General features: G+C 41.7%; 1 protein-coding gene, 1 long non-coding RNA gene and 1 other non-coding gene across 5 annotated transcripts; 2 read left to right on the forward strand and 1 right to left on the reverse strand.

The window, feature by feature from the left end:
- The first annotated feature begins 16,833 nt into the window (after window positions 1-16,833).
- WAPL (WAPL cohesin release factor) lies at window positions 16,834-103,322 on the forward strand. Of its 3 annotated transcripts, none has more exons than XM_002820733.6 (19): window positions 16,834-17,260; window positions 20,547-21,067; window positions 41,364-42,389; window positions 44,791-44,909; window positions 68,164-68,259; window positions 69,354-69,506; window positions 69,775-69,911; window positions 70,996-71,107; window positions 74,614-74,841; window positions 81,099-81,210; window positions 81,897-81,994; window positions 83,332-83,408; window positions 86,496-86,671; window positions 86,995-87,110; window positions 88,196-88,360; window positions 93,894-94,101; window positions 96,967-97,055; window positions 102,318-102,413; window positions 102,725-103,322. In XM_002820733.6, exons 2-19 carry the CDS (start codon window positions 20,569-20,571, stop codon window positions 102,788-102,790), a joined length of 3,573 nt encoding a protein of 1,190 aa, XP_002820779.3. In that variant the 5' UTR covers window positions 16,834-17,260; window positions 20,547-20,568; the 3' UTR covers window positions 102,791-103,322. The 3 variants fall into 3 exon arrangements, with proteins under 3 accessions (XP_002820779.3, XP_009243676.3, XP_002820780.3); XM_009245401.4 differs by having other exon boundaries at window positions 17,092-17,260; window positions 44,773-44,909; XM_002820734.6 differs by having other exon boundaries at window positions 17,092-17,260; window positions 44,809-44,909.
- LOC112135279 (U6 spliceosomal RNA) lies at window positions 53,544-53,648 on the reverse strand. Its single transcript, XR_002916582.1, has one exon. It is a non-coding gene; the product is annotated as a U6 spliceosomal RNA (small nuclear RNA).
- Window positions 97,062-102,084, forward strand: LOC134762045 (uncharacterized). The gene is made up of 2 exons (XR_010141529.1): window positions 97,062-99,098; window positions 99,648-102,084. It is a non-coding gene; the product is annotated as an uncharacterized LOC134762045 (long non-coding RNA).
- Window positions 103,323-144,179: the final 40,857 nt, after the last annotated feature.

The raw sequence follows: 144,179 nt of genomic DNA on the forward strand, positions 1-144,179 counted from the left end.
GGAGAGTGGGGACAATAAGGGAGTAAAAGCTGGCCACCCGTCAGCCAGCAGTGGCAACCCCCTTGGGTCTCCTTTCACACTGTGGCAGCTTTGTCCTTTTGCTCTTCACAAGAAACCTTGCTACTACTCACTCTTTGGGTCCATGCCATCTTCAGGAGCGGTAACACTCACCTACCAAGGTCCCCGGCTGCATTCTTGAAGTCAGCGAGACCACGAACCAACTCTGGACACACCAGCACCTTAGGAGGCTGAGGCAGGTGGATCATCTGAGGTCAGGAGTTCAAGACCAGCCTGGTCAAAGTGGTGAAACCCCATGGCTACTAAAAATACAAAAATTAGCTGGGCGCGGTGGTGCAGGCGTGTATTCCCAGCTACTTGGGAGGCTGAGGCAGGGGAATCGCTTGAACCTGGGAGGTGGTGGTTGCAGTGAGTGGAGGTCGCACCACTGCACTGCAGCTTGGTGATAAAGACTCTCACACAAAAAATAATAAAAATAAAATACAAAGTTTTAGAGCAGGAACAAAATTAAAAGTACACTTGGAAGAGGGCCAAGTGGGCGACTTGAGAGATTCAAGTGCACGGTTTGGCCTTCGACTTGGAATCTTCTAAGTTGGCATGCTTGGCGGGTGTGTGGGGTGGTTGCATCCCTTCTCCCGATTCTTCCCTTGGGGTGGCCTGCCTGTGTTTACTGAAGTGGTGTGCATGCTCACGAGGTGTTTTTCTCTTACCAGTTGAGTGTTCCCAGAGAGAACTCATATACCAGTTAAACTCCACCATTTTGTCTCTTAGTTCACATGCTTGAGCCTACTTGCCCAACTCCTGAGATCTAATTGGGAAGCTGATCACCAGTTTTGGGTTTTTCTATCTATTGGGGAGACTGCCTTTCTCTGGCGCTGGGTGAGATCAATTACTATTTTAGACAGCTTAACAGCCTCCTGACGATCACCTGATGGTCTTCTGATATTCCTAGGGTTGGAGGTGGGGCTCTCCTGCCCTGCTTATGTCTGCCGCTACCCACTGTAACAACACTGCCTCGCAGTCTCTGCATCAGGAGACCCACTGCGGCTTCTGGACAACACGAGATGAAACCCAGGTTGCCCAGGACCTTCTGCTTGTCAACCGGCCAGGAGTCGTGTGGCTGTCTCACTTGTGCCTCCTAAATCCCTTTCTGGGAAGGGGAGGTGGAGGGGTACTGGTATTGTCCTCATTTTACCAAACCTCACGCCTAGTTCCCTTTCCACCATCCCTGGGGCCTTCCAGAAGAATCTCTGTGCTTGGAGAAAGGAGTACACAGACTGAGGTTGGGTACGGGATGCAAACATCCATTCATTCAACTATTTCTTGGGAAGTGGGGCTGCGCGGGACAGGGAGACCTGGGACACTGTCCTAACGGAAGCCAAGACCTGGGGAAGCCCAAGTTGGACTCAGTTAATTGTACTGCAATTATAACTTCGTACTCCAGTGCTTTCAAGGGTTGCCGAGGAGGCAAGGAGGGAAGGAAGGGGCCACAGGTCTGTGGCTGTCGGGTTTGCTGTGCCAGTTTCCGCCGGATGGAGGCCGCGAGCATGGGAGAAAGGGCGCAGCGAGGATGGCAGGAACCGTGTAGCCGGCGGGCCTTGCTCCCCACCTCGGGTTTGCGCCCACCCCCTCTTCCTGGGGCTGCGCAGGCCTCACCTCGAAGGTACTTCTCAGGGGGAGGCTCGGAGGTGCGGCTGTTCACGTCGTTGGGCCTGCCATGGCTGCGGTTGCTAAGCCCTTTCGGACTCACAAGTCTCAGACAAGGAGATCAAAGCCCAGGTTGGGGCCGGCGGCCTAATCCGCCGCGGCTCCCGGGTCCCGGGAGGCCCCGGCACCGCGCGGACGACGACTGACAGCCGAGCCGATGCGTTCTCGAGCTGGCCCTGGCTCAGCGCCCCCGCGCCCGCTTTCGGAGCCAGGACTGTCCCGCAGAGCAGCCGGGCCACTGGCCCTGCCGGGAAGGTCACCTGTGCAACAAAGGCGGCCCAGGCAGCCCCAGGGTAATGCCCGGGGTGACCCCAGTGCAAAGGGGAGTCCTGGGGGAGAAGCAGCCTGAGGCACCCCGCCCCCAAATCCGGGGGCATTTATTTGAAATGTTAATGTTTTGGCCGGGCGCGGTGGCTCACGCCTGTAATCCCAGCACTTTGGGAGGCCGAGGCGGGCGGATCAAGAGGTCAGGAGATCGAGACCATCCTAACACAGTGAAACCCCGCCTCTACGAAAAATACAAAAAATTAGCCGGGCGTGGTGGCGGGTGCCGGTAGTCCCAGCTACTCGGGGGGCTGAGGCAGGAGAATGGCGTGAACCCAGGAGGCGGAGCTTGCAGTGAGCCGAGATCGCGCCACTGCACTCCAGCCTGGGCGACAGAGTGAGACTCCGTTTCAAAAAAAAAAAAAAAAAGTTAACGTTTTGAGGCCTCCCCTCGGCCCAGATCCGTCTCCTAGAAAACGGGCAGAAGCCTCTGTGGGATTACTAAACAAATCGCCTCTGGCTCGGAGGCGAACCCAGTAAACATGTGTTGGTATAAGCTAGAAAGGCCAGTGTACACGGACGAACCGGGTAAATGATTACACAGCCCCGACCCCTCGCCTTAAAGTATCCTTGGTGCACCGATTCCAGGAGTTGAGGTTTTCCCGGGCCACAGACCCTTATTTGCGCGTGTCCTTTACACCCTCCACCCACGCGCAGGAACCGCGAAATCCAGGTCACAGGTCGGGGCGGGGAGGCCCGGGCGGGGCGGCTGCGGCGCAGCTCAGGCAGAGCCCAACCCTGGCCCCGCCCAGGCCGCAGGCCTCGCCCAGGTCCTGCTGGGCGGCAGCGCGGCCTGCACTCAGCCGCCGAAGTCTCCGCCACGCCTCGGGACGTCCTTGGATAGCCCGGACCACGCGGGGTCGGGTGTCCCTGGCCGGGAGGCTGCCGCGCCCGGGAAGGACACAGAGGGTGTCACAGCGGGAGCTTTTTAGAAACCTTGGCATGCGTTTCCCTGTTCACATTCGATAGTTGTCGAGTTATTGCCAAAATTATCTAGTCAGATCCTTTTCCCAACTGAGTTGCTGGCAATAGTAATCATACCCGCACACACTTTGGGTGCGCTGAGACTCTGCTGGGCGCTGTTCCAAGCTCTTCTCATGGATTAACCTGTGATAAGGCGACCAAAGTCAGTCACCTGGCTTCTTTCGAGAACTGGCAGGTCACCTGTCCTCCACTCATCTGGTGGGGTGAGAGTAAATTGGGGCGTGCTCCCCTTTTGGATATGGGGTCCAAGCTGCACAGACATGATTGCCAAGGGCCCGGGGCTCCTGTGTGCTGGAGAGGGGCTAGGTAGGGCATCAGGCACCGTCTTGATTCTGGAACATTTTTTAGGCCCCGCTACAGTTCTCCAACTTCAACATTCTCTAATCCACGAAATCCTCCAAGCTGCCTGAGCTTCCAAAAGCTTTCGCCTCAAGCTGGGAGAACCCAATAGAGTGATCATTTTTCAACCAAGGGAGCCAACATTCATACATAATGAAGCCAGTTACACAAAGGCCAGAATTCTTTCCCACTCTCCAGGGAGAGGCCCCTCAGCTCAGGGAATCTGCAGGGCTGCCCAAACAACCCAAACTATGGGCCAGGCTAGGGGCGCATCAGAGGAATGGGGGCAAGCCGGAGAGCTCCTTTGCCCACTCAGATGCTGGAGTTCCTCACACGAAGAAACCCCCACCAGGTTATTCCTGAGCACTTCTCAGAAAGCACAGTTCCTCCCTTTTCTTTGCCCCAAGGGCCAGTTGCAGAGCCCATGGCCCAGCCGTGGGACGCTGTGAAGGAAGGAAGAGCCGCTTATGGTGGAGGAGCTCCCTCCAGGCCCCAGCAATACATCTGGATGCTGTGAAGAACCAAGTGGGCAGGGCAAGAAGAGACATGGCCTGGTTAAGACAAGGCACGGTGACCTTGACTTCAACAACCTGGCCTGGTAGATGTCTGTCTGCCACCCTACCTTTGCTGCTCAGAAATACCTGATCTCTCCCCAGGCCAAAGCATCTCCACATACGGTTCCTCACTCCTCCTTGAACTTGGCTTCTTCCTCTAAACAGCTTTGAGTTCTCGATCTTGATCCTCACTCCTCCAGGCTTGAGCCTCTAGCTTGAAATGACAAGAGAAGGATGGGGTTCCTCCACCTGGCTTGATATTCAGGATCCAGGACAGCACATGCTTCATGCCCGGAACCTTTGGAGATAGTTTTGGTTTAAAACCCTGGCTCTGTCACATTAATCAGCTGGGTAACTTTAGGCAAGTCATTTACCATTGTACAGTATTCCTTAAGATTCCTATCAGAGAAGTGGTAGGATAATGCAGCTCTGTTAAGGAGATGAGACATCAATGACAATGTAAATAACAATGTAAATTACAATGCAGGGAAATCTGCACTGTGGCTGGCAAAGAATAGGGCTCTGTAAATGGTAGCCTTCTCCCTAGGTAAGAATAGAGCAACTCAGCACCTAGGAGGCTGCTTGCCTTTGTTCTTTTATTAAAATTTTTTTTTAGAGACAGGGCCTTGCTCTGTAACTCAGGTGGGAGTGCAGTGGCATGATCATAGCTCACTGTAACCTTGAACTCGTGGGCTCACGAGATCCTCCTGCCTCAGCCTCCTGAGTAGCTGGAGCTTGCCTTTGTTCTCACACTCTCTCCTGAGGCTCCACAGTATGGAGGTAGAGACCGTGACATCGGTAATGTTGCTGCCACCTCCACCTCCACTCAGCATGCCCTGGAAGTTAAATACTTGAAACTGTATGGCCATGGCATCCTCGCTTGGGCAAGCAGCATTCAGAGGCAGATTGGCTTTCAAAGCACGTGACACCCCAGAGGCTTCTCTCCTGACATCATTGTGGGCAAGCAGTCAGCAGTCAGTGAGCAGGGCCTCACTGCTGGGATCTTGTTCCTAACTGGGTGTCCTGCTGCCTCTCACCTAGGAGGTGAGCGCCAAGCAGATTTTCCCTGACATTTAATAGCCTTGTTCTGCTTCCACTGTTTACATCTCAAGGTTATTAATTATTCGCCCACTCATGGCTATCAGAATCCTTTTTCAACATTTCCAAGATTAATATATAGAATATATAGACCCCCCCTTTTTTTTTCTTTTTGAGATAGAATTTCACTCTTGTTGCCCAGGCTGGAGTACAGTGAAGCCATCTCTGCTCACTGCAACCTCTGTCTCCCAGGTTCAAGTGATTCTCCTGCCTCAGCCTCCCGAGTATCTGGAATTACAGGCGCCCGCCACCACACCCAGCTAATTTTTGTATTTTTAGTAGAGACAAGGTTTCGCCATGTTGGCCAGGATGGTCTCAAACTCCTGACCTCAGGTGATCTGCCCACCTTGGCCTCCCAAAGTGTTGGGATTACAGGTGTGAGCCACTGTGCCTGGCCCATATCCATCTTCTAAATTCTTACTAGAAAGAAGCACAAAAATGACCAAAACATATGTCTGCTTTGCTGTATCTTTTTATTTTTTTAAACCTTTTTTGAGATAGATAGGGTCTAGCTCTGTTGCCCAGGCTGGAGTGCAGTGGCACAATCATAGCTCACTGTAACCTTGAACTCCTGTGCTCAAGTGATCTCCCACTTCAGCGTCCCAAGTAGCCGGTGTTAACAGAAATATGTTAACGGTGGAGGTTGTCCATGTTCTTGGTGTCTTGAACAAAGAATTAGACAAAACGCACAAACAAAGCAAGGAAGGAATGAAGGGATTTATTGAAAATCAAAGTACACTCCACGGTGTGGGAGTCGGCCAGAGCATGAGGCTCAAAGACCCCATTACAGAATTTCTGGGCGTTTAAATACCCCCTAGAGGATTCCATTGGTTACTTCGGGTACACCCTATGTAAATGGAGAGGATGAAGTAAAGTTACAAAGTCATTTATGGCGTATGCCTTATGGAGAGGATATTTCCTGTTATAGCTTAAGTGTGAATTGGCCTTCTGTTCCCTGCCTCCAGACCCTATTTTCCTGCCTCACTGGGACTACAGGAACATGCCACCACACCTGGCTAATTTTTTTGTTTTGTTTTTTTTTGAGATGGAGTCTCACTCTGTTGCCCAGGCTGAAGTGCAGTGCCACGATCTCAGCTCACTGCAAGCTCTGTCTCCCAGGTTCAAGCGATTCTCCTGCCTCAGCCCTCTAAGTAGCTAAGACTATAGGCGTGCACTACCGTACCCAGCTAATTTTTTTGCATTTTTGTAGAGATGGGGTTTTACCATGTTGGTCAGTCTGGTCTTGAACTCCTGACCTCAAATGATCCACCTACTTCAGCCTCCCAAAGTGTGGGATTACAGGCATGAGCCACCGCACCTGGCCTAATTTTTTTGGAAACACAGCCTCACTCTGTTGCCCAGGCTGGAGTGCAGTAGCGTGATCTCGGCTCACTGAAAGCTATGCCTCCCGGGTTCATGCAATTCTGCCTCAGCCTCCCGAGTAGCTGGGACTACAGGCGCCCACCAACACACCCAGCTAATTTTGTTTTTGTATTTTTAGTAGAGATGGGGTTTCACCGTGTTAGCCAGGATGGTCTCGATCTCCTGACCTCGTGATCCGTCCTCCTCGGCTTCCCAAAGTGCTGGGATTACAGGTGTAAGCCACCAGGCCTGGCTCTAATTTTTATATTTTTAGTAGAGACAGGGTCTCACTATGTTGACCAGGCTGGTCTGGAACTCCTGGCCTTAAGTGATCCTCCCAACTTGGCCTCCCAAAGTGCTGGGTTATAGGCATGAGCCATGGCACCTGGCCCGTTATCTTCTTTTAACATAGAACTGGTGGAACCAAGGACTAGAGGATGACTGATTCATTTACGGGAGAGTGTATGACTCCATAAGTATGAGGCTCCACAAGTGCAGAGGGAGAAGGAAGTTCTAGACAGAGGGGACTGCATGAGCTGGGCATGGAGTCAAGTAGTCTGGCCCAGCTAGTCAGGAAAGGAGGCAAAGAGAGGTATGGCAGGGTGGAACATGACCATAAATGCCAGTGCAAATTACTTATGCCTATGGGATATGAACTTATTTCCCACAGATGGTGGGGAGCAAAATTTTTTTTTTTTTTTAGGAGAGGGAAGTGATTTCTCAAATGTATGTTTTAGAAATATCATTCTGGGGGCTGTGCAAGAAGAGTACATTCATTTTTAAAAAATAGACTTTTTTAGAACAATTTTACGTTCATAGAAAAACTGTGCACATAGTACAGAGTTCTCATATACCTCCCTCCCCAACCCCCTTCCCCAGTTTCCTCTATTATTTATTGTTTTTGAGACGGAGTCTTGCACTGTCGCCCAGGTTGGAGTGCAGTGGCACTATCTTAGTTCACTGCAACCTCCGCCTCCCAGGTTCAAGTGATTCTCCCACCTCAACCTCCCAAGTAGCTGGGACTAGAGCCACATGCTACCATGCCCAGCTAATTTTTTGCATTTTTAGTAGAGATGGGATTTCGCCATGTTGGCCAGGCTGGTCTCAAACTCCTGACCTCAAGTGATCCACCTGCCTTAGCCTCCCAAAGTGCTGGGATTACAGGTGTGAGCCACCATGCCTGGCCAGTTTCCTCTGTTATTAAAGTCTTGCATTAGTGTGGTATATCTGTTAAAATATTGATACATCATTAACTTAATTTACATCAGAATTCATTCTTTGTGTTGTATAGTTCTATGGGTTTTGACAAATTTATAATGCCATATATCCACTGATATAGTATTACAGCTTTTTTTTTTTTTTTTTTTTTTGAGATAGAGTCTCACTCTGTTGCCTAGGCTGGAACACAGTAGTGTGATCTCAGCTAACTGCAACCTCCAACTCCCAGATTCAAGCAATTCTCCTGCCTCAGCCTCCCAAGTAGCTGGGATTACAGGTATGCACCACCATACCTAATTTTTGTATTTTTAGTAGAGACGGAGTTTCACTATGTTGGCCAGGCTGGTCTCGAACTCCTGACCTCAGGTGATCCGCCCACTTCGGCTTCCCAAAGTGCTGGGATTACAGGAATGAGCCAGTGTGCCTGGAGTATTACAGAATTCTTTCACCACTCCACAAGTCCCCTGTGCTTCAGGTATCCATCTCTCTTCTCCCCTCCTGAACCCCTAGCAACCACTGATCTTTTCACTCTCTCCATCGTTTTGCCTTTTCCAGACATCATATACAGTAGTTAGAATCATATAGTATGTAGTCTTTTTAGATTGGCTTTTTTCATTCAGCAATATACATTTAAGCCTTCATATCTTTTCATAGCCTGATAGCTCATTTCTTTTGGTAAATTCATTTTTAATATTTTTCTTTAACAAATATTTACTCAGCTTTTTTTTTTTTTTTTTTTTTGAGACAGGGACTGTCACCTGGGCTAGAATGCAGTGGCACAATCACGGCTCATTGCAGCCTCAATCTCCCAGGCTCAAGCGACCTTCCCACCTCAGCCTCCTGAGTAGCTGAGACTACAGGCATGTGCCAACACACCTGGCTAATTTTTGTAGTTTTTGTAGAGACAGGGTCTCACCATGTTGCCCAGGCTGGTCTTGAACTCATGGGCTCAAGCCACCCACCTTGCCTCAGACTCCCAAGGTGCTGGGATTACAGGCATAAGCTACTGTGCCCAGCTACTGAGCTTTGATATCAGTGCTGGCAATATAAATATAATGCAAGTCACAAAGGTAACTTAATGTTTTCTAGTACCCACATTAAATAAAGGTAAAAAGAAACAGGTGATATTAACTTTAATAACATATTCTATTTAACTTGATATAAAAAAATCATTTCAACATTTAATCAGTGTAAAAAGTATCAGCCGGGTGCGGTGGCTCACGCCTGTAATCCCAGCACTTTGGGAGGCCGAGGCGGGTGGATCACGAGATCAGGAGATCGAGACCATCCTGGTGAACACAGTGAAACCCCGTCTCTACTAAAAATACAAAAAAATTAGCCGGGCATGGTGGCAGGTGCCTGTAGTCCCAGCTACTCAGGAGGCTGAGGCAGGAGAATGGCGTGAACCCGGGAGGCGGAGCTTGCAGTGAGCCGAGATCACGCCACAGCACTCCAGCCTGGGCAACAGAGCGAGACTCCGTCTCAAAAAAAAAAAAAAAAGTATCGAGATATTTTATTTTCTTTTTTTGTAGGAAGCCTTTGAAATCCAGTGTGTGTTCTACATTGTCAGCACTTCTTAACTTGGACTAGCTATATTTCAAGTGCTCAGTGAACACACAGCTCGTGGCTACCACACTGGACTGTGCAGCCTGTTCTGGGTGCTGAGCATACAGCAGAGAGCAGGACAAGGTCTCTGCCTTTACACAGTTGACATTCTAACATGGAAGACAGATAATAAAGAACTAGGCCGGGCGCGGTGGCTCACGCCTGTAATCCCAGCACTTTGGGGGACCGAGATGGCGGATCGTTTGAAGTCAGGAGTTCAAGAGGAGCCTGGCCAACATGGTGAAATCGTCTCTACTAAAAATAGAAAAATTAGCCGGGTGGTAGTGGCACATGCCTGTAATCCCAGCTACTCAGGAGACTGAGGCAGGAGAATCACTTGAGCCTGGGAAGCAGAGGTTGCGGTGAGCTGAGATTGTGCCACTGCACTCCGGTCTGGGCGACAGAGTGAGACCCTGTCTCAAAAACAAACAACAAACAGACAAACAAACAAAAGTAAGCAGGCTGGGTGTGGTGGCTCACAACTGCAATTCCAGCACTTTGGGAGGCCCAGGTGAGAGGATTGCTTGAGGCCTGGAGTTCAAGACCAGCCTGGGCAATGTAGTGAGACCCCATCTCTAAAAAAAAATAAACACTCATTTTTTGAATGTTTCCCTGGGCGTCACCCTTGCCTGTAGTCCCAGTTACTCAGGAGGTTGAGCCTGGGAAGGCAAGGCTGCAGTGAGCCGTGTGTATGTGTACCACTGCACTCCAGCCTAGGTGACAGAGGGAGACCTTACCTGAAAAAAAAAAAAAAAAAATTTTGGGAGATTGGTGTTAATAATACACCAGTGTTATGATAGAGACTGGGAAGCTGCTTCAGATTGCCTAGGTAGTCAGGAAAGGCTTTTGGAGGCTGAGACCCCAAAAAAGGAGGCATTATCACTGGGAAAATCACTAGTTGTTATCAATTATCTATTGTCACAATGCTGTATAACAAACCACTCTAAAATTCAGAAGCTTAACATAATAAGTAGCTATTATTACTCACAGGCCTACAGGTCATCAGGACAGTTCTAGTCCCAGGTGAGCTCACATCTACATCTTTGGGTGGCTGCAGGTCAGGTGGGTGGCCATGCTGCTCCTGGCTGGGCTTACATGTTTGGGGTCTGCTGGCTATTCACAGGTCAGGGAAGACTTCAGCTCTTTTCCATGTGGCTTCTCATCTTCCATCAAACTAGCCCAGACCTGTTCTCATGGCAGAAGCAGGGATCCCAAAGAGAATGTGGAAGTGTTTAAGGTTTCTTAAGGCTCAGGCTCAGAACTTTATCACTCTGTCATTTTCTTTAGGCCAAGGTGAGTTAAAATCCAGCTGAGATTCTGGGAGGAGCTGCCAAGTCACATTGCAAAAGGTGTGGCCACAGGGAGGAGTGAGTGGAAAATTCAGGCAATTTTTGTAATTTATCTCCCATATTACTTTAAAAGCTTTCAGTTCTACCAGGAAGAGATAGCAATTCTAACTTGTACAGTATGTGCCCAATAAAATAGCCTCAAAATGCAGAAAGAAAAATAGAACTACCGGGAGAAATGAAAAAGATTACTCTTATAGTGGGAGTTTTTCATGCATGTTTTGCCATTATAGTTCAAGCAGACAAAAGAAATTATTAAAGATATAGAAGAGTTGAACACAACTTATTTATTATTATTTTTGAGAAAAAGTTTTGCTCTTGTTGCCCAGGCTGGAGTGCAATGGTGTGATCTTGGCTCACTGCAACCTCCACCTCCTGGGTTCAAGTGATCCTCCTGCCTCAGCCTCCCAAGTAGCTGGGATTACAGGTGCCTGCCACCTGCCTGGCTAATTTTTGTATTTTTAGTAGAGATGGGGTTTCATTATGTTGGCCAGGCTGGTCTTGAACTCCTGACCTCAGATGATCCGCCTGCTTTGGCCTCCCAAAGTGCTGAGATTACAGGTGTAAGCTGAACATAATTTTTCTTTTTTTTTTTTTGAGACGGAGTCTCGCTGTGTTGCCCAGGCTGGAGTCCAGTGGCGTGATCTCGGCTCACTGCAAGCTCCGCCTCCTGGGTTCATGCCATACTCTTGCCTCAGCCTCCTGAGTAGCTGGGACTACAGGTGCCCGCCACCATGCCCAGATAATTTTTTTGTATTTTTAGTAGAGATGGGGTTTCACCGTGTTAGCCAGGATGGTCTCGATCTCCTGACCTCGTGATCCGCCGGCCTCGGCCTCCCAAAGTGCTGGGATTACAGGCGTGAGCCACCGTGCCTGGCCGCTCAACACAATTTAAAGCTTCAATTAATCCAGGTATTCAGTCAACAAATATTTATAGCACACTTTGTGTGTGAGGCACTATTCTAGGTGTGCTTGGCATATAAAATGAACAAAAGTCAGCCATCCTCGTCTTCATGGAGTTTATATTCTCGTGAAACGAAATAGATAATAAACAAGTTCATACACAAAGCAAACGTAATGACTATGTTATGGAGAAAAGCAGAAGGGAAAAGGAGATACAGGGTGCTGGATGACCTTAAATAGCATGGCCAAGGAAAACACTACTGAGAAAGAGACACTTGAGCAAAGACCTGAAAGCATGTAGGGAATGAGTCGTGTGTGTCTCTTGAGGACTAACAGAGGGAACAAGTACGAAGAGGGCCCGCAGGCAGGAGCTGGTTTGGCATGTTCTAGTAGTAGACAGAGGCAGGCCCGGCAAGGTGGGAAGGGTTAGGAGTACTCAGGGGCCAGATCATCTGGGGCCTTTTCACCGTTAAGAACTTTGGATTTTAGTATTACAGGAGGACCCTTCAGGGTGTTTGACTAGGGGGATATCATACAGTATTAGGGGTGAGGATCCTGAATAAAAAAGGGCTGTTTCCAGGACAAGGGTCAGGAAGCCAGACTTCTTTGAGGTTGCTCGTACCGGTCCTTGTCAGGCAATGTGCTCCTAATTTCCTTTGCTTTGTGTTTCATCTACCTAGACAGCAGTGTATTCCCCAGAGGATGTCAGTATCTCCAGAGAACATATTCCAATTATCCTGGGAAATATGATAATTGGGATTATAAGAGTACTAATTTTCTCAATTCGCAGAATGAAAACCTATCCAAAGCAAGAACAAAAGGTCTCCAGAAAGCACTCCCCTCCCCATTGTGAAAACCCAGTTAACATTTTATTAGAGCTACCAGGTTATGTGAAACTGTTGATAGTTTTATCACTTTCCTTTCAAGATACAGGCAGGGGCAGTGGCTCATGCCTATAATTCCAGCACTTTGGGAGGCCAAGGTAGGTGGATGGCTTGAGCCCAGAAGTTCAAGACCAGCCTGGGCAACAAGGTGAAACCCTATCTCTACCAAAAATACAAAAATTAGTGAGGCATGGTAGCATGGACATGTAGTCCCAGCTACTTGGGAGGCTGAGGTGGGAGGATGGCTTGAACTCTGGAGGTGGAGGTTGCAGTGATTGGAGATCACGCCACTACACTCCAGCCTGGGCGACAGAGCGAGACTCTGTCACCAAAAAAAAAAAAAAAAAAAAATGTGGCCAGGCATGGTAGCTCACACCTGTAATCCCAGCATTTTGGGAGGCTGAGCCGGGCGGATCACAAGGTCAGGAGATGGAAACCATCCTGGCCAACATGTGAAACACCGTCTCTACCAAAATACAAAAAATGAGCTGGGTGTGGTGGTGCGCACCTGTAGTCCCAGCTACTGGGTAGGCTGAGGCAGAGGAATTGCTTGAACCCGGGAGGCAGAGTTGCAGTGAGCCGAGATCGCGCCATTGCACTCCAGCCTGGTGACAGAGCGAGACTCCATCTAAAAAAAAAAAAATATATATATATATATGTATATAATTTTACATGAAAGAAGGAAATAAATGGGTGCTTCTATTCAACAAATATTTATTGAGCACCTACTCTTGTGCCAGGCAGTCTTCTAGGTGCTAGGGTTGTAGCAGAAAACAAGACAGGCAGAGATCCCTGCCTTCAGAGGGAGCATATTTAAGATAAACATGCAAAACGCCTGATATGTTAGATGGGAAGATAAATGCCCTTAAGGAAAGTAAAGCAGGGACAGTGACATTTACGAGTGAGGATATTGCAACAATTTAAAATAGGTTGGTCAGGGGAGATTCATTGAAAAGTCCCATCTGAGTGAAAACCTAGAGGAGAGAATTGAAGCAGGCTGGTATCTGGGGGAGTTGTGGGCAGAGGGAATAGCAAATACAAAGGCCCTAAGGTGGGGAAACAGCAAGGAGTCAGGTGTGGGCAGAGCAGAAAGTTGGGGCTGCATGAGCAAAGGGCAGGGCCTGGCCCACATCTCGTAGAGCTTTGTAATATAACCACCACATGCAAGTGTACAATTTAACATTTTATTCCACATCCGATGGCAAAGAAAAATTGACTGCTACCAATATGGTAGTTTCTGACCTGTAGTTCCCTAAATAGAATTCTATAAGTTGTAATACACTTTACTACACATTATCAGAAAAAGACTAAAAGTTCTATTTAGTAACTCCAATTCTGACAGTTCTCATGTCTGGGCTAGAACAAGGGCATGGCAATGGCAGAACAGATGTCTTCTATTTTCTTTGTAGGATTTTCTTTTTTCAGAGGAAAGTACAGGTATGGGCCCACTCAAGTGGAGCTCCAGGTTAGGGGGTTCTGTCCTCACCCAGGCAGCACACAGGAGGGCAGAGGCCCCTCCTAAGGGTACTACAAACTTGGCTCCGATCCATGATTTCAGTTTCTGACAAACAACATTCAGTGGGGGAAAGAAAATCAGGTATCTGAGAGCTTGCACACAGGCATTCTAGCAAAACCAAAAGCACCTACTGGCTACTTGATGTTAGTGTGAAGATTCTCATGAAATGGAGACAACCGCTCTAGGGGTTGAGGGTGGCCAGGGGGATGGGCAGAGGGTGGAGCCTGAGCTGAGAGAACTAAGAAAACAAAAACAATACAACAAAAAGCTGTTCAGCCATGCGTTACCCACACTGGAGTCCTGTTTGCTCATTCTGGTGTGGAACCCATGGCCCTGGTAAGGGAATGAGGGAACTTCAGGGCATTTGCCTGCCTCAGTGGAAGCAGGGAGGTAAGGGGTTAAGGTGGTGGTACAGCCTGCAGGGCCAGGAGTCTGAACTCCCTCCAGGAGGGGCCGGAGGGGTGTCTTTAGTGTGAGCCACACAAGGGTACAGAGCCCAGAAGAGCTCTGCTTAATATTCATATACTAAGCTTCCACAGACTAAATACACACACACACACACACACACACACACACACACACACACGTTTACTTCTCAAATCATGTACCACTTTCTACCAGATTCAAGAACACCAACAAGTACTAACGGGTATCCAACCGTTAAGAAAAAGTTTGACTCCCTCATTAGTTGCAACATACAAGTCTTCCCATTTCCTTACTTGTAAGATAGAGTAACAGACCGGGCAGCAGACAAGGCTCCTGAACAGCCTATGCATCTTACCTGATGTATAGGAGGTTCTTAATCATCTCCCTTCCTCTCCCTCATCCTAACGAAAAATACTAGATTGCTGTCAAATGCTATGGGTATACTTTAAATCAGTGCTTGTCAAACTTTAATGTGCGGCCCAATCAGCTGGGGGATTCCTGTTAAAATGCAGGTTCTGATTCAGTGGAGGTGGGGTGAGGATAGGAATTACGCGTTCCTTACAGGCTTCCAGGTGATGCTACACTGCTGATGGGGGATCATTCTTTGAGTGGCAAGAATTTGACACTACTAAGTTTCATTACTTAACACAACCATCACACAAAAGCCCTCAAAAGGCACCAGTCTAAACAAAAAGCCCTTCCACTTCAGCTTCATGCAGGCACTGACCCTGCCAAATGTCCAGCACTAGAGAGGCCAGGCATAATAGACATATCCTTTGGTCTTGGGAGGATCACAACACCCTCCTACGGGAAGGTCTTGCAATTGTCTCCTCACCTCTTCTGGCTTTTTGATCTTACCTTTTGCCTCTGATGATAATTACCCTTTAATTACCACCCACCACCTTGTCATCTAAATAATTATAGTAAGTGCAGCCTGCACCTCTGCCAGAAGATCTTTAAACAAAATGATAAAAACAAGTTCCTACAACTGCCAATTAAAAAAAAGAGACAAAACTGACCCAAATAAAACAGTCATGTGCATCCCACCCACATTGGAAGACATGGACTTGTTATTCATATAAACTATAGAAGAAGTTGATTTATTTTGAAACAAGAAAAAATACTGATTCAGTATTTAGGAAATTGTAAATGTCAGAATATAAATTCTGCAGTCAGGTAGGCAAAACAATCCAACCACACTAAAATCCACCTTAAATTCCTCTTGGGAAGAGCTGCAGGGTCTCTGAACTATTTTTCCTTTATTTGGAGTTTCCCCGATTATACCGGAGGGAGCTGGATAACTTCTGTGTGCATTAAAAGCAAATTATCCATTTGTGGGAGAAGGGCGGGCTTCTCACTGAAAGCAATTAGTTGTTTTCTAATTTCCCAGGTGGGTCTCCATTAACCGCCTAACAAACACCAAGGCTGTTCGAGTCCGACGAATCATGCACCTCTCTTACGGGGAACTGGTTGCGCTACTCTTTAGAACGCGGTTTTCCCATGGTAGCCTTAAAAAAAACTTACCAATTTTCTGAATTAGGTAACACATTGAATGGGAAAAACCTAAGAGCACAGAAAGGCGTACAGCGAAAAATTAAGACTCCTTCCTCCTGTCATCCGCCACCTCACTGTCCTCCCTAGAGGCAATCATTGGTTCACTTCTTTAAACTTTTTATTATGGAAAATTTCAGATACACAAGAGACTGTATGATGAGCGCATATGCTCGCATCACGCAGCTTCAACGATGAAAAACGTTCTGCCAGCTTGTTTTATTCCTCTCCCCCAGTTTTCATAGGCGTATTTTACAGTCCTGACACCAGATCACTCTACCTGTCAACACATCAGTAGGTCTTAAAAAAAAAACAAAACAAAACCATAACCACATTACCGTTACCACACCCAACAAAGTTAATGATAATTGCTCAATACCATCCAATATTCTCGGGGCCACTTTCAATCGGTGAGGGGCAGACGGAGTTAGAGGAAGGACTGCAGAGCTGGAGGGGCGCGAAAAAGCGAGGGGCGACGCTGCTCGCGGCCTCGGGTGTCCGGCGCCTCGCGGTCCCCGCCATCGTCACCTATGCCGGGCCAGGACCGACCAGGCCAGGTCGAGAGCGGCTCTGGACCACGCGCTCCCTGCCTCCCAGCTCCCAGGCGGCGGCCTCCGCAGGCCCGGCACAGCTGCACAGCCCGCGGTCCCCAGGCACCGGCGGGTCCCTGGAGGGGAAGCGATTGATACAGCTGCCTGCACTGCGCCACCCGCCCGGCTGCCCATCTCCGTGGCACCTGCGTCTCCTGGCTGGGCCGGGAGCTAGAACTGGCTGTCGAGACCGGGAGGGCCAGGCCAGTCGCCCGCTCCCGCTCCCGCGCCTGGTCCTCGGCCAGCGACCTCGCGGACCTGGACTACAACTCCCGTCGGGCTCCGCGGCCGGGCCAATGGCGGGCGCCGGCGCATGCGGGGCGTAGCGCCTGCGCGGCGGTTTGAGTAAGCGGCTGCGCGATTGGCTGCGGGGTCGGGCGGCCGCGCGGGGACTGTGGGAAGCGGAGTGACGGAGCGAGCGGCTGTTGGAGGAAGGAGGTGGGGGCCGGGAGCGCAAATGGCGTTGAGATGGTTCAGGGCCCTGTTCAAACTCCAGCGCTGACCATTCACCGGCGGAAGCGGCGGCGCAGGAGGCGGCGGCGGCCCAGCAGGGGCACGCAGCGGGCTCTGTTACCAGCTCCGGCAGTGGCGGCCAGCGAGAGCTAGGCCCGGGCCCGGCCGGCGGCGCTCGAGGCGGGGAGGGAAGTTGCGGGGCCGCCGCTCCTTCCCCCCCACACCGGGCTTCCTATTTACCGAAAGCAGAGCCCCTCGCCTCTCTCGGCTCTCACCTGCCGGCCCTGCTCTCCCGCGCGAGGGTTCCGCGCCCGCCCGCGGGCCGTAGGGAGCGGGAGAGGCGGAGGCGGCCCGTGGCCAAAGCACCCGCCAGGCTCCGAGGGTAAGTGAAGTGTCGGGCGGCCGCCTAGGCCGGGAGGGAGCCGGGAGGGTGGGGGAGGCAGTGGCTGGGAGCGGGCGGTGGAAGTCTCACTGCCTCGCCCACCGGGCCGCTGAGGAAGTTGGGCAGGGGAATGACCTGAAGAACTCTCTTTTTCCCCTTTTATTTTCCTTTTTCGGAGTTCTTTTTCGGGCGACTGCTGATTGACTTAGCTCCCCAAACCGAGTCAAGGGTGTTGATTTCAGCCCCGAGTCCTTTCCCGTGGTTTCATCCGCCCCTGGCCGCCACTGGGGCCTTGCACTGCCTTAAGGATTCGGTGGCAGAGGCTTCCGGGGCGTCGAAAGTGACCTCCCTTTCCTGGGCGGCGCGGGTTGGGAGGAGAAAAGTTGCATTGAGTGTCCAGTCCGAGGGGTCCATCGCGCGCACTTCCCGTGGCGCCCCGGCTGTCCCCAGCTGAGGATTTCTGGGTAGTCAGGTTTGTCCCGTCCGCTTTCCATCTTTAATGGAAGCCCTTAAAGCCTTTGGGGACCGGGAAGGCGCTAGATTAGGGTGGGAGTGAAGTATAAAGGCTTTTTTTTTTTTTTTTTTTTTTTAAATCACAGCGCACTTGTCTCAAAATTCGACCTGATTTTGGGCTAGGGCAAAAGCCCAACGACCGAAAAGACTTAGTCCTCAATCATTCTTTCCTTTTTAGTTAGGACAGTCTTTGGAGTTTAAAGGTTGAGCAAGATTGTGTACTTGAAACACTTAAAATTTAACTTCAAAGACGTCTGCACACTTATTTTGGAATCTATAGTGCTTTACGCTTAGATAATGCCATTGCAACAGTCTGCAGACTTAAAGACATTTTATTGTGGGAAACGATAAAGGCAATCAGGAGGAGATATTATATAATGAACTCCTCTGTACCCATCGCTTGGATTCAGCAGTGACTATTAAACAAATTTATTTCATCTATACACTTCTCATTCCTTAATGTTGGAAAATCGCTGACGTTATTTCATCAGTATTTCACTATGTATTTGTAAAAGACGTGGTCTTTTGGCACAAAATTATTATTATCATTATTATTATTGTTATTTTGAGACGGAGTTTCGCCGTTGTTGCCCAGGCTGGAGTGCAGTGGCGCGATCTCAGCTCACCGCAACCTCCGCCTGGGGTTCAATTGATTCTCCTGCCCCAGCCTCCCGAGTAGCTGGGATTACAGGCATGCGCCACCACGCCCGGCTAATTTTCTATTTTTAGTAGAAACGCGGTTTCTCCATGTTGGTTAGGCTGGTCTCGAACTCCTGGCCTCAGGTGATCTGCCCGTCTCGGCTTCCCAGAGTGCTGGAATTACAGGCGTGAGCTGCCGCGCCCAGCCAGCACAAAATTATTTTTTATCACATAAAATAATTAAGTCCTTAGTGTCAGGTATTCATCTGAAGACTTTAAACTTTCAACAGTGAATGCTTTGTGGTTATAGAACCATTTTAACAGTTTTTCTGATGTTGGCATAAAGGAACTCCAGTCTAGATTTTTGGTTTGGCCTTTGGTCAGTATTTTTAGATGATTAGCACATAAGTGAATCCAAAACATTCCATCTTTGTTGGTGTATATGTGTACGTACACTTACAGACCTGCAGGATCTCAGCTTTACATTCTCGAAGGAACAGAGAATCGATATTTATTTTGTTGTCCGTGGTAGTTGCCCAGTATCCTGTTTTGTTTAGGCTGTACTTAACAAGAAAGACAGTAAGACTTGTTAGTGTTAGAGCTGCAGTAGAAGATGAAATACATCTCCTTCAGGAACACTGTTTTCTCTTAACACAGATATGTATGATAACTAAATTATTACTTTGTCAAATTAAAATTGGGTTCTCACCAAACGTGGGGGTATCTACTACCGAATTTATATAACACTCAGTTAGACAGTGACTCATTATAAATTGTAAGAATTTAAGTTAATCAAGGGAAAACACAAGTGTAGATCAAAACATATTCAAAAGTATAGGTCAAATATAATTTCAATTCTTGTAGCTTTCAAAGTAATGAAGATTTTTCGTTCCTTACGCCCTTGTTCACTTTTTAAAGTTATATTCGATGTATTCATGTTTGAACTGTAGAAAGATCAAAGTGTTAGACAAACGGATACTGATTGATCATGTTTAAAAAGTACTGTAACTTTTTTAAATAGGCACAGAACCAATGCAAGTAAGTTGTTTTAAAAAACGTTTGACTCTTGACTTACTGCCCTAAAGACTTTTTTTTGGTCCTGTGAAGTAGATAAATCAGGTGAATCGATTTGCCATTTATAAATTGAAGAGGAAAATAAAAGTTATATGTTTCTATGTCTGTATTAATCCATGAAAGTGTAATATGCCGGAGCTCACTATCCCCAGAAAATGTAACTCAGCAAATGAGCACAGCACTATCGGGACAAGGCAGGTAGGATAAGGATAGTTTCTTTCCCTAGGGAGATGACCATCTAAGGAACATTTTTAAAGTCACAGCGCAAGTTACATTACACCAAGAAGCAGAATCTTCAAGATTGGGTTAAAAGCTGCAGATTGTGAAACATGAGAAAAAGCACCATTTTGGGGACCTTTTTTCTCATGTGAATTAGTGCCATGAAATTTCAAAGAACTAAATTTAATCAAGTATTGGATAGTTATAAGGCCCTGAAAAAAATTAACATTCTGTGCTTAAGATTTTATATAAGTAATTACCCTATACAGATTATCATTATATCACTGCAACCTCCATCTCCTGAGTTCAAGCGGTTCTCCTGCCCCAGCTTCTCAAGTAGCTGGGATTACAGGTGCGTGCCACCACTCCCAGCTAATTTTTGTATTTTTAGTAGAGACGGTTTCACCGTGTTGGCCAGGCTGGTCTCAAACTCCTGGCCTCAAGTGAGCTGCCTGCCTCGGCCTCCCAGCCTCTATACAGATAATTTTTTAAGGTAAAAATGATGTTTATAAGAATAGTAAATTAATTCATTTGCAACTTAATATGCTTCATTTTAAGTTAGCTTTATGGATATCGTATTATAAGTTGGTTAATCATTAAGTTTTTTTATTTTGTAAATAGCGTAGGAATAGGTACTCATTGTGGAGGAAAATTGACATGGAAGCATGTAGGGTAATAAATCAGCCTTTCTTTATACCCCTTCCTCATATTTGTTTATTTAAAAGTCTGTGTGGTGAGTATCAAAAGTCATGAGGGAAGAATCCCTAGGTTTTTATTTTTATACACGCTGTTTAACACTTGTATTTGATGATTATATGTTTTCTTAAATTTTTTTTCACAGAGAATATGAAACTGGTGTCAAAATGACATCCAGATTTGGGAAAACATACAGTAGGAAAGGTGGAAATGGCAGTTCAAAATTTGATGAAGTCTTTTCCAACAAACGGACCACCCTTAGCACAAAATGGGGAGAGACCACATTTATGGCTAAATTAGGGCAAAAGAGGCCCAATTTCAAACCAGATATCCAAGAAATTCCGAAGAAACCTAAAGTGGAAGAAGAAAGTACTGGAGATCCTTTTGGATTTGATAGTGATGATGAGTCTCTACCAGTTTCTTCAAAGAATTTAGCCCAGGGTAAGGGTTCCTCTTATTCAGAATCTAGTGAAGCTGCTCAGTTGGAAGAGGTCACTTCAGTACTTGAAGCTAATAGCAAAATTAGTCATGTGGCCGTTGAAGACACTGTCGTATCTGATAAATGCTTCCCTTTGGAGGACACTTTGCTTGGGAAAGAAAAGAGCACAAACCGAATTGTAGAAGATGATGCAAGCATAAGTAGCTGTAATAAATTAATAACTTCAGGTAAGTTTTGATTTTCTTTATTCTCAGCCAAAGAGCTTTGTGCAAGCAATTTATTTAAATGATTTAAATTCTAAAATATATATTGTGTTTTCTTTCTGCACTTACGATACATGGGGACTATTGATAGTTTTGTAAAAGACATTTAAGAACTTTAAAGAAACCAGTTGGAGGTTGAAATAATAAAACAACTTGGATATTTACGTTTATAGACTGTTGCTCAGGGTACATTTTGGGAACAGTCATAAGTTTCTAACCCCAATTCCAATAAGAAATATCTCTTTTTGTTGTGTTAGGATCACAAAATATCTCATTTCTATTACTGTGGAGGATTTGGATGGTTATTGATAATGAAAATGAGATGAGTATTTAAAATGAGGATTAGTTACCAATGGTAGACTCTTTGCCAAAACTAGTTTAGAAAGATTAAGGGGGTATTGAGTGGAGACATTTAAAGAATTGAACTTGATTCCAAATTGAGATTAGTTTGGGGCCAGTAGCAACTTGTATTGATAGATTTTTTTTTTTGAGACGGAGTCTCGCTGTCGCCCACGCTGGCTCCACCTCTCAGGTTCATGCCATTCTTCTGCCTCAGCCTCCCGAGTAGCTGGGACTACAGGTGCCCGCCACCACGCCCGGCTAATTTTTGTATTTTTAGTAGAGACAGGGTTTCACTGTGTTAGCCAGGATGGTCTCCATCTCCTGACCTCGTGATCTGCCAGCCTCACCTCCCAAAGTGCTGGGATTACAGGCATGAGCCACCGCGCCCGGCTGTATTGGTAGATTTTAAACCACAAAACTGGTTGTATTTTAAGAATGTTAATTTGTAAATATAGCATCTAGTATTCTCTCCTAAAACGATACATTTTGTTCTGTCTTCTGTAAGGGATTTGAGATTTATAATAAGTGAAAAAGGTGCAATTAACTAAAAGACTGAAGAGCTAATATTGAGGGTGGCAGGGAAGAGGTGGGGTAGAGAAGTGGGAGCACTCTATCAGCATTAGGATAAGGATGGCACTGTACTGTAATTGAAAAGAAACCTTAGTTCTTGACGTCTTGGCAAAGTTTAGCAATAATGAAAGGTTATAAAAATCTCGTATTTTGAAAGGAAGTAAACAGACAAAACTTTGCTGTACTGAATTCTTAAGGCGAATTTGTCCTTTGAAGGTTAAGGTACGTGAAACAGTACAATGTACTGGGCCTTGCATAGTTTTACTAAAAATGTTGAGCATTTTTTCACTCTTTTTCTAACTCTTGGATGAGACGATGAGCCAGCTGTTATTGTCATTCCTTTGATCCTCAGGGTTAATTCTAATTTGGCTGTCCTTCCTGCTTTGCCCACATTTCTCCTCGGGCGTTGTTAACAAGTCAAGTTTAGGTTAAATTTCCATTAAAAAACAGCATAAAGGACCTGTGCAGTGGCTCACGCCTGTAATCCCAGCACTTTGGGAGGCAAAGGCGGTTGGATCACCTGAGGTCAGGAGTTCAAGACCAGCCTGGCCAACATGGTGAAACCCCATCTCTATTAAAAATAAAAAAATTAGCTGGGCATGGTGGCGGGCGCCTCTAAATCCCACCTACTACGGAGGTTGAGGCAGGAGAATCACTTGAACCCAGGAGACGGAGGTTGCAGTGAGCTGAGATCACACCACTGCACTCCAGCCTGGGCAACAAAGCAAGATGCCATCTCAAAAAAAAATAAATAAATAGTATAAACAGCATAAAAACTGTTTCCAGGTCAGCTCCTAAAAATGTATAAAGTATATTAAAATCATCAAAAATTTTTTTTTGAGACACAGTCTCGCTGTGTTGCTCAGGCTGCAGTACAGTGGTGCAGTCTTGCCTCACTGCAACCTCCACCTCCCAGGTTCAAGTGATTCTCCCACCTCAGCCTCCCCAGTAGCTGGGATTATAGGCACCTGCCATCATGCCCAGGTAATTTTTGTATTTTTGTAGAGACGGGTTTTCACCGTGTTGGCCAGGCTAGTCTCAAACTCCTGACCTCAAGTGATCTGCTTACCTAGGCCTCCCAAAGTGCTGGGATTGCAAGCGTGAGCCATCGCGCCTGGCCCATCAAACTTTTTTTGAACTAAAATGAATTTTAACTCAGCTCTCATTTTATATAAGAAGCTCAAAGAGGTTAAGTGACTGTCCAAGGTCAGCTAGTGGCAGAACTGGAATGAGATTCATTTGTTATCAACATATTGAGCACCTACTGTCCGTCAAACCACTGTACAAGGCTCTGCGAATACTATTCTGCTTGTGTTTATTGTTCCAACTGACATTTCTTTCTTTTTTTTTTTTTTTTGAGATGAAGTCTCACTCTTGTCCCCTCCAGGCTGGAGTGCGATGGCGCTATCTTGGCTCACTGCAACCTCCACCTCTCGGGTTCAAGCAATTCTCCTGCCCCAGTCCCCCCGAGTAGCTGGGATTATAGGCACCTGCCACCATGCCCTGCTAATTTTTGTATTTTTAGTAGAGATGGCGTTTCACCATGTTGGCCAGGCTGTTCTAGAACTCCTAATCTCATGTGATCCACCCGCCTCGGCCTCCCCAAGTGCTGGGAATATAGGCGTGAGCCACCGTGCCCACCTGACATTTCTTGATGTTTTCAGATAATCTACAGTGTGGGGTGGGTGGGCTGGAGGAAGTAAGATGAAACTGTGCAAGTGGTGAAAGTGCTCAGGGCTGACTCCAGCTTCCTTAAGTGTATGGTCTTTTGAGGAATGGGGCATCATTGGCAGGCAGGGGCCCTGATGGCAGAGTGTATTAATAAAGATGAACGTTTAGGTAAGGGGGAAAAGGAATGTGGAAGTTATTCATAAGTAATTGTTTCTGTAGCTTTGTGGACAATGTATCTTTATGTTAAATCTGTTGTTGGAAGTTGGTTGGTGAGACCAACCAGCTAAGTGGGATAATTGCTTCCCAGTCTATGTAGCTAAAATGTAGTTCTAATGCTGATACTATGGACTGACTCTGAGTCCAAACTCCATTTTAATTGGTTTGTGAGGGGAAATTACATACTAAAATACAGGTAAATAGATGTTCAGGAACATCTTGTCCATCTTCCTTCCTCCTTCACATAGGGTCTCTTAGTGGTCAGGGAATGGTGTAGCACTATGAATATTTCTTTTTTTCTCCTCTCCCTTGGTCATCCAGAGTTGCAACAACCTTGGCAGCTCCCTGTAGGATAAGAAGTGAATTTGAGGGAGTGCATTTAATTTTCATGGTAGTCTTATCCTGTCTCTAATGTGTGCAAGTTAGTTGTTCTTATAAACCATTTATAAGTTTGTAAGTTTGTTATAGTTGTGGGGATGCTTTTGTACGTTGTGACTTTTCCTTTGTCTCTCCCCTCTAAACTGGTCATTTCTCTTGTGCCTAGACTGTTTTCTTGCATTATGTCTGTCAATTTTCATTGCCTTTACTCTCACTCAGAAAACCTTGTAATTTTAATTGAAATTTAGAAACGCAAACCTAAATTTTTGATAAAAGAGGCCTCTCTAAATCTCAAGTGGTTCCTAACCTTTTTTGTTTTAGAGACCCTTGTGAGAATGATAAAGTTTTGAACTCTTTTCTCCAGATGCAAGTACTCATGTACCTACTTGGGTCTCAGAAATCTTAGCAGTCTTTTGCAGGTCATGGTTAGGCATTTTATTTAAAAACCTGTTGCAAATTTTAACAACTTGTTCAAAGTGCACAGGTGAAGTTCCGTCATATCTTTCCAGTGGAGTGTTGAGTGTCCCTGCTCGTTCATACTATATTTTTGCTGTAGAATTATATCACCTCAGTGAAAAGGGCTTATCCAGGCTCAGAATTATTATGTCATTTGTCCTGGCATTACATTTTTAAGTGCATCTCTTTTTCTATAGGGGAGTATGTGGTTGATTTTTTTGACACTGTTAAAATTCTTTAAGTACTTTTATAACGGATAGTACTTTTAAAAATTTTGTTGCGGGTGCGGCGGCTCATGCCTGTAATCCCAGCACTTTGAGGGAGGTCAGGAGTTCGAGACCAGCCTGACCAACATGGTGAAACGCCGTCTTTACTAAAAAAAAAAATAAAAATTAACCAGGTGTGGTGGCGCATGTCTGTAATCCCAGCTACTCAGGACACTGAGGCAGGAGAACTGCTTGAACCCGGGAGGCGGAGGTTGCAGTGAGCTGAGATTATGCCACTGCACTCCAGCCTGGGTGACAGAGCAAGACTCCAACTCAAAAAAAAAAATAAATAAATAAATAAATTGTGTTTCACTTGAAGAGGAAACTTAGGATGAGGTCACTATAAAACATACAGTGGCTGTAATCCAGCACTTTGGGAGGCCGAGGCGGGTGAATCGCTTGAGGTCAGGAGTTCGAGACCAGCCTGGCCAACATGGTGAAACCCCATCTCTACTAAAAATACAAAAAAATTAGCCGGAAATTGCTTGAACCGGGGAGGTAGAGGTTGCAGTGAGCCGAGATGGTGCCACTGCACTCCAGCTTGGGCAAAGAGTGAGACTCCATCTCAAAAAACAAAAACAAAAAAACCCCACAAAACCTACAATGGTTCCCATTTTCCAGACAGATGCTTGGTGGGTAAGGGAACCAGAAACAAGATTACAAACTGAATAGGTACTGCGGGGAAGGGTTGTGTTGCTAAAATGTCCTGTTCCTTAAACAAGAAGAAAACGTTTATTATGAAACTTTTCAGGCACACAAAAATAGAATGGTAAAAAAAAAAACCTCATGTACTTGATTGTCCACCTCCAATAGTTGTTAGTATCTGGCAGATCTTGTTGCATCTGTTTTGCACGCTACTCTCTCCACTTCCCCTCCTTTACTCCCTGGATTTTAAAGCTAATTTAAGATTTCTGTTTCTATCTGCAAGTACTTCTGTATCTAATCTTTAATTTTGAAAACAGAAATTTCTGATTGCAGTTGCTATTAAAGCCAGTCAGTTCTCAGCCAGGTGTGCCAATTAAAAATGACTGTTAGCAGGAGCTAAAGGTCCACCCTTCTAAGAGATCTCCAGGTATTCCTTAATGGTTTGAATCAGTGCCGTCTGTAGTAGAGGCAAAAATAAGGCTTCTCCTGCCTTTTATGCAAGGCTACTTCCATTTCTCGTCGTTGTTCTGTTTGCTACAGGTTTTTAATCTGGACTCTAGAATAAAGTGTGCAAAGACTTACATTTCGGCTTGGCACACTTTTCTTGCCAGCCAGCTGGGATTCAGTCTACATATCCTGCCAAATATTGAGATAACTACAGCATAGGCTCTTAATTTGCCTGACTGGTTTTGTAGCCAATAAATTTTTTTAATTTGCTTAAAGCTGTAATGAGTATTTGTGTAAGTTAGAGGGATGGTATTGTCAGGAGATTTTGAACTTAGATTTAGAACTGAAGGTGATTTTTTAGAAAGGGAAATGATTTATTACTGAAAGTTTAAAGTAGGACAGGAACTTGTGACCTGAGATGAGATTGTCATTGGATAAAGTACAGATGAATAATGAGGATTATTATTATTTTTTAAGTCCTGAAAGGATAGTATCAGCGAGTTACCTGCCTTTATTTATTGAATGTATTTGTTGTGTAGAATATATTTAAATCATACCTAAAATCAGCTTCTTTTTAAGAGAAGTGGATAAGACCTATTATTTCTTTTTTTATTTTTATTTTTTGGAGACAGGGTCTTACTCTGTCATCCAGGCTGGAGTGCATGGCTCATCACAGCTTCTACCTCCTGGGCTGAAGCCATCTTCCCTCCTTGGCCTTCCCAGTAGTTGGGAATACAATGGTGCACCATCACACTGGGCTAATTTCTAAATTCTTTGTAGAGACCGTGTCTCAGTATGTTGCCCAGCCTGGTCCTGAACTCCCGGGCTTGAGTGGTCCTTCCGCCTCCACCTCCCAAAGTGTTAGGATTACAGGCATGAGCCACTGTGCCCGGCCCTGTTATTTCTTAAATTCCTACTTTTACATATCAGTTGATCCTTAATCACAACTGTATAAGGGAGGCTTTATTTCCATTATATTGAGGGTAAGGCACACTTCAGAGGTTGAATAACTTGAACTGTTAAGTGGAAGATCTGGGAAACATCCAAAGTGTTCTTTTCATACAGTGCTGTTGTATTCTGATGTGAATGAGATAAATTTTGTCATCTTCAAAGCTGTATATTTAGAAGAGACTGTCACTGTAAGAGCAGTTTTATCTTGATGTTGGAAATAAAGTTATTTTGCGAGGGGCAAATTATGGATTCCCTCTTGTCTCTGTTCAAGTAATTGTCTGCTTTTTTTAATTTTAAAGATTTGATTTTTGTAAAGAGGTGGGATCTGGCTGTCTTGCCCCGGCTGGCCTGAAACTCCTGGGCTCACGCAATGCTCCCACCTCAGCCTCCTGCCTCAGCCTTCTGAGAGGCTGGGATTACAGGCATGCCACTTGGCTTAAGTAATTTTCTTTTTTAATAAGAATGATGGGCCAGGCATGGTGGCTCACACCTGTTAATACCAGCACTTGGGTAGGCCAAAGTGGGAGGATGGTGTGAGCCCAGGAGTTCAAAACCAGCCTGGTCAACATAGTGACATCCGATTTCTTAAAAAAAAAAAAAAAAAAAAAATTAGCCTGATGTGTTGGGGTACACCCGTAGTTCCAGCTACTTGGGAGACTGAGTTGAGGATCACTTGAGCTCAGCAGTTCAGGGCAGCAGCGAGCCATGATTGGGTCACAGCCTGGGCAACACAGCAAGATACCATCTCAAAAACAAAACGAGAATGTTGACCAAACTATTTTTAATACTTACCGAATAAAGTTTTTGACTTGATTTTTATAGATGTTTTCTACTACTTATTTTCATATGTGTGTATACAAATGGAAATTCAACATTATGTAAATTATGAAAGAGGCATTATAATTTGAAGTAAATTCATTTTGTTCTAAAACAGAACTTTTGTTTCTTACTCAGATTTTCTGAGTAAAAGGAGTATTATTCTCAAGGTTTGTATATTAACAAAAGCATGGGAGACCACTAACAAGTTTCTTCTCAGATCCAGATTGATACCAGCTATGGGGTAAAATATGAAATTTATAAACATAGCCTCTGTACTTTAGAGTTATTGACTTCTGCTGGTCATGATAAAGAACTAGCTTCTAACGTGATGACAACACTTTTATATAATACATTATGCTTTTCAGAGCATTTTCCCTAAGCTTTTTATGCTTTTAGAACTTGAAGCCAGACAGCCGGGTGCAGTGGCTCACGCCTGTAATCCCAACACTTTGAGAGGCAAGGCGGGTGGATTACGAGGTCAGGAGTGCGAAACCAGCCTGACCAAGATGGTGAAATCCCGTCTCTACTAAAAATACAAAAATTAGCCAGGCGTTAATCCCAGGTACTCAGGAGGCTGAGGCAGGAGAATTGCTTAAACCCAGTAGGCAGAGGTTGCAGTGAGTCAGGATCACGCCACTGCACTCCAGCCTGGGCAACAGAACGAGACTGTCTCAAAAAAAAAGAAAAGCCCGAGTGGAGTGGCTCATACCTGTAATCCCAGCACTTTGGTTTGGAAGGCTGAAGCGGGCGGATCATGAGGTCAGCAGTTCGAGACCAGCCTGGCCAACATGGTGAAACCCGGTCTCTACTAAAAATAACAAAAATTAGCCAGGCACGGTGGCGGGTGCCTGTAGTCCCAGCTACTCCGGAGCCTGAGGCAGGAGAATCACTTGAACCCAGGAGGTGGAGGTTGCAGTGAGCTGAGACCATGCCATTGCACTCCAGCCTGGGTGACCGAGCGAGACTCTGTCTCAAAAAAAAAAAAAAAAAAAAAAACCAAAGAACTTCGAGCCAGGTGATACCTCATGAATTTTTCTTTTCCAGCACTGTGCCTTTAGGAAGTAGTCCTCAACTTTCCTAGACCCCTGATGGTAGAGGGGGATGAGTTTGTTCATAGGAAGGTCTAGGGGGATGCCTCCTTCAGCTATTTTAGTGTCCATGAACAAGATGGACTCACTTGCATTTCTCACATTGTACTGGGGAAGATAGAATAAAGAATCACAAGTGTGCTGAAAAGGAAAAAATATATAGCGTGGTGCGGGAGTGTAGCACTCTGGGCTTGCTTGTTCTAGGGGTGCAGGTACGTAGGCAAGGCTGACATTTAACCTGGGACCTGTTGGTGCACTGAGAAAGTATAGAAGTGGCAGAGTTTGGTGACATGAGCGATGAGGAAGGAGGCATCAAGAATTATTCCCAGCTATGTAATGTGAGCAGCTGAGCAGATGGTAGTGTCATTTACTGAGATAGGGAACATTTTGACAGAAAGTTTGAGTTCAGTTTTGGGCACATTGGGTTTGAGATGTTTGTAAGATATGTTTCAATGGCACATTTGCTGGAATGGAGCTGAGATAAGAAGCCTTGATTAGAGACAATTAATTCGAAATTGAGTATATAAATATTATCTGGAAAGAAAGGATTAGTTGAAGTCATTAAAGAGAGTGTAAGAGGAAAGAGTATTAGGACTGTGCTGTGAAGAACTTCCAATACTGGCTGGGCGCGGTGGTTCACGCCTGTAATCCCAGCACTTTGGGAGGCCGAGGCGGGCGGATCACGAGGTCAGGAGATCGAGACCATGGTGAAACCCTGTCTCTACTAAAAATACAAAAAATTAGCTGGGTGTGGTGGCGGGCGCCTGTAGTCCCAGTTACTCGGAGAGGCTGAGGCAGGAGAATGGAGTGAACCCGGGAGGTGGAGCTTGCAGTGAGCAGAGATTGCGCCACTGCACTCCAGCCTGGGTGACAGAGACTCTGTCTCAAAAAAAAAAAAAAAAAAAAAGAACTTCCAATACTAATGGAGGGAGAGAAGAGGAAGAAACTAGAAAAGGAAATTCAGTAGGAGCAGCTAGAGCAGCTTAAGGGAAACCAGGGAAGTGATATAGAAGCCAACATAAAAGTATTTCAGAAAGTATTGACTGATGCGGAATGCTGCTGCCATCAACTAAAGTGAGGACTGCAAGGCAGACCTTGGATTTGCAGCTTGGACTGGAGTGATCCAAGGGGTGAGGAAATGGGGGGTAACAAGTGTTTACAACTTGTTAAAGATGTTCGAAGGGGAGGAGAAGAAAAAGGGCAGCTAGAGGGATGTGAGGGATTCTGGATGGTTTAATGCGTGGGATCCAAAGTGCAAGAGAACCGTTTTGGAAGAAGGGGTGCTATGTTTGGCTGGAAGGAGGAAAGATGAGTAAAAAGATGAGCTTAGTGGGAGGACATAAGAGAAGGTGGTTTATAGCTAAAAGTGTGTTTTCCCTTACCCCATAAAATGACCAAAGAGGTGATTACTGAAAGGGACAAAGAAAGGCAGGGTAACTTGGGGGGTTTAGGGGAGCAGGAAAGAGTTCAGATAGATGTTACCTAAAGTGGGAGAGTGAGCTGTCTAGAGACAAAGTAGAATTTCTGGACATTATTGAGGCCTTAGTTGAAGTTGGTGTCACTAAAAACACGTGGTCACTAATCTACCTAGTGTGTATGTTTTTTTCCGCCTCTTTAGTAGGCCCCATTATCTGGAACCTGGACAGAATACAGAATATTGGATAAGATTATTAGAATTGTCCACAATAGACATTTTGTCAGTCAGCATGTGGAATGAAGAGATAGAGAAGCAAGGGAATTTAGGGTATTATTGCCCAGAGAATGATTGAGAAGATAGACTATGGAATTTAAAATGCTGAGTGCCTGGACAGGGCTGATGAATAGGAGAAAGGGGAGAAAAGGGGTAGTATACTGAGAATCTTCTTAAATAAAAATGAAGAATGGGAGTACTGGCACAAGCAAGTTGGATGGTTGGTAGCTTGTGATAAAAAAAAAAAGTGGGCTATCTGATTTTAATGTTTAAGAAGTGAAGCATTTTAGGATATACAGCAAGCTTCTGGATGCAGCTGAGAACTGGTGGCTGAGATGGAATGCGGGAGATTGTTGATGCTGAGATAAGGTTAAAGAACTGGGAAATCAGAGGGTTGGAATTTGGTGGAATTCAGTGTGATAGCAAAATTGGGTTGGAGGAGTAGATTACAAATATGGTGTAAAATCCTTAAATACATGAACAGTGAATAAGAGGTTGAATAAGAGGTTGTTGGATTACAGGTATTAGGAAGATTAGAGGGTAACTAGCACAAGCCTCAAAAGAAGGGGCTTTAATTTTTTTTTTTTTTTGAGACAGAGTCTCGCTGATGCCCAGGCTGGAGTGCAGTGGCACAGTCTTGGCTGACTGCAACCTCTGCCTCCCGGGTTCAAGCGATTCTCCTGCCTCATCCTCCCGAGTAGCTGGGATTACAGGCGCCTGTCACCACACCTGGTATTTTTGTATTTTTGGTAGAGACGGGGTTTCACTATATTGGCCAGGGTGGTCTTGAACTCCTGACCTCGGGTGATCCGCCCGCCTCGGCCTCCCAAAGTGCTGGGGTTACAGGTGTGAGCCACCGTGCCCGGCCACTACTTTTTTTTTTTTTTTTTTTTTTTTTAATCTTTCCTTATTTATTTTTGTTGTCTTTTTATTATTATTATTATTTGTTTAGTCTTACACAAGAAAATCAAAGAACCCAAGAAGGGGCTCTTATATAACGGTGGAGGAGTAATCATTTTATAAAGAGGCTCTGGAGAGTCAGCATATCAGTGTCCCCAAACTGTCCTGCTCTGAAATAGTAGGGAGGGCTGCAGGAGAAGAGGCACCCTTAGTCCAGTGTAGGGCAAAGAAGTGGTAGAAAGAATGAACCCCAGGTATCCTTTTAATTTTTTTTAGAAACAAGATCTTTCTCTGTTGCCCAGGCTGGAGTGCAGTGGTGCGATCATTGCTGACTGCCACCTTAAACTCCTGGGCTTAAGTGATCCTCCAGCCCCCACTTCCTAAGTAGCTAGAACTATAGGAACGTGCCACCATGCCTGGCTGATTTTCAAAATTTCTTTTGTAGAGAGAGTCTTGCTTTGTTGACTAGGCTTGTCTTTGACTCCTGGATGCAAGTGATCCCCCTGCTTTGGCCCGCCGCCCCCGCCCCCCCCCAAGTGCTGGGATTACAGGCGTGAGCCACCGCACATGGCCAATATTGACATTTAAAAATATAACATGCAATTTAGGTGTCATAGTGATTTCTTTTAACTTTTTTAAATTGTAAAATAAAACACAGAAAACCACACAAAAGGGGTCTAGTTTAATTGATTATTAGAAGAGGAACACTCCTATAACCATTACCTAGGTTAGGAAATAGAATTGTGCCAGCCAGTCTAGAAGTTCTTTCATGCATCACTTCCTCCTTCCTCACCCTCAAAGTATTTTGTTTGTTTGTTTGTTTGTTTTTGTTTTTGGAGATGGTCTCGCTCTGTCGCCCAGGCTGGAGTACAGTAATGCAGTCATGTTTCACTGCAGCCTCAATCTTCTGGGCACCGGTAATCCTCCTGCCTCAGCCTCCTGAGAAGTTGGGACCACGCGTGTGTACCATCACAGTCAGCTAATTTTTTTGATTTTAGTAGAGACGAGGTCTTGAACTCCTGAGCTCAAGTAGTCCTCACACCTTGGCCTCCCAAAGTGTTGGGATTACTGTCATGAACCAGTGCTTCTGGCCCATAATTATTTTCTTGCTTGCAAATGCCATAATTACTTGCTGTTCATTCTCTTTTTAAAATTTTTCCTTTAATAATTTTTCTTTCTTACAAGTCCCCATTATGCCCCAGAAACTGTTCACTTTCATATGTTTAAAAAAATGCAAGAACATGCTCTTCAGTAGCCAGAATATAGTGTTCCTTGTTCTTTTTGAAATTGTATTTCTATCCTACTTCCCCTTCAGAATTTTATCCTAATGATTATAGTATTGATGTTTAGTCTTTTAGTGGTCATCCTTTTCATAATTCTTGGTATAAAAATATGTATATGCATTTAAATTCAAATTTTTAAGAGCCGAGGCTGGTACAAAAATATGTATATGCATTTAAATTCAAATTTTTAGGGGCTGTGGCCGGGCGCGGTGGCTCATGCCTGTAATCCTAGCACTTTGGGAGGCTGAGGTAGGCAGATCACGTGAGGTCAGGAGTTTGAGGCCAGCCTGGTCAACATGGTGAAACCCTGTCTCTGCTAAAAATAAAAAAATTAGCTGGGAATGGTGACTCGCACCTGTAGTCCCAGCTACTCAGGAGATTGAGACAGGAGAATATCACTTGAACGTGGGAGGTGGAGACTGCGCCACTGCCTCATTGACAGAGCAAGACTCTGTCTCCAAAAGAAAAAAAAAAAAAGAGTTGGGCGCTGTGGCTGAAGCCTGTAATCCCAGTACTTTGGGAGGCTGAGATGGGAGGATCGCCTGAGTCTAGGAGTTTGATACCAGCCTGGGCAACATAGGGAGATCCTGTCTCTACAAAAAAAAAAACCTCTAGAGCTTTTAGGAATTTTGTGTGACTGTAGCGCTCTAATCTATTTTAAAAATGGTTCTGTACTACATCATGATCACAGTTATCAGTGCTTTTATTTTTTTAATCAAATGCTCTCAATATTTGATCAAACGAATGCTATAATTGATCAAACTTGAATGCTGTATATATTAAAGATAAAATTTATCGGAAATGTATCTTTTAAGAGATGAGTGGGCTTTTTTCAGTTAGTTTATATATATATGAATGAATGTTATTGCTAAAGTGTATAAAGGTTTTGGACAAAAAAGTTTTTTGGCATCAATTTTATTCCTATTTTTTGTTGTTTGTTGCTGTTGAGATGGAGCCTCGCTGTGTTGCTCAGGCTGGAGTGCGTGGCTACTCACAGGTGTGATCATAACAGCAGCCTCAAATGAACCGCTGGCCACAGTGCCCTGGGTAGCTCTAGGTGGGACTACAAGCGTGTACTACTATGTCCCTATTATTCCTATTTCTTTCTTTTTTTTTTTTTTTTTTTTGAGACTGAGTCTCGCTCTGTCGCCCAGGCTCACTGCCACCTCTGCCTCCCAGGTTCAAGTGATTCTCCTGCCTCAGCCTCCCAAGTAGCTTGGACTATAGGTGTGTGCTACTACGCCCGGCTAATTTTTTGTATTTTTTAGTAGAGATGGGGTTTCACCGTGTTAGCCAGGCTGGTCTCCATCTCCTGACCTCGTGATCTGCCCACCTCTGCCTCCCAAAGTGCGGGGATTACAGGCGTGAGCCCCTGCACCCGACCTCCTATTTCAATTTTTTAATATGTGTAAATGTTGAGAAGCCATAAATTAACAAAATAAAGATAAGAATGGTAAGAGTTTTGCTATGGCAGTTTCTATTATTTGAATTCTTACATGCCACAAAGCACGTGGTAATCATAGAAATTCATTGTAATGAGTCAGTTTGTTAGATCTTTTCAGTTCTGTGAAATGCAATTAATTTAGGAAACCACCTGACATGCAAAGGATTTGTTACCCACACATGAAAGTTTTACTTAATTATGAAGTACAGAAACCAACAATCTATCACATTATTTCTTTATAGGTCATGTCAAGAGTTGGAAAAATGTACCATATAAGATTAGGGATAGGTGAGCGATATGCTGTTATTAATGTTTGTAATATGGGAGAAGAGTGATTGGTTAATCCCAGATGGGTTGGCAAATCAGTTTTTGGAACAGTATACACCTGGAAGTTGGGGATTTAGAAGTGAATTTCCTTAAAATGCAGTTGTACCTATATTTGAAAAGCCTTTGTTTACCTCCGGGGGTATGTGTCTCTAGTTTGAATAATTAATTACCACCTCGAAGGGAGGCCCAAGGCTCAGTTGGTTGAGGAGTGGCTGGGGTGTGTGGTGTGTTTCCTATTCTGCTGCAAGGGTAGGGCAGAGATGGGCAGCTTCAGCAGGAGGCCAGGGAGCAAACAAGCTCCTTGATGTGCAGATAAGCTGTGGCAGTTGACAGTGAGGCTCTCCACAGGCTGTTGGTGGGGGTTAAGGGAAGGTTGCAATAACCTGGACTGTTCTGTGTGGTGGGCCAAGCTGAATAGTACTTTTGAAATTGTTTTTAGGTTAGTGTTTTATCTTTAAAATTGCATGTCAATTTTGTATTTTATAGGTATGCCTTATAAAATATAAAATGTTTTGGATTACCAATTGTAACGCTTAACCGTTTTTTTTTAACCCCCCAAGACGGAGTCTCACTCTGTTGACCAGGCCGGAGTGCAGTGGCGGATCTTGGCTCACTGCAACCTCTGCCTCCTGGGTTGAAGTGATTCTCCTGCCTCAGCCTCCCGAGTAGCTGGGATTACAGGCGTGCAGCACCACTCATGGCAATTTTTTGTATTTTTAGTAGACACGGGGTTTCACCATGTTGGCCAGGCTGGTCTCAAACTGCTGACCTCAAGTGATCTGCCTGCCTCAGCCTCCCAGAGTGCTGGGATTACAGGCGTGAGCCACAGTACCTGGCCTTAACTGTTTTAAAAAATAATTTTTACCTTCAAATCTTTGAGTAAAGATTTGCTCACTTAGGAAGATGTGCTGTGTTTTTCCTGTGGCCTTTCAGGTGCCTCTGGTGATCAGCCACATGACCTTATTAACAGTGAAAAGTGAGTTCCCTTCCACTGAAACCATTGCTGTTAACAGTTTGTTACAGTCTTTAATAGGCACAGCATGTATGTCTATATTTGTATTCTTAAAAGCACACACAAATGGGAGCATATATGCATATATATATTTAGTGTATTATGCCTTTAAGAACACTTAATCTTTAAGATGTTTATTATTATAAGGCAGATCTATAAATATTAATAAGATTATAATTATTAAAGTTATAATCTTATTTTCATTATAATCTGATATGATTATTATAGATTTATTTATACATTTTTGTAATCTTATAGATCTGCCTTGGTTTTTTTAAAGCAGTTTCATAGTTTTCCATTGTATGGATGTACTATAATAACGGTCTCTAGTCTTCTAGTCTAGTTTCTAGTCTTTTGCTATTACACATAAATGTTACATTGAATGTCTTTTTATGCGTGTCTTTGACCATCATGTCACATGTCTGAATATAAGGGTAGGAGATGTTTCTTAAGTGGCATTGAAAGGGCTTATACATTTATCTATTTATTTTATTTATTTATTTATTCATTTTTTAGATGGAGTCTCGCTCTGTTGCCCCGGCTGGAGTGCACTGGCGTGATCTCGGCTCACTGCAACCTCTGCGTCCCAGGTTCAAGCAATTCTCATGCCTTAGGGATTACGGGCGTGAGCCACCACGCCCAGCCCCTGCCCTACTTTTATTTTTAAAACCGTTTATGGCTGGGCTCGGTTTCTCATGCCTGTAATCCTAGCACTTTGGGAGGCCGAGGTGGGTGGATTGCCTGAGGTCAGGAGTTCAAGACCAGCCTGGCCCACATGGTGAAACCCCATCTCTACTAAAAATACAAAAATTAGCTGGGCATGGTAGAGAGTGCCTGTAATCCCAGCTACTCAGGAGACTGAGGCAGCTTGAACCTGGGAGGCAGAGGTTGCAGTGAGCAGAGATTGCGCCACTGCCCTCCAGCCTGGGAGACAGAGTGAGACTCCTTTGCAAAAAAAAACAAACAATAAAAAGCCCAAAAAACACACAAAAATACCTTTTATTTGCACATGGTTCAATATGGTGTTGGTTAAAAGCTTCCCTCCTAGTACATTTCCTTAGCCACCTCAGTTTTCTCTGGAATGACCATTCATTGTTACTTATTTGAACCTTTCTGGTATGTTCTGTGCACATACAAGCAATACAGGCAGTTCCACATATCTGTATGTACATGTGTGCCTGTGTATTTTAATCCACAAAATTAAAATCCACAAAATGATAATTTGCTGCTGTTTTGTACCTTACTCTTTCTCATGTAATATCTTGGGGATAATTCCGTATCAGTTTTCTTTTTGGCCCTCTCCCTACCCTTTGAAAAAATACTGTTGCACGTTGTCAATTTCTGTATGTGCTATAAATTACTTAAGCAATTCCTTATTAATGTCAGACTTTCAAGTTGCTTCCAATTTTTTTTTAATAAGTTGCCTTATTTTTCAGAGAGTAAATACCACTTAATAGCCATGTAATCAACAACTAGTAATTTAAGCCCGCTGTCCTTTATCTGTGGAATGAGTTAGAGGTTCACATTTCCTTTTCTGAAACCGTTGGGGCCAGATGTGTCTTAGAATTTAGAATTATTTTGGATTTTGGAAAGTTTACATAAGCCCCTATCAGGATCTGAGGTGGTGTTCTCTAATCAAAGATAGTGTTTCTTCATACCTTCCCTAAGTAGGGTAAATACTATAAATAGCCTCCCTTCGGTTGGGGTTTTGCTTCCAAGTGTGTTGTGAGGAAACTTTTTACCTTTTAGAGCTTTTTGGATGTTGGAATTGTGGGTAAGGGATTATGAACTTGGTAGTAGTACTTACCTGATGGTTGCTTTTTTTTTTTTTTTTTTTTGAGATGGAGTCTCGCTCTGTTGCCCAGGCTGGAGTGCAGTGGCACCATCTCAGCTCACTGCAAGCTCCGCCTCCCAGGTTCACGCCATTCTCCTGCCTCAGCCTCCCAAGTAGCTGGGACTACAGGCGCCTGCCACCACGTCCAGCGAATTTTTTGTATTTTTAGTAGAAACGGGGTTTCACCGTGTTAGCCAGGATGGTCTTGATCTCATGACCTTCTGATCCGCCTGCCTCGGACTCCCAAAGTGCTGGGATTACAGGCGTGAGCCACCGCGCCTGGCCTGATGGTTGCTTTGAGATAAAATAAATTAATAGAAAGTATTTAGAATAGTACCAGGCACATACTGAGGGCTTATGTAAATATAGTTCAGCTTTGTTTTACTTTGAGTTTTAATTGTGAGTGAAATTGAGTATCCTTCATAAGTTATTTAATTCATTATATATATATATTTGAATGAATTGCTTCTTTGTGTTCCTGGCTTATTATATATTTATTTATTTTTGAGGTAGAGTCTTGCTCTGTTGCCCAGGCCGGAGTGCAGTGGTGCTATCTCAGCTCACTACAACCTCTGCCTCCTGGGTTCAAACAATTCTTGTGCCTCAGCCTCCCAAGTAGCAAGGACGACTGGCATGTGCCACCACGCCTGGCTCGTTTTTTTTGTCTTTTTAGTGGAGACAGTTTTCACCATGTTGGCCACACTGGTCTTGAACTTCTGGCCTCAAGTGATCTGCCTAACTCGGCCTCCCAAAGAGCCGGGATTATAGGCCTGAGCCATTGTGCCTGGCCCCTAGCCCCATTTTCTACTGGGACATTGGACTTAATGATGTGTAAAGATTCTTGGTATATTAAGGAATTTACCTTTTATGTTTCCCTAGCAACTAATGATAAGCATTTTTCATGTGTGTATTATTTTTTTTTTGAGATGGAGTCTCGCTCTGTCACCTAGGCTGTAGTGCAGTGTTGTGATCTTGGCTCACTGCAAGCTCCGCCTCCTGGGTTCACGCCATTCTCCTGCCTCAGCCTCCTGGGTAGCTGGAACTAGAGATGCCCGCCACCACGCCTGGCTAATTTTTTTGTATTTTTAGTAGAGACGGAGTTTCATTGTGTTAGCCAGGATGGTCTCGATCTCCTGACCTGGTGATGCACCCCGCTTCGGCTTCCCAAAGTGCTGGGATTACAGGCATGAGCAACCGCGCCCGGCGAAGTTTGTTTTCTTATCATGACAGCCATTCAGATATTTAAAGGCAGCTTTCATGTAATGGCAGTTTCCCCCCATTCCTGCACCAATTAAACCTTTCTAGTTGCCTCAGCTGTATTTCATGGGTTATGGTCTCCAAGCCACTTTGTATCATTTGTACAGATTTCTTACAAGTTAAAGGCATTGTTTAAGTTTAGTCCTCAGCACATCATGAGATAAACATTTGCTATTTCCCCCTCAGCCTCCCAAAGTGCTGGGATTACAGGTGTGAGCCCCCACGCCCAGCCAGTGCATTAGTTTTGTTGTTGTTGTTGTTGTTTTAAACAGAGTCTCGCTCTTTTGCCCAGGCTGGAGTGCAGTGACGTGATCTTGGCTCACTGCAACCTCTGCCTCCCGGGTTCAAGCAGTTCACCTGCCTCAGCCTCCTGAGTAGCTGGGACTACAGGCGCCCGCCACCACGCCCGGCTAATTTTTGTGTTTTTAGTAGAGACAGGGTTTCACCATGTTGGCCAGGCTGGCCTCGAACTCCTGACCTCATGATCCGCCAGCCTCGGCCTCCCAAACTGCTGGGGTTACAGGCATGAGCCACCATGCCTGGCCTAGCATTTTAGTGTTTAGCAGCCACCACTAGAGGTAGTGTAATATAGTTTGGTATGGGTCTTTTTTATGAAGCCTCTTTTGGCTATTGATTTAATTGAGAACCTCTGTAGTCATTAGCCTCTCTGGGCCTCTTTTTCTCATCTGTGTAATGATGGGTTTGGTAAGAAATCAAAGGAAGTATCTTCATTTTCTTATAAGAGGGTAAAGGAAGTCTGTATATATTTGTGTGTATAGACTAGTATACAGTTACACAGATGCATACATTTGTGTGTTTATGTCTACAAAAATGATTATATGTCTATATCTCTATCTCCATTAAACAGTTCAACTGTTTATCTTCAACAAACAATTCATTGCCAGTCTTGTTTCATTTTTATCCTCACCAAAATAAATTCTAGATGTTGTATTTGATTCATAAATATATTTTTTTAACAGATAAGGACTCCAAAAATATACAATTTTGGCATTTTTTATGTTTTGGCTTTTGAATAGACAACTTACATGCAGTATAAAATTCAAGAAGTATGAAAGTCTTTTCTTGTTCCTTATCCCTTAGTCATTCCCATCTCTAAGAGCATCCATATCTGTACATAATGTAGAGCTGCCTCATTCTTTTTAACAACTGCATAGTATTCAGGTGTGTTGCTATATGGTAATTTAATTCTTTATTAATTGGTATATTGTTTATGAAAGCAAAAACCAGGAAACAGTGTTGTATTGAGTTTCTTGTTACTTATGTAATTTTGTGTTCATGGAAAGTTATTTCTAAATACTTGTAAATGAAACTGCTGGCTTCAAGAGTAAGTCCTTTCTTTCACATGTACATTTTTAGTTTTAAAAGATATTACCAAATCTTAACCTGTTAAATTACATTAAAACCCTTTGGAGGCTGGGCGTGGTGGCTCATGCCTGTGATTGTAGCACTTTGGGAGGCAGAGGCGGGATGTTTGCTTGAGCCCAGGAGTTCAAGACCAGCCTAGGTACCATAGTGTGACCCTGTCTGTTAAATAAAAAGGGAAGTTAGGCAGGCGTGGTGGTGCACACCTGTAGTTCCAGCTACTTGGGAGTGCTGCTCAGGAGGCTGAGGTGGGAGGATCACTTGAGGCCTGGAAGTCTCTGAAGCTGCAGTGAGCTGTAATCACACCACTGTATTCCAGTGTGGGTGACAGTGAGATCCTGTCTTGAGGGCAGGAAAACCTATTGGGTAGCATTAAAAATTATACAGTGAATCTGTCCATGTAAAGCATCCCTCTCACCTGTATTTGATGACGCTAATTGAGATTTGTAAATAGCTTTTCTTAAATGTAGATGTATTTTGTGGAAGTAATTTTATTGTTTGGCATAGGGTATACATTTTGTCAGTGTTTTTCTACAAGTTGAGGGAATTAATAATAATACCAGTTGGAATCATATTTGTATCTCATTTGGAAAGGTTATAAAAATGTTCTGATAGTAAAAATTGAAGGCAACAAAAATGAATTCTCCACGTAGAAGATGAATAGGCAGGCTAAGGATTTATTACTGGCTGATATGCATAAATAGCCACTATTAGCCATTTAACTAACACACCAGAACTACTGCTAAAATTCCTTGAGATTATATGGCTTTTAGGATTAGAAGAAAGAACAGAAATAGCTAGAGAAACCTGTCCATAGGATCTGGATAGAACTAGCATACCTTATGGGCAGCCCTATCCCAGATAAATAAAAACACTGGTAGGTTTTTATTAACTGTTCAGTTGGTTTAGGTTTTACTAAATGATTTTTAATTTAAGCGTCTTTATTTGAAAAGCCCATAATACCCCTAAGAAGGTTTGGCTGAGTCATTTACATGTCATTGTGAATGGATTCATTTGCTTAACCCTGCTGAAATTTTTGTGAGTTTACAATTTTAAGGGACTTGGTTGCCTGAGGAAAGGTCAGTAGAAGGCATGAGAGCTATACACTGAAAAGATAGGAGAGGAAATGTCTGATATGTAAATGTTAATTTCTTCACAACTTAAAATTATTTGCAGTTCTTCCGAGGTTGATCATATACTGTTGATTAACCACATATCTGTTATTTATTAACTTTTATATTGATACCACTCATGTTTTTATCCTTTGACTTATTTTTACAGATAAAGTGGAGAATTTTCATGAAGAACGTGAAAAGAATAGTCACCATATTCACAAAAATGCTGACGACAGTACTAAGAAACCCAGTGCAGAAACTACAGTGGCTTCTGAAATCAAGGAAACAAATGATACTTGGAACTCCCAATTTGGGAAAAGGCCAGAATCACCATCAGAAATATCTCCAATCAAGGGATCTGTAAGAACTGGTTTGTTTGAATGGGATAATGATTTTGAAGACATCAGATCAGAAGACTGTATTTTAAGTTTGGATAGTGATCCCCTTTTGGAGATGAAGGATGACGATTTTAAAAATCGATTGGAAAATCTGAATGAAGCCATTGAGGAAGATATTGTACAAAGTGTTCTTAGGCCAACCAACTGTAGGACGTACTGTAGGGCCAATAAAACGAAATCCTCCCAAGGAGCATCAAATTTTGATAAGCTGATGGACGGCACCAGTCAGGCCTTAGCCAAAGCAAACAGTGAATCGAGTAAAGATGGCCTGAATCAGGCAAAGAAAGGAGGTGTAAGTTGTGGGACCAGTTTTAGAGGGACAGTTGGACGGACTAGAGATTACACTGTTTTACATCCATCTTGCTTGTCAGTTTGTAATGTTACCATACAGGATACTATGGAACGCAGCATGGATGAGTTCACTGCATCCACTCCTGCAGATTTGGGAGAAGCTGGTCGTCTCAGAAAAAAGGCAGATATTGCAACTTCTAAGACCACTACTAGATTTCGACCTAGTAATACTAAATCCAAAAAGGATGTTAAACTTGAATTTTTTGGTTTTGAAGATCATGAGACAGGAGGTGATGAACGAGGTTCTGGAAGTTCTAATTACAAAATTAAGTATTTTGGCTTTGATGATCTCAGTGAAAGCGAAGATGATGAAGATGATGACTGTCAAGTGGAAAGAAAGACAAGCAAAAAAAGAACTAAAACAGCTCCATCACCCTCCTTGCAGCCTCCCCCAGAAAGCAATGATAATTCCCAGGACAGTCAGTCTGGTACTAACAATGCAGGTAAGAATTTAAAAAATATATATAATAAGTACAATAGTCCCCCCTTACCTGCAGTTTCACTTTCTGTGGTTTCAATTACCCAAGGTCAACCATATTCTGAAAAGAGGTGAGTACGGTATACTAAGATAAAGACCCCATTCACATAACTTTTATTGTAGCGTATTGTTAAAATCATTCTGTTCTATTCTTAGTCATTGCTAATCTCTTACTGTGCTTGATTTATAAATTAAACTTTATCATAGGTATGTATATGAAAAAACATAGTATATACAGGTTTTGGTGTACTATCCCTGGTTTCAGGCATCCACTAGGAACTGGCATGTATTCCCTGTTGATGGCTGGGGGCGCTGCTTTAAATGTGTTTTTCAGGCTTGAATCAACAGCTGCATAGTTTCTTCCTAGATACTCAATTTTAGCTTGTTATATTTATTAAAAGTACCTATTAGAACCATAAATCACCTTATCTAAAGGTACAGCGTTTTAAGTGTTAATGATCAGGTCCCAAGTTGTAAGGAACCAATTTGTAGATTGAAGAGTCTTCATATTTGAGTTTTAATTTAACCTTTAGCACTTGAGAATTTTAAAGCACATATGTATATGGGGCAGGGGCACCAAACATTGTGATGTTTCCACTTGACAAATCCAAATGCAGTGAAGACATAGATTAGATTTTGGACCTTTGGAACTATACTGATAATAGGTGGTTATAATGAGGGAAATACCGGAATATTAGAATTTAAAAACTCTTTGTGGTTGGCTAAAAACTAATAAACATTCAAAACACTCTCAAACCCTCCTAAGTTGGTTTAATAAAATGGAAAAGTGCCAGGTAAGTATGCATTCCCTCTTAACTGTGGAAATTTAATTTGTGCCGAGATTGTAGACCCGGTAATGACTAAGGGTCCTCAAGGAGTTCAGTCTCCACTGTGAGAGACAAACAAAAGAAATAGGTTAGCTCTGCTATAATTAAGTCATTACCTGACGAGGGCTTTGTGAAGTGGATTGACTATCTAGTGAGGAAGAATTTGTGAAAGCTTCTGGGATACATGGTTTCTTAACCAAATATAGTTTTTCTGGATAGGTTTACATATTAAATAAAGCTTTTTTCCTGGTAGGGTCACAGAAGTATCATTATGGTAAATTAGAATTACAGTAGTATTTTAAAATACAAATTCTCTTGTAGAATATAAGTCATTCTTGAGATTACCTACCATTTTGCTTTATTTGGCCTAAAAATAGTTTTGCTTAATTTATTCTTCAAAACTAGACATACACAGGAGTACCCCTAGGGGCTCACCCCTGCCTCCCCCGAAAAAAAAAGAAAAGAGAAATACATCCAGTGTTGTCTTTGAATCTTTTCTGGAGACTGGAAGTTTGCAGCAGCCTTACTATAATCACTTAAGATCTGGCTGGGCAGAACAGCTAGGCATTTGTTTCCTCAGTAGAATGATAAATACTGCTATACAATACCAGTGCCCTTGTCCTGCTGTAGTTTACTTATAAGCTTTTATTCTAACCTGGATAGCAAGTTATCCCCTGCAATTGAGAATCTGTGGCTGAAATTTACATCTTGGGTAATACAACTTTTAAAGATTTAAAATGTGAAATTAGACTCCCTTTGAGAAACTTGAAGTAGATGCTAAATAACATTTGAAAAGTAGAGGCCATTTGGTTGATCTACCCAAAGTTGAAATTTGAGTCTTTATACCATATGTGAAACAGCAAAAAATTTTAAGCATTGGGATAGAGAAAAGTCTTCCTATTTTTCCTATTTTGTTTCGCTTAGAAAAAGATACATATTTTTAACCAGTTGGGAAATAAACTGACTCTTTGGTTAGTTGTGTTTGAAGACCGACAAATCATTAAACTTTGTTGTATTAGGTCATTTTGAATCTCTTGCCAAGGATAACTGTCCTCCTTTTCTGGTGTTTTAAATGTGGCTTTTGTAGTTGCCAGCAGGCATTCTTTGAAGGCCAACATGATTTAGTGGATTTAAAGTTCTGAAAAATGTTACAGGTAGATACACATGATGTTTTGTGTGTGTATAAACCATACCATTCCAGTGTCAGTATCCATAGATATCCAGCAGTTATGTGACCTTTCGGAAGTAAGAAAATTATTTTGGAAAAGATTTGATTTTTCCATTTGACATAAAATAAGACTAGAACACATACGCAGCAACCAGGTTTATGATTTGTCTTTCGGGAGGGACAAGCAGGAAGGGAGAATGGCAGAATGAAACTTCTTATTCTAGGGAGTATTTTGTCAGCTCTGTGGTGCTCTGATTTCCTTTATTCTTTTCTTCCCATTTTCAGTCATTCATGTATATATAATCTTGATAGGTTGTCTGGTAGGTAATTTGAAATATTAGTAAGCTAGATAGTTTTGATTACCATTTCAGAAAACTTGGATTTTACAGAGGACTTGCCTGGTGTGCCTGAAAGTGTGAAGAAGCCCATAAATAAACAAGGAGATAAATCAAAGGAAAATACCAGAAAGATTTTTAGTGGCCCCAAACGGGTAAGTAAAGCACTATCAGTGATTTTTATTATTTATTTGTTATTGGAGGGCTCAACTCTTAATTTTTTATTTGAAAGTTACTAATAAACATCATAGCAACTGTCTTTCAAAGGATATATGTAAGTCATTTTTTCAGATGTAACCATTTTTTAAAAATTGTAAAATACACATATTTTTTAAACCATTCTCAAGTGTACAAGTCAGTGGCATTACTTTCACAGTGTTATGTAACCATCACAATTATCTATACCCAAAACCTTTTTATCATATCCAACAAAAACTCCGTATCCATTAACCAATAACTTCCTCCCCCACCTCACACGTAGTCAATACTATTCCACTCTCTCTCTAGGAATGTGCTTTTTCTAAGTATCTTATATAAATAGAATCATACAATATTCGTCATAAACCAGATACAAAAGGACGAACATTGTATGAATCTGGTTTATTTCACTAAGCCTGATTTTTCTAAGGTACATCCGTCTTTTACTGTATGTCAAAATTTCATTCCTTTTTATGGCTAAATAAAATTCCGTTGTATGTAAGATATATATGTATATATATAAAAGAATATTCCATTGTGTGTGAGACATACACACACCACCACACCTCCATGCCTTCCACATTTTGTTTATCGATTCATCTGTTGATGGGCACTTGGATTGTTTTTATCTTTTGGTTACTGTGAATAATGCTGCTGTGAAGGTTGGCATACAGATATATCTGTTTGAGTCTCTGCTTTCAGTTCTTTTGGATATATATACCTAGGAGTGGATTTCCTGGGTCAGTATGGTAGGCCTATAACTTTCTGAGGAACTGCCAAACTGTTCTCTGTGGTGTCTGCACCATTTTACATTGCTACCAGCAATGTATGAGGGCCCTAGTTTCTTCGTATCCTTACCAGCACTTCTATTTTCTGTTTTTTGATAATAGCCTAATGGGTGTGAAGTGGTATCTCATTGTGGTTTGACTTGTACTTCACTAATGATTAGTGATGTTGAGCATTTTTTATGTGTTTACTGGCTATTTTTGTATCTTTGAAGAAATGTCTAAGTCCTTTGCCCAGTTTTTTTGTTTGTTTTAGATGGAGTTTCGCTCTTGTTGCCCAGGCTGGAGCACAATCTTGGCTCACTGCAACCTCCGCCTCCTGGGTTCAAGGAATTCTCCTGCCTCAGCCTCCCAAGTAGCTGGGATTACACGCATGTGACCACATGCTTGGCTAATTTTGTATTTTTAGTAGAGATAGGGTTTCATCATGTTTGTCAGGCTGGTCCCTAACTCCTGACCTCAGGTGATACACTTGCCTTGGTGTCCCAAAGTGCTGGAATTACAGGCGTGAGTCACCGTGACTGGCCCTTTGCCCATTTTTGAATTGAGTTTTTTTGTTTTTATTGAGTTGTAGTAGTATGTTAATCCTTAGCAGTAATATGGTTTACAAATATTTTCTGCTATTTCATTAGTTGGTTTGCACCGTATTGACATTGTCCTTTGATGCAAAAACATATTTAATTTTGATGTTTAATTTGTCATTTTGTTGTCTGTGCTTTTGGTGTCATATCCAATAAATTGTTGCCAGATCCAGTGTTATGTACACTTTTGTCTATGTTTTTTTCCTATATTTCATAGTTTTAGGTCGTTACATTTAGATCTTTGTTCTATTTTAAGTTAATTTTTGTATATGGTATAAGGGTAGAGCCAACTTTATTCCTCCTCCTCTTTTTTTTTGAGATGGTCTCACTCTCACCCAGGCTGGAATGCAGTGGTGTGATCCCAGCTCAGTGCAGCCTTGACGTCCTCGGGCTCAGGTGATCTCCCACCTCAGACTCCTAAATAGCTGGGACTACAGGCATGTGTTATGATACCTGGCTAATTTTTGTATTTTTTGTAGAAATGTGGTTTCAGTTTGTTGCCCATGTTGGTCTTGAACCCCTAGGCTCAGGCTATCTGCCTGCCTTGGCCTCCCAAAATGTAATGTGGTCCAGCATAGGTGTTGAGAATAATTTGACTTCGCCTTTTTTGTAAAAAATTCCTTAAATAGCTTGTTATAGTATTTTGTTATTTAAAGTTAAAATTAGAGGTTGCCAGTACCTTTTATTCTTGTAGATTGAATTGCTTTTAAGTAACTAAAGAATGAGTGTGTTCAATTTTTATGGCCTTATTTTTCCTATTTTACCTGAAGAGCCCATTGGGGATCTTTTCAATGTAATTGTGCTATAGTTTTGCACTCCCAGGTGCTTAGGTGAGACTTTGAATTTCTAGAAAACTGTATGACTTCACAGTGATATGTAGTTGTATTTTAATAACCTTTTCAGGTAATTTTGGATATTCTTCTACAGTACTACCCCAAAACTCAAGAAATGGGAGTTTCTTAATGATTAGTTGCAACTTGGAATGTGAAACCATGCCAGTAACCTTTCATACATTGCATTAAAATCTGCTGCTTTATCTTGCATTTTGAATGGGCATTTACCCATACATGCTTTGTAACATCATACACTGGTCACTTGCAAAATACTGGTTACGATGAATTACGCAAATCTTTCAAATGATGACACATTTCATTATACAGTATCGAAAAACCACATTAATACCACTGCCAAACTCAGAAAAGTTTGTAAGTACTGGGAACCTATCAAGTTCACAGTGGTAGATACAAGTTCTCTAAAATTTGTTTTTGCTTAAAAGTTCAGTTTTTTTTTTATTGGAAGCAAATACTTCAAGGAAAACAACTGATGGTAACAGATTTACTCTTTGTTTTCGAGAAAATGCCTGCCACATTCCCACGTTTGAATCAGCATAGTTTGTCGATCTTTCCAGTAAAGATGATGTTTAAGAAAAAAGTAGCTAGTTTGGCTTGCAACTTAAACAGTGGTGGTTTTTTCTCCATACAACCACTGTACTTTGCATGCAGCAGAAGTGTTTTATGCATACTTGTTTTGTCACAGAGATTATTAGTGTATTCAGGTATAGAGATTTAATAAAATTAACTTTTTATTCCTTCATTAAGGGCTTTAAGTGAAACTTGCATTTTACTTTTTGACTGCTACATAGTATGTAGCAGTTCAGAAGTCCTACCTTTATTCGTGCTAAGGCACCAGCAGTTTTACCCACCATTGCTTTTGCACCATCCATACAAATGTCAATGCAGTAAAAAAGCCAGATAACATCTTTATAAAATTTTTTTTGAGGCAGAGTCTTGCTCTGTTGCCCAGGCTGGAGTGCAGTGGCGCAATCTCAGCTTACTGCAGCCTCTGCCTCCCAGGTGCAAGCAATTCTCCTGCCTTAGCCTCCTGAGTAGCTGGGACTACAGGCAAGCGCCACCATGCCTGGCTAATTTTTTGTGTTTTTAGTAGAGGCAGGGTCTCATCATGTTGGCCAGGCTGGTCTCGAACTCCTGGCCTCAGTTGATCCACCTGCTTCGGCTTCCCAAAGTCCTGCGATTACAGGCGTGAACCAATGCGCCTGGCCCCATCTCTTAAAAAAAAAAAAAAATGTAGTTGGGCATGGTGGCTTGGTTGTAGTCCAAGCTACTTGGGAGGCTGAGACAGGAAGATCACTTGAACCCAGGAGTTCAAGGCTGCAGTGAGCTGTGATCACATCACTTCACTGGAGCCTGGACAACAGAGTGAGACCCTGTCTCTTAAAAAATAAATTAAATAAATAAATGAAAATTTGAAATATACAGAAAACGTGAAAGAGCAGTAAGATGAATACCCATATCCCTCTGCCTAGATTGCTTTCCAGTTAGCCTTTAACCATAATTGTACATGGTGCCTTTCCTTTCTCCCTCTCTGTAATATATATTTACTGTATAATACTTATATTAAGTATATGTACAGTCTTGAAAGTTTATTATATTAAATATATATATGGTCTTATTTGAAAGTAAATTGCCTGCATTTCTTAAGAAAAAGATCTCATACCTGTGGTTATATAACACTTAAGTCAATTCCTAGTAATTCTTTGATATAATCTGATAATCACTGTATTCAGTTTTCCCCATCTTCAAAATGTCTTTTCATATTTTTTTTCCCAAACCATAATCATTTAGTTATGTCTCTTTTAGTTTTGAACAGTACCCCCTTTGAAAAAAATTCCCCTTGGCCCTGAATTTTTTTTTTTTTCTTTTTTTTGAGACGGAGTCTCACTCTGTCGCCCAGCCTCGAGTGCAGTGGCGCCATCTCCGCTCACTGCAAGCTCCGCCTCCTGGATTCACGCCATTCTCCCGCCTCCCGAGTAGGTGGGACTACAGGCGCCCGCCACCACACCCGGCTAATTTTGTTTTTGTATTTTTAGTAGAGACGGGGTTTCACCGTGTTAGCCAGGATGGTCTCTATCTCCTAACCTCGTGATCTGCCCGTGTCTGCGCTGGGATTACAGGTGTGAGCCACCGCGCCGGGATGGCCCTGATGGTTTTTTTAAGAGCCCGGGATATTTGTCTTACAGAAAGTTCTACGTTCAGAATTTATCTGATTGTTTCCTACTGATATCATTTAACTTATTGCCTCACTGCATTAAAGTACCAGAATTTAAGTCTGGAAGTTTCATTAAATTCAGATTAGACTTTTTGGTGGGGGGGCGGGAGGAGACTATTTCACCGGTTGCGTTGTGTATGATGCTTTACATCAGAAGTCTCATGATACCTGGTCACTCCACTCTTAGCATTGTTTGACCACCTAGTTAAGGTTGTGATCACCAGCTCTCAACAAAATAAAAGTACATATCTCATTTCATAATTTAGTTAGGAAACTTTGGAGTGCTAGTCTAGTACCACGTGCATGCCCTATTCCCCATTATTGTCTTACCTCATCATTTTTGTATCCATTGTTGAGCTTTGCCTACATCATTTATTGCTCGAGTTACAGAATGATGAGTTTTCTAATCGTTATTTCTTACACATTTAATAGCTGGAATTTTGTAAAGAGGAACCTTCATCTCTCTTCCTTCTCCTTCCCCTCTCCTTCTTCCAACTGTCTCCATCACTATAGATTCAGTAATTTTTGCTTATTCGATAAAATTTTTACTTACATTATGCTAGGTTAAATAACTCAGACACAAAGAATATTAAAAACGGCATGATCTCACTTATGTGTCAAATTAAAAATAGTTGAATATGTAGAAACAGAATAGAATGGTGGATCAGGGATGAGGAGGGGGAGGAAATAGGGCAGTGTTGGTCAGACAGTACATACTTGCAGTTACATAGGATGAATAAATGTAGCTATCTGATGTACAGTAGGAGACCTGTAGTTAATAATATAGGACATTTGCTAAAAGAGTAGATTGTAGGTGCTCTTAACACACACAGGGTAACTGGAAAGTGATGGATGCTTGTAGTAATCATTGTGTTTATTAAAACATTATCTTGCATGTTAAATATATGCAATAAAAATAAATACTATTTACTATATGTTTTATAGTTGACTTTGCTTTTTTTTTTTTTTTTAAGTTGAAGTTGTTTTATATTTGGCCAGTGTGAACCATTTCAAGCTGTCTCTTGTATCCTTTTGAAATAACCTGTCATCTTTGAGCACTTCCCTTGCCTTCTGTACAATAAGATGGCTCAGGCTCGTCTTGTAGATTCCCTGTTTAAGTCATGGAATCATGTATTTTTCTAGGAACCTTGGTTCTTTTTGTGGACATTAGTACTTAGAAACCAAGATCTGAGTGCTGAGTGTGTTCATCGCGTCAAGGGCCTTTCTTCAGACAGAGTTAGGAGATAATGTTGAAAAATGAACCGTGCTGGGCGCGGTGGCTCACGCCTGTAATCCTAGCACTTTGGGAGGCCGGGGCGGGTGGATCACTAGGTCAGGAGATCGAGACCATCCTGGCTAACACGGTGAAACCCTGTTTCTGCTAAAAACACAAAAAATTAGCCAGGTGTGGTGGCGGGCGCCTGTGGTCCCAGCTACTCGGGAGGCTGAGGCAGGAGAATGGCACGAACTCGGGAGGCAGAGTTTGCAGTGAGCAGAGATCGTGCCACTGCACTCCAGCCTGGGCGACAGAGCGAGACTCCATCTTAAAAAAAAAAAAAAAAAAAAAGAACCATGAGTTTATGTTATTGATAGTTTCTTTTTCAAATTTATTTATTTATTTATTTATTTAAGACAGAGTCTTGCTCTGTCACCCAGGCTGAAGTGCGGTGGCGTGATCTCGGCTCACTGCAACCTCCACCTCCCGGGTTCAAGTGCTTCTCCTGCCTCAGCCTCCGGAGTAGCTGGGATTACAGGCATGTGCCACCATGCCCAGCTAATTTTTGTATTTTTAGTAGAGATGGGGTTTCTCCATGTTGGTCTGGCTGGTCTCGAACTCCCGACCTCAGGTGATCTACCCACCTCGACCTCCCAAAGTGCTGGAATTACAGGTGTGAGCCACCGCGCCCAGCCTTCAAATTTAACATCACAGAATTGTATACCTATTTGCTTTATCCTACAGCATACATATATATCAAAATTATAATTCCAATAATGTGAGCAATAAATATACTGAGTGATTTTTAATTTCTTTGCAATTCGTTTTTTCCTTAGATTATAGTTTACTTAGGATGAACAGTTATGGTACTGTGTTAAAATTTGTTGAAATGATTTTTATACTGTCTGCTTATGTTAATTCTATATTCATTTGAGGTCATTTGTACCTATTTGTGTTCTGTTTTTTTAAGTTAGTTTTGAACTTAATGTTGGAGTAATTTCTTTGCTACTAACATAGCTTAGAAGGCAGCAGTGTACATGTACTTGACCTGATTATGAAGGAATCTATCTGGCCTAAAGTAAATCAGGTCATGGCAACTTGAGTCAGCAGCAGACCTATTTACTGTTGATGGATGCAAAGTGATAGTGTCAGAAAACTAAGAAAATTATTGCTAATTTATAAAACAAAAAGAGCTATGGGACCGAGCTTATTTGAAAAATGTAATATGAGTAAAGCTCTGTGTGTGTGTGTGTGTGTGTGTATGTGTTTTTTTTTTTGAGATGGAGTCTCACTCTGTCCCCCAGGCTGGAGTGCACGATCTCGGCTCACTGCAACCTCTGCCTCCTAGGTACAAGCAATTCTCCTGCCTCGGCCTCCCAGATAGCTGGGATTACAGACGTGCACTACCATGCCCGGCTAATTTTTGTATTTCTAGTAGATATGGGTTGTCACCTGTTTGCCAGTCTGATCTTGAACTGCTGACCTCAAGCGATCTGCTCACCTTGGCCTCCCAAAGTACTAAAGTCGGCCTCCCACCGTGCCAAGCCAAAACTGTGTCTTAAGCTGTGTCTTAACATAGTAGCCCCCGCTTTTTTTTTCCCAAGGCAAAACCTTTATTCATTTTAATGGTAGGCCAGTGAGAGTATCTGGATTTTCTAGCTCTCTAATCTGATTAGATTTAAGAATTCCAGTGGCCCCATTTCCAGGTGGAAAAGAGGTAGTCTATGATTTGTAGTGGCAGGAGTTTTCCTCCTGCTCTATCAACAGTTTTTCAGCCTGAGCACTATTGATATTTTGGACTGAATAATTCTTGGTTTGGAGGCTGGCCCTGTACACTGGAGGATATTCAGCAACATCCCTGGCGTCTTTCCACTTGTTGTCAGTAGCACCCCCCCCCCTTGCCTTGTTGTTACAACCCAAAATGTCTCTGGACATTGCCAAATGTTTCCTGGGGAGTGAAATGCATCCTCCTCCCATTGCTGTATATGTATGTGTGTGTGACTTGATAGTAAATTCAGATATGATGCCCATTACTCCTAAATACCTAGTTTGTACTTTGTAAAAACAAGAGCACTTTGCTATACTGCCACAGAATACCCATCAAAACCAAAGAGTTAACATTGATGTAATCCATTGTCTATCTACAGATCCCATTCAAATTTCAGCAATTGTCCTAGTAATGTTCTTTATAGCAAAACAACTAAACTACACCCCCATGTCTCCTAAACAAAGAACCTATGATCTAATCCAGAATCACATGTTAGTTTAGTTGTCACAAGTCTCTAGTCTCCTTCAGTCTGCCATGGGATCTGTGTTTCCTGGTCTTTTCATGGTTTTTACGTCTTTGGGGGAGTTAAGGCCAGTTATTTTGTCGAATGTCCCTCAGTTTGTGTTTGATACTTTCTCATGATTAGACTCAGGTTAGACAGTTTTGATGGCAATACAGAGGAGATGCCATTTTCTTGCTGCATCACATCAGGTAGTACTTAATGTCAGTTTGTACCATTGCTACTGATGTTAACTGATCACTTGGTTAAGATGGTATTTTTCAGGTTCGTCACCTTTCCTCATTAGACTTTCACCCCCTAGTTTTAGCATTGATTGTTGCCTGAGTCAGTTTTTACAACATTGGTTGCCAAATGTGATTTTCTAATTATAGCATTTGTTCTACAGTTATTAGTATTTGGCCTTGTAGTGTAAGGTAGATATTTTCTTCCCCTCCATGTAGGTTGGAGTATATGCATGTATTTTTATATGTATTCATTTAGTTATTATAATATGAACATGGATTTCTACTTTATTCAATCATTTGTTACTATATTTATTTAAATCATAGTTCTGTCATTAGTTTGATCTTCTTAGATTTGGTTGGTGGATGTTCCTTCAAGCTGGCTTTGATGTGTCCCACTATTTTGCATTTTCTTACTTAATATTCTATTTTCTTTAATTTTAACGCTCTATGAATTTGTGTGTCATCCTTGTGCAGGGGTCATGCTAATCTTCTTGGTATAGTTCCAGTTTTTGTATATGTGCTGCCGAAGCGAGCACCTTACTGACATTCTAAGATGTTCCAGGCTCATCCTATACTTTCCCAGTCCTGGAGTCAGCCATTTCTTCAAGGATTCCTGTTTGCAGTTCATGGAGAATGGTATTTAGAAATAAATATTTGTTCACTAGGTATGGTTATTTCTTCTGAAGTGTCATTGCTTCTAGGCCCTCTGAGTAGACAGCCAGGAAAAATGTAAAAATATGCATATACTCTTTCATATACAGACACATGTCTATTTCATGGTCATTCTATGTATGTTTAGAACCATGAGTTCACACTAATATTTCCGATACCACGTTTTATTCTAGACTTGTCATTTTCCATATTTTAATTCCCTTTACCGAGAGAAATCTGGTTTCCATTATCCTCCACGTGTTCTTATTTTCACAGTCGTCATGTATGTAACTAGTTTCTTGACTATGCTGACCATCTTCCTCACCTTAGTTCTGCTGACATAGTCTGGCCAAGAGGTCCCCTTTCCCTCTACCTACCCCTCTACCCTGTGTTAGAAAGCATTAACTCTTTTTGTTTGTTTGTTTATTTGTTCTGAGACAGAGTCTCGCTCTGTTGCCCAGGCTGGAGTGCAGTGGTGCGATCTCAGCTCACTGCAAGCTCCGCCTCCCGGGGTCACTCCGTTCTCCTGCCTCAACCTCCCAAGTAGCTGGGACTACAGGCGCCTGCCACCATGCCTGGCTAATTTTTTTTGGTATTTTTTAGTAGAGGTGGGGTTTCACCGCGTTAGCCAGGATGGTCTCGATCTCCTGACCTCGTGATCCACCCACCTCTGCCTCCTAAAGTGCTGGGATTACAGGCATGAGCCACCACACCTGGCCCAGAAAGCATTAACTCTTAAGCATACGTGTCTATGACAGTTTCTTTTAACGTCTCCCAGGAATATAGAGGAGTTGTTAATATCAGGATTGAGGGCTGACTCAGAAAGAAGATGAGGAGGGTGAAGAAAACTTGTAGTAAGAACATAGTTGAAATGATGATTCAGAAAAGTTGTCACTTGCTGGTGAGAAAAGGAAAGATAGGATTTGATAGATAGGGTTGAAACATACCTGGATTTAACTACCTATTGTTTCTAGGTAAGGTTTTGATCGTTGAGCAGTTCTTGGTACTTTCGTTCGTGAAATGTCATCCAGTTTCTGATTTCTGGCTACAGCTTCCCTACATGCCATTATTTGTAGCTGTCATATGTGTGCTGATATACTTAGATTATTTCTTCTGCTTGCCCTGCTTGTGATTTGACTTCTACCTTTTCATTCAGCTGCTGCCTGTCATCCCTGCTTGTAAGCATTCATTGTCTGTAGTCGGCCTGACTGTACAGGTTTTCAGTGCTTGCGGGGTTGGTTGTGTTTTACCTGGGATGTTGGCCATCTTGTTTTGCAGTTAAGACTGCTGCGGGGTCATTGATGAAACTAACCATAACGTCAATCTCAGTTTCAATTCTCCAATATTTCAACCTTTACGTTCTTTTTTGTTGTTGAGACAGGGTTTCACTCCAGTTGCTCAGGCTGGAGTGCAATGGTGTGATCATGTCTCACTGCAGCCTTGACTTCCTGGGCTCAAGTGATTCCTCTGCTTCAGCCTCTAGGGTAGCTGGGACTATAGGCACACGCCACTGCGTCTAGCTAATTTTTTGTATTTTTTGTAGAGATGGGATTTCACCATTTTTCCCAGGCTAGTCTTGGGCTCTTGAGTCTAGCCATCTGCCGGTCTCGGCCTCCCAAAGTGGTGGGATTACAGGCATAAGCCATCACGCCCAGCCTATACCTTTACTTTTGTCATTCCCCTGTGGTTTAAAGCTAAGCCCTTTTAGCACTATCTTTTATCTAACTCTTTAAGGAACATTCTGGACTTAATTTTTTCTTCCCATCTGTCCTTCAATATGACACTGGATAGTGGGCTTCTGGGCAATTAAAATTTATCAGTATAAATCATGGTTACATATTTAGTTGTTTTAGAATGTTGTAATTACATAAACCTGCAGTTTTAAAGTTGAATATAGCTTTATACTTTGATAAACTTCATTTTTTGTTTTATAAAATGAGTTTATACAGGTTGTCAACTTACTAGCAAAATCTTACAATTGAAGAGACTTTAAAGGACAAGTACTCCCACATCTCACCCAAGAACAAATGTTCCTTCCACACAGTATCTTCCTTTAGCAGTTAGAACCCACTCTCATGAAATAGCATATTTTTCTGTCAGAACAGTTTTACCCAGTGTTACCTTTGTTATATGTATGGGGACTCACTGACTATCTTGAGATCCAGTCATCATGTGGTATCGTGAGATCCACTATATTCTCAAGTACTAGAAACCTGAGATATTAATTGATATGAAGCCTGAAAAAAAGAATGACTGTAGCAAATGGATTGGTGATGAGGGAAGCTGGCAAAAGTGTGGAAGTTAATAGCTGCTGCCATTCATTTACAGCTCCTGGGTGGGTGATCCAAAGAGTTGTTGAAGCTGAGCAGGTTCTGGCTGGGCCTAGGTATGGAAGAGAGGGAGTCGGTTTTAGTTGGCTTTTTTTCATCATTGTTTTTGTTTAGTGTTTACTACATGACTTTCACTGTGCTAGGGATACAAAAAGGAATAAGAAGAGTATCTTAAAAAGGCAGAATTGTTTTTTCCTACTGGAATTTTGAGCAGTCTTAGTATTTCCTCAGTGTGTTTGTTCCAAACCAGAAGCATTATTGCTTCCTTTTATATAGGTAGTATTTAACTTAAATATTAAGCCAGATAATTAAAATCATTGACCTATATAAGTCAAAAAGGCTTAGGAAAATGTAAATTATTTTCTCTCTGTGATCCAATTCTTGTGCTTTTTTTTCCTTTAATACTTTATTCTGGAAGGATTTTAATAAGGAATGAAAGTACTGTTAATCTTTTTTTTTTTTTTTTTGGTTATGGAGTCTCGCTCTGTTGCCCAGGCTGGAGTGCAGTGGCGCAATCTCGGCTCACTGCAATCTCTGTCTCTTGGGTTCAAGTGATTCAACTGCCTTAGCCTCTTGAGTAGCTGGGACTACAGGCGGGTGCCACCATGTCCTAGGGCTAATTTTTGTATTTTTAGTAGAGACGGGGTTTTACCATGTTGGTCTTGAACTCCTGATCTCAAGTGATCCGCCTCCCTCGGCCTCCCAAAGTGCTGGGATTACAGATGTGAGCTACCGTGCCCTGCCTAATCATATTTTCTTTAGTATAGGTGCCATTAAAGTTTGAAAGTTCAAAGTATTTTACTCTTATTTCCCAGGAAATGAGGCTTGGAGTGAGAAAATGTGGCCAGGGGTTATCAGGAGCTGGAAAGCACTGACATCCGTTTGATAGTTATAGATGGGAAGTGGGGGGGTGAGTGGGGGGAGATGGGAGGGATGGGGGAGGAGAGAGAGAGAGAGCGAGAGTGAGCGCACGCACATGCGTGTGTGTCTATGTGTGTGTTAGGGTGTTTATAGTTTGAAATTTCATTTGTTTTTCCATTTTGTACTATAGTCACGCATTACTTAATGACAGGTTTACATTCTGAGAAGTGCATCATTAGGCGATTTCATTGTGCAAACAGAACACAAAGCTAGATGGGATAGTCTACCACACACCTAGGCTTTATGGCGTAGCCTGTTGCTCCTGATATGTTGCCATACTCAATATTGTAGGCAGTTGTAACACAATGGTAAGTATTTATGTATCTAAACATAGAAAAGGTACAGTAAAAATACATATTAAAATGGTACACCTATATAGGACACTTGACCATGAATGGAGCTTGCAGGATTGCAAGTTTCTTTGGGGAGTCAGTGAGTGAATGTGAAAGCTTAGGACACTACTGTAGACTTTATAAACACTGTACACGTATGCTGCACCAAAGTTATAAGATAATAGTTTCTTCAATGATAAATTAACCTTAGCTTACTGTAATGGCTTGTTTTGTTCTTTTTGCTTTTTGTTTTGAGACAGTCTCCCTCTGTCACCTAGGTTGGAGTGCAGTGGTGTGAACACTGTTCATTGCAGCCTTGACCTCCTGGGCTCAATTGATCCTCCCACCTCAGCCTCCCTAGTGGCTGGGACTACAGGTGGACATCACCACACCCTGGTGATCTTGTATTTTTTGTAGAGGTGGGGTTTCACCATGTTGTTGAGGCTGGTCTTGAACTCCTGGGCTCAAGCAATCCTCTCCGCTTGGCCTCCCAAAGTGCTGGGATTACAGACGTGAGCCACTGTGGCCAGCCAGCTTACTGTAACTTTTTAACATTATAAACGTTTTAATTTGTTTAAAACTTTTTGGCTATTGTTAATAACACTTAGCTTAAAACACACTGTACTACTGTACAAAAATATTTTCATTCTTTATATCTTTATTCCATAAACCTTTTTCTATTTTTAAAATTATTTTTAATTTTACTTTAAAATCTTTTTTGTTGCCTGGGTGCAGTGGCTCACGCCTGTAATCCCGGCACTTGGGGAAGTTGAGGCAGGCGGGTCACCTGAGGTCAGGAGTTTGAGGCCAGTCTGGCCAACATGGTGAAACCCCATCTCTACTAAAAATACAATTAGCCAGGCATAGTGGCGGGAGCCGAGATCGCGCCACTGTACTCCAGCCTGGGCAACAGAGCGAGACTGCCAAAAAAAAAAAAAAAAAAAAAAAAAAAATTTGTTAAAAACTTAAGATACACTAGCCTAGGCCTATCCAGAGTGAAGATCATCATTCTCATGGTCTTCCGCCTCCACATCTTGTGCCACTGGAAGTTCTTCAAGGGCACTAACATACATGGAGCTGTCATCTCCTATGATGCCAGCCTTCTTCTGGAATAACTCCTGAAGGACCTGTCTGAAGTGGTTTTACAATGAACTTTTGTTTTGCAAGTAGAAGGAGTATATTCTAAAATGGTTAAAAGTATAGTAAATACATAAACCAGTAACTATGTTATTGTTAATAGTCATTCATTGTCAAGTGTTACTCACTGTATCTAATTGTATGTGCTATACTCTTTTTTTTTTTTTTTTTTTTTGAGATGGAGTTTTTGCTCTTGTTGTCCAGGCTGGAGTGCAGTGGTGCGATCTCAGCTCACCACAACCTCTGCTTCCCAAGTTCAAGCAATTCTGCTTCAGCCTCCTAAGTAGCTGGGATTACAGGCATGCACCTCCACGCCCAGCCAATTTTGTATTTTTAGTAGAGGCACAGTTTTTCCATGTTGGTCAGGCTGGTCTCAAACTCCCGACCTCAGGTGATCCACCCACCTCGGCCTCCCAAAATGCTAGGATTACAGGCGTGAGCCACCGCACCCGGCCTGTATGTACTGTACCCTTATAGGACTGGCAGCACAGTAGGTTTGTTTACGAAAGCATCACTACAAACACTCGCCTAATGCATTGCGCTAAGATGTCACTAAACGTTAGGAATTTTTCAGCTCCATTAAAATCTTATGAGACCACCATTATATATGCAGTTTGTAATTGACCGAAACCTTGTTATGTGGTACATGACTCTGTAAAGTACATTATTATTAACTGTAGTCACCATGCTATAAGTCAGATCTCCAGAACCTAATCATTTTATAATGGGAAGTTTCTACCCTTTGACCAAAATTCCATTTCCCCTACCTGCCAGCCCCTGGCAACCACCTTTCCACTCTTTGTTCCTATGAATTTGACTTCTTTAGTGAATCCCTACTTTTTCCCCAATGGTTTATAATCTATTACTGTGCTTAATTATTTGGGGCCTAAATTTGTCCCGATTTGGCTAGTAGAGCCTCATTAAGCTGGCTGTTTGATTCCTCTGCCATGTCCCCATCATTCTATGAAAACTTCTTTCTTCCTGGTGTAACACAGTGTTCTAGGTTCATCTTGTACCTGGTCAGCTGTAGGCTTGGGATCAGGTCCATTCTCTGCGGAGTAATGATTCTCTTTAGTGGAGAATGGTATTAGAGACTATGATAATGGGCCCTAGGTGTGTCCTTTGCTTCTTGGCGCTTTTAGCAAATGGGCATAGGAAACGTGCACGTATACATATATTACATACATACTATATATTCACATACATTCACATACAAATATACCTTCACATATATATGTGGATTCATGCCTGTGTACATAAGTGATCTAGAAATCATGAATTCACACTGATAATCTTCAGTATCAATGCGTTTTCACAGGATTATTTCTTGCCTTCTGTCTTTTTCACAGTGAGAGCCCAGGGTTCTTTCTGGCCTTATGTCTTTTTCACAGTGAACAACAGCAGCAGCACATTACTCAACTTATAATATATCTAAATAGGTACAGAATTGCTTTGCCCATTCCACTACAATAAGTAAATTTACAAAAATTTTCAGGAATTGTTTGGCAATTCTGCACTTGCCCTACTCCACCCTGCCCAAGATTGAGGGTATAAAGTCAAATAATATGTTCACAAATTACTTGGGATTATTTCTGCCTGCCTGCCTGTTGATTGGTCAGAGCATTGGGTGGTTTGTCTGGCTTCCCTTCACTGTATTTGCTGTCCATGTGAAATATGAGTAGGTTTCTTTGTTCTGGTTTGCTTTAAGTGTTGGGGTTTTCCCTTTCCATTCTTACCTTTTTTTTTATATGTACAACATTATAAAAGTCAAAACTATATAAAAAGGTAAGTTTAATGAGGTCACTTCATCTGAGATCTGTTCCAGTCTGTTACCCACCCTTGTAGGGAACCAATTTTATTGTTTTCTGCTTTTTCTTTTCTGTGTTTCTTTTTTATATAAAAATAAACAGACTAAAATTTTTCAGCCAGGCACGGTGGTTCATGCCTGTAATCCCAGCTCTTTGGGAGGCCAAAGCGGGCAGATCACCTAAGGTCAGGAGTTCAAGAGCAGCCTGACCAACATGGATAAACCCCGTCTCTACTAAAAATACAAAATTAGCTGGGCGTGGTAGCACATGCCTGTAATCCCAGCTACTCGGGAGGCTGAGGCAGGAGAATCTCATGAATCCGGGAGGCGGAGGTTGCAGTGAGCCAAGATCATGCCATTGCACTCCAGCCTGGGCAACAAGAGTGAAACGCCGTCTCAAAAAAAAAAAATTTTTTTTTCTTACATAAAAAGTAGCATCTATATGTGCTGTTTTGCACTGTCTCTCCTTTAAAATTTAGTAATATTTCTTGGAAATCACTATCAGTTCATGTAGATCTTCCCCAGTATATATTTTTATAATTCTAAAGATTGGTTTTAGATTTTATTTTTTTCTTTAGTTTCTGTCTTCCTCCATTCTCTTACATGTTGACTGTTTATATCTTTTAAATTGTTTCTTTTTAATGTTGTATGTGCATAGTTTACCCACATCCAGTATTGGCAAAATTTTATACTTTGAGCATGTCCTGTTATTATTTGTTTCTAATCTCAATTTACTGTTGTTCAAAGGTGGCTTCTTAGGATGTAAAAGAAATCCCAAATTAGTTATTAATAGATAGCTTATTTTTCTCTGGCTTACCAGTCTCTGGTTGTTTATCTCTGGACAATTTTCAAATTGCTGCAGTGTAGGGGACCCAGGCTTCCCTTGTGTGGTGGTATTCTACCATTTCTAGACTATTGATTAAGATAGAAGGAACTAGAAGGGAAGGCAGTGAACCATCCCTAGAAGCCAGGACCCAGAAGGTGTACCTCACTTCTCTTCACACTTCACTGGCAAGAGCTGAGTCACATGCCCATGCAAGCATCAAGATGTTGAGAAATCTATGTGAGCATACGTCAAGCTAAATGTTCTTAAAGGAAAATGAAGGGGAGAATGGATATTCTCTAATCACAGGTGTGTTGTCTCAAGATGTTTATAGCTTCCGGTTTTTTTATTTCTAAATTTGATAATCATCTTTCTAATACAACTTGTCATCAATATTTAATGGTATTTTTAGTTGTGAGAACTGTTGTTTTAGCTGATTTTGGTCATGGCTCTCATACTAGTATCTTTTAGTTTTAATTGTTGAATTATAGGCTAAGTTATGTTCTCACAAAATGCCAACTACTGAATTTTATGTTTTTTTGCATGGACTTTTTAGAACTTATGACCAAGTTATGCTGTTTCCTGGTGATATTCTGAAGTGACAGTTACCTACTTCTAATAAAACCGTGGCTACCAATTAGCTTTTGAAGTTCTACTCACAGTAGTGGTGTGCATTGTTCTTCATGAAGATAGGAATTGGCAATTTCTTCGTGAAAATGGCAGCTGTCTTTAAAAGTCATTACTACCTGTTGTACGCAGTTGATTCAGGCAGAGAAGACAGACTTTGCAGCTTTATTTCTTCTCGTTAGCTGTGGATTAGATTCTCTACACAGTGTTTCATATTGCGTATTACAATTTCTAGTTCTTGATAGTACAGATGTGTTGGTTTTAATTTAGGAGTTTCTGTAGTCTTCCCTCAAATAATTCAATACTCTGGATATCTAACGTGTTATGTTTTTTATAGTTTAAGACCATTTGGGATTGTATGATTATGCTTAAAAGGAAGTTGTAAAGAGCTCAAAGATTCTTTGTAAGACTTTTCTTCTCCTGCTTCTGATTCCAATTGTCTTTTTTAAAGGATTTTTATATATCCTTTAAAGAAATTTTTGACAATCCAGATCCAAATTTTTTTTTCTACTTCCCCCTTTTGAATTGCCGCTAAAGTACTGTGCACACATACACACATAGTTATGCATTGCAGTACTTCTTCAGAGTTCATTTAGTTGTACTTCATGCTGATTGATTGAATTACTGGTGATATCCTTGGGTGGGTAATGCTGGATGAATTCTAATCGGCTTACTATTTTGTCTTCATATAGCACATAGTTTTTAAAACGTATAGATAAATTTGCTCTTCTTGTTTATAAAGTATTTATGGCTTAAAAACATTCCTTTTTTTTGGCTGTGCGCTGTGGCTTACGCCAATAATCCCAGCACTTTGGGAGGCCAAGGCAGGTGGATCACCTGAGGTCAGGAGTTTAAGACCAGCCTGGCCAACATGGCGAAACCCCATCTCTACTAAAAATACAAAAATTAGCCAGGCGTAGTGACACTTGTAATCCCAGCTACTCGGGAGGCTGAGGCAGGAGAATCGCTTGAACCCGGGAGGCGCAGGTTACAGTGAGCTGAAATCGCACCATTGCACTCCAGCCTGGGCAGTAAGAGCGAGAAACTTTGTCTCAAAAACAAAACAAAACAACAACAAAAGAAACCCATTCCTTTTTTTCCTCGCTTTTATGAGCCAGCCCAGTGGGGGATAACATGTTGTCACTTCTTCTTACATTTTCAGGAAGGAATGCTTTCTTTCCTCTGTTTTTGTTGTTGTCGTTGTTTTTTTGTTTGTTTGTTTTTGTTTTTTTGAGATGGAGTGTCACTCTGTCACCCAGGCTGGAGTGCAGTGGTGCAGTCTCGGCTCACTGCAACCTCCATCTCCCAAGGCTCAAGTGATTCTCCTTCCTCAGCCTCCCGGGGGAGCTGGAATTACAGATGTGTGCCACCACACCCAGCTAATTTTTTTGTATTCTTGGTAGAGATGGGGTTTCACTATGTTGGACAGCCTGGTCTCAAACTCCTGACCTCGAGTGGTCTGCCCACCTCGGCCTCCCAAAGTGCTGGGATTACAGACCTGAGCCACCACGCCCGGCCTTTTCCTCTGGTTTATAGTTGTGATTCAGTAATCCAGTCTGTTAACAACAGCCTTTGTGGTGTTATTGTAAAAACCAATTTTTATCCATTGTTTTTATAGAAACTGTATTATCTCTCATGAAGAAATGCCCCATCAGTTTGTCAGTGGAATATTTTTTCCTTAGCTTTAATGGAATGTCACATTTGAGGTTTTTCTTGCTTATGCCCCTGGAGCACTGAATACAAAAGAATAATATATTTAAGATTACTAGTATTGAAATATGCTAAAATGGTTCTGAATATTTAGAATGTTAGATTATTATTATGAACTTTTTGCTTATTTTGTTCTAAGTATTTTTCTCATTAATTTACCTAGCAAACAGAATCCATCCTTTTTTTTTTGGAGACAGGATCTTGCTCTGTCACCCAGGCTGGAGTGCAGTGGTGTGATCTTGGCTCACTGCAGCCTCCACTTCCTGGACTCAGGAGGTGATCCTCCCACCTCAGCATCTCAAGTAGCTGGGACCACAGGCACATGCCACCATTCCCAGCTAATTTTTGTATTTTTTGTAGAGACTGAGTTTCACTGTGTTGCACAGGCTGTCTCAAACTCCTGGGCTCAAGACATCTGTCTCCCTTGGCCTCCCAACTTGCTGGGATTATGGGCGAGAGCTACCATGCTTAGCCACAATTTTTTTTTTTTAAATACAGAAAAAAGTTTAGGAATCTGGTTTATATGCTGTATCTGCTTTTCTTTTTTTTTTTTTTTCCGAGACAGAGTTTCGCCCTTGTTGCTCACGGTGGAGTGCAATGGCACGATCTCAGTTCACTGCAACCTCCGCCTCCCAGGTTCAAGCAATTCTCCTGCCTTAGTCTCCTGAGTAGCGGGGATTACAGGCACCTACCACCACGCGAGACGGGGTTTCACCATGTTGGCCAGGCTGGTTTCAAACTCCTGACCTCAAGTGATCCGCCCACTTCAGCCTCCCAAAGTGCTAGGATTACAGGCGTGAGCCACTGCACCTGGCCTGTATCTGCTTTTCTGTTGGCCAGGTCGGAGTGCAATGGTGCAATCTTGAGTCACTGCAGCCTCTACCTTCTGGGTTCAAGCAATTCTCCTGCCTCAGCCTCCCAAGTAGCTGGGACTACAGTGCCTGCCACCACACCCGGGTAATTTTTTGTATTTAGTAGAGATAGGGTTTCACCATGTTGGTTAGGCTGGTCTTGAACTCCTGACCTCACGTGATCCACCTGTCTCGGCCTCCCAAAATGCTGGGATTACAGGCATGAGTCACCGTGCCTGGCCCTGTATCTGCTTTTCAAACAAGAATAAAATTAAGAAGATTAAAGACAAGCCTGGTGGTGCAATCAGAATGACTCTGTTAACATTTAGCTAGGTTGCTAAATGGTAAGGGTGATTTTTGATTTTCCATGGAAAGTTGATTGCTATATGATATTTTTACATATATTGTACACACACAATCACTTTCATTGAGTGAAATTAGCATGTGACATACCACTGTTGTGCTTTACATACACAGTTCACTTAGGAGCATGTGGAATTACTGTACTGTTTTGGAATGATGTAAAGAGCTCAGTCAGTGTTCCCCTTTCTCTCTTTCCCTGTTTCTTCCTCTCCCTGCCATGTGTGTATGTTAGCCATATACAGATATTACCTATTTTAATTTTTAGTTAGATGTGTCTTCAATATCTCTCCTCCCGTAATAAACCCTATATTAATCTTGTAAGACACTGAAATAAAAGAAAAAGTTCTAATTGGACTACTTCCCTTTAGATTGCTTATTAATATTAAAATGGTAAAACATCATCAAAAGCTTTAAAACTAAGTGTTACTATATTGCCTTGTTCGACAGCATAACCAAAAGTTCCTTTAATATGACCTTTTAATATAAATTATTCAATTATTCTGTATGCTGTTATGCTTCAAGGACTTATGAGATGAATAGACGCATCAGTTATTCCATTTGTTTATCATATTCTTTATTAGGTAGGTAGGCTATATATTTCTATTTTCTTACGAATGTGTTAGACTTAAACCAAGCAGCACATCATCACATAACAATTATTAATAATATTTAATACTTACAAAGCACTTTTTTTTTTTTTTTTTAAAAAGTCTTGCTTTGTCACCCAGGCTGGAGTGCAGTGGCGCAATCTCAGCTCACTGCAACCTCCACCTCCCGGGTTCAACTGATTCTCCCGCCTCAGCCACCTGAGTAGCTGGTACTACAGGTACTCACCACCATGCCCGGGTAATTTTTGTATTTTTAGTAGAGACGGGGTTTCATCCTGTTGGCCAGGCTGGTCTCAAACTCCTGACCTCAGTTGATCCACCCGCCTTGGCCTCCCAAAGTGCTGGGATTACAGGGGTCAGCCACCGCACCCGACAGCACATATTCTTTCAGGCACTCTTACAGTGTTTTAATTTAAAACTGTGAGCCACCCTAGTATTTTGTTAGCTGTGGAACTAGGTAACCAGATTATTACCTGTAGTCAGTGCTTTTTTTTTTTTGAGACGGAGTCTCGCTCTGTCACCCAGGCTGGAGTGCAGTGGCACGAACTCGGCCCACTGCAAGCTCTGCCTCCTGGGTTCACGCCATTCTCCTCCCTCAGCCTCCCAAGTAGCTGGGACTACAGGCGCCCACCACCGCGCCCGGCTAATTTTTTGTATTTTTAGTAGAGACGGGGTTTCACCGTGTTAGCCAGGATGGTCTTGATCTCCTGACCTCGTGAGCCGCCCGCCTCGGCCTCCCAAAGTGCTGGGATTACAGGCGTGAGCCACCACGCCCGGCCTAGTCAGTGCTTTTTTAAACATAATTTCTCTTTTTGCTTCTTTAATTTCTTTAATTTTATTTTTTGTAGAGACAGGGTCTTGCTTTCTTGCCCAGGCTGTTGTTGAACTCCTGGCTTCAACTGATCTTCCTGCCTCGGCCTGGAGGCGTGCTACACTTCCCGGCATGAGCCACTGTGCCTAGCCCAGTCAGTGCTTTCTAAAAAGAAGTGAAATGCTTGAGCTTTGAGGCACTCATTGTTGCCAAAAGGCTGTTGTTACCAAAGCCTGGTCTCTGAGTATGCTTGAGGTACTAAAGGTAGTTCAAATTAGGGATCCATAACTAGCAGACAAACAAGTTATATAGCTGGTCTTTGAAAAGAATGGAAGGAATAGAGAGGTTGGTTTTAAAATTTATGTTCAGTCTACTTTATGTGTTGTGTCTCAGGAAGTCAGATCAAGTCTTGCATGAGTGCATAAATTATTTCAGATTGCTGATGCATCATCATGTTATGCAAACCTGGCATTTATGAATGATGGGTTTGTATACACAATACAAATGAGAGTTTTTCTACTTTATTAAAGATGATATATTGAAAGCTAACCATTAGTTCACACTAATGCTTAATGCTAATTATGTTGCTTCGGTGCAGCTAGTAAGGGGATATAGTTAAGTTTTTTAAATGTAGATTTTTTGACGGTCTTGAAGTATGATTTTCCACTTGTCTTCTTATTTTTGTTGTACTGAAAATAAGATTTGTTTCATAAGAGAAAATCTCTAATTTGTCCAAACCATTTATTTGAAGTTCAAAACATAATTTAACGTCACTTTTGTAGAGGATAGAGAGGATGAGGTGTTACCTTTCTGTCTTGTCTTTGTAATTATGCAGTTTTCTCTTGAAAGTGAGGGTTTTGTTCTTTTACTTGATTTGATTTTGTAGGTTTACTGTCATCTATTCTCAATTCTTAAATTCATTGTTAAAACTGAAAATCCCCCCTGGAAGTTTAAGTAAATTGATAGGGCAGCACAATAACCTCAATTGATGTGAGGGACTTTACATCTTTGTCCTGCTTAGTGTGATATTTTGCTGCAGAAATCATGTATGTTATTACATGGTACTTTTTTGGATCCCACTGTGTCTTGGAATATGTGGTATATGTATTATATTTACCTTGATAAAATTTGAGAACTCTTGAGTGGTGGCACACATCTGGCTGCAGTGGTTTGCTTTAAATGAGCACATTATCTGTCCATAAACTGCTGGATTCCCATTGTTGAAGATTGTGAGGCATGAATTGGTAGTAGGAAGAATAAAATTTTGCCAAAGAACATGTTGAACTATTATTATCATCATCATTACTATTTTTTAAATTTTTTTGAGACGGAGTCTTGCTTTGTCACCCAGGTTGGTCTTCCTGGGCTCACCCAGGTTGGTCTTGAACTCCTGGGCTCAAGTGATCCTCCTTCCTCACTCTCCCAAAGTGCTGGGATTACAAGCATGAGCCATCATGCCCAGCCCATGTTGAGTTGAATGTGTTGATTACTTAGTAAGCCTAGCAAGAGGTTTACCTTTTTTTTTTTTTTTTTTTTTTTTGAGGCGGAGTCTCACTCTGTCACCCAGGCTGGAGTGTGGTGGCGCAGTCTTAGCTCACTGCAACCTCTGCCTCCGGGTTCAGGTGATTCTCCTGCCTCAGCCTCCCAAGTAGCTGGGATTACAGATGCCTGCCACCATGCCCAGCTAACTTTTTTTATTTTTAGTAGAGACGGGGTTTCACTGTGTTGGCCAGGCTCGTCTCAAACTCCTGACCTCAAGTGATCCACCCGCCTTGGCCTCCCAAAGTGCTGGGATTACAGGCGTGAGCCACCACGTCTGGCCTAGGTTTACTTTCAAGTGCCATCTTTTCTTGGTTAGTTATAGTTGCACAGAGCACTAATTACTGATTTTGTGACCTAGTATTACAGTGATTATATTTGCCATAGACATGAGAATGGGAATTGTGGTGGGACTGTTCCCAGATAGTATCCATCCTGCTGTTTCTAGGACATGTTTATGCATATAAATTATTCTTTATGATTTTTAGTTGAGAGTCTTTTATAAGGATGGAAGCAGTTGATCTTTCTCTCATTTCTCTAGTCACCCACAAAAGCTGTATATAATGCCAGACATTGGAATCATCCAGATTCAGAAGAACTACCTGGGCCACCAGTAGTAAAACCTCAGAGTGTCACAGTAAGTGAACTGTACTTATTTATTTTGTGTTTTTTAATAAGCTATAAATTAAGCAGTTACTCTTTTAATTCATAATTTGTAAATATTTGACTTTTCTATTTAACAGTTTATTTTGGCTTTCTTTACTGAAACTTAGTTTCAGTTTAAAAACTGAGGATTGTCAGTAAGATAGCAGAAATTCTAGTGCTGCTAGGTTAAACAATGAAAGCCATAAAAAATAAGGCTCTTGTTACTCATGACCCACATTTCATGGAATTTATAGTATTTAGTGTTTAAGAGCAAGATTGTTCATATTTGATGTTTATGTAAGAGCTATGTTGTGTATTACATCCTATATATATTTCTAAGTGGCTTTCAGTGCTTAATTTGCTTTTCAGATGCAAATCTCTTCCTGTATTCTAGTAATACTTTTCAATCCAAAACATTAGGAAAAAGATTCTTAGCAACTTATTTTCTACAGAATGACTGGTAATATCATACATGATTTCTAGGTTAACAGTAAAGCTTTAGTCACCTGGAGTTATCAAGTAAATTAGTTCTTTATAACAATAAGAAATTTGGGGATAGAAGTCTTTCTAAAGTATAATGTACAGTTCCCTGTCTTCTTAAACTGATTAGACTCCTTTTGATAGTATAAAGAAATCATTTTGTATATTAGTAGTAATATAGCATGCTCCTGTTATAGCTATTTATTTCTACCCTAAACTACTTCACACTCTTGTGCTATTAAAATTCTTTTGACTCTGTCTAGTTTTTCTGTCCTGTCCCTTTCTGCTTATGAAAGCTATTTTTGCATGCAGTTGTGGTTCTTTAGTCTTTCTAATGGTACTAGAGACAAACGACAAATTGTGTGAAATAAAAAGTTTAAAAAAGACCAGAAGGAATCTTTGAGTGGTTCTTCTGTGTGCACACATACATATATCTTACCTGTTAGTGCATGGAATTCAAAGTATTTCTAAAGACCTTTGAGAGGCCTCCCTGCTTTTTAAAAAGCTTTATTTACTTTTTTTTAAAGCTGAATTTGCCAGATAGATGAGATGTTCCTATTTTTATATATTTATTTAGAACAACTAATTTAATACCTTTATTAATAGGTGAGGTTGTCTTCAAAGGAACCAAATCAAAAAGATGATGGAGTTTTTAAGGCTCCTGCACCACCATCCAAAGTGATAAAAACTGTGACAATACCTACTCAGCCCTACCAAGATATAGTTACTGCACTGAAATGCAGACGAGAAGACAAAGAAGTAAGCAGCCATATACAGTGTTTACTGCATGTTGATAGATTTTTGTATGTAACATTTAGCCTTTTAATATCTTCAACAAATGTCAGTATACTGATACTCAGTTTTGAACCACAAACTTCTTTTGTCCTACCATCATCATTGTTCTAAAAATATTTTTGTTGCCATCTAACGAACTATTTTATGCACTTATGTAAAGTACAGTGAGCCCACAGATTTAAATATGCTAGTTCCTAGTAAAAAAGGGGTGAACTTTCTTTTTTCTTGGCAGTTATATACTGTTGTTCAGCACGTGAAGCACTTCAACGATGTCGTAGAATTTGGTGAAAATCAAGAGTTCACTGATGACATTGAGTACTTGTTAAGTGGCTTAAAGAGCACTCAGCCTCTAAACACACGTTGCCTTAGGTAAGATCTTATTTTTATATTTTACAATTATGTGCATGCTGTATAAAATTTTTTCAACTAGGTGTTGTCCAAAAAGCCAAACATTTTTTATTTTGTTATGATGGGGTAGTATGTATAGCCAGAGACATGTTAAAATGCTATCCATTTCCTTATAAAGAATTTGATTCTACATGATAAGAGGGAAAGCTGGATGATGAGAGCCTTTTTAGTATAGCATAGGCTTCAGTTTTCAAATGCTTAAAAAAAAAAATTATGGTAAACCATCTTTTTGCCCTGTGTGGTGGCTCATACCTATAATCCCAGCATTTTGGGAAGCCAAGTTGGGAGGATCATGTGTGTCCAAGAGTTCGAGACCACCTTGGGCAACATAGTGAGACCCCATGTCTATAAAAAATTAACGAGTCATGGTGGCATGTGCCTGTAGTTCCAGCTACTTGGGAGGCTGAGGTGGCAGGATGGCTTGAGCCTGTGATCATGCCACTGCACTCCAGCCTGGATGCTAGAGTGAGGTGAGGCCCTGTCTCCAAAAACAAGAAAGAAAAAATTACCAGAAAGAATAAAGTAAATAATTAAAAAAAAAAACTTTTAAGTTCTTTTTACCTCTGATGTTCAAGTAATAAGTTAGATTTATTTAAGCATATTGTGATCTGGATGCTTATGTTTGCACCCAAATGCTCAAAAAGATGATCTTTTGTATTTCCTAATGGATTGATTGAATACTATAATTTTGATTGAATTTTTCAGTCATTTGGAGTATATCCAATCAAATATAATTAATTATAATTTTTATCAGAAGTATTATGAAAGGCAGCTCAGATTTTAAGCTTTTAATGGTAGTAGTAATGTAAGGAATGCACTAAAGACAATTACGTTATTTTTTTAAAATACAGTGTACCTAATCATGCACTAGGCATCAGTATATTTTTAATAATGTGTTTGCCTATGGTTTTTATATTGTGATCATGTATGGGCAATGCTTTGACCCTTTTACTCCCTTCCTGTTTGCTGGTTTTGGTATTACACAAACTCAAAACTAATGTACCAGCTGTTTCCAGCCCCCCTAACCTACTCTGTTTTCTTGTAGTGTTATTAGCTTGGCCACTAAATGTGCCATGCCCAGTTTTCGAATGCACCTGAGAGCACATGGGATGGTAGCAATGGTCTTTAAAACCTTGGATGATTCCCAGCACCATCAGGTATTTTTTAAGTTTCTGAGATTGAGAAGCCTTATGTTGAAAACTACCAGTCTATTTGGCTATCAAAAAATATCTTCACTGAATATTCTATAAATATATCCTAATTATAGATTGAGTTCATTTTATTTGCTAAATTTGTAGTGCTTACGGCCAGAAGTTTTTGCTTAATACTTATTTTCTCCTGAAAACATGAAAACATTTTTTCTTAATGTGTCATTTATCTTAGCTAATGTAGTACATTGATACAGAATTTTGTAAGCATAGTTTTCTCTATAATCAGAAAGCACTGAGAAGAATCTTTTAATATTATTTGATACTAATGAATGGAAAAAAACTGGTTTGGAAATGCAGCCCTAATTTTTTAGAAATGTTTTTGTCCAGTGTTGAATCTGGAACATGGCCTTATTGTGATAAGGAATAAATTCTTCATTTTCCTTGCCTTTGATGCTTTTGCTTAATAATAAACATAACAAAAGTTATTAGGTTTAGCATTTTCCAAAATTAGAAGAAAGTAACCATCATTGCTAATTATTAGCATTAGTAGTATTTTGAGATGGCCTTACTATATTTTTGTTAAAGAAATTATGTTCTAAATACAGATTAGGTGATAATTAATTTAATACTGCATCTTCTGGGCCAGGCGCGGTGGCTCATGCCTGTAATCCCAGCATTTTGGGAGGCCAAAGTGGGCGGATCATCTCAGGTCAGGAGTTTGAGATCAGCCTGGCCAACATGGTAAAACCCTGACTCTAATAAAATACAAAAAATTAGCCGGGTGTGGTGGCAGGCACCTGTAATCCCAGCTACTTGGGAGGCTGAGGCAGGAGAATTGCTTGAACCCAGGAGGTGGAGGTTGCAGTGAACTGAGGTTGTGCCACTGCACTCCAGCCTGGGAGACAGAGCGAGACTCTGTCTCAAAAAAAAAAAAAAAAAAGAAGTTAGTTTGTTGCTGGGCAAGGTGGTGTGCATTTGTAAGTCCTAGCTACTCTGGAGACTAAGGGAGGATCTCTTGAGCTCAGGAGTTCAGATCCATTTTGGGAAACCTAGTGAGACCTCATCTCTTAAAAACAAACAAAAAAGAGAATTCGTTTGCTTTATTATGCAGTTAACAGTGAACTTAGACATTACAGTGTGATTTTTAAGGGCAGTGGATCCCCCATGGCCTTTACTATGGCATCCTAATTTCCAAAAATAATTTGCTGTATAAACATTTAATCAGACACCTGGTCTGATGCTTCTCTACTTCTGGGGGCTCAAAGTTTAAATCTTTAGATGGTTGTGTTTTCTGTATATTGAAATAGGTGTAAGTGCAGAATATCTCAAGTGTTGGAATATCCCAAATGTAAGACCTTTTTTTATATTCACATTTATCTAAAATATTTCACCTTCAGTATTTAGATTATGTGAGTAGAGTGTCCTGGCCAGGTGCGGTGGCTCACACCTATAATCCTAGCACTTTGGGAGGCTGAGGTGGGCAGACTGCCTGAGCTTAGGCGTTCGAGACCAGCCTGGGCAACATGGTGAAACCCCATCTCTACTAAAAATGCAAAAAATTACCCGGGCGTGGTGGTGCGTGCCTGTAATCCCAGTTACTCAGGAGGCTGAGGCACAAGAATTGCTGGAACCTGGGAGGCGGAGGGTGCAGTGATCTGAGATGGTGCCACTGCACTCCAGCCTGGGCGACAGAGCGAGACTCCCTCTCAAAAAAAAAAAAAAACGAAACAAAACAAAAGTAGAATGTGGTACTTTAACTACCTGATCTGAGTGATTTTGAGACATTTTATTAATGATTTAAAAAATTATTTGGTTCAACCAGACTTGATTGTTTTATTTTATTTTATTTTTTTAAGCGATCCTCACAACTCACCCTCCCAAGTAACTGGGACTACAGGCTCCTGCCACTACACCAAGGCTAATTTTTGTATTTTATTTTATTTATTTTGAGACAGTTTTGCTCTGTCGCCCAGGCTGGAGTGCAGTGACACAATCTTGGCTCACTGCAGCCTCCGCCTCCCGGGTTCAAGCGATTGTCCTGCCTCAGCTTCCTGAGTAGCTGGGATTACAGAGATGCGTCACCATGCCCAGCTAATTTTTTTGTATTTTTAGTAGAGACGGGGTTTCATCATGTTGGCCAGGCTGGTCTCAAACTCCCGACCTTAGGTGATCCACCTGCCTCAGCCTCCCAAAGTGCTGGGATTACAGATGTGAACCACTGCGCCCAGCCTAATTTTTTTGTATTTTTAATAGAGATGGGGTTTCACCATCTATTACCTTACCTCAGGTGATCTGCCCACCTCGGCCTCCCAAAGTGCTGGGATTACAGGTGTGAGCCACCATGCCTGGCGATTGGTTTATTTTAAAGAAATCCAAATATGTATATTTCGGCATCCTGGGTTTATATGCAGATGTAAACACAGCTGTGTTTTCCAGGGGAAAAAATGTGTTAAGGGTATGATATAGATTTAAAATTATTATTTAAATTATTGATTTTAAACTGAAATATGACTGTCTGCTATATCATAAAGAATAGGCTGGGCGTGGTGGCTCACGCCTGTAATCTTAGCATTTTGAGAGGCCAAGGTGGGTGGATCATTTGGCCTCAGGTGTTCAGGACCAGCCTCGGCAACATGGTGAAACCCCATCCACAAAAAATCATGGTGGCGCCTGCCGGTTGTCCCAGCTACTTGGGAGGCTGAGGTGGGGAGGATTGCTTGAGTCCAGACAGTCAAGGCTACAGTGAGCTGATATGGTGCCACTGCAGTCCAGCCTGGATGACAAAGTGAAACCCTGTCTCAAAAAGAAAAAAAATGAGGTATATCATAATAAGCTTTGTATATATATACTCACACACACATATCTGTAAAAATGTTTTATAAACTCTTAGCATAGTATAGCCAAAGAAATATGTAATTCAGCATATATTCTTACAGCTATGAGGCATTCATGTATGGAGGATCCATTGAAAGGTAAATTTTAAGCAACAGCTTTTACTTTTTAAACATGTTTCTTCAGAATATTTTTAGAGGGGGGCCGGGCGTGGTGGCTCACACCTGTTATCCCAGCATTTTGGGAGGCCGAGGTGGGTGGATCACGAGGTCAGGACATCGAGACCATCCTGGCTAACACCGTGAAACCCCGTCTCTACTAAAAAAACACAAAAAATAAGCTGGGCGTGGTGGCACACACCTGTAGTCCCAGCTACTCGGGAGGCTGAGGCAGGAGAATCACTTGAACCCGGGAGGTGGAAGCTGCAGTGAGCCGAGATTGCGCCACTGCACTCCAGCCTGGGCGACAGAGTAAGACTCCATCTCAAAAAAAAAAAAAAAAAAAGAATATTTTTATTGGGACCGCTGAATCAAACGTTTTTGAAGTTTCCAACATGGTTAGTAATATAAGTTTTAAGCATTTTAACTTGTAAACAAAAGTAATTAACAGTCTTATTTCTTGAGATGTCAGGAGTTGCTTACATGAACTTTTTTTTCTTTTCTTTTTTTGGCCTGTTGAAGAATCTGTCCCTCTGTACAGCTGCCCTCATGTATATACTGAGTAGAGATCGTTTGAACATGGATCTTGATAGAGCTAGCTTAGATCTAATGATTCGACTTTTGGAACTGGAACAAGATGCTTCGTCAGCCAAGCTACTGAATGAAAAAGACATGAACAAAATTAAAGAAAAAATCCGAAGGCTCTGTGAAACTGTACACAACAAGCATCTTGATCTAGAAAATATAACGGTGGGTTCCTTCTTCCTTCCTTCTAAGATGAGAATTACTTTCAGAAAGTCTTTGGTTAGTTGCAGTAGCTGTGTGACTGTGGGCAAATTATTTTAATTCTAACCTTGGTTTACAGTTTGGCAAATTTCTTAGGTTTAGATCTGAGTGTAATTTCATTCCTTGCCTGAACTTCCTAAACTAGTTTATCTGTATTTAGGCTTTTTGCCCAGTAAATAGTTGCACATTTTCTGTTGCATTTTGCCTAATCCTTTTCTCTTTATTTTTTAAGAAAAAAAGGGGCTGGGCACAGTGGCTCATGCCTATAATACCAGCATTTTGAGAGGCCGAGTCAGGTGGATTGCTTGAACCTGGGAGTTTGGGTCCGGCTTGGGTGACATGGTGAAACCCCAGCTCTGCAGAAAATACAAAAAAATTAGCCAGATATGGTGGTGTGCACCTGTAGTCCCAGCTAGTCAGGAGGCTTAGGTCGGAGAAATATCCTGAGCTCGGGGAGTTTGAGGGTACAGTGAGCCGAGGTTGTGCCCCTGCACTCCAGCCTGGGTGACAGAGTGAGATCGTCTTAAAAAAAAAAAAAAATAAAGGGTAGAAACTACATTTAGGCTATTAGGAATTTGAATTCTTATTCTCAATGGATTTCAGGAATAAACATTTCAGAGGATTTACATCTGCCATTTTCTTTTTTAATTTTTATTTTATTATAATAGTAATAATTATTGTTTTTTGAGATAGGGTCTTGCTCTGTTGCCCAGGCTGGAGTGCAGTGGTGCAGTCATAGCTCACTGCAGCCTCAAACCCCTGGGCTCAAGTGATCCTCCCACCTCAGTCCCCCGAGTAGCTGGGACTACAGGTGTATGCCACCATATCTGGCTAACTTTTGTATTTTTAGTAGAGATGGGGTTTTTGCCATGTCGCCCAGGCTGGTTTTGAACTCCTGGGCTCAAGCGATCTTCCTTCAGCCTCTCAAAGTGTTGGGATTACAGGCGTGAGCCACCACCCCTGCCACAACTGCCTTTACAGTGAGCAAGCATCTGTTTATCCCAGAGTACCTCAGGGTGTCTAACTGCTTCATGGGACTTGAAGAACCCTGAAGACACCACAAGGAAGATTCCTAGGCACCTCGCCTCCCCTGTGGTGGTGTTCCTTGTAGTACAGTCATGGCCAGTAGCTGCTGTTAATGCTCATCACAATGCCCCATGTGTGAGATGGCTATTCCATTTTTGCTTTTTACCTGTAGAATCAATATGTTCCATTCACATATTGGTGATTCCATCCACTTCTAGGTCAGTAGAAGATAATTGGCCTGTGGTTTTGAAAAAAAAAAAATAAGTGTTTATAATAACCTGGTTTTCAGACATTTCCAATATCAAAACTATATAAACATTTATTATTGTCTACTGGTTCACAGTGGACAAGTCCATGCAAACGTACCCCGAAAGTCCAAGGAAGCTGAGAGGCCAAAGAGTCTGATAAATCCAGTTTTTTAGAAAGAAACATTTAATAGGGATTTACGAACAAAAGCTGTATCTGTGTCTCGGGATCCCCGTGCCATTACACCCCACATCCGGGGTTTTTATGCTATATGGAAAGCATAATTCAGAATGGATGTGTAGGGCTATTGAAGTACATCAAGGTTGTTTGATGTAAGGGCAGGATATACAGTAAGTACCTGATTTTACACAAGGATCAATGGGTAAACTGGAAATTTTAGAGGCTTTCCCAGAACAGATGTTAATTAATCAGAAGCCAGGCTGGGCAGTGTGGCTTGCGCCTGTAATCCCAGCACTTTGGGAGTCCAAGGTGGGTGGATCACCTGAGACCAGGAGTTTGAGACCAGTCTGGCCAATATGGTGAAACCCCGTCTCCACTAAAAATACAAAAATTAGCTGTGCGTGGTGGTGGGTGCCTGTATTCCCAGCTACTTGGGAGTCTGAGACACAAGAATCGCCTGAACCTGGAACCTAGGAGGCGAGGTGGAGGTTTCAGTGAGCCGATACTGGTGCCACTGCACTCCATCCTGGGCAACAGAGCAAGACTACGTCTCCAAAAAAAAAAACAAACAAAAAAAAGAAAAAAAAACAAAAGCCAGTGTCTCCACACCTACTTAACTGAAGACTGCAGCATGTGCCACAGAAATTTATAGGATGCTTTGTGCTAGCCAGATGTGACTTAGGCTCTTGCTCTGTTCTCTATTTTAATTAAGGTAGAGGTGGTAATAGATTCTGGTTACGGTGGAGGATGGGAGAGCAATTTAACTTTAAATGGTAAGATACAAAACTGACATGTATTCAGTACTTTTCACTTTATAAGATTGTGGAGAGAGGTATTGTGCCCAGATGGCAAATCAGTGATCCTCCATGTCATCATATCGTCTGTATACTACATGTAAAACTTTTTTTTGTTTGTTTGTTTTTTTTGAGACGAAGTCTTGCCCCTGTCACCCAGGCTGGAGTGCAGTGGTGTGATCTCGGCTCACTGCAGCCTCTACCTCCCAGGTTCAAGTGATTCTCGTGCGTCAGCCTCTTGAATAGCTGGGATTACAGGCGTGTGCCGTCACGCCCAGCTAATTTTCTTGTATTTTTAGTAGAGACGGGGTTTTGCTATGTTGGCCAAGCTGGTCTCAAACTCCTGAACTCAGGTGATCTGCCCTCCTCGGCCTTTCTGGGATTACAGACATGAGCCACTGCGCCTGTCTAAAACATTTGTAATTTTTATTTACTTCTATATTTTTACAATGTCTGCTGATTTTTTCATGCTATAAAAGAATAAATTTGAGCCTATAATTTTTATTTGCCTGCATAGTTGGATGAATATGACTTTATTTTTTGGTCTTCTATATTCAACATTTAGATTCATTTCAGGTATGCTGTTAAATAACATGATAAACTTGATAATTGAATTTGTCTTATGTTTTGTTGAATTTATTAGGATGATAAATACCAGAATAAAAACTTTCCTACACTTTATTAAATAGTTTACTCATATGATTAAGCCAGAGCACAGTTGTCAATTTTAGGATTCCTCTTTTTCCCCACTAATGTTAGCTATTCTTGAATATTTTTGTTTTAAATTGTACAGTAGATTTACTGTGTTGTTTTGTACAATGAATATCCTTTACACGTTAGTTTTGTTACTAGTTGCTTAATTTCTTGAATATATTGGTATTGCTGATGTGCCATGAAAAGATAATTTAAAATAGTAATATAGTCATGCTTTGCTTCATGACAGATGTGCTCTAAAAATGCATCGTTAGGTGATTTTGTTGCTGTGTGAACATCAGAGTGTACTTACACAGACCTAGAAGTTATAACCTACCACACATCTAGACTATGTGGTACAGCCTGTTGCTTTTAGGGTGCAAACCTGTATAGCATATTACTGTATTGAACACTGAAGGCAGTTGGAACACAATGGTGGTAAAATTAGTGCATCTAAACATAAAAAAGGTACAGTAAAAATATGGTATAAAAGATTTAAAAAGATACACCTATATGGACACTTACCATGAGTAGAGCTTGCAGGACTGGAAGTTGCTCTGTGTAAGTCAGTGAGTGAGTGATGAGTGTATGTGAAGGCCTAGGACATGATTGCACACTACTGTAGACTTGATAAACACCATACACTCTGGCTCCCCAAGTTTAACTGTTGACTCTTTTTTAGTAACACTTAGCTTAAAACACAAATTGTATAGCTCTACACAAATATTCTGTGAGCTTTTTTCTGCTTTTAAAATTATTATTCTTTAACTTTTAAAACTTTTTCTGTTAAAAATGAAGGCGACACACACACGTTAACCAAGGTCCACACAGGGTCAACATTATCAATATGACTGTCTTCCACCTCCACATCTTGTCCCATTGGAAGGTTTTAGGGGCAGTAAAACAGGCATGGAGGTGTCATCTCCCTTGATAACAATGTCTTGTCTTGGAATACCTCCTGAAGGACCTGCCTTGGGGGTCCCCCCCACTGCCTTGAAACTCTCTGGCTCTGTCAACCTGGCTGGAGTGCAGCAGCACGATCTCAGCTCACTGCAACCTCCGCTTCCTGGGTTCAAGTGATCCTTGTGTCTCAGCCTCCCAAAGTGCTAGGATTACAGATGTGAGCCACCTTGCAGCCTGTTCCTCTTATTTTCTGATTAGTGATTTGGCTGTGCTTTAATTCTTTTTTTTTGAGACGGAGTCTTGCTCTATGGCCCAGGCTGGAGTGCAATGGCACGATCTCAGCTCACTGCAACCTCTGCCTCCCGGGTTCAAGGGATTCTCCTGTCTCAGCCTCCTGAGTAGCTTGGGATTACAGGTGCCCGCCAACACACCCGGCTAATTTTTGTGTTTTTAGTAGAGATGGGGTTTCACCATGTTGGTCAGGCTGGTCTCGAACTCCTGACCTCGTGATCCACCCACCTCGGCCTCCCAAAGTGCTGGGATTACAGGCGTGAGCCATCGCGCCTGGCCGGCTGTGCTTTAATTCTGAGTACTATTCCAGTTTTCAAATAAAATGCTTGATTAGTAGGCTGTTTTTAAATGCTAGCTTATAGTATACTGAATATAGCCTAAAATATCAAAGAATCCTTTTTATGCCAATAGAAACAAAAACAAAACTTCCTAAAAAGGCTCGAGTTTTTATTATTAATATCAAATTACCATCACCTTTCTTCTAAACAAAGAATGCCTCATTAGGCTTCAGCTTTGCCTGTATGACTCATGAATTAACACACACGAACCAATCTAAATTACTCTTTAAGGGATGGAATGAAAAACGGGCACAATTGAATTTGTTTTTGTGGTATTGGATTCTAGTTCTATATTTGTCACCTTGGAGAACAACTCTTTTTTTTTTTTTTTTGAGACGGGATCTCACTCTCTAGCCCAGGTTGGAGTGCAGTGGCACAAATCTTGGCTCGCTGCAACCTCCACCTCCCGGGTTCAAGCAATTCCTCCTGCCTCAGCCTCCCGAGTAGCTGGAATTACAGGCACCCACCACCACGCCCAGCTGATTTTTGTATCTTTAGTAGAGATGGAGTTTTACCATGTTGGCCAGGCTGGTCTTGATCTCCTGACCTCAGGTGATCAGTCCGCCTCTGCCTCCCAAAGTGCTGGGATTACAGGTGTGAGCCACCGCACCTGGCCAAGAACAACTTTTTTAAAAGAAGTAGATTAAAATCTTCTAGATCTCTTCTAAATGTGCAATCCTAAGGTTTTCACTGGTAATATATGTTATTTGTATTTCTAAATATCTAATTTATGTGCATTTTTCAAATAGACATGAAGGACTTAATGTAAACTCTCATCTTTTGAAGGGGAGAAAAACCAGATCTTGTCAGTCTTTGCTAGTTAAAGCATTTCTTCTGTTATGCTGAAGTTCTTTATTACAGCAGGAACCAAATTGCTCTTTGTTGGGAAGTGGCTCTCTGCTTTAAAAAGAAAAACAACAGCCAAAGTGAAATAAAGGGCAATAAAAACTTTACTCCGGTTGTGAGTGTGGCTCTTAGCTTTTGTACTCTTCTGGTGGTGGTCCTAAAGCATTGTTTGTATACAGTTTTGTCATCATGGCCACATGATGAATATCTGAGCTGCTAAGCCCGCAGTATGCCCTTTAAAACTAGTCAGTCTGCAACACTGAAGTGAACAAAGGATTTGTATGCAGAATAGACAAAATACACCAAATAATAAGAAAAGACAATCAGTCTTGCAGGAAAATATGGAAAGAATAATGTACAGGAGTCTCATAGTAGAAACATAATTAATGTGTGAAAAACTGTTCAAGGTTACTGTCATTGTAAAAATACAAACAAAAGCAGTATGTTACCATTTTGTACCCTCAGACAAAAATGTTAAGTGACAACTTGTACTTTTGAAGATTCAGGGCAACTGGCACTCCCACACTTTGCTCCTGAGAGTGTTACTTGTTAAATCCATTGTGGTAAATTAATCCAATATTGATTTACAGTTAAAAAAATACATGTACCCTTTGACTTAGCAGTTCCACACTTGACCTGTATACTGTAGAAATAAGAGTACCTCTATATATGTATAATATTAAACTGACAAATGATTGACTAATAGCACATTTTCTCTATGAAAAGCTGGTTAAAAAACTTTGTTCAATGTAGACTATTCTGATAAAATTGAAAATTAGTTCAATTTTATGTATAAAAGTAGTGTTAAAAACTACATGTAGCATGCAGTAAATTTTTGTAAAGAAACAATTTCTAGAGTTATTGCTAAAAGTTAATATTCATTAATGATGCTTCTGGTTTTTAGACTGGGCATTTAGCTATGGAGACATTATTATCCCTTACTTCTAAACGAGCAGGAGACTGGTTTAAAGAAGAACTCCGGCTTTTGGGTGGTCTGGATCATATTGTAGATAAAGGTATGATATTTACATTTAGAATGTTTTTATATATTATTCAAAGCCTGAAGAAAATACTCCGTTGACACACTTCAAAAAATAATTGTATCAGTTTGGAAATGTCTATTATTATTATTTTTTAGTTGCATCCTGCAAATTTCTAACATTTAAAGAAGAAGCCGGCCGGGCGCGGTGGCTCACGCCTGTAATCCCAGCACTTTGGGAGGCCAAGGTGGGTGGATCACCTGAGGTCGGGAGTTGGAGACCAGCCTGACCAACATGGAGAAACCCCGTCTCTACTAAAAATACAAAACTAGCCAGGCGTGGTGGTGCATGCTTGTAATCCCAGCTGCTTGGGAGGCTGAGGCAGGAGAATTGCTTGAATGTGGGAGGTGGAGGTTGCAGTGAGCCCAGATTGTGCCATTGCACTCCAGCCTGGGCAACAAGAGCAAAACTCCGTCTCAAAAAAAAAAAAAAAAAAAAAGAAGAGGCCATTAACATTTTGATATTGGGGGATTATGGAAACAAAATAATTACAGAGTATGCATTTCAAAATCTCACAGTATGAAACCTAGAATAAAAAATGTTCAGAGAGGTTCCAGCATGTTCATAGCATGTGTGCAGATGGCTTCTAATGTTAGCTAAAAGTATTCTATTGGTAAGTATTGATGATAAATACTAACTTATGTTTGTTTCTTTTCACCTAGTAAAAGAATGTGTGGATCATTTAAGTAGAGATGAGGATGAAGAGAAACTGGTAGCCTCACTATGGGGAGCAGAGAGATGTTTACGAGTTTTAGAAAGTGTAAGTATGGATGACTATTTGGCAAAAATTATTCAGTCTTAATTGTGATTGTGTGTGTAAGAGAGAGACTGCCAAATATTTTATATACCCCTGGAGGTTCACTTCTGTTAATCCAGATAGAAATAGCAGTACATTTTTTGAGCAACCAGTTGTTAATAAACAAGCTAAATGAGTAGTTTTATATTTTAAGAGTACCTGTATTATTGCTGCAAATGAAATGTTAGGCTTGTTTGTTTATATATGCCAATCTTTTTAAAAGATTTTATTATTTTTATTGTTATTTTTTGAGCCAGAGTCTCACTCTGTCACCCAGGCTAGAGTGCAGTGACATGATCTTAGCTCGCTGCAACCTCTGCTTCCCGGGTTCAAGCAATTTCATGCCTCAGCCTCTTGAGTAGCTGGGATTATAGGCATGTGCCATCATGCCCTACTGATTTTTGTATTTTTAGTAGAGTCGGGGTTTCCCCATGTTGGCGAGGCTGGTCTCAAACTCCTAGTTTCGAGTGGTCTGCCGGCTTCAGCCTCCCAAAGTGTTGGGATTACAGGCATTACACCTTGCTGGGCCCCTCCAATCTTTATTGTTTTTTCCTTAATGTGAATTTCTACCTGACTACATTGTTGGTAGATAACAATAGTGAAATGCAATCAGGTTTTATTTTTAAATTGTTATTAGCATTTTGTTTATTTGACTTTTATTTGAGTCAGATTGTTTATAGGCATGGCCTGTCATAATATTTGGCTTTGGAGAATGATACTGTTGAACTGCAGCAAGTATATTTTGTTCTTTGACTCTTACGAAAGACTTAACCCAGTTCCGTGTAGATTAGAATTTATACTGCCAGCTAATTTCAGGATGCATAGGTTTGTTCACCAGGTTATTTTAAAAATAGTGTAGTATAAATTAAAAGCTCCTGGCATAGATTAAATTGTAATGTTCCATGTGTCTTCTAGAGTGCTTTGGGCACAGTAGATAACAGATATTTCTTTGTAAAAATGTGTTCTAAATGAATCTACTTATGAACTTTATGTTATTTGTAAGTTGAGGACTGCTCTATTCTGACATTCAGTGTGTTTGGCAATTCGTTACAGTGAATATGTAGTGTAGAATATGTTAATTATGAATGAATAATTATAACAGTGATGTCTTAATTTTTTCATAAAGCATTAGCTTTCTTATTTTACATCTGGAACCTGTAGGTTTTGAAATTATTCCCTTAGGTAACAAGGGCTGTTTCTTCCTCATCTTTGTATCTTTTACGCACCAGGCAGAATGTGGTGTTATATGAATGAATGAAAGTTTTGGATTGCCACAATTATTTCATATTCTTCCCTTTTAGGTAACTGTGCATAATCCTGAAAATCAAAGCTACTTGATAGCATATAAAGATTCCCAACTTATTGTTTCATCAGCTAAGTAAGTTTTTTGTTTATTAGTTAACAGCTAACATTGTTACTTATTTTAAACATTTGGATTGACCATAAATGAAAGAAATTTGGGTTAGCTTCCTCCATGAAATGCTCTGTTAAGTTCTATGAATCAGTTCACATTGTGTAACAAAAGTTTTAAGAGTACAGATTTTGGACACAAAATGACGGTGTGGATTCCAGCTTGATAATTTCAGCTGTATAACTTTTGTAATGTACAAATCAAGCTCTTTACAAGGGGGATAATAATAGTGGCTAACCCACCTAGGATTTTTATTACAATAAAATGAGTTAATTTGTATGTTTATAAGAAATATATACATAGTAGATATTTAAAAATATGTTTATATTAAAAATACGTATAAAATTTTTAAAATTGAAATGATTTTTAAAGTATCTTTTGTATCTTATTTGTGATACATATTAATGAGTTAAATTAGTTAATATGCAAAGCCTAGAACAGTACTTGGCATATAGTAAATACTAAGCATTTTTCCTCATTCTTGTTTTAAATGGACTTTTCTAGCCCTCTTCTTCTGCACTTTATTTAGACTTGTTTTTCTATATCTGTATGTAGCTTCTTCCATTCCACATTTATTTCTTCCCACATTTCATCACAATTAGGCTAATGCTGTCACCTCCGTGCAGGTAAAATTCCCAAGTATGTCTCCAGTCCTGGTTCCATCTTATTACAGCAACCTCTTCTTGATATCTCTGTCCTAGTTCTTGATATCTGCCCTAGTTCTCTGGCCTTTAGCCTATCCAGAACAATACCACATGGAGTTAACTTTCTCCAAATTGCTGCTTTGAAAAAATAATTTTAATTTCTCAAATCTCTGATTCCTTATTGTCTTTGGATATATGTACAACTTTCTTATTGAAGTCAGCCTTATCAAAGGCCCATTGCAGTCTTACTCTAGTTTATCTGTTTTTTTAACCTCTTATTTTGGAGGAATTCAAATATAAATAGTGTAATAAACTGTAATGTACACATTATCATGGCCAGTCTGGTTTCCATCTGTAACCTCATCCATTCCCTCTCCTGTATTATTTGAAACAGATCCAGATATTATTTCATCCATAAATACTTAAGTACATAATGCCTAGAAGAAAAGGACTCTTTTAAAAAATATAACCCCAGTGCCATTTTCATGCCACACATTATTAGTTGCTCGATATTTTATGTTTAGTCAATATTCTAATTTTCAGTAGTCTCAAATTTCTAGTCTCAATAGATTTTCTTAATCTGTAGGTTTTTAAAATCTCCTTTTTTTAATCTTGGATTTGTACATTTTGTGTCTTGCATTTGTATATTTTATTTTTCTTTATTTTATTTTATTTTTTTTTCTGAGCCCAGGCTGGAGTACAGTGGCATGATCTCAGCTCACTGCAGCCTCTGCCTTCTGGATTCACATGATTCTCCTGCCTCAGCCTTCCGAATAGCTGGGACAACAGGTGTGCGCCACCACGCTCGGCTAATTTTTATATTTTTAGCAGAGACGGGGTTTCACCATGTTGACCAGGCTGGTCTTGAACTCCTGACCTCAGGTGATCCACCCGCCTTGGCCTCCCAAAGTGTTGAGATTACAGACGTGAGCCACCGTGCCTGGCCTATTTTATATATATTTAGCACTCTCTCTCTTTTTTTTTTTTTTTTAAAAATAGATACAGGGTCTTGCTATGTTGTCCTGGCTGGTCTCAAACTCGTGGGCTTAAGTGATTCTCCTGCCTTGACCTCCCAAAATGTTGGGATTACAGGCATGAGCCACTGTGCGTTGCCTATATTTAGTGCTCTTACCGCATGCATTCTGGTTGTTTGCTACCATGTTTTTACCCTTCCTTACCAAAGATTATTGAAGTTAAATGTTTCTGATTTCATTTTCTTTTTTAAATTAAGAAAAATTGTTTATGTTGTTTCTGATTTTAAAATATCTCTTTTGTATACTTCATAACCTCTGACAACTACCTTGTAAGAGGAAGTATTTGATATGACAGATGCTCTTTTGTTGTGATTAGGAAATTCAGGCCAAATGTCTTGGAAGTGGCAGTAGAGGTCAGAACTGAGTGTTTGTAAAAGAGCACTTATCTCTAGGTTTTTAAGCTTTTCAGCGGAAACCATGATCAATTCGGAGATAGCATACAGAAAGATTAAATAACATATGTTGAACCTCCTTTTATCTTCAAAGCCGCAGTTTAGCCCAGTCTAAAAACAGTTGAGTTACCAGTGACAGTATGGTAATCCTGACCAGCATTCAATACCAGAAGAACAAATTATTTTAGGTTAGACATGAGGAACACCTTCCTGACCAAAGGGTTGTAAAATATTAAGAACTTTTACAGAATTTCCTCAGTATGTTTTAAAAGATAACTAGGCATAGATTAGATATGGTTTAAGAATTTTGTGTGATATAATGCGTGAAGAATCAACTGACAGAGCGAGCTTGATTTGTATTAAACTTAAAAGTCGTGGACTTGGTGATTTAAATAGTGTCTTTAGAAATACTAGACCCATTTAGGGATTATATTTCCTTGTTATTTTGGGTAGTATCTTGAGAATCCTTAGATGTAGCTCATCCCCTTGGAAAACTGTCAAGGAGACATGTCAATTTGAATGAACTTAAATTAAAAAATAATGATTTGTACTGTCACGTTGGTAGTGAAGATAATAAAAATAATGATTTGCTCTAATGCGTATGAAATATTTAATACTTGTCTTTACATTAACATTTGTTATGTAGTAATAACATTTACTACCTCAGAAGTGTCCAACATTAGCTGTTAACCATTTGCCCTGTTTGAGAAAGGTTGTGGTCTGTCTCTTATATTGGAGAGATCGGTAACATGTGAGACAATTTGGAAATAAAGAGATTACTAGTGGTAAATATAAATAGTACAGATATAAACTTCTGCCATGAGTTTTTAATTTTAACATTCCTTGAATAAGTTTTTTAAGGTATCAGGTTTTTCCAAAATAAAGTGAAATTTCATCCGATAGCCTTTAGGTTCAAGTAAATAGAAATTTGCTGTGTACCTATTATTATTTACTATAATAGTCTATATTTTATTTCCTTTTAAGAGCATTACAGCATTGTGAAGAACTGATTCAGCAGTACAACCGCGCTGAGGACAGCATATGCTTAGTTGGCAGTAAGCCTCTGCCTCACCAGAATGTAACTAACCATGTAGGCAAAGCAGTGGAGGACTGCATGAGGGCCATCATTGGGGTGTTGCTTAATTTGACTAATGATAATGGTAAGATTTTTTCCATTTTTTTCTCATTGAAAGATGTATATTGCATGTGAAAACAAGTTATTTTTCTTTGTTTCTCCTTTTCTTGGGGTAGTGATTTTTTTAGTTGTCATAATGTACTTGACTTACTCATGTGTAGGTTTAAATTGCTTTTAAGAGTTGATATTTTTAGAAGCTTACTAGCTTGACCCGGAAGTATCAATAGTATGTTTCAATAGAGGAATGACTGTACAATTCTAAGTTAATATCCATGTTAATAAATCTCCATTATTAGTGTTCTAAGGAAGAATCAGTAACCATTTTCCTGTATCCATTTCTTATTTCAGAGTGGGGCAGCACCAAAACAGGAGAGCAGGACGGTCTCATAGGCACAGCGCTGAACTGTGTGCTTCAGGTTCCAAAGTACCTACCTCAGGAGCAGAGATTTGATATTCGAGTGCTGGTAAGTGGAAATGACTTTTTCAGAAATGAGTATCATATCTAATAAGGTGTGCCAAATGTTAACCTTAGTTTGGGTTTAAGAACCAACCCTTTAATATATTGTGGGTTTTTTTCATGAATTTCCTTATGAACTTACTGTTTTTTTTTGTTTGTTCATTTGTTTGTTTGTTTGTTTTTTTTTTGGAGATGGAGTCTACAGTGGCAACATCTTGGCTCACTGCAACCTCCGCCTCCCTGGTTCAAGCAGTTCTCCTGCCTCAGCCTTCCAAGTGCTGGGACTGTAGGCGTGTGCCACCACGCCTGGCTAATTTTTGTATTTTTAGTAGAGACGGGGTTTTGCCATGTTGGCCAGGCTGGTCTCAAACTCCTGGCCTCAAGTGATCTGCCCGCCTCAGCCTCCCAAAGTGGTGGGATTACAGGTATGAGCCATTGCGTCTGGCTGAATGTACTTCTTATTGTGCAAAAGAAAGCCATGAAAGACCCTATGTAAAAATAAAAAGTACAAACACTAAAATTGGCAATTAAAAATAAAAGGAATGATTCTTTGGGAAAGTCGGTGGCTTTTTGTTTTGTTTTGTTTTTTGTTCTTTTTTTGTTTGTTTTTGAGATGGAGTCTCACTCACTCTCTTGCCCAGGCTGGAGTGCAGTGGCACAGTCTCGGCTCACTGCAACCTCCGTCTCCTGGGTTCAAGCGATTCTTCTGCCTCAGCTTCCCAATTAGGTGGGATTACAGGCATCTGACAACACACCTGGCTTGTTTTTGTATTTTTAGTAGAGATGGGGTTTCCCCATGTTTGTCAGGTTGGTCTCGAGCTCCTGGCCTCAAGTGATCCACCCACCTTGGCCTCCCAAAGTGCTGGGATCACAGGCATGAGCCCTGTGCCTGGCCTTTTTTCTTTTTTTTTTTTTCCTGCTTTTTTTTTTCTTTTTTTCTTTTTGGCCTTTCATACTTACTGGTTTTTAGCCATTTTGTAGGGTAGAGCACTGATATTCAGCTTTTTAGTTGCCAATAAAAATTGTGTATATTGTGTTCATTTGTTTTAAGTACTCATCTCTGATAATATATGTCTTTTAAAATTTTTGAAGGGCTTAGGTCTGCTGATAAATCTAGTGGAGTATAGTGCTCGGAATCGGCACTGTCTTGTCAACATGGAAACATCGTGTTCTTTTGATTCTTCCATCTGTAGTGGAGAAGGGGATGATAGTTTAAGGATAGCTGGACAAGTTCATGCTGTCCAGGCTTTAGTGCAGGTAAGCAACCACTTTAAAAACAAACTCATAACTGCAGTTTGTTGGATTTGTCCAATTTCTTTTATCAATTGCACCTTTTACCTCCTTTTCTTGCCCATCCACTGCTGGCCCTCTCTGCCCCTCCCCCGGCCTTTTTAGTTAGAACTCCTGAAGCATGTCTCTGCTGGGGTAGAAAGGGACTGTTTTACACCTGACCAATTTTTAAATATTCACAGCGTCTAGGGTGAAAGCTTATTTTAAACCAGAATTTGTAACCAATTAAAAATGTGGTATAGGCTGGGCGCGGTGGCTCACGCCTATAATCCTAGCACTTTGGGAGGCTGAGGCAGGTGGAACACTTGAGGTCAGGAGTTCAAGACCAGCCTGACCAATATGGTGAAACCTCATCTCTACTAAAAATACAAAAATTAGCCAGGCATGGTGGCATGCACCTGTAATCCCAGCTACTCAGGAGGCTGAGAGGCAGGGGAATCGCTTGAACTGAGGAGGTGGAAGTTGCGGTGAGCCGAGGTGGCATGTCAGTGCACTCCAGCCTGGACAACAGAGCAAGACTCTGTCTCAAAAAAAAAAAAAAAAAGGTGGTCTAATTTCTCTGTAGATCAGTAAGAGGTACACTGCTTAGAATGCATTCTTACTTTATTTTGCTGATTTTTTTTCAACTGTTATAATCACTCCTTAAGCATTGTTACCAAAAAGCAGAGACAAAGGCACATTTGTTTTATTAATGAAATTGGGTACAGTGGCTCACGCCTGTAATCCCAGCACTTTGGGAGACTGAGGTGGGGAGGATCACTTGAGCCCAGGAGTTCAAGATCAGCCTGGGCAACATAGTGAGCTCCCATCTCTGTTTAAAAAAAAAAAAAAAAAAAAAAAAGTCAAGAATCCAGGCCTATCCCATCCACTTCGTGTCCTCTAGTATTTATTTACTTGTCTGATCTGTGTCCAGAACTTTGACCTTATGGACCACAGAAAACTGGAAGTCCTTTGTCACCTGTTCCCTTACCCAGTCTGGAAAGTGACAAAGTAGCCGAGCATGGGAAATTGTGAATGAGAATGTTTCTTTGAGCCATTTAAAGTCATTTTTCATTATCCTCTTTTGTTCTTCTGTATTATGTGTGATTTAATGTTGACTATAGATAAGAGGTAGTTAATACCTAGGCTTTTCTTCTTAGACTCAGAATACTTGGTCTTGACTAGCCTTGACGTTTTAGTTTATTTAAAATACAAAATTAAATGGGAAACTAGTGATAGATTATCATTACTTATCAGTAACAGTAATAGTAAATGGTAGTAGTAATTTACTAACAATAATTGATAATAGACTGCTTTTAGTCTCCAGATACCATTTAGAGATTTCATTTAATGCAAAAAACATTTAAAAATATTTGGCACCTACCGCTTTGATCCCATTGACAACGTTTATTTTTCTGCTAAATGAAGCATTTCTTAGCCAGGCAAGGTAGCTCACACCTATAATCCCAGCACTTTGGGAGGCCAAGGTGGGTGGATTGTTTGAGCTCAGGAGTTTGAGACCAGCATGGGCAACATAGTGAGATCCTGTCTGTACAAAAATTAAGACAGTTGATCGAGTGTGGTGGTGCATGCTCATAGTACCAGCTACTCGGGAGGCTGAAGTGAGAGGATTGCTTGCACCCAGGAGTTTGAAGTTGTCGTGAGCCATGATTACAGTACTGTGCTCCAGCCTGGGCAACAGAGTGAGACCCTGTCTCAAAAACGTTTAAAAAAAGTATTCTTTTTTTCTGTTCAGTAGACTTGTTTTTAAACTTTATTTCAAAATAGTTATAGACTCACAGGAAGTTACAAAAATAGTACAAAGAATCCCTCCCATTTACCCTTTACCTAACTTCCTCAAATGGTGACATCTTATATAACTGTAGTACTATAGCAAAACCAAGAAATTGAGATTAGTACATTACTGTTAACTGCACTTTAGACCTTACTCAGTTTCACCATTTTCATCTGCATTCATTTATGTTTGTGTGTAACATATGTACCTCTGTTCAGTTTTATTACATGTATAGATTCATGTACTCACCACTACATTGAGGTATAGAACCGTCACCATAAAAGAATTCCCTTGTGCTGCTCACTGTACAGCCTACCTGCCCTCCCTGTCTCCTAGGTACCACCAACCTGTTTTCTATCTTTTTCCATCTCTTGTTTTATTTTTTTCTATCATTCTAGTCTCTTTCTTTTAAAAATTGACTTTTCTTCAAATGGAACCTAGAAATGAATAGAAACTTACTGTCAGTCGCCTCAGGAGTTGTGTTTGAAGGCACAGATGATAGATCTGCATTATTCACATAACAGGGGTTCATTTGCAGAAGCCTCCCCCACACCCTCGGAGATCCCTGTTTGTGAGTTGTTTCAGGGATAGTCTCAAATTTTCCTACTGTGTTTAATTGACCTGGGAATATCACTTCCAGTATTCTTCTTTTGCACTTAGTGTTATAGAAGCCTCTTGTCCTTCAGGGTATCATCCTATATCTTCTCTGGCTTTCGTTTATCTGCTATGGTTTATGGTTTGTCATTTTTAAATCAGTTTAAAGTTTTTGTTTTTCGATTGTAATACCTTTTGGGTGATGGGTTCTGTTACTCATTTTAGAAAATTGTGCTGCCTTGTACTCACATCAGTTATCTTAAAGTGTCAAGAAATGGCTCTTAATTCTGTTATTCAAAGATAGAGTGGAAAAATCCATGTTCAGATTTATATCCTTTATGCTACTGATAACGTTGGCGTGAATCCAGTAATTTTCAAATTACGTATCTTTTTGATAATGTTGTATAAATGGAATCTTACAGGTAGTTCTGATTACTGACATGAACTTTCCTCTTTCTAGCTGTTCTTTTCTTACCTATTTATGGATCTGTTTATTTTTTAAAAACCAAACATATGCACATACATAGTGGGGGAAGAAAAAAGTCAGATCCAGAAAGGTTTAAACTCCACAAATCTATTTCCTAAAACATTACCATTTGTAATAGTTTTGTGTTTGTCCTGAGAAATTAGTGTTTATGCATATATCAAAATAAATGTGCAGGCCAGACATGGTGGCTCATGCCTGTAATCTGTAATCCCAACACTTGGGGAAGCTGAGGCAGGCAGATTGCTTGAGCCCAGGAGTTTGAGCCTGGCCTGGGCAACATGGCAAAATTATGTCTCTACTAAAAATTAAAAAATTAGCCAGGTGTGGTGGCATGTGCCTGTAGTCCCAGCTATTTGGGAGGCTGAGGTGGGAGAATCACTTGAGCCCAGGAAGTCGAGGCTGCAGTGAGCCATGATCCTGCCACTGCACTCCAGCCTGGGCAGTGGGACTGAGACCCTGTCCAAAAAGTAAATAAAAAAAGTGCAATGTGTTTTATATAAATGGACTCTTACTGTACATAGTGTTTAGTCTGTACCCACTCTTTGCTTAATGTGTCTTCCTGAGCACTTCATGTCAACACGTAGGTTCATCACATTCTTTGTAATGACTGCAAACTAGTAGCTTTTTGATTTATATATACATACATACAGGGTCTCACTCTTTTGCCCAGGCTGAAGTACAATGGTCCAGTCACAGCTCACTACAGCCTTTACCTCCCAGGCTCAGGTGATGATCCTTTCACCTCAGCCTCCCAAGTAGCTGGAACTACAGGCACATGCCACCACGTTTGGCTAAGTTTCGTATTTGTAGAGCTGAGGTCTCAAACTCTTGCACTCAAGTGATCCTCCTGCCTTGTCTCCTAAAGTGCTAAGATCACAGGCGTGAGCCACCATGCCCTGCCTTAGTACTTTATTTAACCAAACCTCTACTGATACACTTTTGGATGGTTTTCTGTTTTTTTAAGTTTTATTTTGTTACAAAAATTACAGAAATAAATACCCTAGCATCTAAATCTTAGGCCATACTTTTCTTTTTTTAAAATTTTTTTGGAGACAGAGTCTTCCTCTGTCATCCAGGCTGGAGTGCAGTGGCACCATCTCAGCTTACTGCAACCCCTGACTCCCAGGTTCCAGTGATTCTCCTGCCTCAGCCTCCCAAGTAGCTGGGATTACAAGCATGCGCCACCACGCCCGGCTAATTTTTGTATTTTTAGTAGAGGTGGTTTCACTGTGTTCGCTGGGCTGGTCGCAAACTCCTGACCTAAAGTGATCTGCCTGCCTCAGCCTCCCAAAGTGCTAGGATTTACAGGCATGAGCCACCCTGCATGGCCAGGCCATACTTTTCAAAGTATGTCTGTGGGCATAATTTTCTGGTTTAGGAATTGTTGTGTCAGAATATATTGTACTGTATTTAAAGTTGATATGCCTAACTCCTCCCACCCTCATCACCAAACACATATTTCCTGTGCCCTCAATTTATACTTCCCCCTAAAACTTTTTTTTATAAGAGTCCCCATTCTTTCATACTCTTGCCAAGATTTTTGCCAGTCTAACAGGTTCTAACATTTCCTTAAATGGCATTTTGTGTATGTCCAGAAACAGTAGTGGTTCATTCTTTTTATTTTTCCAAAGCCCTTGCTGTGTTTAGCTTCCTTTTTTGGCCTTTTCAAAAGCAGTAATCCTTGGAGTTGTGTCTTCAGAGTAACCCGTAAGCCCCAACAACTCAGTTCTTTCTGGAGTCATAAGTAGGAGTCCATCATTCTCTTCTAACACATTTTTATCTCAGGGCTTGAAAATCATTGGGAAATCCAAAGAGCTTTTGTTGTTTATATGTGCTTTATCTATCTATATTTACTGAATTAGAAATTAAAACTGGGAGACATTACCTTAGCTGTTAGAGCAGTGACATAATCACATGGCATGTAGATTCCAAAACTCCACTGTACACTCAGTGAAAGAAGAAACAAGTCAGCAGACCCCTTAGTAGTATTATGAGTGTAATTTTGACCTCCTTTACTCCCTGATAGGGTCTTAAGGATCCATAGGGATTCTTAGACCAATTTTGAGAATTGCTGTTCTCTATAAAGGTTAATTTTTATTTTCTGAAAGATATTATTTTATATAATCTCTCTTTGAAGTTTATATACCACTCTTCTGTATACTCAACAAATCTTTGGGGTCTACTTGGCATTTGATTTTCAGGCAATTCTTTCTAGTAACTTGGAGCATTTCCCAAATTGTGTCAGTATTTTCTGTGTGTCAGTACTATACCAGCATAGGGAAAATAAAGTAAGTGAAGGCAAGGAATTTAGCATATTCCCTTTTGACTTAAGAATTTTCCAATTTTGTATTTTTTTGCTTGAATTTCTTGTATTATGCAAATTAAGGGAAATTATTGAGACTCATTCTTGCAAGCAACGTGCATCATTATTAGATGACTTCATTGAATCTTAGCAGCATTTATACTTTTGTTTTGGCTTTCAGTAGAGTGTAGAGCAAAAGCTTTTACTTATACTCACCTCTTTTTATCACATAACCATCTTAGAGTTAGTGATAGATTTAAAAGCAACTATAACTTTATATTTGCATATATGCATATTGATTGGCGATCTCTTTTTAATGATCTTCAAAAATAATTTTTATCAGCTATTCCTTGAGCGAGAGCGGGCAGCCCAGCTAGCAGAAAGTAAAACAGATGAGTTGATCAAAGATGCTCCCACCACTCAGCATGATAAGAGTGGAGAGTGGCAAGAAACAAGTGGAGAAATACAGTGGGTGTCAACTGAAAAGACTGATGGTACAGAAGAGAAACATAAGAAGGAGGAGGAGGATGAAGAACTTGACCTCAATAAAGGTATATTTACTTTGAATGGTGTATTTAAATTGAAGATAATGGTTTGATTTTTTTTCTTCAAACTATTTTAATTCGCAGATTGTGTTAATCTGGCTGTTGCTTGAGGACTTCTCTAGTTCAATCCAGACAAGCTTTGATACTTAAGTGCTTGTGGTAGTTCTCCCACAGTGAGGAAGGTGCATGCCAGTGACAGGCATGCTAGTGACGGGAAAGATCCAGTTAAGTCACTCTTCCTTCCAGGGCCCTCCTTTCCTTTACTCATCTGTGAAGAGACATATAGGAGACATAATAGGATTTTTTCAGTTTTCAGTTTTTGAGATTGTTTTTTCAGCTTCACTTTAAACTTGAAGATCTATTGTCAGATTACAGTAATAGTTCTCAAAGTGTAAGTACTAGATGGTAAACACAGTAAGAAATATACTGTAGGCTGGTGGCTCACACCTGTGAGCCCAGCACTTTGGGAGGCTGAAGCAGGAGGATTACTTGAGGCTAGGAGTTTGAGACAACAATCTAGCAAGACCCCATCCCTACAAAAAATATAAAAAATTAGCTTGGCATGGTGGCACAAGCCTGTAGTCCTAGGTGCTTGGGAGGCTGAGGTGGGAGGATTGCTTGAGCTGAGGAATTCAAAGTTACAGTGAGCTATGATTGTGCCACTGCACTCCACCCTGGGTGACAGAGTGAGACCCTTTCTCATTAAAAAAAAAAAAAAAGATACTAGAGTTAATATCTTCGCCAGTCATACATTATTGAGTATCTACTGTTGTCAGAATTTGTGATACAACTTTTGTCATTTATACAAGTTCTTCAAAATAGCCATTTGTAACTTCGTATCACTAAGGTTATGAATTTAAGTTCAGTCCGCCCTCCATACATGTGGGTTCCACATCCACAGAGTTAGCCAACCACAAATCAAAAATATTTGAGGAAGAAAAAATAATACAGGTTAATAAATAATATAGTATAACAGCTATTTACATAACATTTACATTTTATTAGGTATCATAAGTAAACTAGAAATGATTTACAGTATGCCAGAGGATGTGTGTGACTTATATGCAAATACTGCACCCTTTCCTGTCAGAGATTTGAGCCTCCTCCAGTTTTGGTATCGGAGGGTGCTGGCATCCTGGAACCAATCCCCCCTCGGATGCAGAGGGACGACCATAATGTTCAGCTTCACATCAGTAGGAAGCAAGCCGCAGCAACATCTCATTCTGAGCCTTTTCTCCTGTTACTCCCACTCTTCCCCAAATCTGATACCATTAGTTTTAATATTGTAATACTTTTCTTTTCCTTTTTCTCAGTTACTAGGTTTTGATGCTTTTCTTTTTTTTTTGGTGTAATAACATTTTTGGTTTTTTAGCAGTCTTTTAAAAAGTTACAGCTTTGTTGAGATAGAATTCACAGACTGTACAATTCATCCTTTAAAAGTGAGTAATTCAGTAGTTTTTCATGTATTCACAAGGTTGTGAATCACCACTAACTCCAAATATTGTTTTTATCACCACTAAAGGAACCCCATACCCATTAGCAGCCATCACCCCTATTTTCCCCTCCTCCTTGGGCACTGGCAACCACTAATCTACTTTCTGTGTCTGGATTTGCCTGTTTTGGACATTCCATTTAAAAAGGAGTCATACAATATGTTGCCTTTTTATGACTGGCTTCTTTCAGCCAGCAGAATGTTTTCAAAGTTCATCCGTGATACAGTATTTGTTAATACTGTATTCCTTAAACAAATAATATTCCATAATATTGTTATACCATAGTTTATTTGTTTACTGATGGACATTTGAGTGGTTTCTGCTTTTTAGCTTTTTGAACAGTTATCTACAAGTTTTTTTGTAGACATATATTTTCATTTTTTTTTGGATTTATACCTAGGAGTTGGAATTGTTGGATTGTATGTAACTGTGTGTTTTAACATTCTAAGAAAATGCCAAATTGTTTTCCAGTGTGGCTGCACTATTTTACATTCCCATCAGCAATGTATGAAGGTTCCAAGTTACTTGTATTGTAAAAGAAAATTTTTAGTCATCCTAGTGGGCGTGACATGATATCTCATTGTGGTTTGATTTGCAGTTCCCTGGTGATTAATGATGCTGACCATCTTTTCATGAGCTCATTGGCCATTTGTGTATCTTGTTTGAAGAAATCTCTGAGTCTTCTGCCCAGTTTTTTGGGTTGTTTTTGTTGTTTTTGAGACAGAGTCTTGCTCTGTCACCCAGGCTGGAGAGCAGTGGCACGATCAGGGCTTACTGCAGCCTTGACTTCCCAGGCTCAAGCAATCCTCCCACCTCAGCCTTGCAAGTAGCTGGGAGCTACAGGCGTGCACCACCACACCCATTTAAGGTTTTTGAATTTTAGTGGAGAGGAGGTCTCACTATGTTGCCCAGGCTGGTCTCAAACTCCTGAGCTCAAGTGATCCTTCCACCTCAGCCTTCCAAAGTGCTGAGGAATTACAGGTGTGAGCCACCACGCCTGGCCCTTTGCCCAGTTTTAATTGGGTTGTTTTTGTTGTTGAGTTGTAAGAATGTTTTTTATATGTTCTGGATACTTGACCCTTATCAAGTTCATGATTTGCAAATATATTCTCTCATTCTGTGGATTATCTTTTCAGTTTGTTAATTGTGTCCTTTGCAACACAGAAATTTTAACTAAAAGTTTTATGGTTTCAGCTCTTCTTTTGGATCCCTATTTCATTTTGATTTAATTTTTGTTAATCTGTGGATATCCAGTTGTCCTAGCATCATTTGTTGATTTGTAGCAGTTTTGAAGTAAAGATAACTAACAGAATGGTTGGTTTTGTGAGGTTTGTGTTAATTAATATACTGTTACAATTCTTTACTTCAACTCTCTCAGCCCTTCAGCATGCCGGCAAACACATGGAGGATTGCATTGTGGCCTCCTACACAGCACTACTTCTTGGGTGTCTCTGCCAGGAAAGTCCAGTAAGTACATAGTTCAGTGATGTTTTATGTATCTTTGAACGATTCCAATGTAACAACTTCATACCTTTACATGTTTCACTTATTTATTTCTTCAGTGTTTCCCCCTTAATGTCCAACTTATTCCACAAAGGCTATTGGCTGATTATAGCGTTGTTTAAACTGTTTGTTTCCTATGAAGGAAAAATGGCAAGAAAATGTGTTAACATTTCCAGTAGTTTTTTTTTTTTTTTTTTTTGAGGCGGAGTCTCGTTCTGTCACCCAGGCTGGAGTGCAGTGGTGCGATCTCAGCTCACTGCAAGCTCCGCCTCCCTGGTTCCCGCCATTCTCCTGCCTCAGTCTCCCAAGTAGCTGGGACTACAGGCACCTGCCACTGCACCCGGCTAACTTTTTTTTGTATTTTTTGGTAGAGACAGGGTTTTATCATGTTAGCCAGGATGGTCTCAATCTCCTGACCTCGTGATCCGCCCGCCTTGGCTCCCAAAGTGCTAGGATTACAGGTGTGAGCCACCGCGCCTGGCCATTTCCAGTAGTTTTATTTAAATTACCTAAATAGTTTTAAAGTAAAAACTTTAGTACAATCTGTATTGGAAAGGGAATGTGTAGCATTTTTTACATGCTAATCCTTTCCAATATAGGTTTTACTAAGTAAGGCCTGGAGTGGAGTAAATTAAATTGATTTTCACTTTTTTAAAAGTGAAATAAAGTTGATCTTTATGGCTTTGTTAGAAAGGATGTGCCTATCAGAGTTAGGCTGTTAAAGATGTAAGAAAAAGCAGTTCTGGAAAACAAGCTAGTCAGTGCTTTAATCTCATGAAAAAGGAATTATATACATGAAATAAAATTAAAAATCAAAATAGTATATAATATTAAAAACTTTAAAATGCTTGTTGAGCTTTTTAAGGTACATCCCAAAGGTCAGAATACTAATGAACAAGCTCTTGTGGCCGGGCGTGGTGGCTCATGCCTGTAATCTCAGCACTTTGGGAGGCCGAGATGGGCAGATCACTTGAGGTTAGGAGTTCAAGACCAGCCTTGCCAACATGGCAGAACCATGTCTCTACTAAAACTATAAAAATTTGCTAGGCGTGGTGGTGCACGCCTCTAATCTCAGCTACTCGGGAGGCTGAGCCGCAAGAATTGAATCGCTTGAATCCTGGAGGCGGAGTTTGCAGTGAGCCAAGATCGTGCCACTGCACTTCAGCCTGGGCTTCAGAGTGAGACTGTTTCAAAAAAAAGAAGAAAAGAAAAAGCTCTTGTTTGATGGATGAATCTGTTCACATGCCTTTGGTTGGAGTAAAAGAAGGGATAGTATGAAACCTGTACTCATCTGGCTTAAACAAGATGGCAGAGTCTAATTTGAGTGATGTCAGTGCCTCACTGAGGACATCAGAGACTCAGATCATTTCTGTCTTTATTATTTTTCTGTATTTTTTTGTAGAGACAGGGTTTCACCATGTTGTCCTGGCCGGTCTCGAACTCCTGGGCTCAAGTGATCCTCCTGCCTCGACCTCTCAAAGTGTTGGCATTATAGGTGTGAGCCACAGTGCCCACCCTATTTCTCTCTTTAAACTGCTGTCCTCCACATTTTGTCCTCTGCTAGCCCTTATGGTCCCATGCTGACTTACAGCTAGGTGTCTCATCAAATTAAATAGTGCCTAGCAGTAATAGGGCCTCTTCCTCTATAGTTCTTTTTTTTTTTTTTTTCCATGGGTACATTGGCTGGAAATACATATTTTTTAGGACGACTGTTTATTTCCCCTGTGGGACCCCATGCCACTCTCACCCCTCACCAGGTAGCATTGGTCACATCTTGGCTAGCATTGGGTCACAATGCTTTTGTCTGAACCAGTCACTGGCCGGCAACATGGGATTACTGTGAGTGGATTAGATCATCAGGATTCACTTAGGAGAAATACAAATGTCTAGACAATCAGGCTGAGTCAGCCTGAAAGTGGAAGGTTGTGACTATGGGGATAGTCTGCTGGCTTGGGAAAAACAAATATGAGGGGTAAAACTGTCGAAGAAGGGGACGGCAGAATCATTGTGAGTGTTCTCTTTCAGATAGGGGGTTGGGTATAGGTGGATTATTTTTAAGTGTAAAGTCCATTTGTAAAGCCAGATTTTGAAATGGAAGGCAGATTGTTTTCTAGGAGCAAGGACATTGAGGGAACAAGAAAGAGTGGAGACCTATAGGAGGGGGGCGTTAGTTTCAGCAGGAAGCAGGGGCCATCTCTTTTTGAAGCTGGAGGACTGGAAGAACAGAGTTAATGATAAATGAATGGCTTCATTTGAGCAGGAACTCATGCTGGCTCCGTGTACTTGGGCCCATCTACCCACCCACGTTTCCTTACTTTTGTCATCTAATTCTTTGTACTGCCTTTTTTTTTTTTCACTTTCTGTATCTAAGTCCTGTGTGTTTTTCTGAATCCATCTTGTCCATCTCTTCCATACTTACATTTTAACTAACCTAAATACACCAGCCCACTCTGTGTGGCCCCTCTGGGTACCACCAATTTCAGGATCAAGACCAAAGTTCTCATCGTGGCTCTGGAGGCCCTGCAAGATCTTTATATCCCTTTTTCTTATTTCCAGTGACAAGATTTTAGGAGCAAATCAGAAACCCATCACACACAGGAAAGGAGGAAGAGGCAGGCCTCAAATAATAGCAATGAAAAAAGGCCAGGCGCGGTGGCTCTCGCCTGTAATCCCAGCACTTTGGGAGGCCAAGGTGGGCAGATCACAAGGTCAGGAGATCAAGACCATCCTGGCTAACACGGTGAAACGGTGAAACCCCGTCTCTACTAAAAATACAAAAAAAAATTAGCTGGGCGTGGTGGTGGGCACCTGTAGTCCCAGCTGCTTGGGAGGCTGAGGCAGCAGAATGGCGTGAACTTGGGAGGCGGAGCTTGCAGTGAGTGGAGATCGCGCCACTGCACTCCAGCCTGGGCAACAGAGTGAGACTCTGTCTCAAAAAAAAAAAATGCAATGAAAATAATTCTTAAATTTAAATATTTTTAGATACTCTGTTTTGTACACACTATAGGTTTAGTCATATTTCAGTCATGTTCTTTCTTACATAATCGTTCTTGAAATTGTGTTATTACCACATATGATTTATCTTGGGCCATCTTTCCCATGCTAATTCCTATTTGTGTTTGCCTGGATCTATCTTGTCTCTAAAAAGAGAATGTTCTTAAGTTGTGGGCAATGTTGTGAATTCATAGAGCCCCAGATTTATTTGTTGCCTTGGAGATTATTATGATTAACACCAAAAAGCTAGCGGATACCACAAAATGTAAAGGAAGTTTGGTTGCCTAATGTGTAAGTGAAAGAGATAGACAAGAAAGCATGTGGTTGTTGCAGTAAATGCTGCTTTGTGGTCTGATCCCGTTTTCACTTGCCCTCCTTGACTTCTCACTTTGCAGCTGGTGCATTGCAGTGGTCAGTCTCCTCACTGCTCTTCCTGCTTTGTTGCCCCTCCATTCCTGGGACATTGCACATTGCCACTGGAGCTAACTTACTTCAGAGCACTTGCTGATCACGTAGCTCCTTGCCCGGTCTTCCTTGGCTCACAGCCAGTAAGGGGACTAGTGAGTGTTTAGTGTCGCAAGACCCTGGACTTAAGACTGCTCCAATTTCCAAACCTACTGGGCACTTTTAAAATTTTTCAAATAGGCCATGCTGTATCACGCCTTTTCTTTTTGTACCTGCTATATTCTGTTAAAAAATGCTGTCACTGTCCCTCCCATTGCCTCAGAAACGCTGTATGTCATGTTCTGTAGTGTGTTGATAGAGAAGGATTTGATTTGGATTAATGAGGGGCTTTCATCCAAAATATAGGAGCTAATCATATATTCTCTATTATAGAGGTGTACTTTCTACTGAGCAGTTCTCCAGAGACACCTTAGCCACTATTTTGCCCACCACTGTGGTAGCTTTTGGTGGGAGGATCAGTTTGAATGTGTGTAACTGATATCTTCAGCACATGAGTACTTTAGCAGTGTTTTGATTAGATCTTTTCTGAAGCTGTATTCATCTCATTATTTTGCTGCTTTCTAATTTTGCGAATACCCTGGCATGGGAATAGGAAAAAGGGGGTGGGTAGTGGCAAATTTCTGAAGAGAAATATGTCATCTCTCCTTTTTTGCCCCCGCTAACAAAAGTCAAATTGGGAGCTTTTGTGTGTTTTATTGTTGTTTTTTGGTTGGTTTTGTTTAACCCTTTACCTTGTGTCCCCAAACTTGGGACAGTATACTTTCTTTTGCCCCTTACTACAGGTGAACCTTCCTAAAAGATTTTTTCTTTTTATTCTTCCTAAAACATTTAAAGCATTCTTTAATGTAATGAAATAGTTTTTTAAGCAGGTTGTGTAATGTTTTCCATATAACAGGTTGGTTTATATATAGTTTGGCTGCTGCTTGCTAATAATGAAGGGTTTTCTCTCCTGATATTGTCTGAGAATCTATCATAGATGAGGTTAGATTGCCTTTGGAAAGATGCTTCTAGTTAATTCCTGTCCTATATAATTAGTTGAATTCATCTGTGAAGGATGTGAATTTTTCTTTAATCTTTTTATTTCATGAGCAGCTTTGTGAGTACATTCTCAAGTCTAAAGTCCTCACCCTCTTCTCCTATTCCCCCAGGGCCCCCAGTGAAACACACACATACATTAAACCGTGCAGTTTGTTATTTCAGGCCTTTTTCTTTGCATTTATGAAAGTAGGTTGGCATGCTGCCTCACACCTGTAATTCCAGCACTTTGGGAGTCCAAGGTGCATGGATCACTTGAGCCCAGGAGCTCGAGACCAGCCTGGCCAACATGATGAAACCATGTCTCTTCTAAAAATACAAAAATTAGCCAGGCGTGGTGGCACGTGCCTGTAATCCCAGCTACCCGGCAGGCTGAGGTATGGGAATCACTTGAAACCAGGAGGTGGAGGTTGCAGTGAGCTGAGATTGCACCACTGCACTCCAGCCTGGGTGACAGAGTGACTGTTTCATTAAAAAAAAAAAAAAAAAAAAAAGTAAATGTGTACACAAATATTTCTTTGTAGCTTTTGCCAACTTTACCTTTCTCCTTTCTTTCTGAGGGTTAGGTAGGAAATCACATGCAGAGTGAGTGTGGAAAGAGAATAAATAACCACGTGTTCCAAGGATCTTAAAAATTTGCACCAAGATGTGTATCAAAACCAACAACATTGTACGAGGTGCAATCTCATGTTTTCTGCCAGCTGACCAATATTTCTTGCTCTGTTTCCTCAGATCAATGTAACCACTGTGCGGGAATATCTGCCAGAAGGAGACTTTTCAATAATGACAGAGATGCTCAAAAAATTTTTGAGCTTTATGAATCTCACTGTAAGTAGCTTTTATTACAGCTTATGTGATTTTAAATTTATAATACATTGACAGTAGACGTAAAAATACTATGGCCATAGTAAGTGGGAGCAAAAAGGGATTTTCTTTTAATTTTAATAATTGTGTTCTGTTTCTTCAAGGTAATCATTGCATGTTATGGCAAATAACTTTATCAAACCCACAATTTAATCTCGGTGTACTTTGATTTGTAGTGTTCAGTTTAGTAAATCTAGAGGTAAACTTTTATTTATGCTTCTTAATGTCTGTTAAATATTAACTGTTACTTCCTTTCCCCTTCACCCCGCTTTCAGTGTGCTGTTGGAACAACTGGCCAGAAATCTATCTCTAGAGTGATTGAATATTTGGAACATTGCTAGCTGCTTTACCTTTGCTTCAGGTGCTCGGTAATGCTGGAGCTATCCTTAGACAAAGAAAAGTCAAGTCATGAAAGAAGTCCTTGAAGATATACCAAGAACATTCATCAGTATCATTCGTGTTTGGATTTTTAAGGCCACCTGATTTCTTCATCATGCATTCGGCATTTGCTAAATGACAGTTACTACATCAATCTGCAACTATCAAAAATGAGGGAAAAGGTTCAGGCTGTTAACAATTCCATGCAGTATTTAAATACATTTACTTTGGCAGAGTTTATACCCTCCCCTTGTTTTCTTGCTTTATTCTGGGCAAGTTTGGAGGGGAAAATTTGTGCTGCTGTTAGTGCAACTGCTGTGTATGTTGAGCCACTGTTGTCGTGCCAGCCAGGTGCAAAGGCAGCTTAGCTACCGAGGTAGCGAATGTTCTGAGGACATTCTAGACAACAGCTTAGTTCCTTTTTCAGGCTCATTTGCTTTTGCTTTTTTGTTGAATGATTCCAATCGTAAATAAAGCTTTTAATAATTTTGTGAATTTTTTGGTTGTTGTTCCCTGAACTACTGTCTGTATTTAAAATTAGATGGAATCCAAAGATACACGGGATTAATAGTATATTTTTTTATTCTTGATTAGGTTTGGGTTATTGAAATATTTTTTACTTTTGAGACCACAACCATATTCAATATCATACCATAATGTGTCATAGCTATAGACACAAGAAGAACAACAGTTTGAGGGAATATTATATAAGATGATGTGCCCTGTTAAAGGAGGAGGCAAAATAGTCAAACCCAGGGTAGTTTACACTTAATGCTAGGGAGGCTCTTGAAACATTATTAGATTTTGAGGAAAGACTCTCTAGATATATTTTCTAATGTTCAGTACAATAAATATAAGGAAGCTAAAACACCAATGTGGAATCCATGTTTCCAGATAACATGTATACTCTTCTATAGAGTGACAGGATCAATTGCATAAGCGCAAAGCCTTAAATTGCTGGTTTAGAGAAGACCCTTTTTTTCATTCAGATTCTTTGTTTGTAGAGCAGTTATTTGAAAAACAGTTATGGAACACGAAACATTTTATAGGTTTAATATCATAACATTGCAAATTTTTCTTGTATTATTGTTCAGACCACTGGTTATACTTTTTTTTCCTTTTTTATTGATTGGGCCTGAATACAGGCTTTCTAGAGATCTTTTTCATTAATACTTTTAAATGCCTTTCAGGTAGTTACATCATGTTTCTTCATTGGATTTGTAAAACTTGAAGCCATAAAAATATTAGTTTGGTGTGTATTGGGGAAAATAGCTAAAAGTCTAATTTTTACCCATTTAGACTTTGTTATTTCCTTGTATAAAGTGACAAATCGGGGCTCTTGTATCAGTGCCAGCTGTAATGTTTTTAAATGCAGTGGCTGCCTTCTATTGTCTTCCTATTTTTGATAATGCAGATTGTTGGGAAATCTATAAGGAAGTAACTGATTCCAGGCAAATTGTTTTCTTCCTTCTACCCACCCCAACCTCTACCCATCACCTTTTAAGAACATAGTACGCCAGTGTAACGTGGGAACCATTGAGATTGTATTTGCCCTGAGTATTAAAGCTAGCTTAGCAAAATACTTTTACAAACATATTGGTAAATGATACCCATAAAATTAAATTAGTTATATTTTATTTTAAAGTGCAAAATACATTGATATTTATTAATCATTGGATTTAGGGAAAGGGACAGATTTTTGGTGAACCTGACTTGTGGCAGATGGTAAGGAATATTATAAAACATTTGGATGAGAACAATCAGGGTGAACTACATTTTTCTGTTACACTGGTAATCATTTGAAAATTGATTTACCTCAGTGTTTAACAGTTTTTTGTTTTGTTTTGTTTTTTAAATAATAACTAATTGTCAAGCACTGATAGAGATGCAGATTTTGGTGGGGGGTGGGGGAGATAATCACTTCACCAACTGCAGTGCATTTGTGTGTTTTTAACCCTCAGAGAACTCTGCATTTTAGGGTACTTGAGGCTGACTTACAAATTAATTAAAAGTTTTAAAGTAACCTTTTTTCCATTGTAAATATTTCTGTAAATACTACCAATTGGAAATTAGAACAGTAGAGTACTTTTCTGAATCCAATCCTATTTTTATTTTATACAGTATTTCTCAGCTGTGATCTTTGGAGCAAAAGCCAACGGCAGGAAAAAATAGTTTGTACCAGTTTCATGAAGTATGTCTTTGGGTTTTTGTAAATAATTTTAACTCAAATAAAATTGCTACTTTCAATACACATGTTGTCTTTAACATAAGTCTATTGGAGGACAGAAGTGTCACAAACTTTATATATAGCTGACTCTAATGGGAAATACACTATCACTTAACACATTTAACCAGTTTTTGTTAAATACTTTATTATTTCTCCATGTTTTTAATAATACTCATCTGAATATAATGTGAACTCAACAACTCAGGCCAATTAGGGACTGGATTTTCAGTTAGGCCCTTGGCTTACTTACTGTTTTGATTCAGGTATTTTTTGATCCTATGAGTATGATCCAGGACTTCTTTGCTTCTGAGGTTTTACGCTGCTTTTTAGTTTTTCAGTTTTCTTAATTGTCAGCCGTTAGGCATCCTGCATTTACAAGTAGATTCCTCAACCTCTCCTTACTGCTTTTAGCCACAAAACTAGATTGAAGGATCTCTCCTGGGAGTTTCCGTTACTCTCCCCACTTAAATATGAGTATGTAAGAGTGATTTCAGGATGCAGCCTATGGATATAGAAAGACAAATCACACAGAAAATTTGAATCCTATTTCTGATACACGTTTATTGACTTTGAGTAAATTCTTGAACCATTAAGCCCGTTTCCTCAAAACAGGAAAAACGGATAGTACCTACCTCATGGTTGTGAAAAGTAAGTACATGTGAAGCATTAGCACAATATTCTAAACTTAGGATGGCCGGGCACAGTGGCTCACACCTGTAATCCCACCACTTTGGGAGGCTGAGGCGGGCAGATCACTTGAGGTCAGGAGTTCAAGACCAGCCTGGACAACATGGTGAAACTGGTCTCTAATAAAAATACAAAAATTGGCCAGGTGTAGTGACACATTTGTAATCCCAGCTACTTGGGAGGCTGAGGCAGGAGAATTGCTTGAACTCAGGAGGCGGAGGTTGCACTGAGCTGAGATCGTACCACTGCACTCCAACCTGGGAAACGCAGCAAGATGCCATCTGAAAAAATAAAAATAAATAAGTAACCTTAACTTGGCAATGGTAGCTTTAATCGTTTCACTATTTTGTATCAGGAAGGTGAAATATTCTAAACAATGGAGTAGCATATTGTTATATTACTGAGGTCAGTGGGGCTTGGGTTACTTTAACAGCAACTCTACAATTGCTGTTTTCAAATTGATCTTGTTAATATCTTATTAATGACTAATAAACGAGGGAATTGAACAAACTTCAGTAATCATTAAAGTATTTTAAGCATGGGGTTGGGGCACGTTGGCTCATGCCTGTCATCCCAGCACTTTGGGAGGCCGAGATGGGTGGATGCCGAGGTGGGCGGATCAATGAGGTCAAGAGATCGAGACCATCCTAGCCAACATGGTGGAAACCGTGTCTCTACTAGAAATACAATAATTAGCTGGGCCTGGTGGCGTGCACCTGTAGTCTCAGCTACTTGGGAGGCTGAGGCAGGAGAATCACTTGAACCTGGGAGGCAGAGGTTGCAGTGAGCCAAGATCACGCCGCTGCACTCCAGTCTGGGTGACAGAGCGAGACTCCGTCTCAAAAAAAAAGTATTTTAAGTATGTCCTTCAGGTTTTTTCTTGGATGTAGAAGAAAGTGTTGAAAGAGGCTTGCACAATTCACTATCATGGTCTCCTGACATTGGATGTGTAGATGAATAACTTTATGGATAATGTCTTTGAACAAAGAATTTGAATAAATACTGAGTGTTTTTGTCAAACCTCTTTCCCTGTTTAACCTTTGTGTGCAGTTTGAATACTCCAAATGCCATGTACTGGCGTTAGGAGCCAGCTGAGTTTATAAAGCTATATACTGCCTAGTTGTTATAAGAACCTGTCTTGCTGTCTAGAATTGTATTATAGCGAATGTAGGTAAATGAAACTATCCTCTTGCAAAAATTGTTAATATTAAGTAGATTGTCATAAATTAAAGATGCCTATCATAACCCCTAGAGTAACAAGTAAAAAATAATGCAGACACATATAGCTAGAGCTGCCAGAGGAAATTAAAAGGAACACTGGAAAATATTTGATTAATCAAAGGAAGGCAGGGAAGGAGTAACTAACAAAAACAAACGAGAAAAGTAGAAAACGAGAAGCAGGACAAATAGAAATAAGCAAAAAACACTTTCCCTGTAAGGAACAAGCCAAAGATGTCCACTAAGCCTAATGATATGAATAATTATATTAAATGTAAATACACTAAACAAAGGCAGAGATTGTCAAACTGAACAGCCAAGAGACACTAAATACAAATATACAAATGATATGGAAGCAAAAGGGTAGGAAAAGATGTACCATGCAAATACTAATCACAAAATTGGAGTGGCTGTATTATCGGACAAGATGGACTTTAAGACAAGGGAATATTACCAGATCTGTTAAGGGGAAAGGGTCTCTAACAGGAAGAAATAACAATTCTGCCTGTGCATCTAATACCTGATAGACCTTTTATACTACATGCAGTTAAAAATTTAAAGGAGAAATAGACAAAGTCACATCATAGTTTGATATTTCACCCTTTGGAATTAATAGGATACATATATATATGATATATATCAGTAAGGATAGAGAAGCTCTGAATGACAGTATCAACTATCTTGACGTAATTGACAGTCATAAAACATTACACGGAGCATATTTTTCAACTGCACAAAAAATTTTCACAGACCATCTGATGGGTCATAAAACAAGTCTCAATGAATTTAAGATGATTGAAATCTTAAAGGGGATATATCTTCACCCCAAGGAATTAAATCAGAAGTCAATACAGTATCTAGAAAACTTTGAAAAATAATACACTTCCTAGCAGTCTTTGAAGGGGAATTAGAAAGTTTAATGATCTGAATGACAAAATACAACATATCAAAATTTGTGGAATACACTTAAAGCAGTGCTTAGAGGAAAATTAAGAAGGCTTAAATTATCCTAATTTCTATGTGAAGCTAGATGAACAATTAAACCTAAAGTAAGTTGAAGGAAAAAATATGAGCAGAAATTAATATAATAAAAGACAAGTAATAGAAAAATTTTACCAAAGCCAAAAGATGATTCTTTGTAGTTAATAAAACTGATAAATCCTTAGCAAGACTAATCAAGAAAGAAAAAAACACAAATTATCAACGTCAGAAAAAAAGATGGAATACAGATGCTATAGACATAAAAGGATAAATAATTTAAAAATTTTTATAATTAAAAGATTTTTATTACTTAATAGAGACAAGGTCTTACTCTGTTGCTCAGGCTGGTCTTGAACTACTGAGCTCTGATCCTCCTGCCTTGGTTTCCCAAAGTGCAAGCATTACAGACGTGAGCCATCACACCCGGTCAGATAAAGAATTTTATGAATAACTTAAGCCAGTAAATTTTACAAATTAAATGAACAAATTCCTTGCAAAACAAACTTACCAAAACTGACTCAAGAAACAGAAAGCCTCATTAGCCCTATATTCAAAACAATTGAATTTCTACTTTGAAATCTACGTATAAGTCCTGTCCCAGAAGACTTCATTGATGCATTACATGAAACACAAGGAAGAATTTATATCCATCTTACACAGAAAGTAGAGAAGAGAATACTTACCAAATCAGTGTATAAGGCTTACCTATATATCTCCAATATAAAGCACAAAGATATTGCAAGGAAAAAAAATAGCAACATTTTATAGATGCAAAATATTTAACAAAGTATTACAAAATCAAATCCATTACTATATAAAAAGTATAATACATCACAACAAGGTGTTTATCAAAGGAGCGTAAAATTGGTTTATTATCTTTTAGATACAGAAAAACCATTTTCCAAAATGCAACACCTATTCATGGTTAAGAAACAAAAAAGCAACAACACAGTGGCTCATGCATGTAATTCCAGCACTTTGGGAGGCCAAGGCAGGTGGATTGCTTGAGCCCAGGAGTTTGAGATCAGCCTGGGCAAATGGCGAAACCCTGTCTCTATAAAAAATACAAAATTAGCCAGGTGTGGTAGTGTGCGCCTGTGGTCCCAGCTACTTAGCAGCTACTAAGGCAGGAGAATCGCATGAGCACAGGAGGTCGAGGCTGCAGTGAGGCGTGATTGCACCTCTGCCCTATAGCCTGGGTGACAGAGTGAGACCCTGTCTCAAAAAAAGAGAAAGAAATAGGAACTAATCTTGATCCCCCCCTCAGAAGAGAGCAGGTATGAAAAGTGTACAATAATTAAACTTGATGAGTCACTGAATACTTTCCTCTGAAGATCAAAAACAAGGCAGAAGTTTCCAATATCAACACTTCTACTTTGTTTAAAAGTAGAATTGACAAGCTGATTCTAAAATTCACATGGAAATGCAGAGGACATAAAATAGTAAAAATAATCTTGAAGAATAACAAAGCCGGAGGACATACACTATTGACCTTCCAGTTTCATGATAAAACCACAATGGTCAAGACCATGTATTGGCATGAGGACAAGATCAATACAATGAAGGCAGAGCCTAGAAATAGGTCAACAGATACAAGGTCAACTGATTTTTGACAGAGGCACCAGAGCAATTTAATGTAGAAATTAAAATATTTTTAACAAGTGGTTATGAAACATGTGAATACCCATATTTAAAAAAAAAATCTTGACCCTTACCTTATGCTAAACATAAAAATTAATTCCAGATGGATCATAGATCTCAATGTAAAAGCTAAAACTATAAAGCTACTATAAAAAAGAAAGAAAGAGGCCAGGCTTGGTGGCTCAGGCGTGTAATCCCAGCACTTTGGGGGGCTGAGGCGGGCAGATTGCCTGAGCTCAGGTGTTCAAGACCAGCCTGGGCAACATGATGAAACCCCCTCTCTACTAAAACACAAAAAATTAGCCAAGCATGACAGCCTGTGCTTGTAGTCCCAGCTACTTGGGAGGCTAAGGTGGAAGGATCACCTGAGCCCAGGAGATGGAGGCTGCAGTGAGTGGAGATCATGCCACTGTACTCCAGCCTGGGAGAAAGAGCCAGACCTCATCTCAAAAATAAAATAAAAGTTGGCCAGGCGTGGTGGCTCACGCCTGTAATCCCAGCACTTTGGGAGGCTGAGGCAGGTGGATCACGAGGTCAGGATTTCAAGGACCAGCCTGACCAACATGGTGAAACCCCATCTCTACTAAAAATACAAAAATTCTTCGGGCGTGATGGCAGATGCCTGTAATCCCAGCTACTCAGGAAGCTGAGGCAGGAGAATCGCTGGAACCCTGGAGGCAGAGGTTGCAGCGAGCCGAGATCGTGCCATTGCACTCCAGGCTGGGTGACAGAGCGAGACTTCCATCTCAAAAATAAATAAATACATAAAATAAAAAGTGACCAAGTGCGGTGGCTCATGCCTGTAATCCTAGCACTTTGGGAGGCCGAGGCAGGTGGATCACGAGGTCAGGAGACTGAGATCATCCTGGCCAACATGGTGAAACCCTGTTTCTACTAAAAATACAAAAATTAGCTGGGTGTGGTGGCATGTGCCTGTAATCCCAGCTACTCAGGAAGCTGAGGCAGGAGAATTGCTTGAACCCGGGAGGCAGAGGTTGCAGTGAGCAGAGATCTTGCCACTGCACTCCAGCCTGGCGACAGAGTGAGACTCCATCTCAAAAAAAAAAAAAAAGATTAAAAAACCCATAAATTACAATGAGATGCTATTGTGTATTCAGTAGAATGGCCAGTTCAAAAGATGACAGCACCAAATAGTGGCATATGAACAACTGGAACTTTTTTTTAATGCTGTTGGGAATGTAAAATCATAACACCACTTTGGACGAGTTTTGTCAATTCCTTGTGAGATTAAAGTTATACCTGTCTGGGCTGAGTGCACTGGCTCATGCCTGCAATCCCAGCACTTTGGGAGGCCGTGGCAGGAGGATCACTTGAGGCCAAGAGTTCAAAACCAGCCTGGGTAATGTAGTGAGAACTCGTCTCTGCCAATAAATAGATAGATAGATAGATAGATAGATAGATAGATAGATAGGTAGATAGATAGATAGATAGATAAAAGCTGGGCATGGTGGCACATGCCTGTAGTCCCAGCTGAGGCAGGAGGATTGCTTGAGCCTAGGAGGTTGAAGCTACAGTAAGCCATGATTGTACCACTGCACTCCAGCCTGGGCCACAGCTAAAATATATATATATATCTGTTCTTCAACCTAACAGTTTCACTTTATCCAGAAGAAATGAAAATATTCAACAGAAAAAGTTGTGGAAAATGTTCATAGTCATTTTATCAACAAATAGCCAAACACTGGAAACAACTCAAATGTCCATCTACAGACAATAAACAAATTGATAGATTCATGCAATAATATACTACTTAGTAATAAAGAGGAATGAATTACTTTTTAAATCAACAACATGAAGAAATTTCACATTCATAACGCTCAGTGGAAGAAGTTGAATTTTCAAAATACATATAATACAGCCATGTGCAGTGGCTCACACCTGTAATCCCAGTGCTTTGGGAGGCCAAGGTGGGAGGATCACTTGAGACCACGAGTTTGAGACCTATAATATGCATCAATTTATCCAAAATTGTAGAACAGGCAATATTATCTAAGGTGAAAACATTCAGAACAATTTATTTAAAAGACAGTAATAAGCAGTTAAATGAAAACCTCTATATGCTTAGAAATGTAAAAAACACAACCTGATAACTCATGGGTTAAACCAATTATAATTTTTTTTTTTTTTTTTTTTTTTTTTGAGACGGAGTGTTGCTCAGTCACCCAGGCTGGAGAGCGGTGGTACGATCTTGGCTCACTGCAACCTCCAACTCCTGGGTTCAAGAGATTCTCCTGCCTCACCCTCCCAAGTAGCTGGGATTACAGGTGCACGCCATCATGCCCAGTTAATTTTTGTATTGTTAGTAGAGACAGGGTTTCACAGGTTGGCCAGGCTGGTCACGAACTCCTGACCTCAAGTGATCCACCCGCCTCAGCCTCCCAAAGTGCTGGGATTACTGGCGTGTGCCACCGCACCTGGCCATAATTTTTTTTTTTTTTAAATTAGAACTAGGCTGGTGACAGTGGGTCACACCTGTAATCTCAGCACTTTTAGGAGGCTGAGGCGGGTGGATCACCTCAGCCCAGGAGTTCAAGACCATCCTGGGGAAAATGGCGAAACCCCATCTCTATGAAAAATACAAAATTAGCCAGGTGTGGTGGCACGTGCCGGTAATCCCAGCTACTTGATAGGCTGAGCGGGGAGGATCACTTGAACCCAGGAGGCAAAGATTGCAGTGAGCCCTGATTGAGCCACTGCACTCCAGCCTAGGTGAAAGAGTGAGACCCTGTCTCAAAAAAATAAAAATTTTAATTTAAAAAATAAATTAGAACTGGATGACAATGAAAATAAAATATATCAAAAGTCATGGTGCAGGGCGTGGTGGCTCACGCCTGTAATCCCAGCACTTTGGGAGGCCGAGGCGGGCAGATCACTTGAGGTCAGGAGTTCGAGACCAGCCTGGTCAACACGGTGAAATCCTGTCTCTACTAAAAATACAAAATTAGCCGGGCATGGTGGCACATGCCTGTAATCCCAGCTACTTGGGAGGCTGAGGCAGGAGAATCACTTGAACCCCGGAGGCGGAGGTTGCAGTGAGCCAAGATCGTGCCATTGCACTTCAGTTTGGGCAACAAGAAGAAAACTCTGTTTCAAAAAACAAAAAAAATGTCACAGGATGCAGCAAAATTTTTATCTTTAAATGCTTATATTTGAAAGACAGAATGACTAAAATTGTAAAGTACATATTATTCATCTTAATGACAGAGTAAGAGCAATAGAATAAACTCTTAATAAGTAAAAGGAAGAAGATAATGGCAAATTTTTAAAAACTGATGAAAAATGGATTCTTTGAAAAGTCTAAATTTTGAGTACACTGACCAAGAAGGAGGGAATAAAATACAAATTACAAAAGTAAGTATAAAAATCAATATATGTGGGCCAGGCGTGGTGGCTCACACCTGTAATCCCAGCACTTTGGGAGGCTGAGGTGGGCAGATCACAAGGTCGGGAGTTCGAGACCAGCCTGGCTAACATGGTGAAACCCTGTTTCTACTAAAACTACAAAAAATTAGCCAGCCATGGTGGCGCGTGCCTGTAATCCCAGCTACTTGGGAGGCTGAGGCAGGAGAATTGCTTGAACCCAGGAGGCAGAGTTTGCAGTGAGCCGAGATCACGCCATTGCTCTCCAGCTTGGGCAACAAGAGCGAAACTCCATTTCAAAAGAAAAAAAAAATCAATACATGCTATCTGGTATGAAATAAATAAATATTAAAAAGACAATATATGAGTACAGAAACACTAGAGATTAAAAAAGTTTTAACTACTCTGAATAAATGCATGCTAATGAATTTATGACTTAAATGAAGTGGGCAAATTCCTAGAATAATATAGCAAAAAAGAAAAACCTGGCCAGATGTGGTGGCTCATGCCTGTAATCCCAGCACTTTGGGAGGCTGAGGTTGGTGAATCACATGAGGTCAGGAGTTTGAGACCAGCCTGGGCAACGTGGTGAAACTCTGTCTCTACTAAAAGTACAAAAATTAGCCTCATGTGGTGGCATGCACCTGTAATCCCAGCTATCTGGGAGGCTGAGGCACAAGAATCCCTTGAACCTGGGATGTAGAGTCTGCAGTGAGCCAAGATCATGCCACAGCACTCCAGCCTGGACAACAGAGCAAGACTGTCTCAAAAAAAGAAAAAAAACAAAACCCAACACAAAAAGGGATAGAGTTTTACAATTTCTAAAGAAATTGAATCAGTATTATTAAAAGATTTCAAAACACACTTGACACAAAGTCCATGGTTTTGAAAGTTATTTCCACGAAATTATCAAGAAATAATTTCAATCTTATACAAATTCTTCTGGAGCATTGAAAAAGAGGGAACTCAGAAACTCCCCTAAATATTCAATGAAGGCTATATAACGATAAAAATAAGAAAAGGACAAGAAGAGAAAGACAAATTTCAGGATAATCTCCTTAATAACCATAGATAATAAATTCCTTTACAATATGTTAGAAAATTGAGTCCAGAAATATATAAAAAGCTAATACAATGTCCAAGTTGAATTTATCACAGAATGCAATGGTGAATTAACATTAGAATAATCAACAAATGTAACTTATCACATAAATGAGGAAAATCATGAGGCCTTCTCAGCGAATGCACAAAAAGCATTTAATTGGCCGGGCGTGGTGGCTCACGCCTGTAATCCCAGCACTTTGGGAGGCTGAGGCGGGTGGATCACCTGAGGTCAAGAGTTGGAGACCAGCCTGGCCAACCTGGCGAAACCCCATCTCTACTAAAAATACAAAAATTAGCCGGGCATGGTGGCGCATGCCTGTAATCCCAGCTACTCGGGAGGCTGAGGCAGGAGTATCGCTTGGACCTGGGAGGTGGAGGTTGCGGTGAACTGAGATTGTGCCACTGCACTCCAGCCTGGGCAACAGAGTAAGACTCCAGTTCAAAAAAAAAAAAAAAGTAGGCAAAAGATTTAAACAGGTACTTCACAAAAGAAAATATAAGCAAGATAAATAAGTGCAAGAAAAAATCCTAAACATCATTAGTCTTTAGGGAAATAAAGATTAAAACCATGATAGTGTATAACTCATACATATTAGAATGACTAAAATTAAAAGACTGACCACACCAAGTGTTGGCAAAAAGGTGAAGCAACTGGAACTTTCTCTTTTTAATTTTTAATTTTCATGGATACATAATAGTTTTACATATTTATGGGGTACATGTGATATTTTGATACAAGCGTACACTGTGTGATGACCAAATCAAAGTAATTAGAATATCCATCAACTCAAACATTTAGCATTGCTTTGTGCTGGGAACATTCCAAATCTACTCTTGTAGTTATTTTGAAATATACAATAAATTATTGTTAATGATAGTCACCCTATTGTGCTACCAAACACTCGATCTTATTCCTACAATCTAACTATATTTTTGCAGCACTAATCACATGCTTTAGTTCCATCACCCATTAACCAAATCCTTTTTATCCTTCCCCAGTGCTATGCTTCCCAGCCTCTAGTAGCCATCATTGTATTATCTACCTCCATGAGATCAATTTTCTTAGCTCCCCCATCAGTGAGAACATGAGATACTTGTCTTTCTGTGCCTGGCTTATTTCACTTAACATAATGTTCTCTAGTTCCATCCATGTTGTTGCAAGGGACAGGATTTTATTTATTTTTTTATTATTATTTTTTCGAGACAGAGTCTTGCTCTGTTGCCAAGGCTGGAGTTCAGTGATGTGATCACAGCTCACTGCAGTCTTGACCTCCCAGGCTCAAGCTATCCTCCTGCCTCATCCTCCCAAAGTATTGGGATTACAGGTGTGAACCACCGTGCCTGGCAATGTTATTCTTTTCTATGGCTGAATAATATTCCACTTTGTATCTATACCACATTTTCTTTTTCTTTTCTTTTTTTCTTTTTTCTTTTTTTTTTTTTGAGATGGAGTTTCACTCTGTCACCCATGCTGAGAAGAGTGGCATGATCTCAGCTCACTGCAACCTCTGCCTCCCCAGTTCAAGCAAGTCTCCTGCCTCAGCTCCCCCAGTAGCTGGGATTACAGGTGCGTGCCACCACACCAGGCTAATTTTTGTATTTTTAGTAGAGATGAGGTTTCTCCGTGTTGGCCAGGCTGGTCTTGAACTCCTGACCTCAAGTGATCCACCCGCCTTGGCCCTGGAAAGTGCTGGGATTACGGGTGTGAGCCACTGTGCCTGGCCACCACCTTTTCTTTATCCATTTGTTCGTTGGTAGACACAGTGGAATTGTTGATTCCGTATCTTGGCTATTGTGAACAGTGCTGCAATAAACAAGAGAGTGCAGATATATCTCCAGTATGATGATTTCCTTTCTTTTGGGTAGATACTCAACAGTGGGATTGAAACTGTTAACAGGTCTGTTACCTGATGTACCCAGCAAGTTAATACCCTGAGAATGTTAATATTCTCTGGGTTGCAGCAGATAAAGAGGTTTAATTATAGGGTCACCGCCGAATGAGGAGATGGGAAGAAAGTTCACATGCATTTCTCTGAGGAGTTTGGGCTAAGGTATTTAAGGGCTCTGGAGTGAGCTGAAGTGTGGAGATCATTGACTGGTCCAGGAGGGAAGGGTGAAGACATAGGATAGGATGAAGAAACGATTCTCATGTTGATTCTATTCCTCTGTGGGGGTCTTTGAACTGGTTGGCATCAGCTGTTCTGGTGGAATTGAGGATCTGAAAAACATCTTGAGCAATTCTTAAACAATAGCCTCATGGTTTTAACATCAGATCTGTCTCTACAGGAACAATGGGGATGCAAATAGTCAGACAATGGTGCTACAGGGACTTCCGGTTACAAAGATGTGGACCAAAGTGCAGCCTGATTATAACTCCATTTCTGTCCAGAATTCTTCTTAACCCTGTGAGGATGACTTCAGGACTCCTGGATCATATGGTAGTTCTATATTTAGTTTTTCAAGGAACCTATTTTCCATAGTGGCTGTACTAGTTTACATTTCCACCAGCAGTGTACCAGTTCTCCGAGATAGCATTGCCAGCATCGTCAGTTTTGGCTTTTTGATAATAGCCATTCAAACTGGGGTGAGATGATCTCTCATTGTGGTTTTGATTTGTGTTTCTCTGATGATGTTGAGCATTTTTTTCTTTTTCTTTTTTTTTTTTTTTTTTTTTTTAATAGAGACAAGAGTTCACCATGTTGCCCAGGCTGGTCTTGAACTCCAGGGCTCAAGGGAACCTCCTGCCTCAGCCTCCCAAAGTGCTGGGATTACAAGCATGAGCTATTGCATCAGACCTAAATTTTTTTTTTGACAGAAATGGGGGGCATTTTTTCATATACCTGACGGCCATTTGTATGTCTTCTTTTGAAAAATGTGTAATCAGGTCTACTCCCATTTAAAAACCTGATTGTTTGTATTTTTTCTATTGGGTTGTTTAGATTCCATACGTATTCTGGTTATTTTAGTCCCTTGTCAGTTGAATAGTTTGCAAATATTTTCTGTTATTCTTTAGGTTGTCTCTCCCCTTTGTTGATTGTTTCCTTTGCTGTGCAGAAGTGTTTTAGCTTCACGTGATCCAATTTACCCATTTTTGCTTTGATTGCCGTGCTTTTGAGGTCTTACTCAAGAAATCTTTGACCAGATCAATGTCCTGAAGCATTTCCTCAATGTCTTTTCCTAGTAGTTTTATAGTTTTGGGTCTTACATTAATATCATTAATCGATTTTGATTTAATTTTTGTATATGGTGAGATATAGGGGTCTAGTTTTGTTCTTGTGCATATGGATATCTGGTTTACCAGGCACCATTTGTTGAAAAGACTGTCCTTTCTCCAATGTATGTTCCTGGCACCTTTGTTGAAAATGAGTTGATTGTAAATGCATGGATTTATTGGAATTTTATACTCTGCTGGTGGGGAATGTGAGCTGGAAGAACCACTTCAGAAAACTCTTTGCCAGTTTCTTTTTTTTTCTTTCTTTCTTTTCTGCTTTCTTCTTTCTTTCTTTTTCTTTTCTTTTCTTTTTTTTTTTTGGAGAAAGGGTCTTGCTCTGCAACCCAGGCTGGAGTACAGTGACATGATCTTGGCTTACTGCATCCTCAACCTCCCAGGCTCAAGCGATCCTCCCACCTCAGCCTCTCAAGTAGCTGGGACTACAGGCGCACATCATGACGTCTGGTTAATTTTTTGTATTTTTTGTAGGGACAGGGTTTCACCATTTTGCCCAGGCTGCTTTAGAACTCCTGAGCTCAAGCAATCCACCTGCCTTGGCCTTGGCCTCCTAAGGTGTTGGGATTACAGGTGTGAGCCACTGCCCTGGCCTGTTTGTCAATTTCTTAAACACACACTTTCTATATCACCCATACATTTCACTGCTAGGTATTTACTGAAGACAAATGAAAGCACATTGTCATACAAAGCCTTGCTGGTGCCAGATGTTAATCATGGGGGAGGCTGTGCATGTTGCGGGCACGGGGGTACCTAGGAAATCTCTGCACCTTCCACTCAATTTTCCTGTAAAACTAAAAACTACTCTAAAAAATTAAGTCTAATTTTTTTTTTTGAGATGGAGTCTTATTCTGTGGCCCAGGCTGGAGTGCAATGGCTTGATCTCAGCTCACTGTAACCTCTGCCTCCTGGGTTCAAGTGATTCTCCTGCCTCAACCTTTTGAGTAGCTGGGATTACAGGTGCATGCCATCATGCCCAGCTGATTTTTGTAGTTTTAGTAGAGACAAGGTTTTACCGTGTTGGCCAGGCTGGTCTTGAACTTGTGACCTTGTGATCTGCCCACCTCAGATTCCCAAAGTACTGAGATTACAGGCATGAGCCACTACAGCCAGCCATAACTTTTTTTTTTTTTTAATTAGAACTAGGCTGAGCATGGTGGCTCACACCTCTAATATGAGTATTTTGGGGAGGCCAAGGAGGGTGGATCACTTTATCCCAGGAGTTTGAGATTATCCTGGGCAACATGGTGAAACCCCATCTCTATGAAATATACAAAATTAGTTGGGTATGGTGGCATGCAACTGTAGTCCCAGCTACTTGAGAGACTGACGGGGGAGGATCAGTTCAACCCAGGAGGTGGAAGTTGCAGTGAGCCCTGATTGAGCCACTGCACTCCAGCCTAGGTGAAAGAGGGAGATCTTCACCCTCAGGTACTCCTTTATAGCAATGCAAAATAGATGAATGCACCTTCCTATAAAGAAAACACTTGGCCTATTTACTTTTACTGATGAGTTTTCCAACATTTTAAGAAAAAGGTAACAACGGTGTTATACAAAACTCTTTAAGGAAATAGAAAAAGAGGAAATACTTTTCCAACCCATTTTATGAGACCCATTTGTCCCTGACACCAAACCCTGATGTGGACATTGTAAGAAAGAAAGATTGTACTGTAGTCCAATCTTTCATGGCTTGGATGTGAAATGCTAATAAAAAGTTAGCCAGTAAATTACAGCAATATATAAAAATGTGGCTGAGTGCGGTGGCTCACACCTGTAATCCCAGCACTTTGGGAAGCCAAGGTGGGTAGATCACCTGAGGTCAGGAGTTCGAGACCAGCCTGGTGAAACCCTGTCTCTACTAAAAATACAAAAATTAGCTGGGTGTGGTGGCACGTACCTGTGATCCCAGCTACTTGGGAGGCTGAAGCAGGAGAATTGCTTAAATCTGAGAGGTGGAGGTTGCAGTGAGCTGAGATCACGTGACTGCACTCCAGCCTGGGTGACGGAGTGAGACTCCGTCTCAAAAAAGAAAAAAAAAAGTGAATACCTCACAACCAAGTTGCCTTTATATTAGGAAAACAACCCATCAACTGTGTGCAAAAAATCTTCTGCACACCCCTGATCTCAGCCTGTGGCCTCTTCTTTTCCCTCCCTCACTTCTTGGTGGTCTTAATAGCTTGGAATAACCCATAAGACCACCAAGACTCATGACTTGGAACACCACCTATGTGTTGATGACTCCCAAATTTGTAGCTTCAATCCTAACATTTTCCTAACCGTACACATCCAGGCGCCCATCCACCCTTTCCCCTTGGATGTCTTACAGGCATCTTCTACCTCATATGTCAGAACTATGCTCTGAGACCCTCCCAGACAATCTGTATGTAACCCATGAGCCTTTCATAGCTAAGTTCCCTTCATTGAGCTCCTAGGCACCAAACATGGAACAATTTTGACACCATCTCCCTTTATATAATTCATTTATTACCCTCTCACTTCCATTTCAAATTATGCCCAGAATCTGACTACCTCTCACCGCCAATTCTCACTGCCAGATGGCATATTTTTATTATGTATCTGCTAGCATGTAAACTTCATGAAGGCAGGAGCTTTGTGTCTTTCATTACTGCTAAATTCCAGTGCCCAGAACAGGGCCTGACACATAGTAGGAACACTGTCAATGTAATTTTTTTTAATGAGACAGGGTCTCACTCTGTCTCTCAGGCTGGAGTGCAGGGTCGTGATCACGGCTCATTGCAGCCTTGACCTCCCCAGGCTCAAGCAATCCTTTCATCTCAGCCTCCCAAGCAGTTAGAACAACAGACATGTGCCACCACCCCAGCTAATTTTTTTGGTGTGTTTTGTAGAAACAGGGTTTGCTGTGTTGCCCAGGCTGCTCATGAACTCCTGGAGTCAAGTGATCCACCTACCCCGGTCTCCCAAAGTGCTGGGATTACAGGCGTGAGCCACTGTACCCAGCCCCCTTCAATATTTTTACAAATAATGACCTGTAGTGTTTTTAAATACATCACACATTTTAAAAGACTGATACCATCTCCTTTGTAAGGATGTTGAGCCACAGGTACACATTCATAAACTGTGTGTGTGAGTATAAATTGTTACAGCTTTTTAAAAAATAGACTTTATGCCGGGCACGGTGGCTCATGCCTGTAATCCCAGCACTTTGGGAGGCCGAGGTAGGTGAATCACGAGGTCACGAGTTCAAGACCAGCCTGGCCAACATGGTGAAACCCCGTCTCCACTAAAAATACAAAAATTAGCCGGGCATGCTGGCTCACACCTGTAATCCCAGCTACTCAGGAAGCTGAGGCAGGAGAATTGCTTGAACCAGGGAGGTGAAGGTTGCAGTGAGCTGAGTTCGAGCCATTGTACTCCAGCCTGGGCAACAGGGCAAGACTCAGACTCAAAAAAAAAAAAAAAAAAAAAAAAGACTTAATTTTTTAGAGTAGTTTTAGTTTTACAGCAAAATTGAGTGGAAAGTGCAGAGATTTCCCAGGTACCCCCGTGCCTGCAACATGCACAGCCTCCCCCATGATCAACATCCTGCACCAGTGTCGTGCATTTGCTACAATCAGTAAACATGACACATCATTGTCATTCAGAGTCCAAGTTTACATCAGGCTCACTCATGGCCTTCTACGCTCTGTGGGTTTGAACAAATGTACAATGACATCTATCCACCATGTTAGTGGCATACAGAGTGCTTTCACTGCCCTAAAAATGTTTTGTATTTCACCTATTTATCCTCCCTCAATGTGACAGCCTTTTTAGAGGTCAATTTGAGAGTATCTATTGAAATTTTAAAGATGTGTGTCTTTTGACCCAGAAATTTTATTTCTTGTAATCCATTGGAGAAAACACTTGCATTCTACACAAAGAATAAATATGAATATGTTCTCTGAAACATCAAAATAATGAAAAATGAAAACTCTTTGCCCCTGAGTAAGGAGATTGCTGCTGAACAAAGTGTGGTCCTTCTTTGCATGGAATATCACACAGCAGTAAAAAGAGTTTGTTCTTGTGCTGACAAGGAAAGAGAAAGTCATACTTTTAAGAGGGAAATTTAAGTGGCATAGTCATATGTACAGTGTGTTCTATCAGTTAAAGTATATGTATATAATTTCTATACATGCTTGTGAGTGCATAGATGGAAAAATTCTGAAAGGTTAGATATCAGACTCATAGTTACTATTTCTGGGGGATGAGATGAAGGGAGATACAAGGCAAATTGTATTTATTCTGTATTGATTTGGATTTCTTTATTTCTCTCTCCCTCCCCCCCTTTCTCTCTCTTCCTCCTTTCTTTCTTTCTCTTTTCTTTCTTTCTTTCTTTCTTTCTTTCTTTCTTTCTTTCTTTCTTTCTTTCTTTCTTTCTTTCTTTCTTTCTTCTTTCTTTCTTTCTTCCTTCCTTCCTTCCATTCTTCCTTCCTTCCTTTCTTCCTTCCTTCCCTCCCTCCTTCCCTTCTTTCTTTCTCTCTCTCTCTCTTTCTTTCTTCTTTCTTTTTTTCTTCTTTTCTTCTTCTTTTTTTTTTGTGGAGAGAGGGTCTCACTCTGTTGCCCAGGCTGGAGTGCAGTGGTGCTATCATAGCTCACTGCAGCCTAGAACTCCTGGACTCAGGTGATTCTCCCCCCTATAGGAAGTATAGGCGTGCTCATGGAACTACAGGCATATGCACCACTACACCCAGCTAATTTTTTTTTATTTTTGTAGGGACAGGGTCTCACTCTGTTGCCCAGGCTGGTCTTGAATTCCTGAGCTCAAGTGATCCTCCGACCTTGGCCTCCCAAAGTGCTAGGATTACACATGTGAGCCACCACACCCAGAGTGGACTTCTTTTAAATGAGAATATACTTATTCATTTCCTATGTATTAAAAATAAGTTGAAAAAGGCAGGAAAACAAATGAACAGACAAAAAGTTGGTATCACTAGCATTGTTATTTAGAAGGGGTCGGCAGAGGGTGCTGAATATTGAGTCTTATCTAAATGATGACCTGCCTACGTTCAAGAGCAGCTAGAAATCCACACTTAGGTTAGTTAGAATAGTCCTGATAGCTCAGTGGAAACCTGACCTCTGTGAAGCAGATTAGTATTCTTTATTGCCAGAGGCAGTGGATATAATAAACATGTTATCTATAGCTAACAGTTCCTGTGTGGTTTACAGGTAATGTATATTTCAACAAGCGTCATGCGAATGGGTTGATGCTAAAATGAGCCCACTCCTTCATTCTTTAGGAATATGAGCAAAATTAAGAATGGTTCTTGGATCTGTTTACTGAATGTCTTGATTCTCTAAAACAATCCTCAGCGAGTCACAGTGGCTTATGCCTGTAATCTCAGCACTTTGGGAGGCTGAGGCAGGAGGATCGCTTGAACTCAGGAGATCGAGACCAGCCTGGGCAACATAGCAAGACCTTGCCTCTACTAAAAATAAAATTAAAAAAAATCAGCTAGGCATGGTGGTGCTCCTGTAGTCTCAGCCACTTGAGAGGCTGTGGTGTGAGGATCTCTTGAGCCCAGGAGGTAGAGACTGCAGTGAGCCAAGATTGTGCCACTGCTTTGCAGGATGGGCAACAGAGCAAGACTGTCTAAAAAATAAGTAAATACATGGCTGGGCATGGTGGCTCACACCTGTAATCTCAGCACTTTGGGAGGCCGAGGTGGGTGGATCACCTGAGGTCAGGAGCTCGAGACCAGCCTGGCCAACAGGGTGAACCCCATCTCTACTAAAAATACAAAAAATTAGACGGGCATGGTGGCACGTGCCTTTAATCCCAGCTACTCAGGAGGCTGAGGCAGGAGAATCGCTTGAACCCAGGAGGCAGACGTTGCAATGAGCCGAGATTGTGCCTCTGCACTCCAGCCTGGGTGACAGAGCAAGACTCCATTTCAAAAATAATTAAATAAATACGTAAATAATAAAATGATCCTAGAAAAGAGTGGCTAATAATGAAAATAGTATCCAAATTAGTCTGTTCAGGGTATTTAAAGTGTTTAAAGACACCTGGAACAGGGGAGTAACTCAAACCGCGCAAAGATGTTGTGAGAATGTAGCCATTGTCCGCTGATTAACAACCAAGACTTAGGAAAGCAGCAGGTGAGACAGTCTAAGCCCACCTCTAAAGAAAATCGGTGTGCTTTGAAAACGGTCCCTTTAGCTGTCCAGTAACACTAACTGATCACCTGATTGAAAACCTAAACTTCTCTGAGAATAGAAAACAACAGAATTTTTACTGCGGGTTTTTCTCACAACCACCCCGAGGAATTTCTGATTTGCAAAACTGGAGAGTTGAGCTCTGAAATGGGGATGTACTGAAATGAAGTTATCACTTTCCAGTGAGATTGAACTTTTTACTTTCCTAGTCACAAGCCTTTGAATGTGCTAAAAAAGCCCGGGCGCGGTGGCTCACGCCTGTAATCCCAGCACTTTGGGAGCCTGAGGTGGGTGGATCACCTGGGAGGCAGAGGTTGGAGTTCCCGAGGTCAGGAGTTCCAGACCAGCCTGACCAATATGGTGAAACCCCATCTCTACTAAAATACAAAAATTAGTGGGCATGGTGGTGCACGCCTATAATCCCAGCTACTCAGGAGGCTGAGGCAGGAGAATCGCTTGAACCTGGGAGGCGGAGGTTGCAGTGAGCCGAGATCATGCCACTGCATTCCAGCCTGGGCAACAGAGTAACAGCAACAGCCTGGGCAACAGAGTGGGCAATAGATATGACTCAATATTCAGCACCCTCTGCCGATCCCTTCTAAATAACAATGCTATTGATACCAACAGAACGAAAGTGCTTTAAAAAAAAAAAGGTAAGGTGATTTTGGGGAGGACAATTTCAATATGAAATGAAAAATCAGCACAAATCCTAAGGTATGTGGCTCTTGGGGTTTTATTTGAGGAGTTTTTCCCTGGACTCAACTGTCAAGATTGGGAGGGCATGACCATGTCAAGGGTCTGGCGTGTGCTGAGTGCTTTCACGTAACTTTTCTGACATAATTTCTCCAACATCCTAGGAGGATGGGTGGGTCGTATGTGTGTTTTACAGAGAAATAAATCCTGTGTCGTGAGTCTGGGTTAGCCACCTGAGGTCACATGTGGGCAGGATCAGAATTTGAACCCAGGTCTGCTTGATTCCCACAGCAGCCGGGGGTCCCGAGACCCCATGCTGTCCTTCCTGGGCGGCCACTCCTGTAGCCCCTGCCTACGCATTCCTGAATTTTTCTGTTTCATGGTTTTCCCTGTTCAGATAAAGTTTGTTGAGGGCAGGAAGTCGGTTTTATTCATGTTTGAATACTCAGTGTCCTACTGAAACTATCTCAAAATAACTTTTTATTTTTATCTCAACCAATTGCTAAAATAAATTCTGATTCCTCATAGCAAGGATGAAACCACTTAAAGTTCTAAGAAAGAGAGACATTAGAAGCAGGAGAATTTCAGGAGAGACATAGTAAAGAAAAATATATTAAGAGAATGGACCTCACGGGTTTGAGTGTTCTAGGAATCAATTCATGAGTCAATTGGCACCTTGTGATGAAGGGAAGATAAATACTTAGAAAAATAAGCAAATTATTAACCTAGAGGAAACAAAGTTTCACGAGGAAATAAATGCAATCATAGTATAGTATAAATGGCTCACTGGGTAATATTTACACAGCTGTAATCATGAATGTTGAATACTGAGTATTGATCTCACCAAAACTCGTGATAGAGCTTTATTGGGGAGATATGTGTGGAGCATAGGAGAGGGAAATTCCAGTCTTCTAGGGCAGATAGTCAATGGAAAAGTCAAGAAAGAGCAGTATAAGCATACTGTTTAAAAACATGGAGTTGGCCAGGCCGGTGGCTCACGCCTGTAATTCCATCACTTTAGGAGGCCGAGGCGGGAGGATCACAAGGTCAGGAGGTCGAGACCATCCTGGCTAACACGGTGAAATCCCATCTCTACTAAAAATACAAAAAATTAGCCAGGTGTGGTGGCAGGCAGCTGTAGTCCCAGCTACTCCAGAGGCTGAGGCAGGAGAATGGCGTGAACCCAGGAGGTGGAGCTTGCAGTGAGCCAAGATCGCGCCACTGCACTCCAGCCTGGCGACAGAGAGAGACTCCAACCCAAAAAAAAAAAAAAAAAAAATGGAGTTAAGGCTGGGCGCAGTGGCTCATGACTGTAATCCTAGCACTTTGGGAGGCCAAGGGAGGTGGATCACAAGATCAGGAGTTCGAGAGCAGCCTGACCAACATGGTGAAACCTCGTCTCTACTAAAAATACAAAAATTAGCCAGGTGTGGTGGCAGGCACCTGTAATCCCAGCTACTCAGGTGGCTGAGGCAGAAGAATTGCTTGAAGAGAGGCAGAGGTTGCAGTAAGCTGAGATCGCACCACTGCACTCCAGCCTGGGCGACAGAGCGAGACTCCGTCTCAAAAAATAAAATAAAATAAAATAATAACAATAATAATAAAATAAAAATATGGAGTTAAATCAACTGACAGAAAAAAAGCAGGTACCATGGCTGGAAGTGGGTGCTTCCCGGGAACAGAGTTCAATGGTGAACTGCAGAGCTAGGGGACCATTATTTTTAATTGTAAGCATTTTCACTGTAAAACGTTTGATTTTTAAAGATAAGCACACTTATTACTTCGATAGAGATAAAACTCAAGCCATAGAAGGAAAGTGAGGGGCCAGGCACAATGGCTTGTGTCTAAAATCCCAGAGACTAGGGTGGCTGAGGCAGGAGGAGCACTTGAGGCCAAGAGTTTGAGACAAACCTGGGTAGGATAGCAAGACCCTGTCGCTTCAAAAAATAGTTTAAAAAAGATTTAATCAGGCATGGTGGCATGATCCTGTAGTCCCAACTTCTTTGGAGGCTGAGGAAGGAGTACTACTTGAGCCCAGGAGGTTGAGGTTGCAGTGAGCCATGATTGTGCCACTGCACTCCAGCCTGGGTGACAGAACAAGACCCCAGCTCCTTTTTTTTTTTTTTTTTTTTTGAGACGGGGTCTCGCTGCAATGCCCAGGCTGGAGTGCAATGGCGCCATCTTGGCTCACTGCAACCTCTGCCTCCCGGGATCAAGCGATTCTCCTGCCTCAGCCTCCCGAATAGCTGGGATTACAGGCACACGTCATCATGCCCAGCTAATTTTTGTATTTTTAGTAGAAACAGGGTTTCACCATGTTGGCCAGGCTGGTCTCAAACTCCTGACCTTGGGTGATCCGCCCACCTGGGCCTCCCAAAATGCTGGGATTACAGGTGTGAGCCACTGCACCCAGCGGAGACCCCAACTCTTAAAAAAAAAAAGAAAAAAGTAAAGTGAGTGGCAGCTGGGACTGGCTTTGGGGTGGAAACCACATCCTGAGTTGAACCTTTAGACCGTGGAAAAGTTTCTGAGGCACTTCAGCATGAATTTTTGCATGACTGGTCATGTGATGCATCAAATAATTTTTGGTAACTAAATTGAAATAATAAAAAATAAATTTGCAGGGTTTCAGTACTATAGTTGTCAGTACTGTACTTACATAGCACCCCATGGAAAATAAAACAAGACAAACCAAATATTACATAAGCACATATTGCTACTCTAACTTCTTCTGTTTTATGTTACTGTCATCCAAGGAGAAAATTTAAGCACAGCTTTCATAAAAATAGCTCGCCTGCACTGAACATGCGCTATATATATGCCAGAGTCTGCAGAAACCACATCCTGCATTTAACCTTTGGATCACTGAACAGTTTCTGAAATGGTAAGCATGAATTACTGCACAATCCACCATGTCCAGACAGAAATAGTTTAAGTGGACTAATATTAAATATAGCATTTATTTTTAGGGTTGTAAGAGTGACACAGAGAACCCATACACAAGAGAAACTAAAATGGAGTAAAGCAAACCATCTTACTTCAGCACCTGTTACTGTTCCAACGACTGCCTGATCGTGCCTCTCCAGCCCAGGATGATGTTCTGAGGAATATTTTTAATTTTAATTGTGAACATTTACTGAGCACTTAGAATGTGCCTGGCAGTCTTCAATTATTTATTTATTTATTTAGAGACGGAGTCTAGCTTTGTCGCCCAGGCTGGAGTGCAGTGGTGTGATCTTGGTTCACTGCAACCTCTGCTTCCCGGGTTCAAGCAATTCTCATGCTTCAGCCTCTTGAGTAGCTGGGATTACAGGTGCCCACAACCATGCCTGGCTAATTTTTGTATTTCTAGTAGAGACGGGGTTTCTCCACATTGGTCAGGCTGGTCTCGAACTCCTAATCTCAAGTGATCCACCTGCCTCTGCCTCCCAAAGTGCTGGGATTACAGTTTGTGAGCCACCGTGCCTGGCCTGTCTTCAATTTTTAGATACTTACAGAAGAGTTTATGTTTCAATTTTGAGTTTCCAGGTCTATGCATCAAGAGTTCATAATGTGTGAAGAGACAAACTCTTACCTAATTTTCAAAGCAGTGTGAAGTTAAAGAAACAACAAGTTTACTTTGGGCACTGCCTGGAAGTGTATGAATTGTTTATAGCAGAGCATGTAGGTGTCTCATACGCAGCAAATGAACATGATGGCATTTTAATAAAATCTTCTTCTACCTGGTCAAATGATGAGTATGGTGATATAATGTACTAAGGTTGAGCCACAGGTGTGTACAGCCTGGCATGGGGAAAAAAAGAACAACCTCTTTACAAGGAACAGTGCCAGGTGCAGACAGCCCACAAAGCACAAAGGCCCGATTTCCCTTTTTTTTTTTTTAAGACAGAGCCTTGCTCTGTCACCCAGGCTGGGGTGCAGTGGTGTGATCATAGCTCACTGCATCCTCAACCTCCCTGGGCTCAAGCAATCCTCCTACCTCAGCCTCCTGAGTAGCTGAAATTACACGCATGCACCACCATGCCTGACTAACATTTTACTTTTTGTAGAGATGGGGTCTCACTATGTTGCCCAGGCTGGTCTTGAACTCCTGGGCTCAAGTGATCCTCCTGCTTTGGGCTCCCAAAGTGTTGGGATGACAGGTGTGAGCCATGATGCCCGGCCAGGCCTGGTTTCATGACAGTTGATGAAGTGGATGGATAGGGCCAGCTTTCTGCAGGGCTGGGTTGCACCATGCTCCAAGTGGGAGCCAATGTCTATTTAATACCTACTGGGTGGTTTATGTGCACTGTCTCATTCATTGTCACTCCTCTTTTACAGCTGTGGGAACTGTGGCCTACAGAAGTCAAGGATCACCGCTAGCAGATAAGGGCCCAATCCATGCTTTACCTCAATTCTTCTAGTCTGGGCTGTAACAGCAATGCTCCCTGCATCTGCGAGCTCACAGCTCTGAAGTGCACAGAATTTCCTGTCTGAGCACTGTGGGTGTTTCCTGAAATAATCTGCTGGGTCAGAGGCTGATGCATGCTGTCTGTGCAGTCTTTGACATTTATTTCTGTTTTGCTCCACCTCCGTTTGCATGGAGGCTTTGGATTTATGAAGATTTAGCTGGAATGGGAAATCCAGGAAGAAGCCGGGTGGAGTGGGAAAGTGTCAAGAGAAGCAACTGATTTATTTATCTAACCTGGAGTTACCCAAGATAGGGTTTTTTTTTTTTCTCTTTCTTAACAATGACAATAAAATATTTTTAGCCCAGCTTTAGTCTGTTAGACTGCACGCAATCCCTGTGCATTTCCTGAAGCCTGGTTCTTAGAAACAGAGTGGACTCCTCATGCTGGTGTGGAACTCAGCATCCTGGTTTTAGTAACTGTTTGTGTTTGTTACAGGGACAGTGGTAGCCACTATCTGAAAGTTTTACAAGAGCTCAATGGGAAAGGAGAGGATGTGTTCAGGCAATTCTTAATGAGCGGTTGAGAAGAGGGCAGACAGTCAGAGAGAACTGGTAGATAACAGCTATTTCAAGGCCCACACAGGGAGGGAGGTGCATTGGATCCTCCAGCCCTAGTTGAACCACCCAAAGACACCATGTGGAGAAGGATAAGCTATGCCCACTGAGCCCTGCCAAACTCCACAGAATCATGAGTGACAAATGCTGTTTTGAGCAACCAAGTTTGGGTGTACGTTGTTACACAGCTATAGCTGACTCAGACAGATACTTATTAGGAAGAGCCAAAACGAAGGGTTCACAGATTCAAAGGCCATGGTCAAATTCAACTCAGCTAAACTCATGAGATGGAAAAGGTCCACAGAAGAAAGGGTGAGAGGCTAAGGCAGGAGCAGAGATAAACTGAGTCAACATAAAGGGGAAGATATAGCCAGTTCTGTTTCCAAGGGATCAGTCAGATGGCCTGATCCTTAGAGGAGAAGTTGGCATGATGTCTGCATGTGGCCGAAGTTCAAATAGTATTTGTGGAATAAACAAATGAATTCATGAGGCAGTCAGCTTTCCTGTTCTGCTTATCTTCATTCCATCAGCAAAACACATTCCTCTCAACTGTGTCACCTGGTTTCTTGTTTATCCTGTCAGCCATTTTTTTTTTAAATGGAGTTTTGCTGTTTTTGCCCAGGCTGGAGTGCAGTGGTGTTATCTCGCCTCACTGCAACCTCTGCCTCCCGGCTTCAAGCAATTCTCCTGCCTTAGCCTCCTGAGTAGGTGGGATTACAGGCGTGTGCTACCACGTCCAGCTGATTTTGTATTTTTAGTAGAGATGGGGTTTTACCATATTGTCCAGGCTGGTCTTGAACTCTTGACCTCAAGTCAAGACTTGACCTCAAGAGTCAAGGCCCGCCTCGGCCTCCCAAAGTGCTGGGATTACAGGCGTGTGCCACTGCACCCGGCCCTGTGAGTCATTTTATGCTCCTAATAATAATTAGTGTCTTTGCTATATTTGTTCACTGTGATTCGAGTGGCTTTCTTTAGGCCAAATGTCAAGGAGTCCAAAATTCTTATACAGGGAATGCTGGGGAGAGGAAATCTGCTTGAAAGAGAGAACTAGTGGACTTAAAAAACAAACAAACAAACAATATATAGTAGAATATGCAAATCTTAACTGTACAACTCGATAAAAATTTTCATATATATACACAATGTAACCACCCCTCAGATCAATATTTAGAACATTTTCCATCATCCCAGAAGTTTCCCTCATGTTTCTTCTCAGGCAAGACCTTTCCCCACTAAAAGGCAATCACTATTGCAACTTCTACCATCATCGATTAATTCACCTGCTCTAGAACATCATATATATAAAACCATTCAGCATGTATGTGTCTGACTTATTTTGATCTACATAATGTTGGAGATTCACGCATGTCACTGTATCAGTAGTTTGTTCTTTTTAATTGTATAATATACCACAGTTTATTTATCTTGTTGGTAAACATTCAGTTTGTTTCCAATTTGGGGCTATTCTGAATAAAGTTATCATGAAGAGTTTTGTGTATGTCTTTTATAGATATATGTTCTACATTGTTTCTAGTGTGGGGCTATTATGAATAAAGCTTTCATGAACAATTGCATGCATGTCTTTTATAGCTATATGCACTAATTTCTTTTGGGTAAATAGGAGTGAAATTCTGGGTCATGGAGTTGGGCCTATGTTTAACTTTAGCAGATACTGTCCAACTATTTTCTGAAATAGAAACATGGATTACTCTCCCTCTGACAATTAATGATAATTTCCAGCTGCTCCATAGCCTTGCTAGCACTTAATATTGTCAGACTTTCACATTTCAGCCGTCCTGTCTGGTATGTGGTGGCATCTCACTGTGGTTTTCATGTATATTTCTCCCATGAGTGATGAGGTTGAGCACTTTTTCATGCACTTATTGGTCATTTGGATATCTTCTTTATGAAGTGTTTGTTCAAGCCATTTGCCTATTTTCTAATTGAGTTGTTTTTTAATTGCTATATAGGTGTTTTAAAACATATTTTGCATATGAATATTTTGTCAGATATGTATGTTGACATCATGTTCTCCCTGTCACTGGCTTGCCTAATAATGATGTTTTTTGCTTAATGTGAGTAGTTAATTTTAATGAATCAAGATTTACCTTTAAAAAAAATATAGGCTGGGCATGGTGGCTCACGCCTGTAATCCTAGCACTGTGGGAGGCTGAGGTGGGTGGATCACCTGAGGTCAGGAGTTCAAGACCAGCCACGGCCAACATGGTGAAACCCATCTCTACTAAAAATACGAAAATTAGCCGGGTGTAGTGGCATGTGCCTGTAATCTCAGCTACCTGGGAGACTGAGGCAAGAGACTTGCTGGAACCTGGGAGACAGAGGCTGCAGTGAGCCAAGCTGAGCTCACACAACTGCACTCCAGCCTGGGTGACAGGGTAAGACTCTGCCTCAAAAAACAAAAAACAAAAAACAAAAACAAAAACAAAAACAAAAAACAAAACAAAACAAAAATACATATTACAATGTAAGTTATAATGATAATATATGAATATGGCAAGCCTGCCCCAAACTTCAGCTCTTGAATGTGACCAGTTGGAGCAGTATGCCTCTCCCTTATGCCAACCCCTGCCTCCCTCTCTACTCTTCAGAGGTAACTACTACCTAAAATTTTGTGTTTACCATTTTCATGCTTTTAAAAATAGTGTTAGCTAACATGACGATATCTCTGCTATGGTCTAAATGTGTCCCCCAAAATATGTGAGGTGGGGCCTAATGGGAGGTGTTTAGGTCATTCGGCCTCTGACCTCACGATCGGATTAATGCTGCTATAAAAAGGGCTAGCATGCCAGGCGCTGTGGCTTATGACTGTAATCCCAGCACTTTGGGAGGCTGAGGGGGGTGAATCACCTGAGGTAAGGAGTTCCATACCAGCCTGACTAATATGGTGAAACCCTGTCTCTACTAAAAATACAAAAATGAGCTGGGCGTGGTGGTGTGTGCCTGTAGTCCCAGCTACTCGGGAGGCTGAGACAAGAGAACCACTTGAACCTGGGAGGCGAATGTTGCAGTGAGCCAGGATTGCACCACTGCATGCCAGCCTGGGTGACACAGGGAGACTCCATCTCAAAAAAAAAAAAAAAAAAGGGCTAGCAGGAGTGGGTTTGTCCTCTCCCACCTTCTGCCATGTGAGGATGCAGCGTCCCTCCTCTCTGGAAGACACAGCAAGGTGCCATCTTGGAGCCAGAGACCAAACCAGCTGGTGCCTTGATCTTGGATTTCGCAGCCTCTGGAACTGTGAGAAATAAGTTCTTGTTCTTTACAAATAATCCAGCTTCAGATATTCTGTTACAGCAGCACAAAATAGACTAACATGATCTGTAAACAACATGTTGCTCAGTTTTGCCTGTTCTTGAGATGCATAAAAATAGTACCTTATAATGTGCTATCTTCTGAAGCATTTCTTTTTTTTCCCCACTCACTTTTATGTTTCTGAGATTTGTCTTTATTGCGACATGTAGCTGTAGATCATCCATCTCCACAGCTGGATAATATTTCATTACATGAAATTTCCAGAGTTTATCTATGCAGTAGCCCATCCATGGAAATATGGAATGTTCTCAGAATTATTTTTTTTAATTATTATTATTATTTTTGAGACACAGTCTTACTCTGTTGCCCAGGCTGGAGTGCAGTTGTATGATCTTGCCTTACTGCCACCTCCGCATCCCAGGTTCAAGTGATTCCCGTGCCTCAGCCTTCCGAGTAGCTGGGACTACAGGCGTGCACCACCATGCTTGGCTAATTTTTGTATTTTTAGTAGAGATGGGGTTTCATCATATTGGCCAGGCTGGTCTCAAACGCCTAACCTCAAGTGATCCGCCCACCTAGGCCTCCCAAAGTGCTGGGATTACAGGTGTAAGCCACCGTGTCTGGCCCTCCGAAGATTTTTAATTTCAAAGAATTCTGTCATGATGTTTTGTAAATATCTCCTCATGCATATGTACAAGAGTTTCTCTAGATAGATACCTAAGAGTGAAATATCTAGCTATAGGATGTGTGCATATTCAGTTTAAAATACTGTCAACTTGTTTTCCAAAGTGACTGTGCCAATTTATACTCCTATGTGCAGCTAAAGGCGTCCCTACTGCTCTGTCTTTCCACCAACACTTTGAACAATCAGATTTGAAATCTTTTGCCAATTTGGTGGACATAAAATAGCATCTCAAGTGTCATCTTTATTTCCATTTTCCTGATTACTGATGAGGTTGAGCATATTTACGGACCACTGGTCTTTTGTCCATGTTTCTATAGAGTTGTTTATCTTTTTCTTATTGATTTTTTTTTTTTTTTTGAGGCAGAGTCTCACTCTGTTGCCCAGGCTGGAATGCAATAGCATGATCTTGGCTTACTGCAACTTCCGTCTCCCCGGTTCAAGAGATTCTCGTGTCTCAGCCTCCTGGGTAGCTGGGGCTACAGGCACCTGACACCATGCCCGGCTAATTTTTGTATTTTTAGTAGAGACAGGGTTTCTCCATGTTGGCCAGGCTGGTCTTGAACTCCTGACCTCAAGTGATCTGCCTGCCTCAGCTTCCCAAAGTGCTGGGGTTACAAGCATGAGCCACCACGCCCAGCCTCTTATTGATTTTTATACTTAAGTATTCTGAATATGATTTCCTTGTTGATTATATATGTTGTGAATATATTCTTCCAGTTTGTGGCTTGACTTTTCACTTTCTGTACAGTGTCTTTTACGAAATAGAACTTCTAAATTTTAATGCAGTTGCATTTATTAATCTTTTCTTTTCTTCTTATTCTTTTTTTGTTTTAAAATGACGATGAAATGTGCCTTCATGTTCTGGAAGGTTTTTTTTTTTTTCCCAGGCTAAAGTGCAGTGCCATGATCTCGGCTTACTGCAACCTCTGTTTCCCAGGCTCAAGCAATCCTCCCACCTTAGCCTCCTGAGTAGTTGGAACTACCAGTGTGCAGGTGTGCATCAACATGCCTGGCTAATGTTTTAGTGTTTTTATAGAGATGAGGTTTCGCCATGTTGCCCAGGCTGATCATGAATTCCAGGGCTCAAGTGATCCACCTGCCTCGGCCTCCCAAAGTGCCGAGTAGGTGTGAGCCATCGTACCCGGCCCAATCTTTTATGATTCCAATTTTTGATATATTATTTAATAAATCCTTCTCTACTGAAGTTGTTAAAACATTCTCCTATATTAGTTTCAAAAGGTATTAAACTTTGATTTTCACGTTTAAGTGATCTTTTTGAAATTATTTTTTGTTTTAAAAATATAAATCTTGTTTTTTTTTTCCATATGAACAACCAATTGTCCCAGCACCATTTCTGTCCTTTCCTTGTTGGTCTTTGTGGTAGGCTGAACAATGGCTCTCCACAGATGTCCACATACTAATCTCTGTAACTGTGACTGTGTTACTTTTTAAGGAGAAAAGGAATCTGCAGGTATGATTAAGTTAAGGATCTTGAGAAGGGGAGATTATCTTGGATTACGTAGTGATCCCAGTATAATCAGAAGGTCCTCATTGGAGGGAGGCAGAGAAGTTAGAATCAGAGAAATGTAAAGACAGAAGTAGCTCAGGGGTTGAAGTGATGCACGTTAAAAATGGAGGAAGGGTTCACAAACCAAGGAATGTAGGTTGCCTCTAGAAGCTGAAAAAGAATTCTTCCTTTGAACCTCCAAAAGGAACACAGCCCTGCAGACACATTAGAATTCTGGCCTCCAGAACTGCCTGATAATAAATGTATATTGCTTTAAGTAACTAAATTGGTGGTAATTTGTTGCAGTAGCAATAGGGAACTAATAAAGTATTCAAAATCACCTTTGTTGGATGTCAAGTTTTCATATTCTTCTGAGGCTGCTTCTAGGTTCTCTGTCCTGTTCCATTAGTCTATTATGTATCCTTCTGCCAACACCACACTCTTAGTTATAGTAGCTTCACTATAAATATTGACCTGGTAAATCAGGTCCTTTATCCTCCTCTTCTTACCTGTGTCATGGCTACTTGACTCTTCTTGGGCCTTTGCTTTTCTAGATAAATTTCTTTCTTTCTTTTTTTTTTTTTTGAGATGGAGTTTTGCTGTGTTTCCCAAGCTGGAGTGCAGTGGCACAATCTTGGCTCACTGCAACCTTTGCCTCCCAGGTTCAAGTAATTCTCCTGCCTCAGCCTCCCTCCCAAGTAGCTGGGATATATCCCACCATGACTGGCTAATTTTTGTATTTTTAGTAGAGACGGGGTTTCACCATGTTGGCCAGGCTTGTCTCGAACTCCTGACCTTGAGTGATTCGCCCCCCTCAGCCTCCCAAAGTGCTGGGATTACAGGCGTGAGCCACCGCGCCCAGCCTCCAGATAAATTTCAGCATCTGCTTATCAAGTTCCTCAAATATGACCATTGGGGTTTTTGTTTAGAATTACATAGATTCTAGAAATCAATTTGGGAAAAATTGACCTTATTTGGTATTGAGTTTTCTAAAAACACATTATACTCTTGTATTTATTTATGTCCTTCATATATTATAATAAAGTCTTTAAATTTTTTCTCATACATCTTTTGTAAGACTTTTTTCCTAGATACCTTGTATTTTTTTGTTACTAATGGAAATAGTATTATTCTAAAAATTATACATAACATTTAAAAGATTATGCCTTCTAACTGCTGTTGTATAAAAATGCAATTGATTTCTATATAAGCTTAGTATAATAAATTATCTACAGATTTATTTGGTTTTCTATTAGATATGAATATCACCTGCATAATGAGTTTTATTTCTGCCTTTCCACTTTTTTATACATCCATTTTCTTTTTCTTCTCTTACTGTACTGGCTAGGATTGCCAGTATAATACTGAATAGAGATAGTGATAGAGGTCATCCTATATATACTTCTGGTTTAAAAATAATTTTGACATTTCTCATTGAGAATAATGTGTGATTTTTTTTTTTTTTCGCCCAGGCTGGAGTACAGTGGTGCTATGGAGGTCACTGCAACCTTTGCCTCCCGGGTTCAAGCAATTCTCCAGCCTCAGCCTCCCAAGTAGCTGGACTCCAAGCGCCCGCCACCACGCCCAGCTAATTTTTGTATTTTTGCTAGAGATGGGGTTTCACTATGTTGGCCAGGCTGGTCTTGAACTCCTGGCCTCAGGTGATCCACCTGTCTCGGCCTCCCAGAATGCTGAGATTACAGGCATGAGTTACCACACCTGGCCACCGGATGTTGATTTTTAAAAAATTCTTGGCCAGGCGTGGTGGCTCATGCCTGTAATCCCAGCACTTTGGGAGGCCAAGGTGGGTGAATCACCTGAGGTCAGGGGTTTGAGACCAGCCTAGCCAACATGGTGAAACCCCGTCTCTACTAAAAATACAAAAATCAGCTGGGTGTGGTGACGGGCGCCTGTAGTCCCAGCTACTCGAGAAGCTGAGGTAGGAGAATTGCTTGAATCCAGGAGATGGAGGTTGCAGTGAGCCAAGATTGAGCCACTGCACTCCAGCCTGGGTGACACAGCCAGACTCCGTCTCAACAGCAGCAGCAACAACAACAACAACAACAACATCTGGTGTTGAAGTTTACCAAATGCCCAAGTTCATACTTTTCTTTCAGTGAAGTGCACCAGTGTTTTCCAGTAAGAATGAGTTGTCCCTACTGTTGTCTTTGACTGTTTCTCTTTGGCATCTCTACCAGACCTGTCAGTCAACTTCTGAACTAATCTGCTTTGCCATAGCTCAGGAAGGGGCAGCCTTGGGTGACCTCATCCAAGAGTGGACACATGATCCAGTGTATACATGGCCCAATGCCAGCCAGTTATTTCAATGTCAAGATCCTTAACTGTGAGTAGAAGTGTGGAACACAGGAGCTTCCAGGTCACAGAGAAGAGAGGTCAGAATTGGCTCCAGGGCAACGGAAGACCAGTGCAGGATGAAGTCACAGGGCACAGAAACCGGAGCCACAGAGGACAGGGTAGAGTCGCAGAAAGGAGAGACACATATACATGGAAAGAGGAGCTTTCTCCAATCTTAATGATCCCCAGCTCTCAGCCTCGTTTCTGTAAGACCTGGCTCGGCTTCATCTCTGCCCTTAAGCAAACTCCCCCTTCCTCCAGGCAGACTGAGTGGGCTTCCCCATGTGATTAAAGGAGCCAAACCCATATCGCCTGGCACTGGCTTGCATAGCACCTGTCCCATTGACCTCTGCTTTTCCATCCCCATCACCACATTCAGGTCCTTCTCGTGCAGCACGAGGCCTCTCCAGCTCTTGCCAAACCAGTCTCTGGCTTGCCTTTAGGAAAATCACCTTCTCCAGCCACAAATGTGACTTTCTGCAGCCCAGCTCCAAAACCGCCCCTGCCCGTTTGATCTCCCCGCCTCAGCTGCCAGCGCCCCTCGGAAGTCTGACCATCTCATCCTGGCATTCAAGGACCCACGTGATTCAGTCTCACTGCCTCTCAGAGTTATGTCTCCTCTTGGCTACAGGCAACCCAGCCTGCAAGCAAACTGTCCTGCTTTGGGCCCTGCTGTGTCACTCTCTGCACCAGCCTTTCCTCTGCACTTCCCTCTATGAAGTCCTCTCAGGCTGCACGGAAGGACGACCTTTTCAGGTCCCTTAGGGATGGAGACTCAGGGACATCAGAACACATCTCAGCGGTGGTGACTAGCCCTCGGATTTCCTGCCACGGTGCTGCCGTTCCCACCGCCCGTGCCCTCTGCCTAGGCTGTTCCTGCTGCACCGAACGCCTCCTCCTGCCACCGCCCTCCCTCCTTTCTTTAGAAGCCCCTGCCAGCACCCGAGCTCTCTGCTGATTCCTGTTCCTCCCAGTCTGTGGAAGATTTGCCCATATGCTTTCCTTAAAAGGGCCCTGGGCAGGGCAGGCGCCCCCATTTCTCAGTGATCCCCTCCAGGACAACGCCTTTTCCTTGTGTCTTCAGCTCTCCTTACCAGATATCTATATATTTATATATATTCAGTTTCACCAACAATGCATCAAGTACTTTTTTTTTTAAGTAAAGATAAGAACCGCAGTCTTCGAACTGGAGTCCCATTGATTCCCTCCCCCTCGCTGCCCCAAATCTGGCACCTGCCCAAGGTATCCTCAGAACCATTTGTGGTGTCCTTTGGTATTGGATAATAGAAATAAAACTTTACCTCTTTCTACCATAAATTGTACCACATTTTATGTGTTGCTGACCCCCTTCATCTGATTTACTGTTGTTTATTTTAGAATATTTTCTCTTTGAAATTTTTTTTTTTCGGTAAAAAGATATGACACCAAGCACAGTGCTCTGAAGGCAGAGGCGGATGAGCGCGGGAGGCCTTCCTTCGTCTCCGTAGGCGACGCCCTCCTACCCCTTCCCTTGTTCTCACGGCACTCCTCGCTACTGGCAAACGTAGACGCGCCAGTTTCTGCTGCTCCCCCACGGAATGGAAGACCCAGAGGTCAGGGACCTAGTCTGTCACGTCCCAGGCCTCACCCCAGCTCCTCTGAGGCCCAGGTGCTGGGTCGGGGCATATGCCGGGCTGCGCAGGTGGCTGGGGAGGGAGAGCCCTGGAGCGCGGCCCCAGTCCTGGGAGGGAGAGGTGTCCTTCGAGGAAAGGGACAGAAGAAAGTTGAGGACAGAGGTCCAATGGGAAGAAAGAGGGAAAAGATCGGCGTCAGGAGGACGTCCGGGCGGGGTGGGGAGGGCCCCTTGCGGCGTCGGGCCCACGGGCTTTCTAGGGCGGGTCGCCGCTCAGGGCCACGGGTGTGCTGTCTGCTCCCGTCCGGCCGCCCGGACGCTGTAACCTCCTCCGAGGCTGGCCCTTCTGCCTCGAGACAAGCTCGGGCCTGGCACGGAGCAGTGGGAAGGGCAGGAGACTGCCCCTAGTGGACTCCAAGTCCAGCTCCTGTCCCTGGGCGCGTCTCGACACTGGCTGGATCACGGAGGAAACCGTGTCTCGGACCCCAGCCAGCACGGGCGCCCCCCTCGGCTTCGCTCCCATGACCCAGCGGTGGCCTCGGAGGCCCGCGTGGGGCGCGCCGGTCACCTGGAGAGGAGGCTGGGGGTCGGGGGACGCGCGCGCCCTTAGGCCCCACTCCTGTCTTCCGCCCTTTTTATTCTGCCCTGCACCCTGGGGCGGGCGGCGCGAGGCCAGGGTTTGCGAGTGTCACCTGCTTTGGTAAGTAGGTGGGCGAGTGACGCATCGTGGCGTCGGAGCCGTCCTCCAGGCGCTCTCTCTGCCTCCAGAGGCGCCGGCACTGCGGGGCCCCAGTCATGCCCGCTGCCTCAGTCTCCCAACCCGAAAAGTGGGTGGGCGAAGGAAAGTTCGGCCGAGCTGCGTCTCCAACTCCCTGCTTTCCCCTAGGGGAGACCACCAGCTCCAATCGCGACCTCTTCTGTCCCCAAACCACAGACCCTAGTCCGCCCCGGGGACCCGGATATGGAAGGGGCGGTGGAGAGCCCTGGCCTTGATCCTCCCTGGGTCAGGCGGGCGTTCGGGCGGGCGTTCGGGCGGCCGTGGGGCTGCAGCCCTTCCTCCCGCCTGGAAGGTGCGGGTGTGGGAGCGGGAGGGGGCGAGGCCGACCCAAGTTCCGCGCGACCAGCGGCGGAGCCCAGAGCCAGGCTAGGAGCGCGCTCAGGCGAGCTCGGGGGAAGGCCGAGAAGGTTCACCGGAGGCGGCGGCGAGCCGAGACCAGGAGACAGACGGGGCGGGGTGACGAGGCGGGCCCCACCCCAAGAGCGCGGGGCCACACCGACACCGGCGGACGGTCTCCCCCGCAATGCGCGGGGATTGCAGGCCTCCAGCGGCCCCGCCCGCCGCCTCCGCCCTCCCGTTCCCGGGCTGCCAATCCAGCGGGTTCTGCCGGTCCTCGGCAGTGCGTCTGGGGTCTGGATCCCCGGGTCCGCTTGCCGCGAGCGCGCGTGTCAGCCGACTCGCCCCGGACCGCATGATGCAGCTTCCGCAGAGCCGCAGCCGCGGGTCGTCGCTGATTGCCAGCTCCGCGCCCACTGCACCGCTGCGCGGCCGCCTAGGGCTCATTGCGCGGAAGTCGGCCTGGTCCCTCCCCTGGGCTGGATCGGCTCGCTCCTCCCGAGCGGTCGCGCTCTGCGTTGAATGCGAGAGAGGCTTCTGGGCGCGTCGCGGGCTAGGTCCAGGAGCTGTGGTCCTTTCCGAGGTCTCAGTGTGCCCGCAGCGCCCCCTGCAGTGCGTCCCCTGCAAGGGGCCCGGACCACATTCCTGTCCCCGCCAGGCTTGGAGGCCTGAGCGCCTGCTTTTCATTCACTCTGCCCACCCGTCTCTGCGGTCGGCTACTTTGGGCGCTGGCCTTAGCAGTTCTGAGTTTGAATTCAATTGCCAATACACAGAAAGCCACACAAATGTGAATATTTGTGAATTATTATCAAATGAACACCTTTGTAACCACTACCCAAGCCAAGAAATAGTACTTTCCCCCAGAATACCTTACCCGTGCTCCTTCCCGATTTCACTCGACTCCCTCCTTCCCAAAGTGGCCACTCTCCTGCCTTTCATAGTAATTACTTACCCGAGTTTTTAAAAAATTGTTGTCACCCAAGTTCGCCTCTCTAGAGGCTATAAATTAGACTTGCTCATTTTGTTAATATCTTTTAAGTCTCTTTAATTTGTAGTTTCTTTCTCCATCACTTTCTTTTCCTTGCAATGTATCCTTGGAAGAATCTGAAGAGATTTTTAGTCTGGATTTCACTGATTGCATTCTCCTGGTGCAGTTCAACACATCTCCCTGTTTTCTGCATTTCCTGCAAATTGACAGCTGGATCCAAAGGCTTGATCAGACTCAGGTTCAAGATTTTTGGTGAGACTCCAGGTGGTGGAGTGCTGTTTTGTCAGGAGGCACATAATGTCTGGTTGTCTCTCTTTTTTGAGATCTGAAGAGAGATGATGTCCACTGCTTACATTCATTAATTCACTGGGGGATGAATATGGTGATATACTAATTATATAATTTATTTTTCATTTATCATCTGGGTTGATTTTATAAAGAGACTCTTCTCCTCATCTGCTGTTTGGTTACCCAGTGGAACCGTTCACAGAGGAAAGGCGGGTAAATGCTTGTTTCTTTGCATTTATTTATCCGTTTTCAAGATAACGAATTGCTACCCTGTCATCCTCCCAAAGTGAAGGGTTAAAAAAATATACCATCATGATGTCAAGGATTTAAATGTGCTAGATGGATTTCAATATGTTGCAGTTACTGTCAGTACTGACAAACAAATGGTCCCATCTTTGGGCAGCTGGAGCCTCTTCAGGTTAACCCTTGAGTCCTTTAGATGTGACCCTAGTAGTCTTTGAACACTTCCTTGTTATCTGGAATGACAAGACATCTTACCAGTTTGGGATGCTAGGAATCCTCTTCACTTCTTGGTTGATCTTTGTTTCTAGGTCTTTTCAATGGAGGAGCTATAAATTACATATATGATAAAATACACTGGGAATTTATACTGATGTAACTAAGTTAAGTGGAGGACTTCTTGATTACACCTGTATTTCTTTTCTTCCACACTGGGAATCCTGGTTCTTAAGGACACCAGGAATAACTGAATTAGAATCCAATTAGTCATTTGTTTTATTTCAATTTATATACTTACAGGTTCAGAATAACAATATCAATACCATAACTAGCTATAATTTCTGAAAACACCTAAAACTTTTTATTTCTGCATATGTTATTTTTATCCCCCCCATTTTTTTTTTTTTTTGAGATGGAGTCTTGCTCTGTTGCCCAGGCTGGAGTGCAGTGGCACGATCTTGCCTCACTGCAACCTCTGCCTCCTAGGTTCAAGCAATTCTCCTGCCTCAGTCTCCCGCGAGTAGCTGGGATTACAGGCACATGCCACCACGCCTGGCTAATTTTTGTATTTTTAGTAGAGACAGGGTTTCACCATGTTGGCTAGGCTGGTCTCAAACCCCTGAACTCAGGTGATCTGCCCTCCTTGGCCTCCCAAAGTGCTGGGATTACAGGCGTGAGCCACTGTACCCAGCCTACCCCCTATTTTTGTTTCTACTCTACATTCTCAGATGGTAAAGCCATTAGATAGCATAATCTCTCTTTTTAAACCCTCATTTAGTCTTCACTCCACAAATAACTATACATTTGTTAATCATCACCAATCATTAATGTGATGTTTCTCTAGTTATTTTGGTCTGTGCGGCTGGTGCTTTAGTAGATCCTCAAGAAGGGCTATGGACCTTATATTATTTCACTGTAATAAAGACAGGATCAGCATCACTGATTATTCCTTTGGCCTCAGGCTCCAGTATGGTTCAGTACAAGACTATTAATATCCTATCTTTATTTAAAAGTTTGATATTTTGTTCATCATGGATTTTTTGGCATTGAATTTTGTTTAAAAAATTATTGCATTAAAATCTCATTTTCTGCATCCCTGAACTGTTTAGTGTGCTCTGAAATTCTTTGCTGCAGGCCAGGACCTTTCTTTGCTCACCTGCCTCACCCTGGTTGGAGATGAGTTGGAGCTCCTATTTTTCTTATCCTGTTAAAAAAAAAAAAAAAAAAAAACAACTCTGCAGGCGAGTTTAAAGAGACTGGGTCTCACTACGTGGCCAAGAGTGGTCTCAAAATCCTGGCCTCAAGCAATCCTCCCACCTTGGCCTCCAAAGTTGCTGGGATTACAGGCATGAGCCACCATGCTTGGCCCCTGCTTAATTTTGATTCAATTTCCAGCAGCTGCTGTCCATTGTGGGGTGCAATCCGGAAGGGAGCCCTGGCAGATCAGTGAGAGAATTCACAGACCTTCAGATCTTACCACAGATCTGGTAAGATCTGGAGTGAGCCAAACCTGCTGGTTCTCACCCGGCCCCTGCACTGTGGATGAACAGGGCCCTCAGGTGCCCAGGTAACCTGTTGCTTCCCTCGGCTTTCCCCCAGCGCATGTTGATACTGTGCAGGTGTCATGGCTGTTGTCCACCCACTTGCACTTTGTGGTGACAGGATACCCTGTCACTTAGTTTTGTTGCAATATTGTCCACGGGTTTTGGTTTTAATGTCTTGTTGCTCTGACTATAATTATGTGGGGATTCAGAAAGCACAAAGTTATGTTTCCACCACCACTGCCATTTTTCAGATTAAATTTAATTTATTTTAAAAAGGATACTTTGTTTTATTGATATATGATGGTTGTATATATTTTGAGGGTACACCCAATAGTTTGATACATGTATACAATATGTAATGATCAAATTCAGGTAATTGGGTTATCTATCACCTCAAACATTTTTCTTTGTGTTGGAAACATTCCAATTCTTCTCTGCTAGCTATTTTGGAATATATAATCAATTATTGTTAACTATAGTCACCCTACTGTACTATCAAACACTAGAACTTATTTCTTCTAACTGTATATTTGTACTCACTAACCAACTTTTCATTATCTCTTCTCCCTTCTACCCTTCTCAGGCCCTGGTAAGCACCATTCTACTCCCTGCCTCCATGAGATCCACTTTTTCAGCTCCCACATTTGAGTGAGAACGTGTGATATTTGTATTTTTGTACCTGGTTTATTTCACTCAACATAATGAACTCCAGCTCCATCCATATTGCTGCAAATGAAAGGATATTATTCTGTTTTATGGCCAAATAATGTTTCTTTGTGTATATATACCACATTTTCCTTATCTCTTTGTGTATATATACCACATTTTCCTTATCTCTTTGTGTGTATATACCACATTTTCCTTATCCATTCATTCACTGGTGGATACTTAGGTTGATTTCACTTCTTGACTAACATGAACAGTGCTGTAATAAACATGGGAGTGCAGACAGTTCTTAGGTTTACTGATTTCCTGTCTTTTGGATATATATCCAGCAGTGGGATTGCTGGATCATATGGTAGTTCTACTTTTAGTTTTTTGAAGCGCCTCCATACTGTTGTTCATAGTGGCTGTCCTAGTTTATATTCCCACTAATAGTGTATGAGTGTTCCCCTTTCTCCGAATCCTTGCCAACATCCGTTATTTTTTGTCTTTTTGATCATAGCCGTTCTAACTGGGGTGAGATGGTATCT

This window comes from Pongo abelii, chromosome 8 (genome assembly GCF_028885655.2).
Source record: "Pongo abelii isolate AG06213 chromosome 8, NHGRI_mPonAbe1-v2.0_pri, whole genome shotgun sequence".
NCBI lineage: Eukaryota > Metazoa > Chordata > Mammalia > Primates > Hominidae > Pongo > Pongo abelii.

Bases quoted from the DNA above. Each gene is read 5' to 3' on its own strand.
- WAPL (XM_009245401.4), top strand. From the start codon at position 20,569: ATGACATCCAGATTTGGGAAAACATACAGTAGGAAAGGTGGAAATGGC. The intron at 74,842-81,098 runs GTGGGTTCCTTC...TCTGGTTTTTAG, and splicing joins TTGATCTAGAAAATATAACG to ACTGGGCATTTAGCTATGGA. The intron at 81,211-81,896 runs GTATGATATTTA...CTTTTCACCTAG, and splicing joins GGATCATATTGTAGATAAAG to TAAAAGAATGTGTGGATCAT.